The sequence below is a fragment of the Echiichthys vipera genome (genome assembly GCF_963691815.1).
Source record: "Echiichthys vipera genome assembly, chromosome: 6".
Lineage (NCBI taxonomy): Eukaryota > Metazoa > Chordata > Actinopteri > Perciformes > Trachinidae > Echiichthys > Echiichthys vipera.
The window spans coordinates 4,189,156-4,333,334 of record NC_139831.1 but is presented as its reverse complement, the minus strand read 5'-3'; the positions used below and the strand labels follow the sequence as shown (position 1 = coordinate 4,333,334).

General features: G+C 41.5%; 1 protein-coding gene across 1 annotated transcript; it reads right to left on the bottom strand.

The window, feature by feature from the left end:
- Positions 1-74,563: 74,563 nt before the first annotated feature.
- Positions 74,564-134,912, bottom strand: cplx1 (complexin 1). The gene is made up of 4 exons (XM_083915100.1): positions 134,780-134,912; positions 133,691-133,809; positions 84,926-85,101; positions 74,564-78,253 (listed from the first exon to the last, which is right to left on the bottom strand). The coding sequence occupies exons 2-4, from the start codon at positions 133,719-133,721 to the stop codon at positions 78,059-78,061; spliced, it is 402 nt and encodes a 133-aa protein (XP_083771226.1). The 5' UTR covers positions 133,722-133,809; positions 134,780-134,912; the 3' UTR covers positions 74,564-78,058.
- Positions 134,913-144,179: the final 9,267 nt, after the last annotated feature.

The following is a 144,179-nucleotide window of genomic DNA, read 5'->3' as shown; positions in this document are numbered from 1 at the left end:
GCTCGGATCTCAGTCAAACCTGTGCCAGGATGGCCGGATCAAAGGGAATATTTACAAGGCGCCTCTGTGTTGGTCTGGGCTTTGAAAAGAATCTTGCACATCTTGATTCAACAGTGAAGGAGCTGGAGGTTAACCTCCCACGGGTCAGTTAACATTCAAACTGGAAAAGCATGTGACGGAGCCGTTGATGTACAGTATGGAGCCTTGATCTTGCTGTTGTTTCATACTATGCTCTGGCATGGCTGATTAGCAGCTTGTGAATCGTCGCTTTGCATCGAGGCCCCTGGTGAGAGCCGACAGCAGTCAGTTTTTCACCCCCTCGCATTATAAATAGGTTATTGAGCTCCTTAGTGACGTTCCCTGATATATAGACCCATGTGGCTTTTCACAGGCAGTTGATATTAAGCATGTGAGTGTGTTTGTGAGGAGGAGCCACTCTGTAATTTTTCTAACCGCATACATGTGATGTATGTAGACATACATTGTTAAAGAGTTTCACTTATACATGGAAAGTCAGCAGTCTGTGGTACATGGGATGCATTATTATAGCTGTTTTAACAAAGGTTGAGTGTCTTGCTCATAGACAGGAGGAGCCAGTGATCAGACCGCTAGGCACTCTGATCAAGTCAAAGGTTAATCGACTTGACTACAATGCATACTAACTGCCAATCGAATCAATCACTCAGATTGAATTTTATTTGTCACACAGAATCATACAAGTTAAAAACCCAGTGAAATGCAATCCCATCAGTTCCTTCACCGTGCACATGATTCATTATGCAACAGAATGTGACAAACATATCTGCTCAAAAACAGAGTCACCCAGTTGGACCCGGTCTTGGCGAAAGGATCCCACAGCTCCCGACGTCCCACTGGAAACTGCCACGGGCCTGGGCACGGAGGCCGCATGTCACTGTCCAACTCCACTCTGGCATACAAGGATGTCCAGCAGATAAGATCCATCAATCACAGCCAGTGTTAAATTCCTCCACACTTGCATCGGTGCCCTCCTCTGATATAGGCACGGAGATGGACACAAGAGATGGTCTTGCTCGTCAATATGGTGAGGATTGTAGCCGGTGTTTATGGTTATGTTATGACCTCACCACGGCGTGACAGTCATTAGTTTGCAAGTCTTTGCCAGTCAAGTGACCGAGTACAAGTGACCACACCAACATGCCTAAATCTGTTCATGGACACTACAACTTTTCATTTCTTTCGCCTTTACTAAATTTCATTGTCTTTCACTTTCCTCACCCATATCTACCTGCTGGTCCGGGGTTTGAACTGGTGAACCTGACATCACAAGTGCCCTGCTCTTACCTCTCCTGCGATTAATTAATGCAAAGACTATTCAGATTATTCATTAGAGAAACATCTAGTTAAGGGATAATAAAGGGAATCATCAATGAAGTGATCATGGATGTGTCCACATTAACCTACTTGCTGTTTCACAGAAATACATCTTCCTTTGTGGCTCTCAGCCGCCTCACAGGGATGAAGCGACACCTTGGATATCACGATATAAACACGGAGGACATGAAAATATTCAGTGATTAGAATGTTCTGCGTTGAAATATTCAGGCTTAAATATGCAAAGATATGCATAGGCAGGATTCTCACCTACAGGTTGAGCGTTGAGCTCTGAGTAATCACTGGAACGGAGTCTAATCTTCCGACAAAAGAGAGAAATTCCCTTCTGACGGAGCGGCACGGCCATGTTTAATGCAGTAACAATGGTGTGGCTGTTAATGGAAGACATCTCCAGAGCCAAACTGGTAATCACAAACTCATGAAGAACACCATGTATATGCTTTTATTTGTTGTTGTTTTTCAATCATTTAAATGACCCACGAGAAGAAATGAAAACAATTACTACACAGTGGATTTAATTCAATGCATAAAGTGTAATATATGCAGAAAAATCTTTACTGCTGCTGGTTATAGCCCTGACTGATTAAAATTCAATCACATTGAATGATAAAATGTTTTTCATCCTCTCCATTTGTTATTACAAACACTGGGATATTTAAATCTTGCCCAGGAAATCTCCCCTGACACACAAGACATTACATTTCTACTCCGTCTACAACGAGTAGAAGAACTGTTTAATTTTTGCCTTCGACTCAATTTATTGCATCTGGCATAAATCAGTGTTTATTGCACTGGAACAACAGTTTTTCATTTATAGTGTGGCCAAAGTCAAATTTACGTGGAGTGTGACTCTCTCATTAGAACTCCCTTTGTCTTATTTGCATGCAGCTGTCTCAACCTTGCGTCGGATCTTCCGAAATGTAATTGTAATTGTAACTGTGTACAGGATTAAATGTCCTGGAAGATCTGCTGTATGTAGAAAAGGATGTTGTGAGCTCACACCTCCCAAATCCGCAGTCTGGTGAACGCATAAATGAACAACAAAAAGTAGTATAACACACACACACACACACACACACACACACACACACACACACACACACACACACACACACACACACACACACACACACACACACACACACACACACACACACAAACATACACCCACTACTAATCATTACTTGCCTTAAAGTTAAATTCCGGCTATTACAATTATTATCTGACACGGTGATATGGTGGTTAGCACTGTCACCACACAGGGAGAGGGTTCCTGGTTCGAATCCCGGCTGGGGCCCTTCTGTGTGGAGTTTGCATGTTCTCCCCGTGTCTGCGTGGGTTTTCTCCGGGTTCTCCGGTTTCCTCCCACAGTCCAAAGACGTGCAGGTGTTCGGTTCATTGATGACTCTAAATCACCCGTAGGTGTGAATGGTTGTCTGTCTCTGTTCCTCTCTATGTGTCCTGTGATAGACTGGCGTCCTGTCCAGGGTGTACCCCGCCTCACGCCCGATGTCAGCTGGAATCGGCTCCAGCCCCCCGCAACCCCGACAGGGACAAGCGGTTGAAGATGAATGAATGAATGAACTATTAACCAAGATTTCCCGGAAAGTCGCTAACAGCCGAATGTGGCTAACACTGATTAGCTCGGGGCAGCACGGTGAAGGCATTAAAACGTCTTTTTTAACCACTTATACTGCTCAAAATAACACCAAACCTCTGCAGTAGCATGAGAAGAGTCCCTAAATAGAAAACAAAGCGCCAATGGGCTCCTTCCTTTTGGAATGACTTTGGTAATCCACTTGAATGGACTTTACTACGAGAGAAGCTAGTACAGGGGCCAGTAGGTCAAAACACTCTTTTAATAAACTCCGGGTTATGTTGTTGGTGCTTCGTCCAACATATTGACCCAGAGAAACACATTTAATGTTTGAAACCTTGAATGACCTTGCTGAGAACATGAAAAGGTTTGAAAGGTCTCTTTAATGTACCATCTAAAGTAGTGATGTGACGTTTTGTGAATGAGATGGATCTTTTGAACAGTTCTTTGGTTTGAACAAAGGGAAGTGAGTCCTACTTTAGAGCTGTTCTTTGTATCATTGTGCCCAAATTTCACTGCCTGCCCTAGATCCACAGCGCTGGGTTCATGCTCGCTCGAGCACTTCACAATATTTCCGCCTCCTCCTCTGGCTGTGACAGAAGCAGCAGCAGCAGCAGCAGTGGGCTGCAGGACGCACAGACAGCTGTTACACTGAAAACACACCAAACATGCTTTTATTGACCCTTTTTTCCAACATGCATGACAGACAGAGATGCAAGCACAATGCCCGCTCGTCATGAGATCCAGCTCCCATCAAAGAGCTGTAATACCCATCACTAGTATAAAGAGGAGACTGAGGTGGGTGAACATTGACACTACCATCCTCACAATTCTATCGACAATAACTCTGTATCAGACTACCACAACCCTGTTGCACATTTGTGCCCGCTTAGGAAATCGCCTGGTAAATGACTGGATCAGAATGCTTGATCGGCATCATTCATTTGATATCCGATCCAGCTAATTAGTCAGTATCGGTGCCAATATGTGCATCTCTACTACTCTATAAGAGTTTATACTAAATATTCTTGTCAGTTCAATTTTTATTTATTTTTTCATGTTTGAATCAATTTAAACCTGTTGATCCCTGTGTTATCAAATCATTTTTCCACAGAGGAATATAATTTCAAAAGGCAGATGTCTTATTCGGGAATGGACTCATCACACCCCTCAGTGAATAATCTGTAATACGAGCCTCCCGGCACCATCAAGGACGTGCCTTCTGCAGTCTCTCAGACTTCAGACTGGGACTGCGGACAGCTATGCAGGCCGGGATAATGACTTTTGTGATATGAATAAATGACAGTGGGCTCTTTCTTCCCCCTAACCTCTGGAGAGTCCAGTCACAGATCTTGTCCTGAAGCACAGCCCAGGTTGTAATGAGTGCCGCCACTCACTGGTGACGATCATCCAGCTCCAGGGGAAGTGGCAGAGGAGGGAAAACATACAGGTTTGTGGCCCCTCCTGCCTTCCCTCATCCTTACTGATGACTAATTAGGCCCCACAGGTAAAGGAATTACCAGGTATCTTAGGGGGAGCAGGCAGTGGTGGGATATCCATCTAGCTATGTCTCCTTTTTGACCTTTACCAGTTGTTGTTTTTGAGTTACACACCATCTAGGCAGCTAATTTGTCGGTAAATGGGAGAGTCATGTATTTTTCACATGTGGCGTGCTTCCCTCTCATTATCGCTGCTCTTGCAAACCCTAATTAGCTTGCAGAAGGTCAGCTCACCTCTGTGGTGTGGAACAATGCAGGGATACACTTCATTGGCTCTGCTTTAACACACCCACACACACTCTTACATAAGCATTTATAAATATGTACATGCACACAGAGATACTCACACCTGCTGAATGACATCATATGCAAAACAAATAATCCTTACTGTGCTCTTAGGAGCTACGAAATGAGGAGAAATGCATGAAAATAGTATTCCTTGAAATAAAAATGTAAAATATCCAATATCACTGAAGCACTTTTGACCACAAAGAGACAAAAATGACTATAGGAATGCAAAACGACTACAAGAGATGCTGAATGAATAAAAATAGACACAAAACGATCATATAGAGGCAGAAAAGAAGAAAAGTCACGCAAAAGTATTAAATAGATGTAAAATGACCACAGGAAATGGTAACATAGAAATGTCAAATGTCTAACAATAGATGCAAAACCACCAAAAAAGATGCACAATGACTAAAAATAGATGAAAAACAATCACAAAGACATACACAACAACTAAAATGGACGTAAAATGACCACACAGAAGACCATTGTGTCTTGTTCCTATGTAGACAGAGTAAGGTGCCTCTTAAATGTGTGTGTCCAGGGTCTGTTCTGAACCTCTGAATCCGTCTCCATGATTCTCCCTCATCAGTTTTCCTAGCAACTCCATTTTTTCTGATCCACTACAGTGAGAAATATTTCGTTCGTATCATAAAAATGCTGCGACAAACCAGCTGGGCACAGAACCGCAGTGACCTTGGGGAAAAGCATTAATGCCAGACGAGAGCACCATCCCTGCCGCTGTCTTTCCCACAGGTTCATTCTTGTCGAAACCAAAAGTGGTTCACTCGAGTGGATAAGACACTTCCTCGTCTCCCTGGGCCTTCTTCACAACTGAGAACCTCTTAATTGCGGAAGGGTTTCTGCATTGCAGGGAGTTATTTTGGACAGGAATGAAACACTTTGGTTACATAGCCACTTCACCCAGTAACATCCTAATGATATTTGAATGAAGTTATAGGATAATGGGACAAAAAGAGTTTAAATGTCTGGTAGTTTTAATCAAAAGGTACAATTTCAGAGTGGTTTTCATTTATTCTCACAGGAGTTTAAACATCATGAAACACTATAGTTGCTATACTGCATGTCCTGGTCATATGGGACGGCTGTATTTATGGCAGTCGAACCAAAGAAGAGAGCACCAGAGTTCTTGTTAAACCTTTTTATTTCCCTTCTTCCCACTGACTAGCAGAAGGAAAGGCAAATTAAATCAAAGAGCTTATTCTCCTCTGCAGAGGGTTTGTAGAGACAAGAGATATATGTGGTTTCTTTTACTTTAATGAGTGATACTGTGAGCGCGGAGAGCAGGATGATGAATGGTGCTATACAAAGCACCACCTTATCATGTGCGTGGGTTTGTGGAGATAACATTATGTGTTTTTATGATTTTGGTCTGCATTGCTTTATGAGAAGGACAGAAATATATCATGTTAGTTGTAGAAATGAATGAAGGAAACGTCACCCAGAGAAACAGATTTACTTCTCTTTATCCTAAACAGGTAAATATGTAAATACACAACATACGGCATGTACATCATAGAAACTCATGATCACGTCACGTGTTAAACAAACGAGAAATAACTAGTATATAACTTAGTATATACTAATAATTTGCAATGGCAAATATGCTGTGAAAGAGAGATAATGCTGCTGAATTACATTTTATATCAACATAATTCACAAAAATGTTGGGTTTAGCCTGGGATCGTCCGCTCCCAGATTTCCAACTGACCAGATCCTGGCTGAGCCAATCACAAGCGTTGTCACATGGGGCGGGTTTGATAGGATGATTGACAACTGGCGGAGCCTTTGCTTTTTCTGCAAAATACATGATGATTTCATTTTTAGTTCGCCCACCATCCCAACAAAGATGGCTGCAGCTGATGTAGAACCTTCTGGTGATGAACTATTTTCCAGTTCTGATGGCAAAAACAACAGCACTCGTCCACAGAAACGTTGATGCTACACCACCACAGCTCATCTCTGCACACTGCAGTCGGTCAGTCGCCCAGTGCTGCGTCACATGCTTTGTTGTTCTGGTTGGGGGTAGGTCTGTCATGATTCCATCATGGCAGCCCTGCGTTTTCCGTGTGTGTGTTTTTGTGTCCCTGTCTGTATTATTCCTCATGAGTCTCTCCCCCTGTCTGTGCTGTGTGTACATATAGGTGTGGCTTCTTCTCCACAGGTGAAGCAGGTGAACTCACTCTACAAGTCTCCCATAAAGCCACTGGTTTCTCTCCTGCTCATTGCCAGATCGTTTCGTCAGTCAACGTGGTGGTTTTTGATCCTGGCTACTTTGAATTTTTGCCCTGTGCTCTGTTCTTAGCTTGTGAAGCTAATCTCCCTGTGTTTTTGCTACCTTGCTTCAGATTGCTGTGCTTTGCAGTGCATTCTTGAGCGTTGCCTCCTCCCTGCCTGCCTGTGGACCTGCCTACCTGCCTCCAGCTCCCCGGAGCTCTCTCACTGCATCGCCATTACCCTACAGTGGACCTCACATCACACCACCTGCATCCACCCACTCCTCGGTGACTTCACCTACCACATCAGGATCCTGGGACCTCGTACCACCCCTCCACCTTGCACCTATTCTTGCACCTTTTGGGCTGCAAGAAAAAAACAGTCTTAACATTAAAGACTGTTTGTTGCACTTTGAACCAGAGTCGAGTCGTGCATTTGGGTCCTGATCCAACACAAACCATAACAAGGTCCATCCAATCGTGTTCAGAGGTATTTCGGTTTGGAATCGAAGATGAACTGAGACTCACATTTGCGTCTGGCGATGTCAGGCTAGTGTTGTTAAATAATGGCAATATATTTGAGGTGTAGACAATAATTTACACAGTGCATTATTGTTTATATACTGTTTCATGACAGAAAGGATTATAGATTGGAAATTTCTTTCTGACCACAGCTAATCAAAATTTTCTTTGAATGTTTTATTTCCCCACGTCTTTGAATGAATTGTTTTCTGACATTACTTACAATAACAAAACATTTTTGCCGTGATGGCCTACATGTAGTTTCAGACAATCGCCTACTTGACTAAAAGTATACTATAGTAAGAGAATAAAGGCCTGGTAGTCAGGTGAATAGATAATACAGGGAATGAAATAATGACACCTCCACATTTTATTATGGAGCCTTTAGAGCTGCACTGAGACCAGCAGCAGCAGAACAGATTTACTGGGAAGCTTTCACATGTGAATATGTGGAGCTGAGTGTAAAATTAAACTATAATACAGGGAAATGATGAAAATAAATGTCACATAAACCTTAATAGGTACCGTGTATGAAACAAACAACGTATAGGAAACCCTGCTGCTTCAGTAAAGTGAGATCAGCATCTCAGAGTCAGCTTCCCACAAAGGAATCCTCAGGGAGTGAGTGAATTAATGGTGTTTTTCTAACATACTGCAGGGACTCGTGTGTGGTGCGTCGACTTCCTGGGCAATTATGACAAAACGTGATGTATTTCTCCCAACTTTAATAATATGTAAAGGACTGGTGTCACTGCATGTACTGAATATAATCCCTAAATCCTCTTAATGTTTTTCTCTCTGACAGGAAACATAACACGCAGGCCTATACTGGGAGAATTCCCCTGCAGAGAAAATCTCATATGAAGCAGTTAGGTACTGCTAGTGACTGTAAGACATAAAAAACATTTTCTATTGAGATGCAGGCTTGTTATACATTATCTAACGGGACCAGAACCTCATCTGTTATTCAGCCTGGATTTTGGCTTGGTTATTGAATATACCTGATCTAAAGAATCCCCCTTTGAATGAACCATGTTCAACAATAACTCTGATAACTTTAATGTTTTTTATGCTTTAGTGAATGTAGAGTAGAATGGCTTTGGGGACCTTTCCCTGAGGTTGATATTTGTGATTTTGAGCGAAATATCTCTTCGATCTGTTGAAGGTCTATTAACGAAACGTTGCCATTTCTTAAACTATAAGTAAGAGAGTGTGCGGGAAATTCAACTTTTTTGGGGGTGTGACATCTCAACAGTTATTGGATGGATTTCCATGAAATTAGTTAAGATATTCAGGTTCCCTGATAACTAAGGTGATCCTCTGACCTTCTGACGTAAAATGGGTAACTAAGGGCCCATCCACACAGAGGCGCGTAGTATCGTTTTTGCCGACCATCCACATGCAGCCGGTGTAATCGCAGCCTCAAAATGGTATCTTTTGAAACCGGGTCCAAGAGTGGGAAGATTTGAAAACGCCTCCCATGGCGTTGTCGTCTGGACGGCAAAGCCGCATACTTTGTTAAACGATGCCCTCATTGCCTCACCTCTGACATCTAACCCCGAAGCGTCACAAGACAACAACAGTGCTGCTGCATGGAGAGAGCAGTATGGAGAAGGGGCTCACAGCAGCACCCACTACTCGTTGAGGACACTAACTACACAGTGATTTGTGGTGAATCACTCTTTTGTGGTGTCCAAAACACCACACAAGTCTCCACTAACACCAGAAACATTTGACAGATTTCTCTATAGGGTGGATGAGATTTTGAAAGTCTCCAGTGTTGGTATTCTACACAGTGTCTCCCCGTCTCTTCTTCTCCGTTGCTGGTGTATTTCTGTGGCAGTTACAGCGCCACATCCAGGCCTAGCATGTGCACTACAACGTTATTAGTTGGTTTCACTGGTTTATTGTGGACGCAGATATTTCTCTTAGTACCTAAGTTTCAAGTAAATAAAAGGGCGAAAAGCAAGTATGTCAAATCATAAATATATACAAAGATGAGTAACAACAAACAAGAAGGTAATCTAAGATACTTCTCATCATCTTATGTTTGTATGATATCTTTGGTCTATGCACCAAAACTTCTGTTACATGACCGGTTAAGTTTATGCAGCACAAATGTGATGGTTAGGCCTCAAAATGACTTGGTAAGGGTTAGAAAAAAAGGTTGTGGTATGAGTTAGTACTTTCACGAACACAGGTCTCCAGCGTAAAAGTCCTGTGTTTGGTGACCCATCTACCACCACGTCCCCTGCTTTGAATACATGGAATAATTACAAAACAAATACATATACATACATCATTAGCGTGCATTACTACCTCATAATCATATGTACAGTACAAACAGGGAATGAGAAGCTTGAATGTTAATATGTAGCTGCATATGATGTGTGTGCAAATTGCAATGATAGCATGCCTGTAGATTAGTTTTACTCATGCTTCCACAGGTTTTTAGCACTTCAGTCTTATGATTCATATACTATACTTTTTTTTTTACCAACATTGTCACAAGCTGCCTTCGATTCAATATATATTGGCTTAACAAGACGGAAGAAATGCCAGAATGCTTAACAGCTCAGACTTCCACTTCCTTATCATAAGCTCCTCTGAAACTTGGTGTGAGAGAAGTTTTCATTTGTTTGTACTGTTTGGTTTTCAGAGACAGGACAAACTTTCCCACAGTTGCTGTTTGTTATGTGTGGGTATTTCATGCTGTACATCCTTTCTGATTGGTCCTGCAAAATTACAGACAGCGATTATTGCACCCTGGCAACCGATCTTTATACCAAGCTAGCAATTACGGCATAGCATGATGAAAAGCACAGAAGGTGGACAAAGTGAATGTGCAATTATGATTTTATGCAGCTTTGCACAACATGCACTGATCCGTCAGGTCACCGGGATCAGCAATCACACACGACACTGATTCTCACATTCATCGGCGCTGAAGCAGAACAACGCCGGTGTTATGTTGCCACGAGAAGCATCGAGATGATAATGTGACAAGAAAAATACAGGCTTCGAGAGTTTGTGTGAAGCAGCTGTGACCTTTAGCTCCATCATGTAATGCACCTGAAAGAGCCAAATCTGTAATTAACAAGTCGCCTGTTCAGATCTGAGCGTGCAGATTATAAACAACGAGAGACTCTGAAGAAGGCTTTTGTCCCAGCGGTTTCAGTGAGTTAACTTATCAGAACTCCATTTAAAACTTCCATCTTTGCAATCACACCAGCAAGAATAGGAAGAACAACTGATTTCCACTTTTGGATTGTCCAAAACTTTCAGTCGAAACACGGAAATCAATCTCTCTATTTGATGATGTTATCCCTTTCTGGCCCCTTTTTCTGTCAGCTTACATCGCAAATAGCAATCACAGATATCGTGTTTTCTTGGTTGCACAGCGTGAGATCAGAAAGGTAGGTGATGTTTGGGAAATGTGATTAAACATGTACAGATATGACATTGACAGCTTTTCACACGTTTGCAGTGATTTAGCCACAGCTCCTCTAAAAATAGCAAAACTCACAACAACAAAGAACGGCAGCAGCAGCAGCAGCAGCAGCGGCAGCAGCAGTGTCAAGAGAGATAACGGTGAGTTTGCATGTGCCACTTATAAAACGGTACCTATGCTGTGTGTCGATTGGTTAACATGTAAATATGTAAATATGCTGCTATGGGAGTCAAATCTGCAGATCCCTGCTGGAGTTTTGTGGCTGAAAAAGAAAAGTTCCCTTACTGAAAACATTAAATAAGCCATTCTTAGAGGAAAGAGAAGGTTGAGCATGCAATGATCCAAATCTGTCATAATTATTATTTCCACCTTCATTGTAGGATGATGTTTGTCAAAAATTACCCATATTAGATTCAATGATCTTTGGACATAATAAGGATGTGCAATTTAAACAATTATTTTTCTAAGATTTACATTTTTATGTTCACAAGTATGCAAGCATCATACTTTTTCTACATTTTGACAATCAATTACAGAAGCCTAAATATACACATTTAGAGTAATATTAATTGGATATTACAAACTGTCCTCCCTCAAAAATGATATATATACTACTTTACTAACTAGACCTATTTATGCATCTGTACAGGCTGTTCACGTTCACTGTTAGTACATATAACTAAGAAAAGTAATGCACAGCCATTAGAGTGTTTTTCGTGTATTTACTACTAGAGATTAATGCACTGTAATTTATGCATATTCCCCATATTTATTTCATGTGTATTCCAGATATTAAAAAGAGGTGTTGTAGTATAAAACACTGTTGATCTCCGGGTAGGGAGGCAGGCTGGGTGGGGGATGGGTCCAAAATACAGGACTTCCACCTGGGTGACCGGGTCAAACCACAACCTTTTCTTGAATCCTAACCAAGTCGTTTAAACATAAATTAAACTTAATCGTGAATATCCAATTCAGGTCGTTTCCTGCATTAAATAGAATGTCATATTTCGTAAGATGTCATATGAACCTGTTGCTTAAAAATGTTGATCTGGGTTAAATTTTTTTGTTCTTACTGTGTTTACTGTGTTTACTTTGCAGCTGGGCCACCTGCACTGAATGAAGAGTGATCTCTGGGAAGGGAAGAACATCCACAGTGGGACATGCAGCATCACTAAACATAAACTATTGTGCATCATGACCAATTACTATTAAACTCATCACCAGGCATGTGTAGAGAAACCTTTCTTTTGTTCAAACGGCAGCACGGCTCGATGACTGAGTCAGCAGCTTGTGTTTGTAAAACGTACACCCTGCAATAAAGGCTGAAATCAAGTTCAGAGTGACAGAGGATTTGGCAGGATGTCCTGACGCCAGGGAGGGAACAAGGGCGCCCGGTCTGATCCATCTGTCTCTGGACTGGGTCATCCAAAAAATCTGAGGGGAAGATGGTGGATGAGCTGACAGGAAAGAGGCATGGGGGCCTTTACTGGCTGCCAACTTGGCTAAACACAGCAGCACTGGAGTGAAACACATCTGTGTATCAATGTGGTCATTTTGACTGCTTTACTGATACGACAAGATGAGGATAATAAACAGTTTTTAGGGTTTCCTCCTCCAGTTGGATTCTGAGAGGTCGAAAACTGAGAGGTCGAAAAACTCAAAGTTGTTGCACTGCATCACAAATTAGCGAAACATTTTGAATATTAAATATAGATGAAATGATTAATGCATATGCTTGCTGTTTCTGAGCTGAGGCTCCGTTAATTAACCCCCCACCCCCGTTTGCAAGTTTATTGGCTGCTGGTGGGTGTTGAGCTGCAGATGGCAGGGAGGTTCGGGAATCTGACGCAAGCTATTTGGAGCTGCTGCGTCGGCGAGGTTACGCTTCCTCTGTGTTCCCAGGTCTTCATGAGAGCTGCAAGTTTTCACAGGAAACCAATAAATGGGTGTTAAATATAAAAGTTTCTATAGAAACTCGAAGCTTGGTGCTCGGTGAGGATTCATGTAGCTGTCGTCGAGGACCTTTTCTTTCTCTAATGAAGCCGAGACTGTCCACAGGTCCAGATGGCTTTGAACCACAGGGTTCTCTGGGGAATCTATCTGTTGAACAGAGACACTAATGTGATATTTTGAGGGGCCACTTTTGGAGTCTGTGTAAATGTTCACAATGATGAGAAACACTTGAAAAGATGCAACTATCAAAATGAAGCAATTTGATACAAACTCAATGTAGAAACTAAAAATACAGTAATTATTAAATGTTGTATAGAGCTATTGTCAAATGTACTTTTCCAAGGGTTGTTTCAAATGAACTTTCTTTAAACTCTTATTCCCAGGCTCTGTTTTAGCCTTTGCAGTGGATCTGAGTTGGGATTCATCCTCTGGGGATCATGAATGTCTGTACAAAATATGGCAATGCATCCAATAGTTGTGTGTGGTGGATTAAAAGACCAACATCGCCCTCCTTAAACTCTCACAAAATGTTTCTCACAAAATGCCTTTGCTATTACAAATGATTACATTATATTAAAGATCACAGGATTGCAGTAAAATGCATTCTCATCAACTGCTTAGTATAATATCTTACTTATGTCTTACAAGATATGATGTTCTACCTAATGCTTTGAAATGGCGACCGGTGCTTTGCTCCGTACTTACAATATTGAAAAGGGAGATTACATTTGAATTTCAGTGCACTCATTTCCGTAGCTTTATGTACAAACAGAGAATGAGGACTGTGAGCCTGTGATACGTCAAACATGCTGCAGAGTTTAGTGTTGAAGATGTTGCAGCAACTGCACCAACACACACTGATCTCACACTGCTGCTAAACTGCACAGTGCGTATTGTTGTATATTGTATAAACCTACGCTTAACCACAATGTCTGTTGCACTCTGTCACGCTTAGTTACTGTTTGATTTATTTTATGTTAGCTTTATTTGATTTGATTATGTTACCTTATTGTCAATCTGACCCTTTCCCATCTTTGTATTGAAACTGTTGCACAATCATTTCCCTCGGGATGAATCAAGCTTCTTGAATCTTGAATCTTGAATTGAGCACAGCATTTGTCCAGCAAAATCTTTTAGTGACCTACACATCAAGCATCTGTTGTTCTGTTCCTATAATCTGAAGTCAGAAGACAAATCTTGAGCCCAACTGTACAAAACAACAGTGATTCGCAAGCTGGGTGGTCTGAATAAATGAAGGGAAACATCTCCCAGCACTATGTTGCCGGGCAGAATGCAATTAGAGACAAGGATGCTGAACATAATTGGGTGTGACACATGTTAATAGCCTTTCATTTAGACAAATTTAGATCCACAGTCTGAAGCTGGATTAGAGGGTAGAAATCGGAGTGGATGCTCTTGGAAAACAACAATTCATTATGTTGCAGCTCGGGCGCCGGCTGCCAAACGTGCGCGAGGTCTTTGCCAAAGGAATGCGCGGCCTAATTGCACCTTCACAAAAATAGGCACCAGACTTTTATCAGTGCACAAATCTGTCAGGGCTGGAAAATTGCATTTGTTTAAAAATTTGAAGGGAGCTCTCATTGTGAATTACTGCTATTCTTTGTCGCAATAAAAGCAGCAGAGGTTGTGATGAATCAGGCATGGCTTTTATGGGATAAACTGCAGAGGCATGTAGAGAGTCAACCCTATCAGTAAATTATCTCGGTTCAGAAAAAAAAGCTTTTCAATTGAGCTGAACAGGAAGGGAGTACGGATCGTTTCACAGGGCAGGTGAGCTTTCACCCAGGAACTGAAGGACCTGTAAGCCAAACAATGAACACATCTGCAGTGTATTAAAGAGAAAAAATATATTTCATTATAATTCCTACACCACATTCATCATTTTAAGGGAAGAAAAAAACACTGACACCATAAAAACATAGAGAATTTACAGATGAAAGAGTGCAACCTGCTTTATAGGCATACTTTGGCTTTAGTGTGGTTGTATGAGATTCTTATTCATAGTCATTGTGTTACCGACAGTAGATGATGATTATGAATGATGATGATGATGAAGCAGACAGGACAAGCGACACCAGAGCCATTGACCAGATCTCGTGGATGTGGGCAGCAGCTGCAGCAAAATGTACTTTGGTTACCTTTAAAAGAAGGCGCCTTACCTTGTGCCCTTTCCTTTGAAACTACGTCAATTTTCTCATTATAATCCTGCGCATAGGTTCAACTGTATAACAGCGCATATCAGCCTTTTGGGTCAAAGTTTCTGCAGTATATGTAATAAACAGATACAAAAAAAACAACAAAAATAAAAACCGAGAGGGACGACAAAATTCGATTCACTGAGACGGGGATCCCTTTATGAGCCGGAGTAACTTCTACAGAGAGGGACTGAGAGAGCTGTCTGACAGCTATAGGCAACGTGGTAAAGTATTTTAAATATATCACACATTTAAACCGGAATACATTTTTTTAAGTGTGTTGTTTTATAGGTGGCTAAAATACGTTAAGCAGCTGCCCCCATCGGGAGTGTATACCTATGTTGCCTCGGTACCCTTAAGGGTCCGATGTTCCCTGCTCTTTACAGAAAGGGTACTTTTCCGAGCTTTGTATGTGACTGGGGAACATCGGACCCTCTTTTAAGAAAAGGGTCCGATGTTTCCCGGTCTTTACAGAAAGGGTCCGATGTTCCCTGCTCTTTACAGAAAAGGTCCTATTTTCCGAGCTTTGCTGGGGAACATCGGACGCTCTTTACAGTAAGGGTCCTATGTTCCCCGGTCTGTTATTTTGTCAACAACCAGTGTCGAATTCCCCGGCCAATAGGCTAATGTAGACCCTAACACTACCCCCTAACCCTAACCCCTAACCCTAACAAAATGCTAAATTAAATCAGCGAAGGCAGAGGTTTATGCCAACAGGGAACATAGGACCCTTTGGGGAAAAAGGGTCCCTGCTCGGGGAACATAGGACCCGGGGAACAAAGGGAACCCCCACCCCATCCGCAGCAGTAGCCTACATTGCTTTTTGTTTGTGAATGCTTGCTCTCCAAACTGGCTGCTAAGTACTTCATACAACCCCACTTCAAAACAGCCGAACTACCCCTTTCAGTTTCATGCTGTAGCACTGATTCATCTCCATTCACGCTGTGCTGGAAAATTATGTGTCTGACCCAGTGGAGCTCCCTGCACGGGAAGCAACACAAAAGGCAAGTCGGCTGTCTCCGCTGACTTTGTCCAGGCAGGGAGCATTGATCTTTATATAGACAGTTCCCCATGCTCTTACCCTCCTGGATTTCATAGATATTACGCTTGTTGCTCCAACTGAGAAAATGTCATTGAAGCACCGCTTGTGGTTGTGATTCCACAGGACTAAAGCAGATATGATGAAATAAAGTAGGACTTCAATTCATCCCCAAAGTCTTAGTGGATATAAAGCAAGAAGATGAATGTGTCTTTTAATTAAAAAAACATGATACACATGCTGGGACAGTTTCATGGTATTTGGTGTTCGCCCTTTAGATTAATATTTAATTTATCCTGTTCACACATATTTAAATTGTCCAGGATAAACCCTCATTTAGAAATTCAATGTTTTTTATGCCAATATTTTTTTTTTCTAAGGGGCGGCAGTAGCTCAGTCGCTGGTTCAAGTCCCTGTGTGGACCATGTGGCTGGAGAGGTGCCAGTTCATCTCCTGGGCACTGCCGAGGTGATGTTGAGCAAGGCACCGAACCTCCAACTGCTCGGGGCGCCGGTCACTGGCAGCCCCCTCGCTCTAACATCTCTCCTCAATTGCATGTATATAGGTCCTGTCTGTGCATGTGTGTGTATTTCGGGCCTGTGTTTGTAACATGATTAATAATAAGAGTGAAAAAATTAAATTTCCCCGTTGTGGGATAAATGAAGTAATTCTTCTTCTTCTTCTTAAACAAAAATCTAAAAATAAGATAAACACATATATACAAGATACATATAAGCATAGGCTTTCAGCTCAAGTAAGACAGCAATACAGTAATAACAACAAAACAAAAAAATGAATAAAGCATTTTTGCCCGTGTAGCCATTGAATGTAAAATTGAATAAAACATCACTTGTTGTGCAACTATGTCGATCTTTGCATTCTTTGACGAGACCAAGATGTTTGGATAACTGCATTATTTATGTCTTATTTAGTGAGTCGTGACCAATTATGTCTGTTTACTTTCATATAAAGGTTTTGGGGTATTTTTGGACGATAATTAGCAAAGCATATTATAATATGGCCAGACCAATATACATGCAATCTATGACAAATAGCTGTGTCTCCACAGCTTCAACACGTTCACACACATTAATTTCTTAATCACTTCTAAGACACATCACTAATTGAGTATTACGGGTTCTGGGCATTACCCCTATATTGCTAATGTGTTATCACAATCAACGTCTCACCACTAGTCCCCTGTTTAGGATTCAGGGATGGACGCCAAGTTTTTTCTCTGCTCATGAAAAACGGAGCCAAACTTATATTACCACGTATCACATTGTATTTAGTATAACAGCTGCAGTTTGGTGCCACAGATTCAAAACCTGAGCTCTGTGACGTAAAGGCACAAATTATTCACACAAGCCTGAGATTCAGGTTACTTTAAAGACTCTTTTTGCTCTAGTTTTGAACTAGACTGTCCCAGCCACCTGCATTTTATAAACTTTAGTAATATTTATTTATACAATACCATTCAACCTAGAGTTGCAAATCACTTTAAGAAGCCAATCAAACAAATTATACAAAAGACTAATGAATTAAAAAAGTGGTTACAGAGCAGGAAAAGGATAAAAAAAAGATGAATATTATTATTAAATTCTTTGGACAACTTGAAAAATACATGCACCTGAGGACACTAACATATAACGCAACAGACCATCCACACCCCAAATTTTTCATCCGTGCAAGCACCTTATTACGACCCGTATTTACATTTGTGGTTAGGCAGCGACCTCTAGTGGCCGCAGTTATTATGGTGGAAGGAATGAAGTCCGTGCTAAAGTCTGCGTGGAGAGGACATCGGGTGGACTGAGTTTTCCCATTGTCATCTGCCGGCGATTTGAATTCTCACAGCACCTGGGTCTGGAAAAGAGCATGTCTATTATTCTCGTTTCCTATCCCGTTTTTTTTTGGGATCAAATCACCAAGCTGGCTTTTGTCACCTGGTGCGCTATCGGCTGGTTAAACATGATGACGACAGAGAAGCATTGCAAGCAGCTTTGGGTTTACAGTTTACATTCAACATGGCTGCAACCGGAGCGCAGCAACCGCTACCCTGTCGCTGCAGTTTTAAATGATTTCAGTTTCAAGTTTACTTTGAAAACTGAGCAGAATTTGCTCTGGAGCAATTCAACCAAAGAAAGGATGCGTTTGCTTTGCTGCCAACTGGTTTTAGTAAAAGTTGAATCCAGTTAGCCCTGCTGGTGGCCAAAAGAACATCATCCGGATCGTTGGTCTGATTGGTCGAAGGACTGTCCAATTGCATTTAACCATTTGAACTACACCTGCCTCTTGTGCTGAAGAAAATAACAGCAGCCTTCCCAGACCAACATGCAATCTATGATTAAACTTGGTCTGGCAATAGCCAGGCATTGGTATGAGAACATATAACACATGATGTTAAATCACAAATCAAGTTCTTATAAAAGAACAGTTTGTTAATAGTGGAGTCCTTCTGGAGCAAAACGCTTGCTTCAGTGCCACACATAATCATACTATGCTAACAAACACCATAACTCAAACGACCATTCAAGACAGATGTGCGTCCTCCACAGAGCTGGGTCTGTCCGACGTTCCTGCCTGTTATAGGGAAGGTTTTTGTTGCTACTCTACGGGGGAATTGTTGGGTCTATGCCTTGAATCAAATTGAAACAATGTTACTGCATTTGAAGGCCTGGGTCTCTCCAACAGTGGCGTCAACTACTCAGCAGTAAACCTACGGCACAGCCAAAGCATGAAGTGCTTTTGAAATCTGCTAAACAACAAAAGGACAAAGGCAACGGTACAATTCAGGCAAAGAAGCCTTGTTCCTTTGTCCAAAAAACAATAACTATACCAGTGTTTAACAGAGAAATGTTTCTGTTGCAGCTCTGCTCCAATTAGCCGTCTCACTTGTGTAGGAGATATTCTGTTGCTCTAATGATGCTGTGGTAACTCCTGCTGGTCAAACAGAGGTCTCCGATTGCTTTAAGTATTGTATTTACAGCAGCGGCGGCAGCAACCCGGGGAGAACGATGCAAACACACACTCAACACTCTCACTTTTGCCACTTATTCCCCGAACCCTCGGGGGATAAACGTATGACACACACATTAAAACCCATTTGTTTCTGTCATGCTGGTTGCTTTGCATTAAAAAAAATATATTACAAACTGTGATTATGTTTTTCAAGCCTTTATTCAAAGGTGAGGTTTGCTGAGCAGGCACTGTGCTCTGCTGCATGCACATACATTCAATTCTTTCACAGGGAGCCGCCCAGTGCACCTGTGCTGATTTAGAGTCAGTGGTAACATCTTATCTGAAAACATGTAGCCTGAAGTAATAATTGGAAAGGGATACCGAATTGTTCAGCTATGCTTCTTACACATCCTGATTGAAAACAAATATCTATACTTCATCACTTTAACACAAATCTGTACCCTCTATTGAACATTTCTAATTAACAGCTCTCTCTGTTTCAGGTCGGATTTTAAAGCACCAATAATCGATGTTTTTTAAAGATCAAATGCCACTCACAGTCAGGGCCTAAGTTGTAAATCGCTCCTCATCACTTATTTAGTTTGTACTTATTTTATTTCATCTGCTGCTAAACTGCACGCTGCGTATTGTTGTTTATTGTATAAACCTACGTTTAACCACAATGTCTGTTGCCCTCCGTCCCATTATTGTTTGATTTATTTGATGTTAGCTTTATTTTGATTTTATTTATGTTTTTATGCTTATTGTTACTCTGACCCTTTCCTATCTTTGTATTGAAACTGTTGCACAATAATTTCCCTCGGGATAAATAAAGCTTCTTGAATCTTGAATCTTGAATCTTGAGAAGAAGTTAAAACGTTGTTTAACTTGGTCAAAGAACACAGCAGAGGTCAGTAACCTGCAGTTTGCCAGTGAGGGCAAATAAAACCAAACAGTGAACAGGAAATAAAGGGGAACAAGAGTCTTGTTCTCTTACCAGACGTGTAACTACAGCAAAGTGCTGGAACACTACAGATCACAACAGTCAGTCTGGTAAAAGACCAGGGGGGGAGGGGGATGGCAGCTGCACAGTGGAGATAATAAAACAACCTTATTTATAGCACCTTTAAAAACCAAAGTTACAAAGAACTTTGCAATAAAGGCGTGGTACAAGTAATTAAGATCAGAAACTCAAGATATGAACAAGATAAAATCATTTTAATAGTTACAATAAGATGAAAGTGAGTCTTAAGAAGATTTTTAAAAGGTGCCCAGACTGCTGGAGAAGTAGGAACTGCCAGAGGACCTCAAGCAGGCTCATGGGGATTAGCAAAGCACAGATACAGGCAAGAGCCATTCAAGGTTTTCAAAACAAGCAGTCAAATCTTCAAATCAGTTCTGTTCAGGTCAATGCACAGCAGCCAAACTCACAGGTAACCAATGAAGGGCAGCAAGGATCAACATAATGCGGTCGCATCTCTTAGTCCACCTTAATAGCTTTTGTACGGACTGCAGTCTTTGGATGCGTCACCTGCAGATACTAGAATAAAGTGCGTCGCAATTAATCGCGTCTGGAAGAGATAAATGCACGGATGACCTTTTCTATCTGCAGAGGATCTCGGTTAGCAGTCGCAGTTGGGCACTTTAGTGAGCATCGAAGGACTGTTAAGGAACAAATGAGAGATGAGGGGAGCACACTGAGTGGAGCTACAGGATAGATGAAGCACAGGCTCTGCAATGACGAGAGAGGTTAGAGAAAGACTTCAGAAATTAACGCAACTACAAGATACGTTCATCTGAAGCAGCCGAGCGTTTACCTCTGTCCCCCTCTTTGTTTTCTCTTCCATCCTCTCTTACGGGATTAACTTATCGTCTTTGTTGAAGTGTGCAACTCCAATCAAGCATTCGCAGGCTGTCTTGTACTGTAATTAAAAATATTAAAATTCTGTTGTGCCTTTTCTTTTTGTGCTTTTATGCCACTTAATCAGTTCTGCTTTCACTTCAGAGACCTGGGTGGTTAAGTGCATTAAGTATGCAGCTCTGAAACTGTATTGCCAGGCTGTTTGGCTGACTCTTTAGTGCAAAAACACCACAGAAAGAACCAGAACAATGCAGAGAAGTAAACTCTACCTCATATCACAGCATCAAAGCCAATGGACACTGTACGATTAGATGATTGTCTGAAGGATGAAGCCAAGCGCAAAGTGAAAAACAACTTTCTTTCCCCGGCCCAATCTTTTTGATTCTAGAGAGCTAGCTTTATGTGAAAATGTTTCTCTAATTATCAGTGGACTCAGTGGGAAGGCTTTCTTCATGCTGGTTGACATTTTGAGTTGAGGGGAATAATGAAAGCAATCAGAAGCTCACGCCGGCTCCCCCACTGGGCACACTTGCTCATTTGTGACATGTTTACCCTCGGCTTTGAAGACCTCCTCGTTTTGGTTTGGGTCTTTGTGCGCTTTCTGGATCTGTCACCACCATTATGATACAAAAGCCTGTAAACTGCACATGAAAGGTCACATAAACCGTAACTCAGCTCGTGTCTGTTGTTGGTGTTGTTAAACGTCACAACCTGCCTTGGTAACCTTCAGCCAGTACATTAGTTGTTGCTTTACTATTAATATACAAACTGTGAATCATTCCATTAATAGCAGACTTTTCTCTTTATGGTTCCTTCCTTTGGTTTTCTTTGGATTGAAAATTGGACAAAACTTCAGAGTCCTCAAGTTAGTCAGAAGTATCATGGACGTGTCAGTGAGGGTTTTTAAACAGAGAGGCTAACATGATCTGTGATTCATTTGTTCTTTGTTTGCTTTGCAACAGATACATAAACCACAAGAGAAAACATTTCTCTATGAACAATCCTTTTCATATGTACAGTGTTGCACCAGTGGCCTTTTGATTGCATGTTTGTTTGAACTGGACAATGGACAAATGCCATGGTAGCGCTCCAATATATTTATATATTTACTTTGTTACACCCTTCAACTGTTAAGACCTTATACTCATGTGCATGAACCCTGTACGTGAATGGTCAGGTGATATGTGTTTTCAGGCGTGTTAATATGGACAGAGATTATTTCTGATACATTGTCAAAACACTTATAACTGTGATGATAATTCGAAACTAATTCCCACTTCTTTTTGGGCATATATTAGTTTATTTGTTGTGTATTTATGTTTACGAGAGATCACTATATTTGGTTGGGAACCGAGAGGTCGTAGGAAAAGTTCTGCACAAAAATTGGTATAACAACAAAACGGCGATTGGAAGTCAACAGCAATGGACTGGAATTGGACCACAATGGTTCCAATTTTGTCCGTTAGGTTAGGCATCAAAACTACCATAACATGACCGGCTACGAAAGGTGAAGGGTAGGGTTGTGGTTTGGTTTAGTAAGTCCGGGACATGAACAGCAATGGGAAACGAACCCTGCTCACACGAGAGTTTTGGGATCATTCCACCACCCCAACACGCCTCCTTAAGGTGAGACTCACCATCTTATACCCTACTTTTAACACGTGGTATACACACAAAGCACTGATTTCTTCAGTTACAAAAATGTGAAAAACACACTTAGTAGATACGTGGAAAATGCACAAATTACTGTACTTTTCATTGTTATACGAACAAAAAGTGCACAAGAACACCCTGCCCAACACCAAGGTGATGCCTGTGTCAATGATAAACAACTTAAACCATTACCTCACATTCATCCCACCAGCCCTTCCTCATCACTATACCTCTCACATCACAAGGACGTAGCCTGACCGAGCTGCTTTAGAAACGAAAGGTCAAAAGTGTTCCTATTACTAATTCCAGATTCTCGATAACCCTGCAGAATGCTGAACCCACAGCCGCCCTTGCAGCTGGTAGTAGACTGCTAATGATATGTTTGCTTCAATAGCAGCACAGAGGCCGATCAATCACATGTACACGCAGCTGAAAGTAGTCGTGTAGTCGTGTACGTGCCAATGCAGCATTCACTGCATTGGCACGTACACAAAGGATGAAAAAACACTAATGGGAATTTCCACGTGTGTTCAAAGTGATGCAGAGATAACTGCTGGGCTGTCCAGATGAAAAAGAAACCAATCAGTCAGCCAGATGACATGTCAGATAGGACAGTCGTGGCCATGATTATTTTCACTGGAGAGGCTGCTGCTCAGCTCGGTGCGGAGGGATGCACCAGCTGATGAGAAATATTGCTTGAGAGAAGCTGGATGTTGTTGACGGAAGGTTCCTCATCATCAATGTGAATATATGAAATATGGAGAGTCCAGGTCTTTCTCATACGCGTTATAATGCATTTCCAAGATCATGTATTTTCTGGAAAGGTAGAATAATGGATCCTGATTGGTTCGGCAGTCTTCACCCCTGTTTAAAAGCGTACTTGCGGCAGAACGGTCTCATCACTAACACTCAATGAAATGTAATCCTCATCACATAGAGAATAATTTGCAGTTCCTCTGATGATATCACCAATAGCTACAGGATTAAATGTTCAAATTAAGGCGTGCTGGGTTAGTCACTGCCCTAATTACACTATCTTTTTGTGTGTGTGTGTTCAGGCGCAGGAAGACTTGGAGGGCGGCCTACACATCCGACAATGTGGTTCCTCACCGAATCCGTGATTCCAAACAGGGCCAGCAGGGAAGACTTGGAAGGGCTCTCCAGAGCTGGATGAGGGGGAAACTAGTGAGAAATGAACCCGTCGAGTGGAACTAAGCCCCCAAAACATGATACATTACCACGTCAGGAATTTTGTGAATTCCAGCCAATTCAATTATGATTAAGAAGCCAACGTCATTAGTTTACATCAGAGTGGGAGCAGATGATTAATGTGCAGCCATGTTTGGGTTTGCTTTTGTTTATCCTGGGTCGCACATTAACTGGGAGAGCCTACAATCGCGTTATTGGCATAATCGACTTAAAGCCTAATTTCATAATACAGTCTTATTCATTTAAGGTGATTTCTAGTGCTTTCAAGTGTGGCAAATGTCCAGCAACAGTGAAATAACAGACAGCCTCCAATGTTATCTATCCAACATAAGGTGTATGGTTCACTGATTAGTTTACTTTTCTTTTGTTCGTTTAATTTGTTTGCTTGGTCATTTTAGCTGTTGCTACGCAGCACAAGGTGGATTTTGGTGCTTTTGGATGGAGGCTAACCTCCTGTTTCCAGTCAGCAACTTGAGTTGTACTGCTTGTATGTTACTTACCTAATAATGGATGTATTGTCCTGCACCAAACTGCAATGCATCGTGGGTGATATCCACCTCTGGGTTGACCATGGTTGTTGCTCTTGCTCCCTCAGCCCTCCGAGGGTCGATCTCACCAAGTTCATTCCAGACACCGCAACTTCAGCTTACTGAGAAATAAAAATAGCTTTCCCTGGTGGTGATAGTCTGAATCAGCATTGTGTAAACTTGGTTGGAATTTAATGTAATTTAATTTCTATGTAAAAGTTCTGCAGTCTAGCTTTAAGTAAGGACACACCTGGGACCACTGGTATATACATATTGCAACATGTGCTATTGAATAAGCCTGTAGGTCTGAGAGAACCGACGTAAAAACAGCTACTCCACAGGACATAGGAAGAAATATCATACTAAATTAATTGAACAACTTGGGTTTTGTTGCAGCTGCACAGTGGCCAACAGCAGGAGATTGGTGTTGTGCACTTGGCAGCTCCCTGTGAACGAGTTTAATTATACCTATGTACAGCAATGCTATAAAAGAGCCGTAAAGAGCACGCTCAGCAAACCTTCCTTTGTAAACAATAATGGCTCGAAAAAGAACGATGGTTTGTAATAATGTTTAATGCAGAGCAGCCAACAAATGTGTTTAAATGAGCTTCTTCTATTTATTCACCATCAGTGCAAAAGTGCTGTAAATGAGAGCTCTGTCGGACCAGGATCTGTGGGTTTAATCAGACCAGCAGGAAACACAACAGCACCAGCGAATAGCCTCTCTACTTGTATTGGCTGTTCTTCTTGATTTTGTGTTTTAATGTGGAAAAATTACATTCATGAAGTTTACATACAGCGGCATTGCAAAGGCTACGTTCACACTGTAGTTACGATTCACCTGAATCCGATTTCTTCACTCATATGTGACCCATATGTGATTTGCTTTGTACAGTGTGAACAGTGCAAGTCACATTGAATCTGACATTTTAGAATCAGAATTAGGCCACTTTCGAATGTGGTACTGAATCGGATACGTGTAACACTTATGAGGGATTTCACAATACTAGGCAAGGCAAGGCAAGGCAGGGCAACTCAATGTGCTTTAAATGATCAAAAGGTGCAGCAGAACATTAAAAAACATTAAAATTCAGGAATAAAAACATTCAAATTATTCAGAAATAAAAACATTCAAATTCATCCATAGAAACATTTGAAATAAACTTCATCAACATGACCAAAAGTCAACCTGTCAGAACATTAAAAAACATTAAAATTCAGGAATAAAAACATTCAAATTCAAAAATACTAGGACTTGTGGATTTGTGTATCACAGTGATTTTCAACCAGTGTGCCGTGAGAGATCATCAGGTGTGCCGTGGGAAATTATCAATGAATGGTCTATTTTCAAACTTCATTCATATATAAACTATAAGGCGCATCTGTCCCTTTAAGAAATGGAACCGATCGCGATTGACGAAACACCCTTATGTTCAAAACAAGCCAACGGACTATTTTGTACGCTTACGTACAAACAATGAGAAACAGGCAAATTTTTTGAGAAAAACCACAAAGGTAAACGAGAGAGCCCTCAAAGCTAGCTACCTTGTGTCTTTTTACGTCATTTTGGTCGGTGGTGTGCCCCAGGATTTTGTAGATAAAAAGTTGAAAATCACTATCAGATAGGTTCGACCACTGGAGCATCGTAGATTGTGAGAATGAGACTCAGGAGGCAAAGGTTTAAATGTAAAAGTAATGACGGATTTAGTGAGAACAAATAAATAAATGAATGGAATAGAATAAACAGATACACAGATAATAGATGGATAAATAAACAAGGTAAAACAAGACAAATTATCTGACAAACAAAACAGTTAAATAGATATTACATACATACAGTAATATTCCATGTGTATCTAATTTAGCTAGATTTTCTAATTTGGGTGCTCCCTATCCTGAATATTATGTTTTATTAATTATTAATTTTAGTTTCTCTGGTCCAATGTATCAGTTTTCAATAAACCAAAGGAAAATCACAAACACCATGACTTGAGGAGGATTATCCTACACAACAGCAATGCGTATCCAATTCCAGAGGAAGTCCAAGGTCCAAGGAAAAGAAAAAACAGTGAGTGTAGGTCCAGTTTTCCAGGGATGGAGAACATGTAAGTCTGGGGAATCGTGTGACAGGGCTGAGTGTGAGGGTGTTTAGATGCGGGGCCTACCACACCAGAGAGTGTACAGGTAGCAGGACCTGCCCAGTGACCACAAGATATCTGGGGTTCACTTCACTCTAGATCAAGTGGGTGGCTCGCCATCGCTTCACTTCACGTCACCGGAAGATCCCAGTGAACAAACAAAACCCAAAAGGCCAAAGAAAAACAAACAAACAAAAAAACCCTGACCTATCAACAGACAGGGTCATAGAAACATCATCAGTTATTAATACAGTTCCTCACTTTACAATATGCAATACTGCACATATTGGTTCTTGTAAATAACCCTTTTTAGGAGCCATATTCAGTATAATATAATCATGAACTAATTAAAGTGTAAAATAAAACAAAATAATTCATGAAAGGCAATAATCATGCACACAGAGTTGTGTTTGGCGGGGTACAGGCACAAAACAGCTCTGGTACCCAGCATAGCCACAGGGTTTCTAAACAAAAAGTAAACTAATAAAACAAATGTACTTTGAACATGTGCTAAGATATCACAAAGAAGTAGATTCATTTATTCTCATTTCTCAGCACTCTCATACATTGAAACAAAAAGCATCCTCTGCGTTTCACCCGTCCAGTACACAAGGATCAGCACCAGGAGACCAGCTTCAGTTGTTTTACCAGTGTCTATCAACACAGACACACATGGTATACATGCTGAAGTGTCCTTGAGCAAGACACTGGACCCCTGCTCCTTGCATGATTGTCTGCCACCAGTGTGTGTGTGTGTGTGTGTGTGCGTGTGTGTATGTTTGTGTGTGTGCGTGTGTGTATATGTGTGTGTGTGTGCGAATGGGTGAAGGTTGACATGTGTTGTAAGGCGCCTTGAGTGGTAGACTAGGAAAGCGCCATATAAACGCTTCATTAACCCTATCACCATTGTGTATAGTCTCTACCCAGGAGCTTGAGTAAATTGAGGCCATTTGTTAGCATTCCCATCACGCGCAGGGGCTGGATAATTAGCGGCAATAATTCAGAAGCAACGACCTGGACCCAAGCTGCCCGTGTCGTCCTCCAGGCACCGGGCAGGATGAGATGAACGGGCCCTGCTCGCTGGCTCCATATAGTCAACAGCACCCATGGGTAAAGTCCAAAACCCCCTCGTGACAGATTGCGTTTGTTATAAACTGGTATCGAGTTACAGGCTCCAGGTCCCATGAAAAGATTCATGGCACGTCGTTACTCATCAGGTATGGGGTGGTAACCAATTAATATGCTGGAACATTAATCATTGTTTAACGAAGTGCAGTTTCTGTGTTAAGCGAATGGAACAAGCACACGTATGTTGCTGTACGGTACAACAGAACACACAGGACTTCTCTACTCTACTTTTCCATTTTGTGATTCCTTTTGCAACTACTTGCTTACATTGAAAGGGTTTTGTGACAGATCACATGTCCAGAAGTGTGTGGACACCAAAACATTACACCGATACGTGATTAGTAAACAAAATACACTGAATCATAGCCGTTCGTCTCCTGCTTTTTCTATGTGTGTGGAGTTTCATCAGGCACGCCGATAACATAACACAACAGACAGCCCAGTCAATGGTGTCACACTATTCCACTGATCTGCAGGTGGTGATAACACGCCAGGATATACAATGCGGCAACAAAGACAGCAAAGAAGAAGACGACTGTGAACTAATCCGGATTTATACAATACTGACAGAAGGGCAGGACTCAGAGAAAAAGTCGCAATTACAAAGCTGTCTGCTACTTCAGCACCACGGACAGCGACATGGATTTGTCACACAGTTACTGATATTTCAGAGCCACGGCCAGGGCCAGACATTTGAACCGTCACAAACCTCAGTCTGGTAAAGATCACTGATTCTGATGGATGAGGTTAACATCAGCTGGACAAAACCCTCTGCCCTGCACAATGTCTGCTACTTCTGGATGGAGAGGGGGCATGTTGGGTGACGTGTTAAAAAGGGGCATGCATTTTGGTTATTTTTCTAACAAGTGAGGTCTAACAGGATTTTGGGTGATGGTCAGACTCAAGATACTGGTCAGGGCTCTGTGCGAGCCAGCCAAGTTCCTTCCACAGCAAACTCAGAAACCATTACATTCATAAACATAAACACATATGAACACATGCTATGATATCACAAAGAAGAAGATTCATTTAATCTCATTTCTCAGCACTCTCATACATTGAAACAAAAAGCACCCTCTGCGTTTAACCCGTCCTGTACACAAGGATCAGCACCAGGAGACCAGCTTCAGTTATTTTACCCGTGTCTATCAACCCACATACACATGGTATACATGCTGCAGTGTCCTTGAGCAAGACACTGGACCCCTGCTCCTTAGAGCCAGCCAAGTTCCTTCCACAGCAAACTCAGAAACCATTACTTCTTGATTGAAATCCATATACGTATTGAAACAGGGCCTTCACCAAACTGCTGTCACACAGTTAGAAGAACACTAATAAATGAATGTAAAGTCTAAAATATCAGTATCTTAATACAAGAATTAGGAAGAGAAAGAAAGCCACATCATTTTAAGCATAAAGATATGCATGTCTGAGATTTCTGACTCAGTTCGGATATGTACCTAGTCCTAACACATATCTGTAATTTCAGACGCAATGTGGAAATGTGTTTTGCTTTAAATTCAAAAGAAAGAAAGACGAGTAGGTTCTTAAGCTGGTGAATAAAACCTTAAATTAGCATAAATCATAAGAAACGCTGATAGACAGTGCCAGGCATGAATACAGATTTAGAAAATAGAATAAAATACCTGAATAACACTCTCCCACAAGGTTGTCACGTCTCCTAGCAACAGTAGTTTGGATAAAACTCTATAGCATAATGCACAACATTACCCCCTCATCTCAGTTATGTTCTGAAGTTGAATGAAGCATTGTCACATTGTCACATGTCGGTACTTCCTCTGTGAAACATAAATAATAAAAACACTGCAGTATTTTCCTACTCCAGATAAACCAAAAAGACTTGTGGGACTGCCTGCGTGGTTACCGGCACCTGTGAGTGGACAAAGACACAGATCACTGCAATCTGCCTCAGCTTAGAATAAAGGTTACATCATTGCTTTTGTAAAGCCCTCCATCCCTTGCAACCAGCTCCAGTACCAGTCGTGAATTGAATACACAAACAGATAAATAATAAATGACAGCAGCCCACAGTTTCCTATTTCATATGTTGTTCTTTTTAAGTCTTTCGGAGAATGGAGGATGTTTGGCCGTCAGCACTAACAGTTTTTAGGCGTGTCTTCTGTTGTGCTCTTGTACAATACAGTTTGCATTTTTTTTATTTAAACCAACCTACGCTATAGACCTGCTGTGAGCCTCACTGCTCACAGGACAGACGGGAAATGAGGGAGAGACAGCGCTGTCGGCGGTTAACCGTTTATTCCAGGCTCCCCCCAAACGTGACTCAACGTAAAACAAAACTACACGAACGAGCAGCCGTCCCTCTGACGGCTGTGGTCAGGCGTCTGCTGCCTCTCTCTGGGTCGTCGCCGCTCTGCTCCTCTCACAGGACCCAGCCTACTGCAAGAGACCAGAACCAGGTTACAACCATGCTTATATAGCTGACTGATTACCTGATTCTGTCCAGCTGTCTGATCACCGGCTGAGCCACTCCTCCCTCTCCTCCAGCAGTCGACATCTTAACCACACCCCACTGCCACACCGGCATTTTCAAATGTTACCAATTGTAAAAAGGAAACAAAAAGGTCCGATATAGATTGAAATAATCAATTTATAAAACCATCATCATGTTCTCCAAAGGTCACTGCAGGAAGCTGGCCACTGTCAGCAGAGCACAGACCTAAAGGTTAGATCACACCAGCATTTAAAGTTGTTCTCCGTAAGATTTCCATTTATTTAAGTGCTTTTTAAGTTAATATCTGTTAAAGAGTGAGTTAAAACAATGGTGATTGATAAAATGACCCATTAATAAAAGCTCTTCTGAATGCCTTTTTGCCGAGTATTACAATATCAGTCTGTGGAGACATTCATGGCTAGGTGTACATTCACCGCCATGCTAGTGATGCTGCTGACAATGGTTGGTCTGTTGGCCCAGATCGCCAAGTCAGTCTTGTAGCAAGGATAGAGGTGTAATAGGAACAGGTGTGTGTATGGATTTAAGAGGGGAACATAAAGCGGACGGACTGGAAGAAGAGAGATGAATGTGTTTCAATAAAGTTTACAAAAGAGTCAAAGAAAATACAATTTTCAACACACATAGTGACTGTGAACGTGACAAGATGGAGGCTTTCAAAGAACGGACTCACCTGCAGTTACATCTTTCTGCCACAGAGGCCGCTAGAAACAACATATCTCAAATCTTATGGAGTACAACTTGAAACATGAATATGGCCTCGAGTCTACGGGATGTTACATCAAACTTATCCAGAAGTCAAAGATCTTTTACAACTTTTAAGAAAGGATGTTCTGTCTGTAGGTGAGACTGACAGATTCTGACAGAATAAGGAAGATGCTGTGTGATTTGGAGTGGGAAAGTAGGTCACATTGTTTCTATAGGCCTTTTGTACACACTGTGCTAAGGGGTGTGTAACTAATGTGAGGCAGAGGCAACCACAATTTGTGTGATTGTTTAATTTTGAATTCAAGGTTTTATTTTTTTTACTTTGTCTCAAACTTGAGGAAATATACCGAGGTAAAGCATTTGATCTTTTGATTTCCCATTTAGATTACACTTACATATGCATTATGAGTAATGTATGGTCTTAAAATCTGGTTATGTTTACTGTGTGTATATGTATTACAAAGTCATAGGAACTAGTATCTTACCTGTCTGGCTTTTAGGAGTATTTGAAAATGTATGTGCTGCTTTGTGGTGTGGACTATATAACTGACACTGACATAAAGCCCAATCATCATCATCATTACCATCATCATGCAATAGATTATTTTCTGACAGTGACTTATTTGAGAACACAAAGTTGATACATATTTGATATTAACTTAATTCATCTTGTTGACTGCAGATGAGGTGTCTGAACACCGACGTCAGTGTTGTGCTGCCGGATTCAATTAAGATGTTATCACTTATTCATAGTCAATTAAACCGACACAGAGCTGTCACCAGGCAGCGGGTGCTGCTACACTGGCTGCCTGCCAGCTAACCCTTAAAGCAACCTTTACTGGAAAACAACCAGCATGGGACAATGTTCAGTGTAACACAACAGCAGAGGGTGGAGGTGGAGGTGGAGGTGACAGAGACTGACCTGTGCAGAAGGGTTGAGTCTGGGTCACACCACATGAGTTTAGAACAAATTCTAATCCTGGCTCTTGTTTTATTAATCAAGGATCACAACAAACCAAAGCAAAAGCTAAAGGGTATTACATTTTTTGCATATTTAGGCTACCATTAGTTTTACATCACACGGCTGATATCGGGCTTAGCATCGTCCAAGATAATTGTAATTAGTTTAAAGAAATACAAACAAGCCAGAGCGTGGCAGATCCTTCTACACTTACTATAGATGGCACTGTAGTTGCATTGAGCTGCATCTTACAGTTTAGAGCAGGCATCTCCAATCCTGCTCCTGGTTGGCCTCCATGATCTAAATCAGGTGTCTTAAACTAATCCAGTAACGGGCCGCTGTGGCTGCAGATTTTCATTCCAACCAAGCAAGAAAACACCTGATCCAACAAATCCAACTGTGTGAAGGCGACTCAGTTGGTTGAATAAGTCTAGTCACGTGTGTTCTTGCTTGGTTGGAATGAAAACCTGCAGCCACAGCGGCCCTTTCCCTGGCCTAAATGAAAAACACAAATACTCAGAAAGTGACGATTTTAAAGGAAAAGGGTAAAAAATATACCCCAACAGGCCATTTTTTCACCTTGCGGAGGAGCAGGCGAGGTGAGTAAAACGATTTAAAGGATATGTTCACCAATTTGTTGTCTTAAAACAAGTCAGCTGCAGATATGACGCCTGAAACAGCTTTTCATGCTGCAACAGTTCTTCTTCAGTTTGTCTTTGCGGTGACGCACAGTTGCCGTATGTGACGATATAAAGGGCTTTCTTAAGTGCAATGTCTTTGACAGGCTTGGCAATAAAAAACACTTATCTTTGCTGATCTTATACATACTAGAGGGGAGGAAAACATGAGCAGAGTGACTGTGGGTTTGGTTTCATTTTTTCCCCTGTCACACAGTTGCTCCTTCGTTAAGTTGCTGCATAGCCGTCAAGTGACCTGATTCTCCCAAATATTTGCACTTCATTCGTCCAGAAGGGTCTCAGTATTTGAGCGGGCCTTCCCAGTGCCAAAGGTTTCGATAGCAAGTCCGCCTCTGTAAGTTTTCCTCCCAAGTTAACTTACTCCATGCCGAAAATTTGAGCATCTGTTTTCTTATATTTCTTCTGCACAGAAAAAAAGTTCACATCAGAACAAAAGAGGACTACTCAGACGGACTGAAGTTGTGCGTGGCAGAGCCGTGGAGATATAAGCGCTTGGTTTTAACGCGGCTGCTTTGAAATGACACACGGCCTCGTTGTGCACAGAATTCATAAAGCAGAGGCTTTTCCTCGGCTCGCAGAATGAGCTCATTGGCACTCTACTTTATTTAGAAACAAACACAGACATCTGCCCTCCTGGAGGCCTCAGTTTCCCACCGAAATCCCAGATGTAATTTATGCTAATGTGATCATGCACTTCTTCTGACTCTCCAAAAGAAGTGGTGCACCCTGAAGACTTTTCAGAACTATTTAAACTTCTCATTTGGATAAATTCCCCCCAAAACACTTTCATAACTCCAAACAATACTCTCTTATTACTGAATCTCTTGAATTTTAAGCAGTTATGAATGTACTGATTGCATGCAAATTTTGTCCACTTAAACACGTAGTCAAATGTTACAAAGCTGTTTGTCATCAGCAGACAGTTTGCTGGTGCAGCATCCAATACAACTATAAATAATTAATAGGGAGACTTCTCTTTGATGTTCCTCTGCGACCTTCTCCACAGGGAGGGAAAACCCTTTCCTCGTCCAGATGTGGCAGTTACCTGGTATGACCCACCGCTTTCATCTGCTTGTAGCTCACACATGTGGACACGTCACAGCATCCGTGTCTGGCCGGTCCGGAGAGGATGCAAGTAAGAGCATACAGTGAATTGTGCAAAAATGTTTAATTTTATTGTACTATAAACTGTAATGTATAAATTATTTATGAATCAATCAATTATCTTTATGACAACAGATCATTTTAATGAAAGAAAGACTATTTTGTTTAACATTAATTAACTTTTAAGAAAAACAGATTCATTTACTTATCCGACATTCAAGACAGACTTATCCCTACGACCACAGCACAGTAGGAATAATTTGGTTTTAGGCAATTTTATTTCATATTTTGCTTTATAACAATGATTTTTAAACGTAAAGACCTAGCAAATATTTCTTAACCTGACTCGTCTTGGAAACAGTCTGAAAAAGGGCTGACACTCAAACTCTCACTTCTGATGTAACTAATGCTAATGCAGAATCTACAGTACGCTAACCTCTGTACGAGCCGCCATTTAAGCAATATCACACAAGAGGGAGTGATATTGTACTGAATATCATCAGGGCTGTGAGGCCCCAGGCATGAGGCCCCAGGCATGAGGCTGATTGACAGACTGATTGTGGATAGCTTATATATTGGAGACATAACCATGTCCGTTGCTCCATTCTTACAGTGTTAGCCTTAGCTTCATTTTCAGTTGGTCTAGGTCGGCTGACGTTGGCTGATGCAGTACACCTGGAGGTTTGCACTGAAGTATCAGGCTTCTTTTCTTCCCTTCGTCCTCTTCTGAAGACCATTCATAATTCAACTCAAATCTTATTTGTGGAAATACCGACCCTTAGAACACTTGTAAGGCGGAGTGATTCATATAGTTTAAAGTCCCAGTGATGTTATACTGGGACCCATGCTTCTTGTCCAATCAAATTACTTAGCCGGAGATAACTGTTGTGTAATGTTGTTGTGAACAATCGTTCCCGTCCTCCTTTCCAGTTCTGATCAAACTGATGCCATCCAGCATCTGAGCTAACCTCTTCAGGAGCCGCCAATGTTGTTTTGAACGGACGGTCACCTCCTGTCACCCCCCAAACTGCAAGTAGGTCCTCACAGGACGCTGATTGGCTGCCTCATTTTCGATCTGAACACAAATGCATTATTTGGAGCCTGACAAAATGGATTTGTGTGTGACGTGAACCCACAATTGTGTGATTTTGTGTTATTGCGGGAATTCAGGTGGCGTGCAAGGTAGCTGTCTTGTCTGTCCCCACTGGAAGTGACTGTCAAATAAAAAATTGGCCATTTTGAAAGACTACTCATTTCAATGCCACTAAGTGGAGGTAAGCCTGCAATCAACCACACACACGCACGCACGCGCACACGCACACGCACACACACACACTATATGCTGATTTAATGTCAAATATGATGTAGTTTCAAGTGGAAATGATCTGCTAAAACTGAGGCATTGACCTTGCCTCATATTTTTCCATTCCTTCCTTCAGTATCGACGCACAGAACGACCTGTCAGCCAGGGCTAAACTCAGGGAAACCTCAGTGGTGGACGTTCCCTGAATATGGACTTGTGATTGAAATCAACGGTATTGACCCAGAGAAGAAAATCAATATTCACAAGGGTACTTATAACAGCATATAAAAAGCCTCACAGCAAAACCCATAGTTCCTGTTTATTGTTTCCTTCCCATTCTCCAAATAAGCACATAGCTTTGCAGAGCCTCAAGCATCTAGCATTTACAGATACTCTGCTGCTTTAATGCACCTAATTATTTGTAGTTATTTCTTTATTTTTGCTGTGTTTTGAAAAAGGCATTTTTATTTTTTTTTTACCGACATTTTTTCTCTTCATCTCCCTGGTTCTCAACACAATTACTGCAGTAATGGATACAGGTCAGAGATTAGTTAATGCGACTTTAAAGCTTCAATAATTCCACACAACACTATGCAAATGTAATCATGGCGCATGCATGACTCTGTAAGACTACACTGTGTTGCAGCAACCACAGTTGTTCTAATGGAGGATGAAAGTATGATGGGAGCTATAACACAGTGGTCGCTCACACAGGTCTAAAGATTTGAATGTACTTTGTTGTTTCATTAAAACAGTGATACAGATATTTGCTGTATGCTTGTCTGCTGTGACAACTAGAGGCAATGAACTTTAAAAAAACCTGCTGTACATGAATTGGCGTGTGTGGAGGAAGTTGACACACACACGATGAGGATGTTCACTGTCGGGGGTTTATTTCAGAAAGTTTAGCTTCATCGCTTAAATATTTTTTAAATGTTCTGGAAGTCAGAGAGTCTATGTGCTCTAATTTCATGCCAGCAGCAATTTGTTATCTCTTTTACAATAGGGGTGTCCCCGACTAAAAATGTCATAGTCGAATCTGATTTGTCACGTCTTGCCTAGAGTTGACTAATCGTCGAGTCAGTTTTTTTTTTTTTGCTCATGAAAAACCCTCTGATCTGGTGGCGAGCCATGGACATGAAGCAGACAGCGGCATGTGCACCTGAGTCCAGTGCTGCGCAGTCACGCTTGTCAGGCAGAGGGTTACTGAGAGATGTGATTTCTGATTTGTGATAGGAGCATCTTATTAAAAGTATTTGTTGTTAGAGCGTAAATGTGTTTTGTTTGTATCTTTCTTTGACAATAGGTGACGGTATATTCAGAACTGTAGTTTCACTTTCACGGCGCTGTGTCAGACTGTGTCGGGTTGAATGTCTAGAATGAAAAACAACAAATGGGCAAATATTCAAAGTAAATGATGCTGATGATTCAACAGTAGCAGACTGTTGTATTTCTGGCGCCCAGATAGATTTAAAGCCCAGCCAAGATGCACTCTGACGGTGCCGGACCCTGGATAGAACAACTTAGTCTAAGAGGGTGAGGGGGTTATTCCTGCACACTAAGGAGAAAGATTAAAAGAACATGAGTTATTTTCACATTTTTAGCACCAGTATTTATTAATAGGCTTATATTTATACCCAAATAGGCTATTTATCATGGTTTATTGGGAGAAACCAAGCATCTATATGTACAATCAGACATTCAGCACCCCCAGAGTTCAGAATGGATTAATCCATTGTTTCATAACCATATTTTGCGACGATTTGACTATGACATTGGCGGTCGAATCAGGCTCTTAGGAAGTAAAAAGTCGACTATTCCTGGTTACCCCTACTTTACAATGAGTGATTCATTTAAGCTGATGACACCTCTGGGTCTTGATCCTGAATTCATCCAGTAATGAGAGACACAGGTGCATCATGCCCCCCCCCCCCTCCACCTCCCGTGCCCGTCCACGAGCTGGCCGCCAGAAACCAGCAGAGCGAGACGGCAGAAATTAAACAGGAAAAATAAAATGTGGATTTAACGTGGCACCGTGCCCTGCCGTGACAGTTCAATCGGAAAGCATTTTTGGAGCCTTTGATGGGGTCACACAGCCTCTGTGTTTATTCTTCTCTTTGTAAATGTCATAGACAAAAACAGAAATGCCAGGCTTTTGTGTTTTCCCGGATGTCTCATATGCTGCAGCAGAACAAAAGGCGTTATTTCCATAAACATGGTGCTGATGTCCGTCATGCATGTGACTTGGCAGCATGGAGCCTCATGCAGGAAGGACCGCATCTGTCACATTAGGCATTTGTCATGGTTTAAAGGCAGATCTGTGCCACTTAACAAACAGGGGAAATCTCTCTGTCACATGTTACTCAATGTGGCGCTGCATATACTCATAGGTATACACACTGTTTCTCTTCAGGTTTTGATGTGTAAACAACAAGCTGTGTGGAGCTTTTTGTTTGTTTGTTGTTGTGTTGCCTGGTGCTAAATCTAATTCTTACTTTTGACCTACATGCTCCTGGCCACGTAGCATACCTCTTGGCTAATTCTGGCATTTTCATACACCTCAAATAAACTGAAACCCAACGTATTGCATTGTTGCTGGAGACTTGAAGACTTGAAGATTCAAAAACAGTTGGGTGTGAAAAGTATATATGCTACCCCCTATTACCTCAATCCTCATGCCCTGTTCCTTTCATATCACAATAACTGTAGCTGTTTCTAACCTGTAAATACTGTTCACTTCAATCACCAAGTAATAGTTATGTTTGAGAAAAAGTATTTAATGTATTTTTCTTTGCTTGCCCTCTCCATGAAAGACAAGCAAGAGCATTTGACCAAGGTTGTGTTGTCAGCCGCCGAGGCAAACTAGATCTTTGAAGAAAGTAGTCTTGGCTCTCACTATAGTGTGGAAAGGATGACACGCTTTCAGTGATCTTGAATGGAAGCTGACATCTAAAAATGGGTAGATAAGAAGAAGAATAATCACCCAAATTAACTAAAGTTTATCTGAAACCTACTTAAAACAATCTGTCAGAATCAAGCACTGTATGGGAGGTGGCAAAAAGGGTCCATAGCAAGATAAAAGTTATTGAAACCTTAGAAATCTTGCTGATTTGGAAGGTACATCAAGGAGGATGGGAAAGATAAGGATAATAGTTGCTTTAAAAAAAGCTGTCACAACTACATCAGTAGCCTCACCAAGAAGAAGAGGATGTAATCGGATACTGAATGGGAAAATAGGATTTCAGCAGCAGGACCACTGTATCACTTTCTGCATTTTTCCATAGATACTTGCTTCACACACTTCGCCCATTCAGCTCTTGTATTCTGCATGCCACCCGTTCTTCTCTTCCTCTCCTCTACCTAGGATCCTGTGGGGTTTCGTCGTGCCTGGCTGCTACGGCGGATTCCCTGGGGAAGCTTCCCCTCAACACATTCTGCAAAGCGGATGAGCTCCAAGAAGTTCCAGCATTGCACATAAATTATTTTCTTTAAATAAATGATTAAAATACATCTTCATGATGGTGTGGTCCTTGCTAGTGAAATTAGTATTGTTCGGTAATCGACCCTCACCGACCTTCCCGGGGCCAGACCTAGTAGAAGTGTTCTTTCCCAGTACACCACTGTGCATCTAGATTCTGAATTCAAGGAAAGCAATGGAGGTCACTTATTCATGGCTGTATGAGGTACTCTAGTGCAGCTGAGGAGATGGTAGATTTGTCGAGGTATTAAATAGTTTGATTAAGAACTAGTAGAAACATCAGATTTGAGCTGCTTTGAGGGTGAAACAAAGCCCAAGGCCCGTGGTGTACAGATAGGCAGCCTGAGACTTATTTTATGAATCACTTCACTTCTTTTATGAATTCCTTTTATGAGGTAAAGTGAATTAAAATCTAAAGGCTACTCATCCTCCATTGGTTGATGAAAGCATGGACAAGTTTATGTTTCAAGGAGACCACTTGTAGAGCTTGTTATGCTTTGGGCAGCAGGGGGTGGATTAGTATTTTGCAATTCTGAAAGAATGGATTATCTACTGCAAATTTGTTGTAAACTGCACTTCTTTATGTGATACAATGTTCGAACAGGAAATAAATGAGTCCCTCAGATGGAGGAACCTTGCAAAGTTTAAAATTCCAGTTATCTTACTATTTCTCTAATATTGAGCAGTCTTTGTTTGCTTTTGATTCTATGCTTTCTTGCTTCTATGCTTTTTTTTTCACATTTGTGGATTTCATGACTTTTGTAATTTTTCATTCATCTTTAACCGCTTGTCCCTGTCGGGGATGCGGGGGCGCGGGGGGGGGGGGGGGGGGTGTGTGTGTGCTGGAGCCGATCCCAGCTGACATCGGGCGTGAGGCGGGGTACACCCTGGTCAGGACACCAGTCTATCACAGGGCACATAGAGACGAACAGAGACAGACAACCATTCACACCTACGGGTGATTTAGAGTCATCAATTAAACTAACACCTGCATGTTTTTGGACTGTGGGAGGAAACCGGAGAACCCGGAGAAAACCCACGCAGATGTTGAGTTGAGATTTTTTCCACCTGGACTCGTTATTCAATCTTACCTGCAAAACTCATGTTTTGTGTTTTAGCTGCTTTGTTGAATTTTGCATATACAGAAAATCAAATAAAGAAATGAAATGTTTCTGAGATCCTGAAACAGTTTGGTAAGAGCTCTGAAATGAATTTGTCAGACAACAGTTGTCTACACGCTATGTAAATTATTTTGTTCTGCAAAGTTTTCAGTTTAAATCTTTAAATCTAGAAATGAATGACGAATGCTTTCTCCGTTCTTTTTCTACACTGATCATGCGAGCCACTACTGAATCATGGTTAAACAGCAGATGTACACTCGGTGCTAAGATTTGCATGTTGATTTGAACCGAACACTTTGAAGCACGCCGCTGGTTCAAAAACCTTGAAAAGCAATTTATTCTAAAACTGTATTGATCTCGAAAAAAAAAAAACCCTGAATAACATTTCTTGTTTTAAAAGGCACTTTTTAATGACTACCACCATGAGAGGAGATGAATTACAACGATGGGGTTTCAAATAACGGTTGATCTCTTTCGGTGGAACACTCAGAGGAAGTTAAATGCTAAATGCACAGCTGTGAAACAATCTGTATTCAAGTGTGAATCATTTTATTGGCCTTTTGAATAACAAAGGGACAGTTCATTTGTTCTTTTTCCTGCTGTGTAATGGATGTGCACTCTTGTGCAACAACACGTGTTAAACCTTATCGCAGGTTTGCCCTCGTGGGCCCTCAGTGGGTGAATACAACAAATAATAGGTATTGGCTATCATATCGCACCATAAAGCCACTCACACAGAAATAAATGTACGGTACTTGGGAGGACTCACATTGCTATAATGCATTCCCTTGCCCCTAAATGTCTCAGTATGTTTCAGACTAAGTGCTTGTTGGATAGTCTAACAGCATCTGAAAGGTTGCTTGTGCAGCATTATGCCCATTTCTATGATTCGTTGTCTTTCACCGGTCCTTATGACGACAGGCTTTCTGCTCGCATCGTATTAACACATAATACAACAAAGTGTCCAGTTGGAGAAGCCATCTGTACATCATGGATAGAAAACCCCTGGAAATGTTTCAACTTTTAGAGACTAATATGATAAAGGCCGGCTAGCTGGGCAGCAGATCTTAAACACATGAAACAAGGCAGGTTTGAGTCAAAGAAAATGCAGGGAAGAAGCAGGCATGAATGGCTGGGGGGCTTCAGCGACAAAAAACATCAACGGGAAAATGGGAGCAGTGGATGGTATATATATATAGACTGGGGCGAAGCGAGGGAATGAGGCACAGTTGTGCAGGAAGGAGGAGGGCCAGGCTGAAGACAAAGGAGGGAAACTCTCTGGTGGACAGGTGAGGAATGACAGGGTCAGGAAAGTTCCACAAGGAATACAGGGTTATTTTTCATGTAGTGAAAAGCATTGAAATTATACAGTGTGATGATACAGACTTGATCCTCCTTTCTTTGTCAGTGTATGTACATTTGTGTGAATGCAGCTGCACAGACAAGAACAGTGATTTACAATGATAGTGTACACTGGTACCACTCAACTACGTGCAGCTCCAGTAGAGCCTGAGGGGTAAACATGTAAGATGAGCACATTGGCGCGGATTCCACACACTGATTCATTTAATTTAGGGTATAGGTTTGGTGTACTGACAGGGAATTGATTGCCGGTGTGTGATAGTAAAGAGAAGGAGAAACTTCCAGCTACATGAGAAACGAGCATGTACGCAAAGACTGCCAAAGGGTTTTGCACGTTACCACATTTGCTTTATTTAGACTCAATATCTACATACACTACTAACATTTTTTAATTTGCAGGGTGTGATCATGTAAGCTGCTTTTTTTTACACTACAGCTTCAGGAGATTTTGGTGTTTAAAAGAAAATCCATACAAATGTTTAATTTAATTTGTGTGGGTCACATTCATATTCTAATGATGTTTTGATTTCAGTGAATGTTTAATAGTTGATCCTCGATGGCCTTTTTCCTTTTGTGGCCTTTTTCAATTGACATGCGTATATGAATATTTGTAAGGGTTACATTGGAAGGAACTAAGACACTTTTGTTATTTTAACATGACAACTTGTTGGATGATTCAAATCATCAGGTTTTATGGCACAGCTGAATTAACTATAACTATAATACTTACTAAAATGTATGTGAATAATTACAGGTATCATTCAAGGTTTTGCAAGTTTTCCCATCACAACATGAAGTCTCACTTGACCTGGATATTTCATAATCAGCTTATTTGCTTCCTGCTGCTTAACTGCACCTTTCACACCAGTCTCTGTTTCAATATTGACTTTCGCTGTTCTCCAAAAGTGGGCAGAGAGCAATCATACACTTTCACATAGACGCTTGATAGCTGATGATGCTTTACAAAGGTTAATCAAACTTTATATTGAATTACAGTGCATTGCAATTCACTACTTCTTACAGCTGAGCTTTGTATTTAAACTGTTGAAAAAACATCCAGTAAGTGGGATATTCCCTGGTACCTTGTTTTACCTGTACAGATGTATGCCCTTTGAACGAAACCAAAAACCTTAATATGACAGCACGTTCTCTCTTCAGCCAATATCCTGCATGGCTAGAAAGTCAAAAGTTCAAATGCATGGGTAAAACCCAGCGTCTCTTTCATCTCCCTCTTCTTGCTTGGTCCTTGAAGTGAAGATGGTGGGCTTTTTCTTTTGGAAAGCCCAGAAGGCAGCCAAGCTTGTGTCTTTGATGTTATTCTGCCTGTGTCACATCTGAGAGACCTCAAGCCCAGAGAGAATGGCTGGAGAGTTGACAGATGTGATACATGAAAAGACAAGTCAAGAGTCCTGACTATAGGATAAGACAGCATTGAAGCAATTTCAAACGAGTACGCCTCAAGTAGATGATGCAATTGGAGAATTGGTGTAATCCAGACGTAATCAAGAAGGAAAATACAATGATAATTTTTTATAAATCATAACTTCAACCCAGGCATGGTGTGGTTAGCACTGTCGCCTCACAGCGACAGGGTTGCTGGTTCGAATCCCGGCTGGGGCCCTTCTGTGTGGAGTTTGCATGTTCTCCCCGTGTCTGCGTTGGTTTTCTCCGGGTTCTCCGGTTTCCTCCCACGGTCCAAAGACATGCACGTGTTAGGTTCATTGATGACTCTAAATTGCCCTACCTCAAATAGCCATAACCCTATTAATTTCAAAATAAATTGTTAAACTTGAGGAAACATTTTACAATGGGACATCAAGCTTGAAATATCAACTCATCAGTGGTTTAAATAAAATCACCATCTTAACCCTCTGTTGTAGGTGAGTCCCCACAAAGCTAGGTAAGACACTGTGGTCCCCACAATGAATAAATATCACACACACACACACACACACACACACACACACACACACACACACACACACACACACACACACACACACACTTCCTATTCATCACTATTGTGAATGCATAACTAAATACGTCATGTCTTCCATTCAGCTAGTCTCCTGAGACACCTGCAGCCTTCATCACAAATCTTAGAACTGACTTCTCCCCTAAGTGTGTACTTAGTGTATGTGTGTGTGTGTGTGTGTGTGTGTGTGTGTGTGTGTGTGTGGTAATGCAAAATGAATGTGTTCCTACGCTCTATGAATATGTTTTCATTTAAGCACTGTGTGAGTGTTTGTGTGTAAAGTCTCATTTTCCGCAGCCTTTTGTTTGTGATAATGAGCCGTTTTGTTCTCAGTGTGTTTTTGTCATCGCTCATCCATCAGCCGTGTCTCCGTTCATCTCCCAGCAATTCATCATTATGAAGAAATCTTACCTAATAATTCATATTTGGTGTCGTTTCCATCAAAACAACCCCAGACAGCTATGTGCATTGGTTTAACGGGGTTTACACTTACACTCTTCGAGATAGTTTCCTTTGACTCAATCCCAAAATCTCTTTTACAGCTGCATTAACAAATGTGTTTTTTAGTTTGTTAGGGAGAGCCTTGTTGTATATTTACTACTAGATTAGTGGCAGTGACTCATTTCTAATGTCATTCAGGTTTGTAATTAAAAGCAAATACACAGCAACAGATCCAGACTTGTACTATAACGTGTTAATGTCAAACCTTTTTTAACATTGTTATCCACACACTTTCCCCTTACATGATTGATTGATTGATTGATTGGTTGATATTCGTCTTGATTCTTTTTCTGTGTATATTCTGTGGAAAGAAAAGTTTTTTCATTCTGTAAAGCCACATTTTTGTCCTGCTTTTAAACCACACCAGTGCACCTGATTGAATTCAAAAGCACCACCCCAAATATATTCAATTCAATTAAATTCAATTCAATTCAATTCAATTCAATTCAATTCAATTCAATTCAATTCAATTCAAAAGAATTCAGAAAAATCATGCGTATCTACATGTTCGGGGCAAAAGCAAGAAGCACTCTGGTGGAGAACGCTCTCAGCATGGAGGTGGCAGAAAGGCAGGGCACTATTTGGCAAGGACAAAATGTCTCTGGGAACCCTTTATGTTCCTCTGCTACCACTGGAGCAGCTTTTGGTTGTGTTGAGCATGTTAAGCACACATTAGAAGAGGCAACTGTTTTTATGGCATCTTTAAATAACAAGGCCATTGAAAGTGCTTACTGAATAATACATAAGAAAACGCATTAAAGCATAAACGACAAGATATGAAAGAAACGTATATAAACAATATAACACATATACATATATTCCTGAAAACTTTATGATCATATTTCGAGAATTTAATAGTGTTAACTTTTCAGGCTCCTAAAATGGTTTTAATGTCACTAATGCTAATAAGTCATAAACACAACAGCTTTGATTCACCGGTAGTTGTAAATGGTTGGATTTCATTCCTCATTGCTGTATTAAAAATTGATTATTTCCCATATTTCTTTTAAAACAGGCTTTAAACAATTCAAATTCTACTCTCCAAGCAAACTGAGTAATATATTGGACACTGGATGACATTAAAAATTTTGACTAGGCTATGTATGGTAGCTATAAATTCTACTATGAAGGGATTGAAGGAACCCATTTTGTCTAAAATGCCTTTATCGAGTTCATGTAATTAGTCTTGCAAATTAAAAGTGGCTGAGGATAAAATACTATATCAGTGCTGTGACATCTACAAATAGATGTCAGATGTTGCAACCCAAATTCCATTCAGAAACATCAGACCTTAAGGTATGTTTGAAGTTAATCTATGACATAATTGTCGATGAAAGTGGCTCCATGTGTAAATGCGTAGCACCACTCCGTCTGCTCCTCTGAAGCTCCCTCTCTGCACTGTTATCTCTTCGTGGAGGGAGACTGTTTAATTCAGGGTTTCTTCAATGTATAATGAATGTATTTCCCTCGCACAGTCCCTTTTATCTGTATACACACGATCAGCACAGACAGAATACCCCGCTCAGTGTTCCTCTGCTGCTTTTTGTTGCTCCTACTCTCTCTCCTTCCTTCTCTGCAGAGGGAAAACTAAACGCAGCTGTGGCTTCAAACACCACATTGAGTCTGTGGTAAAAAGAGCAGACTGGTTTAAGGAAGAAAGAAAAAGAACAGTGATTTTTGGTCGGGGAAATAAATTGAGAATATACATGACTATGTATCCACGTTCGAATGAGCCGCTCTGAAAATGTTTTCACCACCTGTGACTGTTATCACAGTTCAATAGGCTTCAAACAGAGTGTCTTAAAAGCAAAACCTTGTTTCAAAAAACTACGTCACAAAATAAAACAGAAAAGAATCTTTGGAATAATGTTTTTTTTCATCAGTTGTGCGCTTTGATCTCTATACAATGGGTCAAATACTGTCAGACCTTTGCGGCCCAAAAACTGGAACATAGGATAAAATGGTAAAAAATAGAGACGCATTGAAATACTGTCCAGGTTTGGCACGACACAACAAACATGGACGACTGCTGAAACACCAAACAGGGCACGGCAAGTCTTGCTAAATGGCTAGAGCTTTGTGCAATAACAGCATTTGACATGCGGCAGGTCTCGGGAGCACAGCCCAGGGTAATGGCTTTGTACAGAATGTGGAGGTGCCGTTGCTGGTAATCCCGTCGGGAATTGGAGCCATTATGTAGTCAGCAGCGCCCTTGCCCAGCTCTGCAATGTGGCGAGTGACCTCTAAGCACAGGCAAGGCAATTAAAAGCAAATGAAATCCATGGAAGAGACCTGACTGGATTATTTTGGTCATCTCTACAGTTTTTTTTAGCAGGATGAAATGAGGAGGGAGATATATGCCACATAATGGGAAACCTAATTTTTGCCTCAATTACTGCCACATTTCCTGCCTATGTCTTTCACTACACAGACAGGAGGGAGTGCACCATGATGTAGCTCTCAAGGTGAACACTGGACTACTGCTACATCAAACCATCATCAGACTTCAAAGCTCTGTGTCGTCATCAAAGAGAGTTCCCTACTACTGCATGCTCCATTATGTCCTCTCCACCTTCAACACAAATTTTTCCTCAGCTGTGGCATAAAAAATGAAGGCTTAAATGGATTCACTGTTTGGGCAGACACAGAAGGCATTGCTGCATGCAAACACAACCCTATACTAGCAGCTTCTTTGACATTGGCAGGACATTCGCTGTCAACACACACAGCCTCCCTCCTGCTCTCCATCTGTAGCCTTTGGCACGCAATTTTCCCTTACTTAGTTTCAAGAGTTCAACTACTGAATATGTATGGTGTCTTTAGTTAAAGGTATGTCTTCAGGGCATTTATTCAAACCCCCACTGTACTTCAAAAACATGTATATATAGGGTGTTCTTACTTGGGCAAACCTAATTGCAAGGATTTGTATGTAATTATCAAGCACTGGATTCCCATATATCAGAATCAGAATCATAATTCTCTTTATTGTCATTATACTTAGTACAATGACATTTTGTATAGCTTCTCCCATACACATATCAAAGCAATTAATAAAATCCAAATAGTAACAGAAACACAAAGACAATACAATGGCATGTGTTGCATTTCATTGGATTGGTTATAGTTTTCAATAAGTAGGACAGTTGGGTCTGCAGGCAGTAAATCATTTATCAATTGAATGCTGATGAAAATGGGTGTTTGTCTTTTTTACTATGAAATTATGCACAGGTTCACTCCCACACCCATCTGTCCAGAACCATTGAGCCAGAGTGCTGTGCAGATCTTAATGCAGTCAATGCTGTGTGCCTCAGATGTCACAAGAGATATATTCTGGACGATGACCACAATATTTGACCTGAGCACTGACATCTCTATTGGTCTGTCACATGCATAATGCATGTTTAGAATGTAATTTCTGCTGAAGGACAATGAGATCCTTACGTGGTGAAGACGCAGGATGCCACACTTGCAAGTCTAAAAGAAAGTCATGCATTAGAAATTCTCTCAACCCCCGACATGACACAAAAGGATTGGTTGGTGCATCTGAATAGTTCTCACCAACCGGTCCCGAGGTTCAAACTGGTGTCATTCCAGTAACACATCTTTTTCTGTTACCATCAGGCTGCAGCTGACCTTTCAGTCAGTCAGTCAGGAGCTGAGTGACTCTTCCTGTAGAGATCCCTAAAGAGCTTGCCTAAGAGACAGTAGCCATCAAGACTGGAGAAAATAGAGTTAGATATGCTATTAAGCCAGCAGAAGAAAAGCATTTGAAGTAAAAAAAGGAAAAAATCCATGAGGTGTGCGGTGTTAAAAATAAATCCCAGATAACCGCAGCATCCCCGTTCATCCTCCTTTCTCTTGCTGCATGTCCTGTCTGCATCTTTACTGTATAAATATTGTATATTATTTGAAAGATACTCTATATACATTATGCCCCCAAAGCAATTTCGGTCAAAAGCAACTGGACTTTTTTTGTTGTTGTTTTTTGACTGAAATTGCTTTGGGGATAACGATGACCTGGCCAAATGAGAACATTCACAGGCCTATATACAGTGTGTATCTGTATAGATACTTCCCCAGTAGGCAACCAGAAGGGAATTTTATTTATTTTGCACCTTTCACAGATACCAATCACAAGGTACTTCACAATCAAGATAATATAATCAAGTGAAATCAAATGCAGTTAAATAAATAAAACAAAGATAAAACACTGATGCAGTTAGAACAAATGTTGGCACATGTTACCTACATGCATGTCTGAACTGGGCAAACCTCACTTTGCCAGATGGATTGATTCGCATTATTCGTATTTGCTCTGCATATCCATCTGGGACCTCTCCGTTGGAGATCTTTAGGAAAGAGGCAGAAATAATGGTTGCTGCTTGGATAAAGATTCTGTCTGTCACCACCTATATAGGTGATGGACAGACCAAATCAACCAATCAGATCAACAAAGCGTATGAAGTACTAACAGAGAATCGAGGCAAAGTAAACAACATGTCATATTTGTGTAACGTTAAATTATGGATGAAAGGCACAATTTCAGATGTCCGGTCCATATTCCAACAGAAGAATCAAAGAGAAAAAAGTGTTAGCAAGCGGCTTGCTCGATAGCTGTGTTCATCTCATCCACGGAAGCCGCCATGTTGTTTAAGCTGAACAGTCGCTTCTCGTTGTGCCACACTTCAAAACCAACACTGATTGGCTTGGTGGCTTGGGCAACCTTCTCTTAATTGTCTCTGCTGCGGGTTACCAGACTGATCTGAGAGTTAAATACAATGTAGCTTGTGAGATCAGGGTGGTGTTGTGAGGCTAGCTTTGGGCTGCTGTCCATTCTAAGGACCTTAAGTTTATTGGGAGACTATTCCAAAGCTTTGGGGCTATAGACTAGAAGGCACAATCTCTCCAAGTCCTAGAACCTCGCTGAGGTACAATTAGAAAGCTCTGGGTAGAGGACATACGATCTTGACTTGTAGTGTATACAGAAAATGTATTAAGGCAGCTAAAAAGAGAATTACAATAATCCAAACATGATAAGATAAAAGCATAGCATCTCCATATCCTTTCTTGATACAACAGTCCAAAGATTGGCAATGTTTCTATGTGAAAGAATCAATTGTGAATCAGTGTCCTTATGAGACAACATACATTTCACAGACTGGACTGAGAAGATGAGGATAACTAAAGCATTTAGGGCCCCCTCCATGTTGCTTTTGCAGGGCAGCTAAAGGGAGAGAAAAACTGAGCAAAATCATGCAAGGGTTAAATCCTTGGAAGCATTGCCTCAGGATTGCCAAAGAACAGACTGGGACTGGTTGTAGGTGGGAAGCCAGTGAGGGATCATATCGAGCCACCTGCCACAAGGGGATTTCACCTGAGGGGGGATAACATAAATCTCTGCGCCCTCCCAGTGAACCTTCTTGCTGGCTATCTACATCCCCAGACCATGTGCTGTGAGTTGGCAGTGACAATCATCAACTGTATAAGATAATTTTGCATGTCTGTTCAGGTTAACAAAGAAAAAGATTGTAAGAACAAAATGTCAAGTGGTAGGAGAGTAAAAGCTCAGGTCAAATATTCCCAACACAGAAAAACATTTTTGAATCTGCACAAAAAAGTCGCAGTATGTCTTGAAAGACTGAACTTGTTAAGTCGAAGGAGGAGAGAATAAGTGTGTGCATCAGAACTGTAATTATGTTTCTATAACCCATCAGTGCTCGGTATATTGCCCTGGGAAGTAGATGTTAGAAACTGATGAAGTTGGTCCCTCCCCAGTCACTCGTTTGCTGCACACATTTGAATATGGACCCTCTCTTACTCATTGTGACACACAAATGTTAAGCCTCAGAATCTGTTTTCATCTTTAATTTCATCTTGAAAAAGAACATGAACCAATCTTCAGTGTAGAAAAAGGTAAAATAACACTTTATGGGTCACATGGGGATTGAATTTCAAATGAAAAGCACTGGAAAGAGGTTATGTGATAGAAACGAAATGTAAACAGCATGTGGGCTTTGTTTTGGTGTGAATTCATCAGTTTGGTGGGAAGTGAGTTTGGTGTTATTCTAAGAGGACACTTATTTCTGTCTCACTGTAAATGTTTGATTTGGACTGGTTGGATGTTAAATACAAAGCTCAAATAAAAACAAAATAAATACAATACTCTAAACAATGTTTGGCGGAAATTCATGGAGGATCAACCCTTACTATTTAAATATCACCTTCTGGAAACACAACCATATTCATTTGTGACTGTTTAATGCATTTAAAAGGGGAAAAGATGGGGTTAGATGGCTAAACAAACAATTGATCCATAAAAGAGACATTGAAACTGAAAGAGGAAGTGTTTGAGGGCAACAGTAGCTCAGTCCATAGGTGACTTGGACTTGGGAACCGCAGGTCCGCCAGTTCAAGTCCCTGTGTGGACCATGAATGGAATGTGGACTGGTGGCTGGAGAGGTCTGATGTGCTGTTGAGCAAGGCACCGAACTCCCAACTGCTCGGGGCGCCTATCAACTGGCAGCTCCCTCGCTCTGACATCTCTCCATTAATTGCATGTATTTAGGTCTTGTTTGTATTTCGGGCCTGTGTGTGTGTACCATGTATAATAACAGAGTGAAAAAATAGAAATGAATAAAGTAATTCTTCTTCTTCTTCCTTATTGGCAACCCCTACTTCATTAAATAGGTAAATGATTTGATTGCCATTCTATTGGTTGTCTTCAAATAAATATAATTTTTTCAGTCATATGATACGGGATAATCACATGTTGTAAAATGTTTATATATATATATACATATATATATATATATATATATGAAGTAATTACGCAACCCAGAAAGTCTCACCCATCAAAGTAAAACAGATACAAAAGCTTTCATTTGGATATATAGCAGTATTCTGTTAGGATTCATCTTCTCCTAGGAAGATTGTAGTAATACTGTGTTAAATTGTTGGGCTACACACTTTGGGTATACACATAACACATTTTATTTTGGGCCTAATCAGTAGGAGTCCTATTAAGACACGCTTGCAATATTGGTGGCAATCAAATATAAAATGAAGGTTTCAAATGAAGCAATTGCTGTAGTAAATTAGAATTTTCATTACACCACTGAATTAATTGAATTTTGATTATGAACATATTACACGACATTGCAATACAATGAACAACCTGTGAAGTTTGATAGAGAGAGAAAGGGCTAGAGAGATGGAGATGAAAACAGAAATAAACATTCAATCACTCCATTTCAGTAATCCAGTTGAGTTTATTGGTAGATATTTATGATGCAAAATTAAGCCTTGTGCTTACGCTGTTTGCGCTCCATCATAATAATTGATTGAAGTTTTACTTGCCAAGTATAATTCTGTTTTATGGATGCCATTATGTCATTGAGTCTTCAGAACAATGCAAATAAGTCATCAGGAAGATTTCAGGAGTTTAAACTCTAGTCCATCATGCAGGTGGTGCATAGTGTAGTTGTTTAACCTCTTTGGCTTTTTCTATAAAGTATACCATCATAGAGATATACCGTATGATGGTCATTTTGTGCCATGGGATGAAAAAAATGATACGTATGGACCCTTAACCTTCTTCCTGACTACAACTTGTAAGATATTTCCTGTCATTTACATTGCCGACTGACTGTGACTCAGAGATATTGTGGTGTCTGTTGAATGTGCATTGAGTGGTTAGAAGACTATTAAAGTCATTTACCATTCCCTGTGTTATGAATCTGACTCTCAAACTGGCCTACTTGAGCCCTTCAGGGTGAAAATAACTATTTGAAGATACTGAGTGAGATACAGAAAATTTGATTTCCAACACTGACTGTGATTTCACTCCTTTTGACAGCTGGACGAAAATTCAGAGGCAGAGACCCATAAATCAATTCATCTGGGAGTGTGCCTCAAGACAATACTTTCATGGCACACTGCAGTCACAATGCTAAATTGGCTGAATGAGGACAAAGGCTCAAGGAAGATTCAATACTTTTCATGTAGCCTGGAGTGGAGAACAATGCCAATGACACAAGCTTGTGTGGAGTGAAATCCCTCAGAGCGAGTGTAAGTCAATATCCAAGACCTTCACTCTTAAGTCACACAGGGGGCAAGAGAATAGGTTCACCTTCAGAGGGAGCCATTTCAGAACAACAAGTCCTGGAAAAAAATGGGGGAAACAGTTCTAATTTATCAGCCATCAGAGATAATACTGGTCTAAAGTGAGTACTGAAGTGTAATTTGACACGTTTCTTATAATTAGAAGTATATCTGTGGATTGTAAAAATGTATTTTATTACACTGTCCACTACGTCCATGTTTTTCAGGCCAACTGAGAAATAACTTTGGTATAAATAGAGAACAGATTCAGCACACAAAAGTAATACACTAATAAAATGTGCTTTCGACCAAAAATGTTATTTCTAGTTAAGAAAAAGTAATACCTTTTTGCTCTTTGTATGGAGCCCTCGGGCAAAAGACTATAGTTCCCATTTGAGTCCCAAGCTTGAAAGGTTAAAGAGCCCTTGCCTCAGGTGCCAAGCCAGCAGGGTGATGGCGGCCCGAAAGTCAGAGTAGCTGCTGTTCAAAGGTGTTGGGAACATGGGTAAAAATCTAGCTGGTGGACTGTGAAGTCTTAGATGCTGCAATGCAGCTTTTCAGCAGAGAGGCTTACACACCAAACACCCCAAAATAATTAGTGAACAGAATTGATTTATTTTCTTCATGTGAGTATACGCCATGTTTGGCACAGCAGTGATTGTAGAGTGACGTTAATATCTGCCTAATAAATGAACAGCCAGAGCCAGGACACCACCCACAACCATAGCAACCAAGGCCAGATATGACAGAAGCAGTGACTAAACAGCCAAAACATCAACACACTATATTCCGGTCACAGACCAGAAGGGCCAGTATCCCATGTTTGGAGAAAATGCTTATTCCTGCCTATACTATGTTCTTGCAATAGAGGAAGCTGCAGTTTAAGGACCAACCTTTCTACAGCCTAATTTCTACGACCCTACTTACCAAACAAAACAGGCATACTGCTTGCGTCAACACTTAAGTTAGCAGATAGATATAAAGTGTTACGGTAAGGGTTGGGTTAGTCTGGCTCACTGGATTTACAGTGCTGGGATGACATCTGACACATGGCTCATAACCACTATCTGTTTTGCAAAGGCACTGTTGCTTCCACGGCTTAGCACCGCCTAAGACAATTGTGATTGGTATAAAGAAATGGAAACAACCAAGAGTGTTTTTTCCCCCCCTATCCCAGAATGATTAGTTGGTGTAGCCAGACCACATACGCGCACTGACACAGGGCTGTGGAGATGGGTCTAGTTATGCGAGACTAGGCTAAGGTTAAAAGACAAGTTAGCAGCTACCTAGCTAGCTATGAAGGGTAAGGGATCTAATAATTACATTCCAGCAGCTACCCGAAAAACTCGGGTCCTGAAACTGCAGCTTCCTCTATTGCAGGAATATACTACTCATTCCTTCACAAGCTGAAGGGAAATAATCAGAGCGTTGGCTACGGCAGCACAGCTGAACACATGGGTGGCCTGGCACCTTCAATAGACTGCCTTTTGCAATGGTTGTGCTGATATATGATGAGTATTTTTTTTTTCATTTGCAAGTTTAGCAGTGCCTGGAAAATAACATGTTGAACCTGCACAACAATATCACATATATAAGCTGTATCTGTTTTCTAATGCAGATATAATAGAGAATATATTGAATCTTTACTTTACTTTTGTATTGAGTGAAGTATTAAAACACACGATGGCATTATTTTATGGCAGTGCTGTCATATGGACATATTATATCTCTCTTTCAAATCTTTTACCCACAAATTGAGCATGATATATTTAGTATCTGTCAAAACGCTGGCAAATTGCCAAATAGATCTATGCTGGTTTTGCCAAGTCTTGGCTTCAAATTATGAGATTGTAAGTAAGGTGTCTGGACCTACAGGTGTATCTGGCAGGGCTGAAAAGCTTAAAATACATGGGGTGCTGTCTAATGCAGCCAAGTGATTGAAGCTAATAAGCCTGCCAGTGTACTTCTGCATATAAAACATATATACATTGGGGTTAAAAATAAGTAAAAACTTCAAAATTGAAGCCTCTGGTTCCGTTCCCTCTCCCACCCTGCAGTTCTTCTCATTCTTGTTACTCTTCAGCTCTTGCCCTCACCAGGCTTTTCTCACTTTAAACCTTGTGATGGCAGTCGACAGGCACCGTGACCACTGATGTGGTGTAGCTGGCTGCCTCACTCATTGTGGAGGAGAGTGGGGTTTGACTAGCCTTCCAGAACCACTTAGATATTTTCGTTGCCCTCTGAAAGCCCATGAGTCCATGCAGTACTTTGTGAAAGTTTGTGAAAGGCTGCTCAACCAGATCCTATCTTTCTTAGCTGGAACCCACGAGAGCTAATTCTGATTTATCTGATTTCACACCTCATTACTTTTTTATATCTTTATGCTCTGAGGGAGAAACATTCCCTCTCTTTTGTATTTTGATGTAAAGATAAAGAAAAGTAAAAGTAAAACCAATCTTATCCTGGAGGCTATGCCCATTCGGAATTCATGAAACTATGGAGGCAAAGGGAAGAGTTAAATGGACTATCTGTCTGTTTAACTCTGTCTCAGCATTTTCCTGAACCATGTTTCCTGAAGACTTGATCTCGTATTACCCATCAAACTTGGAGTTCAAGTTAACATCGACACCCTGTCAGACACAGGTGTTAGTGGATTTTAGATTGAACATAAGATACCTATATGTATACCAAAAAAACAAACAACAATGATAGTCTGATCAGCCTTTAATTCAAATAAATATCTTTCAAAGTCCATGAGACAATTTAAAACATAAAGTAAGGGATACTTGTGTCAGTGTGGTCCTTAATAGAGAGTAATAGAGACTAAAGACTTAATAGAGATTCCGGATATTAAGCTAAACTCCTTATGTCATAATCTTGCATGGTATGAAAACTTCAGGAGCATTACATTGAGACCGGGATGAACCACTACATGGTCCACATAAATCAATGCTTCCTGCAAATCCTTTGCCATTAAAAGTGTGATGAGCGATGGAGAGAATTTAAATGTACAACATTTAATTTTCTGTGGTGGACTGCAGCTTAATTTTAAAGATTTAGAAGCGGTTATTAGCGCTAAAATGGTTTGTGAAATACTCTTAGACCAAAAATTCAAAAGGATTCCTAAAATTTTGACTAACAGGGCCCAGTTTAAGGAAAAAAAAATGACTCAGCAAGTTAGGAGCTACTGTACTTTTAGCTTCAAGATGTTAAGCAAATATGAATTACTGATCTTAGCTGGACACACACATCGAGAACTACAACATCAACACCCTTACTACATAAAGGTTAAATACCCCTACATAAAGGTCACACTCTGTCAAATTCTGAATCAGCATCCAATGTTAACACTGGACATAAACCATGTCCTGCAGAATCATCAAACATGGACACAATTCCTATGCAGACTGGACCATGGATCAGATGTAGTTGACTAGATTTAACTTAATAACTTTAAGTACATATAATGGAAGTTGTTTCTCCGGTGCCATGGCTAATTTCAAATGAGAGTTAATGATGGTCCGGCAATGCAAAACCTACAAAGTGTCAAATCATCTTTTTATTTTATGTTTTTTGTGAAGGAGAACACTTAATATTACTTGCTTTTTGATCCAGATCAACTTACTGGAGTTACCGTTATAATCACCTTTGACCTTCCTGTGTCTAGAGCCCCTTTCACACATGCACTGCAAACCTGATATTATCTAGACATTAAAAGGCAGGGCTTTATGTGTGAATGTAAATACCAATACAGTTATACCGGACATCAAATGGGGTCTCTTGATGACGTTTATATCATACATCAGCCAATAGCCGAGCAAAACAAACCACCGATGGTGAAGAAGGGTGATTTACACAGAAACAGCTTCAGTTGATTCTTTTGTTGACTGCTCCATTAGAGCTCAAAGACTTGATATCCACAGGGAGAACAACAACAAAAAGTAGCCAAAAAAATAACAATAGCTAAGAGGGAAAAGTCACCAAGGTCCAGAATTCAGGGACCTCATTGTGTCCAAGATCCTCTTCTGGAAATACAATGTCTCCTCTTTCAGATCACCCTCTTCTCTGATTACCTCATCCAAATATGCAATTAACTGGGGTCGTCATCCATGGCCAGTGGTGTCAGTCAACAGTGCAGGTCTGCCGCAAATAAATTAGTCCTCGAAGTACCTCCGTGCTCCACACAACTAATTGGGCACTTGAAAGGCAATGAAAAGACAATGCAAGTTGAATGCTGTCTCTCAGAAAGTGAAAGAGCATAATTGGAATGCAAAACAGAAGCCTCAGAGGAGCCATCTCCACCTGAGTGTCTTCCTGGTATATTTATTAACCTTTATCACACAAACAGATGATGAACATGAACTTCTCGGATGACCTTTCGGTGTTATCTGTAAAGTATGCAGGAGGAAGTCGGGGGCAATAGAGTTCAGCAACAGCTTTGAGAACGGCAGTGAGAAGGTCACAAGTTGACTGTCAGAAAGTCTAAAAGTTTTCATCCACCTGGGTGTCAGGTGTGGATAATGGCACGTCGGATATCCTTCCACACATCGTCCAATCTTTTTGTTTCCCAGCCCAATTTAATGAGCCTGTGTGGATAAAAGGCGAGAAAGTCTGAGGCACCACTGTCCTTCATGTATCACTGCCTCCCATGCCTCAATGATAATCCTACCCATCAGACGCTGAGCTGGACAATAGAGGAGCTTCACGTGTTTTTTAAAATGAATGCTCCCTTGTTGATTCTTTGATGCCTAAACTACTTCCCAGTCAGTCTGTTGAAACAAGTCAAGACGTACTTCACTGAATTGAGGTTCTGCTGTTGCACTAATAACTGGTGATAACATGACTGATTTTAGGTCAGACACATGATTTTTCAAATTGTGTTGAGTTTGATGTGTTACATGTTCAAAATACCTCTGCAATACTAAGACTAGAGTCCCTAGTAGAGGAGCATAGTAACAGAGAGGCTTGAATGAAAGCCATGACATTACAGAAACATTCTTATGTCTGAATCCCACTGATATTTTGGTAAATGATCATTTCTGTATTATCAGGGCAGGCTGCAAAAATATAAGTTTTTCACATTCAGGGAAAATGAACTGTTTCCAAAAGCAATTTTTCAAGCCTTGTGTACACTTATTTTTATGTGTGCACAAATTCTCTTTATAAAAAAACACTGGATGTATATTGTTCAGTCAGTAAGAGCCCAGAACTAAAGATTGTAGATGATGCACTGCAACTCTGAACCTTTCTAGACAAACCGGAGGAGCTGTAGGTAGGAACACAAATGTCTGAATCAGTTGGACCGGACAGTAAATGGACTTTAACCTGCAAGCTCCCAAGTACAATGTCCGATTGGTCCCATGTTTGAATAGAGCTGCTCATTGTTCGGAGAATTAACGGCGAATGAGTGGATGTTTTGATGACTATTCTATCATACGGACTACGCATAACCATAGGTCTAATTGAACAATGATGAAAGGCTGGAACGTCTGTTGGTAAGGGTTGATGATACGGAAATCATCAGACAAATTCAAGGAAGGGCAGGAAGGAAGAGACTCTGTGGTTTTTGTCTAAATGACGAACTGGCTAGGTGACCCTGGTAGAGTCTTTGTCAGATGTGTTCTCTACATCTGACAAAGACTCCTATTGAATGCTTCAGTGTACAGTAAAAGGGCAACTCCGGAAAACGGCTGACAAATCAGGTACAGACAGTTCATCTGAGAAAATGATATAAAACTATTTAGAAATAGAGCAAGACAATGGTTAATAGAAACTAAGCTTTGCATCCATCTTGACTTACAATCCATAATGATCCCTGATTTTTGCATTTGGGACCTGCCTGTCTTGACTTAAAGACTTGATTTATGTCTTCAATTTTGTGATATAAAGTGATGGCTTCCTCCCATCTCTGACATTTAGTTGGCAGTGAGTCACTTTTCCTGAAAGAAGTGGAACACAAAATAATATACAGCCGCCTGAGGAACCTTTCCAAAATGAGACAACATATATTTTAAGAGCCTTTGGTACATTAATTTCCCATTTTCCTCTCAATCATATCTCCCCTGCTTGTGTTTGGAGTGAGCATGCTCCATAGGGAATCGATTCAATTATGCATGGGGACAAATTGATACTCTGAGCTAAAGGTGGTCCATTAATTTTCCTCCTCTTCATTATCCTGTTATGATTCAAATGAATAATTGAAAATTCAATATCGTCACTGTCCCAAAATGTCTCTGAGCGCCTTTCTTTTTTAGGCACCATCGGATGTGTCATGGGTGAAGCAGGCTGGAAAGAATAAGGGTGTAGAGGATGGATCCACAATTCCGCTTTCATCGATCTCATTACTAATTCTTTCAAATCTTATTTTTTAATTGCCACTGCTATCGCCAGTGTAGTGGGGATGCTGATCAAATGATAGACTCTTGATTAAAAGATTTCATGCTGATGTCTGAAGACTTTTTCTTTGCATGTTTGCCTTGGGAGGGGTTAATCCAGCCTCATAAAAAAGTGCATTCATGTGATGTACTTTGATAATCTGTTATTCCATGTCACTGCTCATTCACTTGTTGGGAATACACTTTGAAAACAATATGGGAATGTATTCAGTCAGTAAATGGATGTGTTGTTTACTTCTGCATACAGTGTTCGTCCAGCCTTGCCCGATTGATTGGGATATAAGGAAATAAGTGATTCCTCTTAAAGGCTCCTACACATGCCATGACGACTGACACATGAATAGAGTGGCAGCGCCCATGGTCCCGGCACGCACCGCTCAGATTTGACTCTCTGCCGCTGCGCTCAAAGTTCAAATCAGTTGAACTTTGACCTTGTTGCCGCCGACCTTTCAAAACCGTAACCAATGAGACAGAAGCTTTGAGTGTGACGTTTACATTTCCTTGTTTCCTAGTTTCCTATGTTTAGGTCATATCGCTATGATAACACTGAGGGGGTGAATTTTTTTGTACCAGGCTAGTTTTTTTCTCTTGAGTGACGCTGGCCACTTCTCCTCGGAGGTATATGTCAGTTGGACGTATCTCCCTCCCCCCAACGTCCCATCACTGCCCTTTTTTGGTAAGAGGAAATGAGGTGGAGTCAAAGTCTGACAAGATGGCGACTCGCGTAGGCGAGGACGATTGTATCAAGTTCTGAGAACCGACCCTGACGGGTATGCCACATCCATTTTTTATAGTCTCTGTTTCTGCCACGATTTCAGAATTTATAACATAGTGACCTCCGTGGTTGTCACCAGATGTTCTCTACAGTCATTATATTGTGAATATAGCTCTCAAATGTATATTGTAGTCCTTTTGGTGTACCTCTGTCTGATATATATCACAATTATTACTACAGATAGTTGCTGTTATATTTACTTTGGAATATCTCTCACTAATATACAGTTATTAAAACGTTAAGCTAGCCAGGCCAAACAGCAGTAACAAAGGTAGGCCGGACTAAGCAAAGGGCTAATTCCATTCACACCGTAGCTGTGAATGGTGTATGCAAACGCATGCTCAAAACGCATGTATGTCTCCTGCTTTAGGCTGTGAGATAATTTAACTATTCAGCTCTATCTTGGGACACCATCACATTCCCAACTCCATATTACCTCTTTATTTGCGTGATGTATGAATGGAATTTTAATGAATTTGATTCATTTAAGTGAGGAAACTCTCCTACAGTTTTCTTCTCACTTTAACGCAAAAGTATTGTCATCACACTTACGCTGATCAAACCCCACATGTGACAACAGTTTTGCAAAGCAGAGTCTGTGATAGTAAAAGGTATCGCAGGATCCACAAAGGCTGCTGAAGGGGAGGGATGTCAGAGATGAAGTGGGCATTGGTCAGCCAGGGTGTCAAGAACTACACTGCAGCCATCCATCATTTTGGGTTTCAAAATCTTTCCCACACCCACTGCATATTGACATTCTGGGTGATACATGGCCACAGGGTACCCAGGATGTTTGATTTCAGAGCAAAGCGTATGGATTTTTTTCTTCAGAGACAGCAGCACGCATGCCCTTTCAACCACTCCAGTGGTCTGGTAAATAATTTATTTACATCTTTCCTGCGGGACCTCGAGTATAAGTAGGCCAACATGTCTGACAGTGTTGGGAAAGACCTCCTTCTGCCTGCCCGTGGTAATTCTGTGCATAAAGACTTTATAGCATTAGATATTAACTAGCTCTCTTACGGCTTTACTGTCGTGTCTTTGATGCCAGGTCTACTCAGTGTTTTGATCTCAGAACAGAGACTGCAAAAAAAAGCAGTCAGATGGTTTGGCAGTTTTTCAGTTCAGATGGTGGATCAGGGGAAAAAATATTCCCAATGTGAAGACCTAGAAAAAATACAACACTGATCATTAGCTGGAACAAACTGGAAGTCGGGGAAACTCCCCTCAGTCTGTCTCCTTCTTATTGCAGCTGATATAAGTATAATTTTCTTCAACTGACTTCCTCAACTGTTAGTATTTCAGATCTTCCAAAGACACAAACACGAACAGACGATACTGTAGAAGTAGGATACATTTGTTAATTTTGTCTTTTCATGCTGTTGATAATGCTAAAAAGATAGTACATACCTTAGCTTTTCCCTTTTCATATGTGGGTTTCATTCAATGAGAGCACTATGGGGATTATCCCTAATGGTATTAAAATTGATCAACACCCACTAATGCCATTATGGATGCTATACACTTGCACACTTTACATTCAACTAATGAATATAATGATTTTTCAAATGTGGCTTTCATAATGTATAAGCTTTATCTCCTGAACTATCAGTAGTGTGCCGTGTATTTTACACCTGGGCCTTCAGCACTTTCCTGCCGCAATTAGACCACCTTCAAATAACCTCACCATGACACGAGGGCTTTATCGAGTGGAATGAAATGATTTAACACGAGGCTCAACACCTAGAGAGTTACAATACACTATTGCAAAGAGATGAATACACAGTGACTGAAACCATCACTATTACGCCGTATGACAGGACGCTCCATCACAAATAGGGGTTTTCAAATATGTGCTGAAATAGCTCCTTTAGGGTGAGTCAGCTCAAAGACTGCTCACCGATCTACAACTATATTGCCACCTTACATGCGGAGATCGATATTGTCAAGCAACAGTGTGCGCTGCACAAACATCTCTAAACTTTGATGCCCCTTAACACATAAAATAAAATTGATGTGCATAGAATCTTTAAATAAGGCCATAGAAGCCCTCTCCTTACTGCAACTTTAGCCTGCAACCCATTTAGTTCAGATGCCATGACGGCATCGCCTTAAAAGCACCGTGCCACAACTTTATCCAAACAGTCGTGTTCCTCCAGGAATCTGATAACGACAGCCGCAATGTCATCAGCCTGATTGCCACTAGCACTTATCAAACGTCAAATCTAACAAACCTCTCCTTGAAACAAGTGTCTGTCAAATAACAGAGCCTCGGTGCCAGTTGGGATGAAGTATTCACGTCTGTAATTTAGTCCACCATAACTGCAACAAAAGGTGCTTTATTAATCTCCCTTTTTATCTCCTCTCCCATCACTTCAGCTATGCCACTTATCAGGTCGTTTTGTGTTTTTCCTGAAGTTCTAATAAACACTTTGCCCGTGGAAAGGTGGTAATGTAATTCTTTGTCGTGCTCAGTCTAAAAGGAAAGAAGCTTGACATAGTTGTCCATATTGATGGGCTCTTATAAGAGCTCTTCTTTACCCAGACGGATGACACAATCGATCAATCTTTTCAGTCTTTCCCTATTTTTCTCTGTGTCCCTGTGCATTTGTTGCCGTAAATTCACTTTTCAGTAGCACTGCCGTTTGCCAGCGACCTGCCATGCTTTTTGTATCTCTTTGCTGTCTTGGTTATGCAATTCAGGCATATGCACCCCAGCATGGCTCCAAACACCATATTGGTTGGTTTCTAAATAACAGGTATGAAAGCCAGGTGTACCTTTCATAAGTACTCAATTGTTGCTTTCCCTGACAGGGCCGCTAAAGGCAGGGTTGGTCGACCTTCTCTCACAATTTCCATCTTTTTTTAAAAAGCCCTACTCGCAAAAATTGTTTGCCAGTAAACCTGCCACCAGATCAGTTGCTAATCCTCCTTCAGCTGCTGTGCATTAAAAAACAAAAGAGCTAAGTGAAAATCTACACAAAACATAAGCATTAGCACATTTAAACGTCTAAATGAGCAAATGCTACCTTATGTGCTAACTAGTTTTACTTCAGTTAGCTGTCAAATAATACATACATGACCCAGCGTGTCAAACTCAAAACAGTATTAGGATTTATGGTTCCACGGAGGTTTCACAGTATTTGGGTGATCCACCAAACTTAAAACTGTCAACTGAAGAAGAAGAAGAAGAATTCCTTTATTCATCCCCGGATAGGGAAATTCAATTTTCACTCTATTTTTTTTTCATGTTACACACACAGGCCCGAAATACACACACATGCACAGACAGGACCTATATACATGCAATTAATGGAGAGATGTTAGAGCGAGGGGGCTGCCAGTGACCGGCGCCTTGGGCAGTTGGGGGTTTGGTGCTTGCTCAAGAGCACCTCGGCAGTGCCCAGGAGATGAACTGGCACCTCTCCAGCCACCAGTCCACGCTCCATTCATGGTCCACACAGGGACTCTAACCAGCGACCCTCCGGTTCCCAGCCAAGTCACCTATGGACTGAGCTACTGCCTCCCGAAGCGACCTCTTTATGACCTGCGCAATCTGAGAAATGTATCAATTAACTTCTGTCAAATCAAGACACAATTGAAACGTCACAATTAAAACTTGATATAATTCAAAATACTTGGAAACATTATTTGCATTGGAAACAGGTTTTTCGATCTTCCCACTGCACAGATTTTCTTTGTTTTAGGAAAATATGATTTTAAGGACAAAAATGATCTGAATAATATGAAAGTGTATTGAGTTTGAGAAAGGAGACATTTATCTAATGATGGGACATTTAAACATTGAAATGAAATCCACTTACACTCACTCATGTAAACCGACTTTAGTCAAAGCAAGAATTTCTAAAACTGAAAATAAAGAAAAATAAATGTAATTTCTCCCTTTTTGGACTTTTTTGGAAGTTAAAGGAGGTGTTTAATAAAGACCAACAACAAAACAAAATCATCAGTTCATATTTTGCATTTGTAGTTGTATAAAATATCAGCACTAAAGCAGGTCGAGTCAAAATGATGCCAAACCAAGTTTCCTCCTTGGACAAACAGTGCTGTGACTTTCCCACTTGGATCAATGTGTCAGTTTCCTCCTTCCCTTCCACAGTGATAATTCTTCAATCAGTGTGTGACAAGATGAAAAAAAAAATACTTGGCAGCTGTCACACATCATCAGGGAGGGGGAACCCGACACGATAAGGGTCCATGATGGGAAATTAATGAGATCTTCCCTGAACGCCGTCACAGTTTTGTCACAGCTGGACTCTGAGTGGTTCGGTGCCCTCGCCGGGGATCTTTCACTATAAATCCTGTTATTGTTCATTTATGAATAACTACGGTTGGCTGAAGGGAATCCGAGCAAAATCACAGTGAAACCGTGTTCTGCTAGAAGAGCTGCTACTCTGGTTTTACTCCAGAACAGCCACCAACCCTTCTTTTTATAACAGGATAAACGGTAAATACAGAGCTATGCCTTATTCAGCGTGACTGTGTCTCACTCTGGCAGATTCTACTCTGCAACTATTTGCTTGAGGTGACTGAGAAACCATGCAGCACCGGGGGGCACATGTACATGTGTGCCTTCCACATCAATATTTCAGGATCTGTTCACTCCACTGGTCCCCACAGATGCTAGGGCACTGCAAGCCGCTGCCTCTTTGCTTCAGGCCACCAGCAGACTCTGTACTGTTTATAGATCCAGAACTGGTGTGAAGCAGAGACCACGTTTTCATCTTTCATCAAAATGAAAAAAATAAAATGCAAATAGTGACTTTGTCAATGAAATCAAGAATGATTTAACAAGTACTGTGAACATTTATTCGCTGTATTTGTATTAATTTATGTTTTTATTTGAGCCTTGTCAGCGTCTCCTCAGTTTTTTTTTAATTCATGCAAATGAGATTAACATCCTCCCATTTAGTTGAACTATAAACTAACTATAAACTAGGCTTCTACCATTGCATCAATCTGTTACTTAAGTGAATATTTCATATTTCATCTTAACCATTCCACATACAGCGGATGAAGAACGTGTGATATGTGTGAAACTCGATAACAGCACTTAAATGAAGGGATTGTATCGTGAAGTATGAACTTAAATCTCAACTTTTAAGCCGATGTCGACAAGAAATAATGAAAAGGCTTAGAAAAATATAAATATGAAGGGGGGGCTGGAGCCGATTCCAGCTGATATCGGGCGTGAGGCAGGCTCCCCCCTGGACAGGACGACAGTCTATCGCAGGGCACAAAGAGACGAACAGAGACAGACAACCATTCACACTCACACTCACACCTACGGGCAATTTAGAGTCATCAATTAGTTGGACTGTGGGAGGAAGCCGCAGACATGGGGAGAACATGCAAACTCCACACCGGGTTTCGAACCAGGAACCCTCTTGCTGTGTGGTGACAGTTCTCCCACAAGATCATGTGATGCATTAAAAGCTCTAAAACTCCTAAACTCTAAAGCTCCTAAATAACCTTCGTGGGTTGGGTTGTTTAGCCAAATATTAAAAATTAGCTTCACATTAATCATATTCATACATTTATCATTTAACTTCTGTGAAGTCTGATAGGATATAGTAAGGATGGGTTTTCATGACCCCCGCAGCATTTAATTACACATAATTAAACACTTGATTATAATCAAGATAATTATGGAGGAGCTGAATATTTATAAGGCCTAAGAATAGGCCACCACAGGAAGATATTGGTGTTTAGCACGTACCAAATGAGATTTAAATGAGAAGAGTCATTTAATATCTAAGAAGTACGTCTTCGTGCAGGACACAAAGTGCTGCAAACTGCCACAGTGTCTTGTTTTATTCTTAAATTAAAGTGTATGTGCTTTTGTGCAGAATTGGTGAATGCTGCCTGTTACTACTGCAGCCTTTGAGTTTGCGTTTTTTAAACTTTTAAACAATTTTCCCTTGGGATTATTAAAGTTTTTCTGATTCGGATTTTACTGTATGGTCTACTACAATGATAATAAAAACAAAAAGAAGAATACTGACCAAGAAATACAGTTTCAGGACCAAATAAAAGTCCACGGTGGAGAGAAAATAGACAAAAACGTCTGTTCAGAACATAAATGTGCATGTATGTATTCGTTCAGATGGATCCCCTATATGCAACACTCTGTTTGCTAAACAATAATCAATCAAAAGTAAGTCTAGACACGATAAATAGCAGCCCCAAGAAAGAGCAGTAGTGATTTAATCAGCCTCACAGAGAGGCAGATTGAACTGGGTGTCAGGCCACAGCCAGAGACCGAGGCCCCCTCGAGGTTAATCTGAACTTTCAAATAAATCCAATTAAAATGGCAGCACTAAAGAGACAAACACTTGCAGGGCATCCTTTGTGTAGTACGTTTTCTTTACAAGAAAAAAAATAGGTATTTCCTCTCCGTGACGCCTGGGGAGATAGGGCCCTGTTGCAGCGGCTGCTATAACAGTCGGCGTTTCCTTTTGTGCAGTGGAAACGGGAAGCCTGCACTCACACAAAGACTCTTTGTTTATCTGCAGTTTGTTTCTTTGGGGGTCACATTGCCGTCTTTCTCTTGTGGTGACAGAAAAGATAAGCCCATAGTAGTAACCACAATTGAACTATAACACAATAGTAACTGGGTTGGTACTAATTATATATTGTTGCTGCCTCCCATTCTGAAAAGAGGAAACTGTAAACCTTCAGAATGTTATTCTTCTTATTGATTAGTGAACAGTATGTGCGAGGACCTTTGTTCAAAATGACGCATCTGTGTTTTGACCACATAGCACACGCGCTGTTGAAATGTGCTCATACGGTAAATGCTAGTTTTACCACCTCTGCTGTCTTTCAGATAGATTGTTAAAAAATGAAATCAATCAATCACTTGTCAACGGCCTACTCCTCAAACCGTGCGTTTCCATTAGGGTCAAATGTGGCTGCTCGGGAAGTTTCAGGGCACGCCCTCTGAATGGAGTTTGATTTAAGGAGGCACCTATGATTCACAACGTCAACTTATGTACACGTAACATGAAAGAAAACACTCCACCTTAAAAATTTGAGGCGCTGTAAAAGTATATTGACAGACAGGCTGTCACCTCGCTGCAGTGCAGTGTGTGTGTATGAGTTTGTGTGTAAGAGAGAAAGAGGGAGCAAGGTCAGAACCCAACCTGGCTGCAAGCCCATGCAAAGATGTACGTGCACAGATCATTCTCTGTGCTGCGTTCTACTACACCACTGGATAAAGGTGCCTACTCTACTTCGCTGTGCTTTGTGGCGTCTGTACTACCATACGTCACATCGCCCTGTTTTTTTGGACCTGCTCTCCCACAGGGCCAACAAACGGCCGCTCAAACAGCCGCTCAAACGGCCGCTCAAGCGACTGACATGCAAATTAGGGGCGTTTCGGCGAGATAGACCCGCTTCATTCAAGGTATTCGACCATCGTAGAAAAGCACCTTATTGTTGCTGTTTTAAGGGGTAAGCGTTAGGAAATAATGTGGCTGGGGTTAAAATAAGTATGTAACTACAGTGACACACAGGACACTAATGGTCTCCTGGGGGAAAGCTCTGTGTTTATGTGACCCATCTACCAACCTTACCTCCTCCCTACACGGACTTTGTTTCTTTTAAGCCATGTCCTGACCACGGACATCACATTAGCTTCACACCTGCGGGCCGACAGTGCATATCCGACACTGAAGCGTGTGTCTACCGGTTTCCGACCGGTCTGGTAATTTTAAAGCAGCAGGGAAGACAATGAGTGACAGTGAAATGTCAGTAAATGTACAGTCTAGGTTACAGTTTGCCCATGAAGAAACGCTGTAGCTCATCAGTGTCCCTGTGTCTTGCCTCCCAGATGCTGGGCAAAAGTGAAGGGAGAGTCTGTGGGATATAACCGGAACAGTTTGCTGCTCTCTGGCTCTCAGCACGCTCTGCAGGCTGTTCTCATGCATTTTAAGTACCAACGAAACACAACCAACACCAAACACAACCGTCACGGCCGACTTCTGGTCAATCGCCGTCTCACGGTCGACTTCCACATTCACAAAAGGTATCTTACGACTTTTTTTACAGAACTTTTCCTACGAACATGTGGTCATGAGAAAACTTTGGGCTCTGCTCCTCCCAGGTTGCAAAATGTAAATAAATATAATTATACAGCCTTTTAATTAGGCATCTACCTTGGGGTTTACAAACATATTACCCCCCAAAAATGCCTTGCAGCATTAATAAAAGCTTTAAAGCAGCTGCGTAGATTTTGTTGAACTATTACAGGGATTTGGTTAAATTTTGATTGAATTGGTGTTATCTCATTTCTCGAATCTGTCCAACACAGGTCATGACTTGATGCACTGAACACTGAACTCAAAATTGGTCCCAGGTGCTGCGCATGTGTGCGTGAATGTGGTTTGAATGATTAGATTAGATAAGATGATGGGCTTGTAGCATCTGCCATTAGAATGAATGTCTGTGTGAATGTGTGAATGTGACAAGTATTGTAAAAAGCTCCTTGTGAAGTAAGAAGACTAGACTAGACTAGTACTTACTACATAAGTACAAGCCAGTGATACTCCCTGTAGTTTTATGGGAACTGTAAGTGTTAAAGTGCCATATTTTCCCCTTTCCATATCCCAATTATAACCCCTCAGCGTTCCTTTCCGCCACTTTGTGGACAGTTGAGCAAGTGAACCATAGCTTTTCTTACCTCCCCCTACCCCAGACACGCTGAGCTTGCATGTTGCACGGCAGTTCAGTGCTCACCCAGTCTACATCAAACTCCGTTTCTATTTTTAGGTCCAATTTGAACTGTGAGAATTTCCATTGATGCACTTGATCTGCTGAGAAAATTGCATCTGTTTCAGGTGCAGGAACCATAATTTATTGCATTTGAGCAATCTCTTGCAGCTTCTGACTCACTGGCTTAATGAGCAGTCTTATCTGCACCTCGTAATAATACTTGCATGTTTGAATGTGTTTAATGAAAGGGCATGTTGGCAATATGCCACCGCTTTAAGTTTGTTTTTAATTAAAGAGAAGCTTTCCTAATAAGGCACAAACCTAAGGGGTGATGTAGGGTCCACTGGTACTACTTGCTAGCATGTTGTAACTCTCTGAAAAGTGACTGTTAAGACTTAACACCCATGTTATCTCCATTTCATCTTTTCCATCATTCCTCGTTTGGGAAATCCACTCCAATCCCCAGAAAAGCCTCCTGAATATCGGCAAAGCCATTTTCCCACCTTTGTCAGTTGAGTCTTACAGAGCTAAACATCCATATGGTGTCACAGATAAGGAGTATGCCAGAAAAAATTAAAAGTCCTGCCGTCCCGTTTTTTTAATCTCCAAATGGAAAAGTGTTCACTAATTGTAAGCGGACTGTCCCAGGTTACAATGAGATATCTGTCTTTTCAGACATCAAAAGTAGCACATTATGAAAATCAGGTTACTTTAGATTTAGGTTATGACAAAACTTCTGTGTTTTTAATGATTGAGGCAATGCCTTCAGTGGATGTAGAGCTTTTGGGGATGTGTTGTGTGACTGAGGAGACTGAACTTGAAAATGTACATTACTATTGAGATGCCCTGCAGCCTACAAATGAAATACTGAAAGACTGAAGGTCAGTATTGTTAACCATTTAAGGCAGAAAGATGGCACATTATGTATAAAGTAATGAGGAACCTGAATTGTAAGCACGTAAATCTCTTACAACACCATGCATTGACAATGATCTCAAATGAAATGACCTTCTCTTTTAGCCACAGACTGATAAGTTGCCTGATGCGTCTTGCACAAAAGCCAGCATTTCAATTTCAAAGCTGCCCATTTGCTTGAAGCAGCACAGGGTCCCTCTGCATAAATCCTGGCCCATCTCTTGACTGTGGAACAAATGAGAGTCTTAAATTAAATTTGAGACAATTAGGCTGCCTGCTATATGTAATTGGTTTTCTTGATGGATCAAACAGTCACAACTCAGGCCTGGATGAGAGGCGATGTGGGCGGATTACGAGATGCAACAAGGGGACTTGGGCTGAGGAGTCCCAGATGTTTCATCAAACAGTTTGGTAATAAGATATCACAGTGTGTCCATTGGGAACCAGTAGCCCACAGTTTATATCTCACACTTGCATTGCCTCCATTTCTCTTTTCCTCTGTGCACTACATGGCCTGATAGCCATAGAGAGCATGATTTACTTTACACAACTCTGTGCCACAGCTGCTCGAGAGTCAAAATTCAGATGTCAGGCTCAGAGCATTACCCTCCGTTATCAAATTTCCATAGTCGACTGGCAGTTCAATTTTGCAGCTCAGCAGAGCTTAATCCAAAGGAGCACTTTCTTGGAAGTAAGGCTGCAGATTTAGCCCAGCGAAATGTGCTGTAATGTTCAGTGCGTTGTTGGGAAGTAATGACACCGTGCTGAGGAAAGGTACAAATAAAGCCTGAGATGTTACGTTACAAATAGGCCTGTTTATGAACATATCGTGTAAAGTATAGTCTAAGGAGGGGCAGTAACCATGGGACGAGAGAGATGAATAGTAAACAAGCTAGGAAAATGTAGGAGGGGAACATTTCGTGTTCCCTGTGGAGGTCTGCATCTCGGGCCGTTTTTGCTTACAAACTGCAGGGTTTTAGTCAGGCCTTAAATATTTCTACTAAACATTGAAGGGACTATCTTAAAAAGTCTGACAGTGGAAGGCCGCTAATGATGCTTACAGTGAACATATATATAATATATACTGTTCATTTTGTCTTCTTCTTTAAAGCAGCTTAGTTTTGTAGTGATTTTGGCAGTGCATAGTATTTCCAGGAGCACCACCACCTTGTTTCATAAGGATCTTGATCTGGTTAGCTTGTGTATTTGTTTTGGACGCGAGTGAAACGCTGGACGCGATAGCGATGAGGAGATGTATCTGATGTAAACGTAATGTCATGTGTGTTAAACCACGTCTCACAATGTATTTCATAAATAAATAAACACGACATACCTGTTAAGGAGGGAGAGTTCAATTCAGGATTGGTTTTGAAATTTGTTGTCTGAGCTCCTCACTTCAATTTTTATCCGGTCTATTATTTTCTTTCTGCTGATGCTGCCCCAGTATCGGCCATTACCATAATATATAACTAGTCTATGATATTACTGTGCCTTGGAAAATGTAAACATAGGTTCTTTTGGTCTGCATGCTGTAAATCATTTCATCTGGTTTTGCAGACTGTCAGACCCAGGGAAAGGCATTAAGAATAGCTATATAGAAAAATAGCCAATCTTCTCACTCATGGTCTCATTTGCTTATATAGGTCATCTAGAGGAATCTGTATTGAACTGAGACTGTTTCATAACCAGTTAAAAACTCCATGTATGTGGGAAACTTCAATCACACACTCTTTCCTAAAGGTAAATCCACTCTCACGTTTCACTTCAACCAAACAGATTTTGAACAGAATTGAATGTCTTATCAGTCACTTCGCAAGGAAATGAAAATACCACTCAACAATTGGATCTGGATAAATTAAAACATTAACCACCAACAAAGCAATGCAGCAAATGAAACTCCAACAATATTGCATTTAATGGTTGGTGCTTAGAATTGGATCACCACAAAAAGTGCTATTCTGAGCCACATTCGTTATATGTGCACCGCACCTGGTGGGATGAAGTGTTAGATGATTTCTTTTGTTGCAGACAGACAGCGCATCAGTAACAGTTTGGAAGTGACAGCTTCCCTGGAGGAAAAGTTATTGAAGCGTGGCGGTATTTAAAGAAAGAGCCACACATCCTGTTTACTCTGTTCAGATCCTTGATGAGGAACATGCAATATTCATACTACCAGTCTACGTCTTCTGTTTGTGGAGGAAATTGTATGTATTATGCAGGCATCTACATGAGATTATAAGGTTTAGAGGTTGTCTAAGAGTTAACATTATCATATGCCAGCTAGCACTTCACGCTCAAAGGAGAAACTCTCCCTAATTGAGGTCAGGAGTGCTCTTTAACCGAACATTTTTTAATCCTTTTCAACCCATTTGTCCGCTCCTTTTAACACCGTGAAATGGAGAGTGTCCCCCCGGAGTCCTGTGCTGAAATTAAATGCCCTATAATACGTCAGACCTCTTGTCACTGAGGGGGATGGAAAAGCAACTCCCACGTCTGTCGCTGATACGGGTGGGGAAGGTCTCTGGGCTACTTTATTCATTAAACGGACCCATTATAGCTTCATCTGAGCTGCTGCAGCCGCTGCGATCTCAAGTCGATGGACATGTCAATCAGAGTCTCCTCAGGATGCTGTGATACTTATCCAAGTCCCCCGACTTAAAGCTGAAAGATGGAGGAAGAGAGTCAGCTTCACATAGCAGTCTGATGAATTTGAAATTCATCACGTTTGTTCATTTGTATAAAATTGAAATATAGAAAACAGAAGAGAGAGTGTCTATGCATATCTGTGTCTCCATTGCAAATAGTTTGATGAAAAAATAAACAAAGCTCTTTCTTGGTGGTTGCCTGTCTGTGAGTATTAGTCTTGCAATATGGAAATTCAGCCCTGCTGGTCATGCACCGTTGGTTGCAATGTACATTGCCATCTACATCTGAGACCCCGTTGTGGCTCACACCGCTCTCACATTCACAAAGCAATGTCATGTGTAAACATGCTGTATGTGGGGTGCTGATTTTGTTGTCTTTATGTGCCATCTGTTGTCCGGAGAGTCAGAGGTGTAGATGGAGCTGGCCACCAAGAAGATTTATTTTTTCTGGTTTGTCTGGCAGCAGGATCACAGCTCAACACAACTATTGGCCCCATTTTCATCAAACTTAGGGGAAGCGAGCATGGACCAAGAAAGAAGCCATTCAATTTGGGAATGGGTCTGACCGCTCGGGTGGATGGAGCAATTATTGTTTCACTTTGGTGACTGCGAGGTAGGGCAGCATGGCCTTGGCAGAGGTCTGCGTTCTCTGAGTGCTCTTCTAGTTATACGTTTTTCTCAGGGTTCAGGCTAATGTAACTTATGTTAAAGGCTTACTTCAGACAAGCTGGGTGTTTTTCTTTTTCCTCCAATTTTGTAGCTTTGTACTGGAATTTAGTGCAGTGCCTGATCAATGATTGGTGCATTCAGAAATGCAATATGACGTTTTATAGTAGAATTACACATTTAGCTCTTTCAGACTCTTAGTTCAACAAATGGGATTATTTCTTTCTCCAGAGCAGTTCTGAAAAAATATTTTAACCAGACGTCAGATCTGCACTGCAGTCAATATCCTTTTCTGTGCCACTGTGTCTGTAAGTCTGACACAGTAGTCCTTTAGAAAATGACCATATAGTTTATCAGCAGTCAACACAGCCAGGTGGTCACTGATCACATTTTTTAATTCTCCATGTTTTCTCATGAAGAAAAATACCTCTATTCAAGACTCCGGTTCCAACTGACTAGTTAATGGCTCTGCTGCCCAGTTAATTGTCATTGACTGTTACATGCCTACACGACACCAATTGAGCCAAGGCTCCCCTGCAGCCTGAATGCTGCTTAGAGAGCACTAGCTCAATCTGAAAAGGCTACCTCAGAGAATAAATACTAGACCCTTGTGTGTGCTCAACAGTGTGGAAGTGGAAAAGCATCTACACACAGGCTCTGCAGTTCTGTCACACACCGAACAACAAGGTTTGGTGCCGTTATGGAGCTCCAGAAATGGCAAGAAGACTGGAAGAAGAGGAACCAATGGAAGAGGATGTTGATGTGGGTAAATGTCAAGTGCCTCTCCAACAAATGTTGGCGAATGGTCGGTTAAGGTAGATCTGTATGCAAATGTAGTTTTCTATGGCAAGGAAAACTGTCTTGTCTGTTGTTTTAGTTCTGTTCCATAGTATGTAACTAAATGCTGTAGCTTGATAACAGCTAAACTATTACTTATTAAAACTGCTCAGTAGCTGGCTAATTATGAACCATTTAACCATTAATGAGGCTAGTATTCACTACATATATGAGCTTGTGTGCATATTAAATTGACATAAAGACAGAGGTGGTTATCCAAGAAAGTTAAAACCAAGCCCCCACCACAGCAACTTCCTGGTTGATCCACAAAGGAAGTGTCCACTAGGGCAGTTTTCACAATATAGCAGTTTCTCATTGACTCCCATGTTAAACAGGCCTGGTACAAAAACATTCTAGTCTGTATGTTTAGGTCATATCTCCATGACAATACTGAGGGGGTGATTTTTTTTTGTGTACCAGGCTAGTTTTTATTTTATTGGAGGTTAAAGTTTATGGATAATTAGGGGCGTGGCCTCTTGAGGGACAGCTCTCACTTCTCCTCGGGGGTAAACGTCAGCCAGATGGACGTATGTCCCTCCCCCCAACGTCACATACATGCCCTTTTTTGGTAAGACGAAATGAGGCGGAGTCAAAGTCTGACAAGATGGCCACTCCCGTAGGCGAGTGCAATTGGGTCAAGTTGAGAAAATAGATCTCGACGGGTATGCTACGTCCATTTTTTATACAGTCTAAGGTTAAAATGCTGATATTACATAAATCCAGTTTGTCTTTTGCTGAAACTTTGGACAATATTCATTGCATTTAGAAGATGCTGCATGATTTGAAATTGAACAATATTATATGAAGTGCAGCATCCAGGTTTTCTTACAAGTTGGACCTTTAATTACTAGACATAAGAGATCAAGATACCCTTAAATTTTTCGTTGACTAAGCCAGGTTGGTTTTTCATTCAGGGGAAGCGAGTAGATTGTAGTCAAACTTAATTCTCATGCCATTGCCTCTACTGGTATCATGCTAATAATAACAACAACCTGTCTATGGGATGGGAGTATCTCTGTTGAGTAACTGGCAGACCATATATCACTCAACATCTGTTGCAACAGACAGTGATAGAGATTTTGTTTCCCCCTGCTCTGCAAACCACATGTGCTTACTGAAGCACGACAGCAAACCACCGAGTTGTCTGATGTATCAGGCAAATGAAATTACTTATTTATGTACCGACTGAGCCATTAAATAATGACTGTTTGTCTCTAACAAGTTGTGCCTTTTTGTAAAAACACAGCCATATTGCTACTAAAGATTGACAGGCAGCTAACCTTTAAAAAAGGAAATTTACTGATGTATGATGAGTAAAAAAGTAAATAAATGACAAGCGTTGCACTGTGCATGCTGAAAGGTGAAGCCAGCAACCTTTTGAGAGAACCTCATTTAAATTGCAAACCAAAACTCTGATAAGTAATAAACCTGAAAATGTCAAAGCCTTATAATCAACTGATTTTGTTTTAATGTCAGCCTCCTTTTTTTTTGTGCTGGAATCAAACCCAACTCTGAAGTCATTGCCATCCCTAAATCCTTACTTGGCGTTCCTCCATTATCTTTTCAGTGGGTTTGTTTGATTTAAAATGTTTGCCTGTACCCATATCACAGACCCACTTATGACAAACAAACTGCTGTGAGAGAGATTATATTTGCATCTCTTTGATGTCCCTGTGGTGTGACACGATCACAAGTTTCCGGTTTTGAAAAACCCTCCAATCACGATTTGAACGACACAGTGCATTCGGTTTACAGCCCTTTTCGCTTTTATTGAATAGATGTTGAAATTCCTTCTTGGGGGAAAATAAATGTAAAAAAAAAAGAAATGCACAACAGCCAAGGTTGAGATGAAAAACATGATTGACTGACAGAAACAGTAACACGTGATATACATTGAAGGTCTTTGCACATATACTTCCTTAACGGTTGCCATGCAATGGGATATAATCCATGACTCACGTCTCGGTCTCACAAGTCAGGGATGATGTTTCCTCCTGAACCAGAAATACACTGTATGTCACTACCATGGCCTCCATATATGTATATATATAAAGTTTTTGATTTTATCTTACACAGAAGGAGCAGCAGCCAAAGGCCTGTTGCAGTACTGTTTATGCAGAAACACAAGACGATGAAAAATTATATGAAATCACTTTATTCTCAGAGTGTGCGGTGATTCCATTTTTGCAAGAAAGTTACAGACTGAAATATCTGTCTAAAAGGGCATGCAGTGAGGCTAACAGGTGGAGCTTTGAAACACAGAGAAGACACAAAACGATTATCAACAACCTTGCCTACATCGCACACCATAAGCATGCATACATTTTGTCAGCAAATAGGGAGAGAGAGAGAGAGAGAGAGGAAGGAGAAGGGTGAGAAGATTTCGCAGTACAAAAGAACGCCATTTTTTAAAAATTCAAAATACCAACCACCAGAGGACAGAAACAGGACCGGCTACAGACGAGAAAGGATAAATACTGCACAAGAGTAAGCATCTTCTCAACGAGTACAGAACAGAGAAAGACAGATGCAAGGAGAGAAACATCAGACAGTTACATTCAAGTCACATCAAAGGAGTATTTTTTTTTTACGTGTTATATTTTTCAGGCAGTGTTTTAATCCTATGAATGGCTGTATGAGCGGCACAAATGGGCGAGTTAAAAGTCAAGTGGATTTCTGACACTACTGGACGACGACATATTGATTACGCATGACTTGGGCAGTTGGTTTTGGGCAGTGGTTCATAAGCCATTTAGAGCGCAATCAATGGGGATTCACGAGATGATGATAAATGGGTTCTTGATGGCGTTGGCGGATGAGATGCGAAGGGTTATCTGATTTTAGAGCACGCCAGTTTGAAAAAGACTCACTGGAAGCCTGAAGGACTGCACATGCTCGTGATGTCTGCTAAGGTTTTGTCGCTGGGGAAGTCCTCTACTTGGGTTGGTTGGGCAGTAATCGTAGCTTTCTGGAATTTTCTCGGGCCAAACAAGAGATAGAATTGAAAGTTGAACGTAGGCTTGTTAGGCCCCTGGCAATGATTCAATTTGAGTTCAAGGCTAATTATGTTAAGAGAAGGCTAGTTATGGTTCTATTGAAACTTAAAGCTAAAATACCTGAGAAGTTCAGAATAAATCAATAAGATATGCAGTGAAATAAATGAAATGAAACCTCTTCACTAAATCTACTACTACCAGCACTGTTCTTTGGTTTGATTGGATAACTGCGCTGATGATGGATGTGAGTGTTGTCGATGCTTTGTTCCATAACTGCAAACAACTATCAGTCGCCAACTCTCTGCTAGCATACTGAATGAAGGCTGGTAAAGGCAGTTTACAATGTACAATAAAAGCACAAGAAGTTCTATAAATGTGACCTTTCTGTGCCCTTGGATGTTTTTTTTCTCTGGTAATCTATTCAACATGATTACGGAGCGTTCCCCTCGTCTACGTGACAGGAATGCACAAGTTCGGTATTAATGTTATGTTGTCATGTTCAGCTAGCTTAATAAAAACAGTGGCAAAAAAGCTGGTTTAGAAAACCTTAATCACGCCTACAGCTACTGTGCTCGTGTGAATCACAAAAACATCTTCTAATAAAACTGTATCACGAGATCGAACTGATCTCCGCTAAAAGCACATTTAGGCTTTACCCTTAAACGTCACGTGGGATTTTTTTTTTCTGTACATGGCAGCTTTAAATAACTCCGCATTTACTCGGTCAAGTCATGAACCTTTATATGTACGTTTGACCCATTCTAGCGTGTATTCTCAGGTTATAACAACATCAAAGTTTCATCATGATATACTTGTAGGCTAACAAAGGCATTGACTGCGGCCTACTGTAAATATCCACGGTTATGTGTTACCAGCACGAGTCTGGTGGAATGTCTGAAATATCTGGAATGTTTTAACAAGACACAGCGGAATAATGGAGGAATAATAATAATAATATTTAAAAAAACAAGGCATATGGAGACATTTTTTTGAAATCTTCACCCTCATATGACCCCCTTTTAGGTTGTGCCATTACATTTACCAGCAGGACCGACCGGCCCTACTGAGCAGGTGAACATTTTCTGTCGTACAGCCGTTGAGCTTTCATTATTTAATCCAATTTCTTTGCATGTGTAGTTAATGTCTGCCTTTGTAAACGGTTTGACTTGCCTTTTGGTTTTTGTGATTTCAAACATCAGCTTGTGCTCATCGTTCTGTGACACAAGACTGAACATTTTTTACGACACAAAACAAATCCCCCCCCCCTCCTTTTTTTAATAATCAATATGTCGGACCTTAACTATGCGGACACATCCGTGCCTTTAATGCCGACGAACACATTAAGGAGTAAGTTTAAACACGCAACATGAAGATTGTCTGTTATTGCTGATTTGGGTTCAACCAACGGACACAGGACAACTTCATTTCGAACAATATATTGCACTATTGTCACTGTCTGTTCACATATTGTGTGGTCACAACATAGTTGTGTTTGTGAAGTTTCTTTTTTTTTTCTACAAAATAATTGGTTGGAAATGTTTACAAAATGAAATGAACTAGCTTGGTCTAAGATTTACACGTGCTACTGCAGAAGCAGAGCGAGCGACGCCTGCCGCAGGACATAATAAACTGAATATTCAAACCACAAACGTGTACGGCGAGTGAATTTATCGTAGGTTTTTAATCTAACCGCTTTGAGACAAACGTCATGTACGGAGAACATGTATAGTTTTCCCCATGGAAGAACATTTCAGACATAAAGTCAATTATCGTGTGATTTAAATGGCGAACGAGATGCCAATTAAATAAAAATGGAAAAACCAGTTATTGCCTCAAATATCAATGTATTTCACGTCATCATAACAAATGAAATGGCATCTATACGTGTACTTCACTTCACAGAACCGCATGCTTTAAAAGAAGTTAAAAAAGCAAAAGAAAAGTCTAATTTTCCAATGAATTCCTTCACTTTCTGGCGTTACAGTCGGTGTGTTTTGACTGTAGCGTATTGCACATTCACAACAAACCGATGGGAACATGAGGGACAGTTAATGGGGTGGATCCTCACAACGGAGAACTAATAAAAATGCAAGTATTTATATACACTGTATGTATCAAATATTAGCAAGAACAGAACAGGAACGTTCAATCAAATTTTGATATGATTTGGATAATTTCCTAAAAGTTAAAAATATGGCTTATACTCTTAGTCATCATGTTATATGTCATAATTCCCTATATTTTTCATTATACTTTTTATAACCCGAGCCTATTTACAAATAAAACGGGTGGACGATGGGTGATGTCTGATCATATTCTACGTGCCTGACATTTTGAGAACGTGCCATAACGTTTGCCTTGCACTAAAGATCTGTGCAGGTGTTACATACTTTTAAATGGGGTTATCAAGAAAGATGCTCTGCATGAGAGATTGAAAAGTACATATCACCGACAGAGATTAGCCAAATTAAAGGCAAAAGTCACGCCACGTTGCTCCATTGCAGGACACTTAGAAGCTGGGTTGAAGGGGTGGGAGGGTGGAGAAAAGTGTGACTGCAGGTTTGGGCGGGGCAGGGTGATACGGCAGTAGTCTTGGTTAGATGAGCGCTGTAAGAATCATATTTCACCCCAAACAACGTTACTTTTTATTGAACATATCCATGAGCGGGGTCGGGATGAATTTCATGACCGTATCCACGATGCTCTCCTCTTCCTCCTCGTCGCCGCAGCCGGTGGGGACCGCCTTCTTCGGACGGGTGAGGCTGCCCTCGGAGGCCTGCTCCATCGCAGCCGCTGCCTCAGCTTCTTTCTCCTCCTTCTTCTTGATGCCATACTGCGCAGAGAAGACAAAAAACAAAAACAGGCAACGATGTTAAGCCCCTTCGAGGTGGGAATTGTTTCTCCAGGGGTGATTTAAAGTTAAACCGCTAGTTTTTGACATTCTTTAAACAATCAGTTTCTGAGGGTTAACGTTTTAAACGAACCCTTACAGCAACAGTTTGAATGGAAAGATGAGAAGATTGAGACTGCTCTTGTTTCTGTCCACTACAGATGTTAAACTAGAACCAGGAGGTAATTAGTTACCATATCGCCTGGATGCAGGGGGTAAGCTATCGGACGTCCCTGTGCCTGGATAGAAATAATTATAGCAGAGAACGTCCCCTTAAACGACAATCTTTTAGAGAGAGAGAGCCAGGCTAGCTTTCTCCCTTTCCCCTTTTAGCCTTTAAGCCAATAGGCTAATTGCCACATGGCCCCACACACACACACACACACACACACACACACACACACACACACACACACACACACACACACACACACACACACACACACACACACACACACACACACACACACACACACACACACACACACACACACACACACACACACACAGTGTCAATCTTCTCATCTAACTCTCAGCAAAAAAGGGAAGAAAGTACTGTATTTAAATGATAAACCAAACATTTTTGTACAGTCCCTTCTTAGAGTACATTGTGTCCACTACAGGGTTGTGTCCCTTTTATTCTTGCTGAAGCCATACACTTTCGTGCTTCATTATTTCCCTGAAGCCAAATTCTAATGCTTCACAAGGCGTGTTTCCACCAACCCTACAAAGTGTCCGTTCAGAGAGTTTCAGGGCACTCCCTCTCAAATGGCCGCGCACTCGCCGTGTTTCCATTACAAGAAAAGAGGGAGACGTATCACTCTTGGGTATGGGTTTAGAACGTTTTGATCGCGGTGTTCAGCTGATCAGTGATACAGCAGCGCACCACTCTTAAGTGAGAAATACAAAATAGTTGTAGTTTGGCCCCCATGATTCACAACGTCAACTTATGTAGAAGAAACATGAAAGAAAACACTCCACCTTAAATATCCGAGGTGCTGTATGAGTGTGTGGACAGACAGGCTGTCACCCCACTGCAGTACAGTGTGTGTTTGTATGTGTGTGTGTGTGTGCGCATTTGTGTGTAAATGGGAGAGAGAGAAAGGGAGCATGCAGCAAAGGACCATGGGTCAGGAATTCAATCCAGAATCGGTACACAGATCATTTTCTGTACTGCGTTCTACTACACCACTGGATAAAAGTGCCTACTCTACTTTGCTGTGTTGTTGTGGCGTCTGTACTACCACACGTCACATTCTGCTGAGAGCTACACCCAATCAGCAATCAGGCTTTTCTCAGGGTTTGGGCGGCCGTTTGACAAACATCCTCCTGAGTGACCCACATGCAAATTAGAGGCGTTTTGGAGAGATAGACCCGCCTCATTTTTGGTAGTCGACAATAGTGGAAACGCACCTTTACATGTTCCTCTGGCCGGACACCTTAACCTAACCTTAACCCTGCAAACTGTAGAAAAGCCCCCATTTTAAATTACTTCTACCACAAGACACTGTGTACGTTAGTGTTCCCAATTCAATAAGAAACTTTATAAACTGCAAAATGTAGGTACCTTGACAAAAATGATATTTTCCTCATACCTCCAACTCTATATTCTATGTTTAGAATAAGGGTTGGAACAACTTCTCCCCTCACGTCAGAAGTGAGCACGAAGCCGAGTGCTCACTTGCTGCCGTGGAAACTGTGACTGACAACAAAATGGGGCAATTTTTAAAAATAGTGATTTGTGAGGCGTGACGTGATTACTTCGTGCATTTGGGGTAAATTGGTTGAAAATGATTGGGACTCTGGGAAAGTAATTCCCATTTCTTCATTTGCATGATTTCGCTCCAGGCTGCTTCCTCATTAAGTTAAAACACAGCACTGTAGCTTTTCGGGTTCTGTGTGAAAAACAGGAACAACTGACTTCTGCTATTAGACTCCGAGTTGGAGCTGATGATACATTTGGGATTCGTGCGTGTGCTTCTGTGTGTGGGAGTGTTAACTGCTCTAATTTCACCTTCCTGGATACTTTGTGTACCAATTACAGGCAGAGGCACACAGTCTGTGTAATGGACAATACTAACGATTAGCGCACAAAACCTTGAACCCCAACAGACAATTAAATCAGGAGTGTGTTTAGAAGAGAAAGAGAAAATTGCAATTTACAACAACGAACGAAACTGTTCAGACGAAAGCTTTGGAAAAAGCTGGTGAGTAGACCCTGCATTTAGGCCCTAATTACACGACAATGCTTAAAACAACAAAATATTTCATCAGGTGTGCTTTTCGTTTAGACGGCGACGGCGTTTTGGGGGGTTAAACAATGCACAAAAGAGAAACCAACCTCCAGAGTGGAAATCTTAATAATGCTCCGCCGTTGTTTTTCCGTGTAAAGGGGTAAAAGTGTGCTCTGATCTGCTCATGTTGCCCCAGCCGCATACGTGTTTACGCAACAGCCATGTGCAGAGAATAAACATGTCGGACTGTTTCCATCAGTGGGACATTCAAGTGTCCTCGGTGGGAGACGAGACGATGGGAGGCTGCAGACCGTGCTGCAGATCCCTGTCACACTGTACGGCGTCCTGCTTCTCCGCTGTTGGGGAGAGAAGTAAGAAGGAAGTTTCTACGCATGCACTAGCTCCGGGTGCTGTTGTGTGGCAGTGCTTCACAGCGTCTTCTAGTCACCTGGCGTGTATACTACAACAAGTTCACACAATTTTGCGTCACTGTATATCTCACGCGGAATAAAGGCGAAATAAAAAGTGAGAACGCAACGCCACACTTGCGTTTACTTTCTAGATCGTCTCCGTCTAAACAGGGCCTTAGACTTTCACTGTATTCTCATCAGTGGGTCTGTGTATCTAACAAACAGTTACACACAACAATTTGTATGACATCCTATTTAACACCATGAAACGGCAACCAGTAGGTGACTCCCGGTGAAAGTCCTTTGTTTCCGTAGATTTGGGTGACAAAAGAGGTCTGGTTTCCATTTGTAGCCTTGCTGCCAATCATGTTTCAGCATGCTTTGATTGCACGCAGGTAAACAGTCTGTGTGGAGAGCACGTCGGCATTGCCTGGTGATGATTTAGCTTATAATTAGATTTTTGTTTTTATTTATCTGCATTCATGTGCAGATGCCTGGTTACAGAGACGCCATCTCAAAACTGAAACGCCATTCTCGCTTCACAAATTAATAATGGGAATGTAAAAAATGACCACTGCTCGGAAGAGGAACTCTTGGCCCAGATATCCGATGACTGTACTGGGAAGCCTGATATCTAAATCGTCATCAGACAGACAACCGATGGGTTCTGAGATTGGCCTCTATATGTCAGCTCTGTGATGAACTAGCGACCTGTCCGTCTCTGAATAGGTTAAGCAGTTACAGGTGACGGATGGATGATTGCTTCTGGAATCTTTCCATCTCAACTACTGTATCCAAGGTCAAGAGTACACCTACATACTTTATCACTTTCCTTATTGTCCTTATTTGAACACATGTTTTATGAACCTAAACAGATGGGGAGTGGATGCTAATGGTTCTACCTTCAAGAACATTTGAAACAAGCATCATGTTAGCTTTTGTTTTAATGAAAGTGTTTTGGATCTGTGTTCACTGTTACAGGAAGTATAATTTATGTCTGTTTGGTCCTAGTTTGAGTACAATCAATACAGTAGCACTGCGAAGAAAAGGGTTGAAGAGCAACAGGCTGAGTGATGGTTGATGTTGAGGCAGAGATGTGGAAAATGAGTTGCACTCCTCTCTGACCTCTTTGCTGCTCTCCCAGGTGCACGCTAATGTGATTCTGGAGCAATAAATATCTTAAAGGAAGGCTACTGGTGTCCATTTCCGCTGTGAAGATGTCCACAGGGGCAGCATGAGCATCTCTGTGTGTATTTTTAGACAGGAGAGCCTCAGGGTTGTTAAGGGAACAATGGAACAAAACACGGGTATGCAAATACTGTGACTTTTCAACCGTTGGTATGTCATTATTCAAATTTGTTTGCCATTCATTAAAGTCTGCATTCAGCTCAATAATATCTTCTGTCGTGAAGTTATTTCTAAGAAATGCCTCCAAGGGAAATAGGAGACATATTAAATGTGTGAGTGATGGGCTAAAGACTTTAAAATCATTTGTAAGATAATACACTGTAAAAAGATGTTTGTAATAGAAGACTTCCAAAGCCGAAGCACACAGAAGAATAATATAGTTGTCCTCTAAGTTCTTTATCTTCTGTCAGCTAACAGGACTCTGCTTTGTGATCCTTGGTCTTATTGTGCAAATATTTTTCCTCAGCAATAAATGCCAAACCATGTCGGGCTATAGCACTTAAGTCAGTGTGGGGACAACATTCAATCAGCACTTAAAAGCATCAGTAAAAGACAGAGCAGAGAAAATCTCAGACAAAGACACAGATCTTAAAATCTTTTCCGGCCACAACTCGGTGGGGTCTAAGCATCATGGCATCTATAGACCGTTCCACTTACACGCCTACAGTCAAAATGTTTGTTCAGATAGTTGGATAAATCTTTCTTGTGGAAAAGTAATAAACACGATGACATGAAATTCTGAAATGATACATTTGTCTTCCATTTTCTTCCAATGATATAATGTAATGTCAGTAAACTACTTAAGATTTCCTGGTATTTTATGAAATGATTGTATATGTCTGTGGATCGATTGCATGCTCTCCCTGTGTCTGCGTGGGTTTTCTCCTGGTTCTCCGGTTTCCTCCCACAGTCCAAAGACGTGCACATGTTCGGTTAATTGATGACTCTAAATCACCCGTAGGTGTGAATGGTTGTCTGTCTCTGTTTGTCTCTATGTGCCCTGTGATAGACTGGCGTCCTGTCCAGGGTGGACCCCGCCTCACGCCCGATGTCAGCTGGGATCGGCTCCAGCCCCCCTGCGACCCTGACAGGGACAAGCGGTTGAAGATGAATGAATGAATGAATGAATCAGTGGATCGAATCAAGCCAAATTGTTTTATGTTGAAATGTATTGTTCCTTGAATCGTATCACAGCTCTTACGTATCGGATCATCTTTTAAAGGGAGAGATGCACTATCCTAACAACTATACATACTTCACAGGCCTGCCAATGTTCTAGTTAAATATGTGCAGATCCTGTCTGTAAATGATTGAATTCCTTATTTGAAAGTGAGAAGTCATTTGAAACTAGACATTTTTGTACAAGGTTTGAGGTGTGGAAGGATTCGTGTTGGTTCAACACCTGAAAAATGTTTCTTTCTGACTCTAAGGTTGACGGATATCTCCTCAGTATCTCCTTCTGCTCCCTTGTTTTGTCTCTGCTTTTTCGCTTTTATACCGCTTTGTTTTGTTCTCTCCCTCAATCTGTCTGACTCCGTCTCTCCCTTACTCTGAAAGTTGTTCAGCGGTAACAAGGCCCGCGCCAGTTGAAGGGAAGACAGTCACGCTTAGTCAGCCCCTCTCCACTCGCTATAATCAAACAGTTTCCAGAGATCTGCTGTCATGTCGCCCCGTTTCCCTCCTCTGTGCTTCCCAAAACTAAAGAATCACTGGGCATCAGCTCTGCATTCCAACGCTACGCTTGGGAAGCTTTTAAACTCGGCTTGAAAATCCTCAAAGAGTGTTCAAGTCAAATATTCAATGACTTATTAGCAGTGTCAAGAGAATGGCATCAAGCTGTAGACACTTTGATACCATCAATTAGCATTTCATTACGGATGAATTAAATAGTACGCATGAATTTATCAGAAACAAGACAGACTTGACGAGACAAAAGAAAAAAGAGTTGACTCAGTTAACTGAACTGCACACAGCACTCAACTTGCTGTTGAGCAAGGCACCGAAACCCCAACTGCTCGGGGCGCCAGTCACTGGCAGCCCCCTCGCTCTAACATCTCTCCATTAATTGCATGTATGTAGGTCCTGTCCGTGCATGTGTGTGTATTTCGGGCCTGTGTGTGTGTAGATAAATAATAGAGTGAAAAATAGAATTTCCCCATTGTGGGACAAATAAAGGAATTCTTCTTCTTCTTCTTCTTCAAAGTCTCCTCAACGAAGTAATCTAGGGTTGTCCATCTTTCTCTAAACAAAGCATACAGCTTGTCTCCTACCCGCTGAGTTAGTACTTTACGTTGGTTTATTCGTTTTTACTACAACCCCTCAGGTGCTCCTCCACAAAACAGTGGGATCCTTTAGATTATCCAGAAAGACACATCGCTGATGAGATTTTAAAATGAAACCAAAACTGTAGTGAAAAATGTACAAAATAGTGTTTAATATAAACATAGGGTCATTAGGTCGACAACATAATTAAATCAAGGCTACATTTGCAATATGATGAAAGATTATTATGGACTTTTTTGCTCAACATTGCCAAAAAACAAACTGCCCACCCCAGCTTGAATATAGCAGTAAACAAGTATTTGCTATGTAAACACATAGTGGTGTAATTGCGTCCAGAGCAGAGAATGACGTCCCACCAATACATGTCTGACCAGTGACTTCTGGGAATTCGTGTCAGACTTTAGAAAGGTTTCAGATTCACTCCAATGATTCAACAAGCGAACATGGGTGTTACCTTTGTTGACTTGTAATCTATGTTAGCTGTATCGAAGTCTTTTTACCTTATCTCTGATGCCCTGTCTGAGGTTTTCTCTCTCCGCCTCCATTTTTGCATATTTGGCCTTCCTCTCCTCCTCCTGTTGCCTCAGCGCCTCTTGCCTTTCTTCCTCTTTTTTGGCAGCATCGGGATCCTTCTCCTCTTCTCCGCCAAGCATCTTCCCCATGTCTTTGGTGGCCCCTGTTGTTGGTGGCGACAGAGAGAGAGAGAGAAAAATTAAAGTGAGAAATTACACAAATGTCAAGTAGAAACGAGTAACACCGGCAATTCACAGTAATTGCACATAATAGATCTCGGCTATTGGCTGAGCATCCAGTGTGCACAGTGGCACATCAAAGATTTGGATAATTCAATAGACATCGACTTAGCATTTCAATCTTCCTTTGGGCCGGTGAAAGAGCGGCCCTTGACTGAAGACAAAAGTGTCTTTGTGTCAAGTGTGACAATAGATGGGACAAGATTTGAGCGCCAGGAACAAGAGCCTGAGATAAAAGACACTGCAATAAATTATTAGCAATTCTCTTGATTGCCTTTGTGCCGCTCACTTGGGTCTTTGCTTCCTCTGACATCCTCATGCAAAGCATCCACTCGGACTATAGGTCAAGACCTGAGAACAAAAGGCTTTGAGTGCTGTTGAAAGGGCCATAATTAACAGACACTGGGGCTCAATCTGGTCCTGATCCATCCCCTGCCTGTACTTGTTAGATATGTTAAACAGGAGATCAAAGAAAAATATTTTTTTATTAATTCTTATGTTTATTACAGCTTTGGTCTGGTGTTGTAACTTTGACTTGTGTGCTCCTTATTTAATTGCTTCTACAGGTCAATGATATGGGTATTTCCTTTTTTCGGCAGTAGCTCAGTCCTTAGGTGACTTGGCTGGGAACCGTAGGGTTGCTGATTCGAGTCCCTGTGTGGACCATGAATGGAGTGTGGACTGGTGGCTGGAGAGGTGCCAGTTCATCTCCTGGGAACTGCCGAGGTGCTGTTGAGCAGGGCACAGAACCCCCAACTGCTCGGGGCGCCGATCCATTGGCAGCCCCCTCGCTCTGACATATCTTCATTAATTAGGTCCTGTTTGGGCATGCGTGTGTATTTCGGGCCTGTGTGTGTGTAACATGAATAATAACAGAGTGAAAAAATTGAATTTCCCCATGTGGGATTAATAAAGTAATTCTTCTTCTTCATTCTTCAATGAAATGTATATGTTTTTGTATTCTTCTTGATGACTGAAGACTGGTTGAGCAAAGCTGTCTTGTATCTTGAATTCTTTTGTCTGTATGGAGCATCTGGTAAGTGCTATGGGCATCAAATGACATGCTTCATTGTCACCACATGGCCGGTGTGTTTTGCCCTCGGCTGGTATCCTTCAGTGTTTGTCCAGTGCCAATCCAGAAACAAGTATGTACTTTATGTAGCGATGTGTAAAGTATAAGCAGTGATAAAAGCGGTGTAAGCTGTGTTAACCAACCTTAACCATACAGTACACATAATGTGCCACAATTACAATCACTGCCTAACATCAGCCATGAATCATGCACATATGTTGCTGGTGTCTGCACAGTGTCAGCACTATCGGAGCTGTCAGATGAAGCCATTTTGGTGCCATTTACTCTTATACAACATGAAAACAGCAATACTTGGTCATTCACAGTCAAAGTTTTGTCAATTACTGTCTCCCCAGGAAGCCGACGTTCGAAACAGAGACTCTCTTACTACTTTTACTGTGACTTTGATGCTTTATTTTCACTGGTGAAAAATGTAAAAGTCGTGTTTTTGGTAAAAGGTAATGAAATGTAGACAAACATAAACACCTATGTATAATTATAATGTATAATCTCCAATGCTTGCGTTACAATAGACCTTAACTGCCTTGCTTCATTTAGCTCCAGTTGTTACATGGCAGTACCTTTAACAGAACAGATTCTCATTAAACTCTGAGCAGCAAGAACGGTGTCGGTTAAACTGCTTAAGTAAAACCCTTAAATAACAAATGCTGGTATCCTTTAAACTATAACCACTTCAAAGGCCATAGTTCATATCAGGAAGTTGCACGGACTAATCTTGAGTGTCGTCCTGTGTGTTGAGCTGCTTTTGAACATTACCTTTACACAGTACTCCGGCTATGTGCTCTCACCCCAGAGGCATTCGCTCTTCTTTCCAGCTCAGTGACTGGAAACAAGCCAGTGCTCTAACAGTGGCCCGACAAACCCTGAACCCACGACTCTCTGCTCACTTCCGACTCGCAGCAAAGAAATTGATTTTAATGAGAACTGGACCTCCAGGAGCACAAATGGGCAAGTTTGAAATACGCCTGGCGCTCTCTCTGCTTCCGAGTTCAGCACACTCCCTCTTACCATTAGCGCCTCTCTCTGCTATACTGAGCCTCGCAGGCTCCCTGGAGGAGCAACTCAAAGACACAGCCATCTGCTGCAGGCGTGAAATTGATGAGACTGCGGTGACCTTGAGGTTCTTGGCTGCAGTCCGAACTTGCCATGTTGACCGACCAGGACAAGCCCCGGTCCTTAGTCATACGGAGCAGGGTGACGGCTAATTAATAAACAGACACGATGATGTTTTCTCATTAAGTCCTCAGTGTGCAGAAGAGCTGACGTAAGATATACAGTAACATGATGCACATAAAGGGGCTGAAACCATCTCTATTTGTTTCCTAAACGTAACGAAATATAACCGTCGTGAGACCCTGCCGATCGCTGTTTCCTGCATTAAATAGAACGTCATATTTCGTAAAATATCATACACATTTTTGTGCATTACTTTACATATGATGTCCTACGACCCTGTTGATGAGAATACGTTGAACTTAGTGAATTAAGGGTTAATCTTTAAAGCATATATGCCTGTACAAATATATCAGCAATCCCTGGTTGTTGAGCTGACAACCCCAACCCCTAACCTGGTTGGAAAAATGTTAAATATTGCCCAAAATTCATTAAGCAGAACCTTAGAGTTACTTTTTTGCACTAACAGTCATAAGAATACAATTAAATAACCTTTCTGTCTCTCAGTGCTTTGCCCCCAGGCCAAACCAGACTGCTGAATGTGCCAGTAAACTTTCTCCCTGACTTGTTGCTAGTAGCTTGAGGCGATTTACCAAATCTTGTATGCAAAGCAATCTTAACAAGCCGAGATGGCTCTGGTGGAGAATATCTCTCATCACTTCAGGGATAATAATAATTCTTCTTTGGCCAAGATGAGCAGAGAAACTTTTAAAAATAAAACGCTTTCATACATTTATGTATAAAAGTCTGCAGATTAAATTTTAAGAAGCAAAGAGTGGGAAGAAATATCTAATCATAAAGTCCAAGCTCAAACAAAATGTGACGCTTGATCAGTATTCACATTGTCATTAGAACTGCCACAGATAGCGAGTAATGTTAATTTGTGCAAGCAAAGTCTATAAAATTAGGTTAAAATATAGATATAATGTAGCGTTTCTAACAGAGTAACTCGATCAGTATAATTGTGTTTTGTTACAATTATACTTTTGTTAAAACAAAGTATTTTCAGTATAAATCAGCTCTAATATACAAAAAGATAAACTTCTTGTCTCTACCTCTTTGCAACCGAAGCCACTTTATCTCTTGTGTTTCACATGACTAATCTCGAAGCTCAGGGCTAATTAGCTCGTCTGATTGTGACAAAGTTGCTGTGTAGGAGCGTAAGACAGTTGTCGTTCCCAAAAGCCTGTGTGTCATCATGCGCTGCCAGCTGTGGAGTCTGGGTACAGTCAGCAAAGCGAGAAAGCTCCAGAGGAAGAGCTGAGAGCCTCGGATACAGTTAGAAACACACAGAAACATGGTCTAAAGTACTTAATTAGAAGCACAATGACTAACGTATTCCTCGGCACAATGAGAGCATAACATAACATGCTGGTTGATTATTCGAAATGGTTGTAAAAGTCAACTGCGTTTCAACTGGAGTTGTCAAATTCTTGCTATGAGACAGACATTAATCTGAACGGAAACTGTAAACCAAAGTCATCATGATGATACATTTTATTTACAGTATATTACACTTTTTAAACACTAATTGATTGGAAGTATTGGAAGAATTCAACATTAAGCCCGATGATTTGACCTGAAATCGGAGCAACGAAAGTTCAGGAAGATCATGTCTGCATCAAATCACGTGCTAATCCATCCGACAACTATCGAAATATCTCACTATACAAATGTCAAAATAGCCGGTAACACTGGATGAGTCATGAGGATTCATCCTCCAGGCACCATGAAGTCCACGGTGTTTCAGTCAAAAACGAAAACTCAGTAGGCGCAGCAGTCTTCTTCCTCATGAATGTCGGTTTATTTCATGGCGATCCATCCATTAATATCCCCAGAAGCCCGCCGTTTATTCCATTACTTCAACCGTACAAATTTAGTAACATCACTGCCACAAGTGTGGAGAGCAAGTTAACCGTGCTAAATCATTACAGCTCTAAAGGGACTTTCAAGGTCAGCTGAGGCCCATGGGCTAATTCTAAAAAATAGGAGAAGGCTTTCTCTGCTTAGTAGGAAGAAGAAACTGAAAAGGGATCAGGGAGAAGTTTGAAAGTTATGGATTGTCGGGTCATGCTGTGGACTAGACAGGGCAGAGTTACATAAAGGCTGGCTTTAGATTGGGAGAGCGTGTGAAATCATGAGGAGAGAGTGTCTGGAAAAGTCTGTGGAGCTCCGTGTGTGTTTGTGGATGACACTCTGCTGGGTGTTTAAGAATTAGAACAAAATGTACAGCTCCTAATTCCCACTATGCATCTGTGCAAGTGTGATGTGTGTGTCACAGTAAGTGTGCGCTGTCAGAGCTGAGCGTGTGATCGAGTGTGTGTCCTCCAGGTGCTTTTGAGCTGTGAGAGCATTTCCACTTGTGTGTATGTGTGTGAGTACTTCATGCTGATGGACGGGTGACACCGCATGAGAAGAGTCCCCTGTGGAGCCCAAAGGCACACGGAGAAGGACAGAGAAAGAGAAAGAGAGATGACTGAAATTGAAGACAGAAAACACAAGGAAAGAGGAATAAGGTTAACTAGAATGAGAGCGAGTGAGATTATTTCCACTACAAGACAGCACGTCAGAGCAATTGATACAGCAAATGAATGTGCATGAATTAGAAAAGGGAGTGACAGACTAAAAGTACAAAATCTGTAACAAGGACGGTTGAAGGAGAACAGCATGTACAATAGAGTCATTTAGCAAAAGAGAAGAACAAAGAAACAGGGTGTATTTAACAAAAAGAAAGAGGAATAATGTGCAGAAAGAAAGCGCCGTGAAGGGGAACAAAGCCAAGAGAGAATGGTGATTGATTGATAATTATGAAATCCATATCGGGGAAAGATAAGAGGAAGAGAGAGAAGACGAGGGCATTCACAGATAAAGAAAGATGAGAACAGAGGGCGAGAAATAGAGAAAGCGATTTAGAGAAAGAGAGAGGAAGAGAGATGAAATAGCCAGGGTGCTGTGAGAACCAGATGGAAAACAAGAGATACTGCAGGAAAAAAAAAGTGATAAAGCATGAGGGATGGAAACCGCGGGACCAGTTCAAGAACTCGGTGTTCTTGCTCTCCCATCTGTCACCGGTCCTCAGCAGTCCCACAGCTGCTGACTGGTGGGTCCCCGCAGCCCACACCAACCGCCCAGACCATTATAATCAGCCTCCTGCCCCGAGCTGGGAAGAAGGTGGTCCCAAAACCCAGTGGGAAGACTACCAAGGGAGCCTTACTGTATGGTGTGCAGTAAACAATATGACTGTGAATAGAAATAGCAGACTGTGTTTGTTGTGTGAGTTGCATCTCAAATCTTTTAGTGGGGTTAGAAGACTGCAGTGTTGCCAAAAAAAGCTCTACAGAGCTCAGCCGCTTTTAGCACAAGATTCATTGTCACCATTCTCAACCCTGGTTCTAGCAACAGCAGCTGTTTTCAGCAAACAAGCTCTGATAAACCCACTAAATACTAGGGTTCCTTACAAAATCGGACCTTAACATAATATTCAAACCAAGTATGATGTAAAATCATGATTACGTATTACGTTCAAAACAAGCAGCAACCTCCAGGGCTTGAAAATGAAGCCAATGTGGAAGTGTCAGAAACTGCAGTTCCTTGAATGGCCACTTGAGGCTGGATCCAAAAGCGAGTCAATCCCCATAAACCCCCACGTTAAAATGTCCAACTTCACAGCAGAAAGGTTTTCAGCCTGGTACAATAAAACGTTTTGGTCTTTATAGGTAATTTCCCCAATCACGACAACTGTACAGCAGTACATATTTATATAACCCACCCATTTAAATTATATTTAGGTTTAAAGTTATGCATAATTGAGACACACAGCACTTTGAGTGAAAGGTGGGTGCCAGGACAAGTAGTTATCATAGACTGTCGGCCTCAATATGGCCCAAGTCCTTCCATCCACGGTGAAGTCTGGCGATGGCGAGAGCCACTTGAAGCCACTGTGATCTCCATTTTGGCTCTTCACAAACCTGTGTGTGATGTTACAGAGACTTTTGTTCCAGCTGCATAGTATGTGGATTTTGTGAATGTTAGAAATGCTCAGAGGCTTTATTTATAAAGCTTGCTGCACACAAAAACCTTGCATTGACAGGCAGAAATGTGCGGTAAAATGTGTGGTGGCAAACATGGTTATATATAGAAAAATTCTGTATGGAGAAGCGTGCGTATTCCTACGCTGACTATCACCTGTGAGTAGAGCCACACACAGTTTTTCCGACTCGGGAATCAGTGATATATTTATTTGAAATGCCTCCACTGAGACTTCCAAACAACACATTTTTGCAGCGCTCATCCTCCATTTCCTTCTCGGAGAACCTTGCCTTTTCCGCGCTTCTTCAATGTAACATCCTCATTTAGATATTCATGAGCTAGTTAGCATATGCCATTTATGGTAGATTGTGGGAGGAAAAGTGGGATGACACTGGGTGGAGATCATCCCAATTCACTGCAGGTGGGAATATATCTGTATTTATAAAGGAAAGATTGCGTGCAAGTGTGCGCCGCACAGTTTTATATATCTAAAAAATTTTTGCCGCAGCACATTCATGGTTTTGTGCGAACACAATGTTTTGAGAAGGATTCTACGCACAGCTTTATAAACGAGGCCCCAGATGTATGAGAATTTCAACAACTTGAGTCATTTGTGGTGTTTTTGATGCTCATCCTTTTATATTCCTCTTCTCTGTAATTATTGTTTATAATAAAAGTATTTTAGTACCAAAGTGCCTCTGTGGCCACATATCACAAAGGAAAGTAATGGTTTTATAAAGATGCCTGCAATTTACTCGCCAAATGAGGATCATTAATGATTGACGACTAGGAAACTATTACACCCACTGTCATGATAGTTTGTCTTTCTGACTAATCTGGATCGTCACACACGATCAAGCTTAATAATCACCTCTTGGGCAGTTCATGACTTATGAAAAGACAATGTCGCTGCAGAAAAAAGAAGCAATTAAGTGCAAGTGTGGGTGTTTATAAAGTGGCAAAGACATCTCACCAACGTGTTGAAGGTCACATAGATGTCATGGTTGCGTTTTTCAACTACTGGATTAAGTTTAATTTATGTCAGGCCTTGGAAAAAATATCAAAACAAATGTTTTGTTAGAGCAGCACTGAGTCACTTTTCACACTGAGCTGTCTGAGTCGGTCCTTGACAACTATTGACTCAATCAGGAAGGCTGGTTTGGTTTTTGGGACACAGTTTTCCTTTCAGAGCTCTAATAACACTTTGGCAAAGATGAAAGCCCTGCGTGGTACAGATAAGTGCCTCCATATTGGCAAGAGTGACACGCTAACCAGGGAAAGATTATTTTATAGCTGAATGATGCCAAGTTCAATCCACTCCCAAGTTTCCTTGAGCAAGACACAGATGCGTCTTTGTTTGTTCATAGTGTTACTTAACTTGTCAGGCATCATTGGAAAATGATTGAGAAAGGACAGATGCTTTCAAAAAACATACCTGGCAGGTGATTGGATGAACCATCCGTCTATCAAAGTCTTGCCAAAGTCAATCATGGGAATGGAGATTTGATGAATGGAGAGCTCAATGGGCAGATGTAGTTTTTTTTAATTTAGGCTAAAACTAACGAGGCTAGAGGGATAAATCAGCCACCGTTATCTGAATGAACTACATTGGATTAAAGGAGTCCAAGTCCAGTGAACATGCACGTGCAAAACTGAGTGAGGAGCTCAGCAGCAGAGCGAGTGGAAATACTGGAAACATGTCAGTAGTTGAAGTATCTGGCAAAGCGGACAGAAATGCAGAAGGATTTTTCATGTGCTGAAAGCAAAATGAAAAGAGGACACTAAGGAAATGCTGTAAATCTCTGGGGCACACGGAAAATGGAGGCTTGAGCGCCATCACTCCTGTGCTTTATCATCACCCGTCTGCAACCATTATCACTGGAAGACAGCCGCACAGGGTCTGGCCTCGGTGATGAGCGAGCGGGGACAGGACACATTTGTCACCTCTGAGGTTGGCACCAAGGACAGAGCAAACCATCCATCCATCCATCCATGCACACGCACGCACACGCACACACACATGCACACACACACACACAAAATGCAGGTCACAACAACACACTGTTATTTGTGTATTTCTTAGTTTTCCTTAGTAATATGTGCGGACCAAGGACATTCGGCTTGATAAATGACACTATCAATCATGAAAATGTTATTTTCAGAGCAGTCACATGACCAATGTATCCTTGGTCAGAAATAACACCCATCAAAAAACTACATCACATCAAGCCAAAAATGCATACAATTCCTCTGTGGAAGATTTTCAGGATAACATCACTTTAGCAGTCACTTAATCGTGACATTGATTTCATCATCATTGGCTCATTATATGTATACGGTATATGATAATTGGCTTTGAATGAAATGTGGGTCTGATAGGTTCTCGTGGCTCTCCAGATGAACCTTACTGTATCTGTGTTGGAGCGTGCTCTAACAACCCAAGACAGCTCGGGGTGGCGTGTTTGGTCGCGTGCCAGAGATCGTGGAGAGCAATGGCAGAACTTCATAAGCAATTACTCTGAAATCACACAGTAGTGAGTCATGGAGGAGACACCGTGGCCATAATACTACTACTTTCAGAAACGCAGGAAACCAAGAGGGAGCTTCACCATGTATAATATGCTGGTTACAGTTCACTTTTAAGGCAAAAGTGACCACCTGTAATTGAGATTTTTCTACTTTGTATCCATGTTATTGATCAGTGCTGGAAAAGAAACACTGTGCATGTTAATCACAGTTTCTTTGGCATTAGGTATTGCTGTTTGTAGGAATAATTGTACATAAAGTAATCTCATATTTTCTCCAGTTGCCTTTACATTTAACCTAACCTTACTTGGTGTATGTGAACAGCTAATTCGTGTAGAGTTGTGTTGCAGGTAGAAGAAATCAGATAAGCATGACTGCTGATGAGTCACCAAAGAGGTACCTGTGCGAAAACAGAAACTGCTCATCTGTTTAAAGACAGAACATGTTTTAAGGACGAGCAACATGTGCCCCCTCTCCCTTACAGCTTTAACTCATGAAGATAATGAATTGTTTAAATGTGACGAGTTGCACTTGTGTGCCCCCTCACCTTTAGAGCAATAACTCATATTGTAACTAGGAACTAAAGGAAATAAAAGGAAAGGGCTCGGCAGAGTGTTCTTCAGAGCGGTAGGAGATTGTAACTGAACGCATCTCTGTCCGTTCTCCTTGCAAGTAAAACATATAACTCTTGTCTTTCTCTCTTTTGTTATGTTTTGGATGTGTTAGGTTGCTTGAACCTGACACTCTTCCATTTTCACCATTCAGTTACTGATCTAAAATAATGGTTGCAACACTTTTGGACTCTTTCACCAAAATGTTGCCCTAATAGGTAAGTTTGGATGATAGGAAAGTTAAAACTATCACAAATTAGAACTTTTTTTTTGATGATGTTGGGTCTCCTACTTGTATCAATATATTATGGTTTGAGGAAGTAATGAAACAATAACAAAGTCAAAATATATTTCTTGTGTATCTGTGCAGCATAGAAGGGCTAAATGCACAAACTGCCACATGGGTGTAAAACCTGTGGGTGACTTTGGCAGAACATACATTTTAATATAACGATTTTGTCTTTATGCATGGGTACATTGCACTATTAGCTCCAAACACTCCCCAAGAACTCTATGGCTATGCTGGGGTTACATTATCGATTGAAGGGTTGGTCATTGCCCTGCTGAAGTGTCGTTGAGCAGATTACTAAACATCTGCTGTGCTCTTTAAAACACAGAACTGCTATGGCTGACCCTGGCCACCGGGTCGACAGTCGGGGATGGGAGATTGTTTTTGCCTCTACAGACAATCAATAAGGTATCAGACGGTACTTTGAAGTTATAATCTTACACCCTTTTTTCCCTTTTTCGTTTACAGCTGTCTCTGGTTTTCTGATCCTTGTGTGTGCTTACTGTCACACATTAAGGAAGTATTTCTAGATAGCTCATTAAATGCATCTCTGAGAAGAGGTATTAATGCAGACTTCCTTAACATAATGAAGAGCTCTTCACACTCACACATTCAAGTGAAAGCATTTGGGTTTAATACGTACTAATGAAAGATATTTTTTTGTTTAAATGGTTATTATTAAAGTGGAAAACTCAACCATCCATTTTGATGGAAGAGTTGTTCTCCTGGTCAGAATTTAAATACATTTTAGTTTTAAAAAAGTGGATAAAATACTTCTCAGATGACGGGAACTACTTCCTGTCTCCTGTCATTTCCCCCAGAGTTTAAATCATGTGTATCTGTCCTGACAGCTCAGTGAGCTGCATCAGATTACTGATCCCTGATTGTGTATGACCTTGGAAATAGCTCCCATGATATCAGTATAAAAAACGCCCGAAGAAACAGAGTATAAATGATGCTTACCAGGTGCCCATTCATGGTATTTCCCAACCTTCTCAGCTTGTGTTTAATCCATTTTATTCTAATTTCCGTGTGATAATGTGTTTGTTCACATCCTGTTTCTTGTTCTTGATGTCACTTCATGCTTGAATGCGTACATTTTTATAAATGGGTATCTATCACAGCATTTTCTATCATGTAGCCATTTGCAGGGTGGGGTGTGTGTGTGTGTGTGTGTGTATATTCTGTGTAGAGATATGAGTACGCTGCTGCTCTTGCTACATTCAATTAAATGAAACAGAAAGCTATTCATTGACTTAACATCAACATGTTGCATTTCTCTTGTCGTCTAAATAAAGTTTCCAGAAAATGAGTGAAGGATCGAACCGTGAGTCTGTTTCAATGCAGCGCCATTCAACAGATCTCTCAAAAAATATTCTAAAAAGGACTTCTTTGTTATCCACCCAATTTATTTTGGCTTTCAAATTCATCCCAGCCTTACCTGAAAATCATCACTCCCATTTTCACTTGTCCTATTTATACGCTTCGTACATACCTGAGATGTGACTTCTAACACCTTTCTAACACACCAGAGCCAATTAACAGTTTAAATAATTAACAGATCCCTCCATCTCCCCCGTTACATGAGAATGAGCAGCAAACATGTCTGAACTGAACTCTTCTTGTGGAGCAAAAGCAGCCATGAATATTAATTGTGTTTATGGTAATCAATTCAGCTGGGATATTAGGACTGTACTGTATGTGAGGAAGGGAAAATAGATCTGGGCCCGTATTCCTGAAGAGAAGAGAGCTCCTAACTTAACCTAAAAATTCCCAGCAAGGAGTCGTAGCTTAGGAGTGAATCCAGAACATTCTCTGAACTCTGAGCAAGGAATGGACAGAAACTCCTCTCTTAGTGAGGACGTGTGGTTGACCCCGTTGCTGGGTATGAGTCATCATTTCAAAAGCTGTGATTGGTTGATCCTAAAAGCTTGATAGAAAATATACTATGGGCAAAGGATGGACCCTCAAATCGATCATCTTAATTATAGAATCTAATCTTATGAAGACTGTGTGATTGGGTTGGAGAAGTAAGTGCATCTCTAATGAGATCAACCACAAACGTGATTCCTGCACAATCCAATCTGTAGCGTTTCATTTATTCAGTGTCATCCAGTGTTTGGAGAATATCTCTCCTGCCTACTCCGTCCGCCATTTTGTCCTCTGCTTAGGGAACTCCTAAGCTGCTAAAAAGGCCTCTTCCCTGCTCTTAACAGATCTCACCTTAAGAGCTCAGATTCTTTTGGAATAGCTTTTATTTTTACTGGGATCTACTCTTCACTTTTAGGGGAAATTCTAAGAAAACACCACGATTCGATACAAGAATTTTCTTTGAATTTGCCTACTAGGAGCAACTCTTTGCACTAAGGATCTTTAGGAATACAGCCCCTGGTCGTTACAATTCCTCAGATAAGAGACCTAAAGTTAAAACTGAACCTGAGCTTGAATAGAAAAGGGGATTTGCTTTCGCTGTTAGACAAGAGCTATGTTTAGGAGAATCCATCCATCCTAGATTTGCATTTTCAGTGGTGGTATTTCCCACATGACTACAGACGCTAATGCCGCTCCCTCTTCAGCTACGCAACAAAACTCCCCATCATCCACGCAGCTAAAAGACTCTTTCACATTAATACAATAGCAGCTTCTGACATGGCTCTTGTTTTACACAATTTGCAGATCTCATCTAAAAATGAGATCCGATCATTGCCGTGATAAAGACTAAAACAGAGACAAACAGATGCCTTGAAGATCATTTAAAATACAGTATATAAAACACTGCTGGAAGTCATCAACCAAGCAGGGAGGGTTAAGGATCTAAGTTTCCTGCATGCCCATCTCTTTCTAAAAGAGAAAAGAAAAACATAAGCAACAGAGCTTCACAGGATAAAGTATTTCAGTGTTGCGTACTCGGAGTTCTTGAAGTGGGTTAAAAACTTTTCCATGAGGGACACCACAAAAAAGCTAATTTGGTTGCATGGATTTAAGAAAATACATTGAACTTATTTGAGCTTATTTACAGAAGAACCTGCCAAGGTAAAGAGTAGGTCTAAATTAAACCCCAAATTGCAGTACAACCTTTGAGGAAAGCCATCTTTTCAAAGCCTGGAGCTCCTTTGAGAGCACTGTGATGCTGCTGTCACCTTCCAAAAGAGGCATTACCATGAAATTCCCCATGGAGCTAAGCTGGCCGAGAGCCTCTTCTGGTATATATTCTCAGCATTATGCATGCACATTGATCCTCAAGACCCGAGGCTCTGCACCCCCCCCCCCCATCCCCCCTCCAAAGTTGTGCTTTTAGCTCCAATTTCGCCTCCTGCCTCTACACTAATATCAGGAACTACGATTCAATCCTCTGTCCCTCCTGATGGCTTTGGAAAGTCTCTGAATTATCTCAACGGATCTATGGCTTCCCGCTAAGCATAATCAGCATGGCCTCATCCTTCCCTGCCACTCTGAGTATGCCCATCGATCACGTGAGAGGGGAATCTGATTTCAATGATAACCAAAGCCATTATTCAAACATGAGATCGCGACGACCTCCACGCATTCACCCATGGCTCGGATTTGTTTGGCTGTGGAGCGTGTGAAATATGAAAATGCTATTCATATGAATCCCTCTCGCAGCATGGGTGGTCATGCAGGTGGAACGACAGCGCGCACACACAGAGCAGGGCTGTGGAGCTCTGCGTTGCTCAGATTACTTTGCTTTCTGAATGTGCATATACAAGAGTGAAAGCGTTTTTGTTTTGTAGACTGATACATGTAGTTAGTTAGGAACTAACTTAACAAGCACAAACTTTTTTTTCTGCACATGCTTCAGAATGACATACCCAGATTAAAATGGTTATTACTTAAACCTTTTTCATTACAGCATTATCCTGGTCACTCTTGGGAGGTATCTCTTTGCAGTTTACTATGAAAAAGTCATGATTAGTCCAAGTGATGTTTAACAAAATTTGTAGAGACCCCTCATCTTTTTTTAATTTTTTATTTATCTACAGTTGTACTTCGTATGCACTCCTTTTACAAAGCAGGTGATACAGAAATATGTTGAGATCACACATCTCATCTAGAACACATTAACACAGGATTATGAGGCGTTGTGCTCATAACAGGTTACTGTCTTGTGTCAACCAAATGCAATCTGTAACTGCTTGTTATTCTGTACTGTAGGATTAAAACTATAAATGCAGATCCCAACACTTCCTCCAGCACCGCATAAAATAGAAATACTGAAATACAAGTACCATCAAATATTGTTAAGATTATGATAATCACGTGGACACTAGTGTCAAAATCCTGAGTCATCTTTGTTACCACCCTCTGTTTCAAGGCTCCGAGTCCTCCTGTGGATCTTAAATTTGAAATCAAAGTGGGATCATATCTTTCCCTTGAATTCACTTGTTATATTTCCTGTATTTTACAAAGAGACCAGGTGTTCCTCATATTTTATGCATTCAACGAGACCTGATAACCACAAAAAAAAGTTAAAAACGCTCCACTTCAAAGCCAAGCCGGCCCTAAAACACAACTCTGACTTGCAGAGGAGATGAATATAGATGCACTGACTGAGTGTGTGTGAGCATGAAAACAATTTTCTTGTCCAGGAGCCAGCACCACATTCAAATTCAGATTGGAAGTTCCACTTTTGACTTATTCGCCGCCGTCCCATCTGGAAGCAAAATGACAGCTGGTGACTAGAAAAGTGCACGCAGCAGAGTGCAGATACAGGTCATGATAGGACGCCGTCAGACGGTGTGTGTCAAAACAGCCACCCCTATTGTAGGATAGGCATGCGCTCAGGGACTTGGCGCTCCGAGACACTACACGTCTCATTTCCAGCCTTACCCCTAACTTCCACTTTCCACTTGCTTGTACATCCCTGCTCCCATAGCAGCTCTACAGGCGAGATGACAGCGCAGGCAAAGATAACAAAAACAGGGATTTATTGATCATGTATTGTGCCTAACTTTAGTGGATTATAACATATCAGATGTGGAACTAATCTGCAGATGCTCTGGTTCAAAATGAATCCAAACTTTTCTATGGATGTCAGTGTTTGAGCCACGACAAAGGCCAAGATGTGGCCTGCAACAGACGATAAAATGCCAGTTTTTAGCTGCGATGATTTTCAGAATCAGGCCTTTTGCTACTGAATCAGCTGTTGATCAGCTGTGGCCCCTGAAAGGAGTGAGTCACTGACAGTAGAAAACAGAGCAGTCAATACAATAGCTTTTCTAAAACTGTGAATCATACACAACTATGAGAGGAGCATACAGGGCATACATTAGCGCGTGCACACACACACACACACACACACACACACACGTCTCGCAGAGATAATCATTATAATTATAATAATAAAATACAGCTGAATTGATTCAAACTGTGATGAGAGCCTGATGAACAATTGCAGCCTTTCTCTTTCTTTCTTCAGCTCTATAAAACCCTCCAATGAAATGATGTGATAGAATATAATGAAACATTTCCTATTCTTTCATAAAGGGTGTCCACATTCATACATTCATTCTCAGGCTGATGCATTTGTGTTTGAGGCTTTCTCATGGATGTATTATTAGAAATGGATACGCCGTTGCCGCTTGGCTTTTGCAGCCAGTTTCTTCTTGTGGCTTGCGGTACCAGGCCGCTCAGGTGTCACGCATTGAGCATCACAGTCACTCTTTTTTTCAGACTTAGCCCATGAAGACCTGCTACACATTGTATTCCTGTGCGTAAAACCATTTATAGTATGCCGCAGCGCCCAAATTTTCTCTGGCTCTCACTATAGAACCGGCGGGAATCAAACGCGTCGCCCCTGGAGATCTCAGACTAGCCTGCCACTTACAGTTGCAGCCAATCAAAAAAAAGAGGGGCAACAGAATAGCCAATCAGAAAATAGCACTATTGTATCTGGGTAAGATTAAACGCAACAACCAATGAAAAAAAAGCATAGTTATCCTGGAATTATTCACGTGATTCTGCTACAACAGTTTTGGAGCTCCGAGCATCACTTTGAGCATAGAGTTAGTCATTTCCTGTTTTTAGGTTACATTATAACAAATCATGACAACTTGACTGCTGTTAGAGAATGTTGCCCATATATTAGCATTGTTTTTTTAATGCTGAGTGAAACACCCCCAGTCTTGCGATCCATACCCCCCAAACTGACCCATATGATTTTCGCTTCTTTAAAAAGAGAGATTGGTTTCGAGTAACAAAAAAAAGTTCTCAACGTAATCCCGCTGTTCTAGTTCTAGTTCTAGTTCTAGTTCTAGGTACTAGTTCGCTGTGGTGAAGCGGCAGTCACGTGATCGTGCTGGATCAATACAGTGGCTGCTTTCTGTAAACAGAATCCAACATGGCTGCCTGAAGATTATGGAAATCCTCCAAAAACTCCCTTAAAAGTGAACAGAGAGGATTTCAAACAATGTTGTATGTATGTCACGCCCATAAAGAGCGAAGAGGCAAATAGAAAAGGTGAACAAAGACAAAAGAGGGAATTTAGCATTTTGAATTTAACACCAATATAATTGCTCGACCTCTCTGGTTGAGACTTTTCTGGAGAAACAAAAGAGGCACAACTCCTTCTAGTCTTGGCAGGTAGGCGTAGTGAAGAATCCAACCGCAAACAAACAGCAAGGTGAATTTCCAACAGTTTTTGATTACACTTTTTTCCAGGCGGTGCTGAATGACTAACCTTTGAAGGCTGGATGGCTGCATTTAATGTTTGTTTGTATTTAATGTCCTGTTTTGCCATGAAACCCGTCCTGACCTTCATTTTTTTTCCACCATACCTATGGCACGTGCAGCCAGTGAGGTGTTAAAAGTGTGACTGACTGCAGCAGAAATATGCCATCATGCCTTTCCCTTGACTGATTTTCAGTTATACCGCACACTCTTGCACACTTTCATGCTGGGGAGATGTTGGGAGTATTTCTAGATGTCCTCTGATGTTCACCAGGCGACCTGCCTCTCCCACAGCTCTTTGAAGTTCTTCTCGGGCAAAAAGAGCGAAATAGAGTGTAAGAAGTGAGCTGAGAATTGAGGTCAGTGTTGGCTTCCCCGCACGTTTTCTGTAGCGGTGAGCCACATCGCCCCCTTTTCAAGAAATATGATCCCCATGTGATGGAAGAGAGAGTGAGACACGATTGAGAGAGTGAAGGATGGTGAGAATAAGACACTAGGAGAGACTGAAGGGGGGGAAATAAAAGAAAGAGAGGGGGAAATAAATTGGAAAATAGAGAGGGGAAAGGAAAATGGAAAATAGAGAGCGATTGAGGCTGAGAGTTCATTGTCACCGAGGAGAAAAAGGAAGCAGAGTGTGACAGAGGGGTTTGTGATGCTGACTCATCCATGCCAGTGACCTTGGCTGCAGCAAGGGGAGCCGTACAGAATATCAATGTTTTCCCCTCTACAGTGGAGATGACAGAGATGGGCAACACTTTACATGTGCTTAACCATGTCTGATAATATCTGGTGAGAATAAAGTCTGGCTCCAATAAGTTTTATAAAGAATATTGCAGGGAAAATAACATTGTGGTTACACATCCACATTACGGAGGTCTATTGGTGAATTAGCAGAATGATTGTGCGATGAGAACTCTATGGTAAATGTCTGAAAAAGATACAGTAAGTGTTTCTTGGCAACATGGCTCTACACTCCAAAACAAAGTTGCATTTTAAATAGCATTGGTTAACCTATAAGAAAACTATTAGCTAGCTAAATGACCAACAAGCTAATGGCAGCAAAATTGTAAGGTTAAGAAACACACAATCTCAGATCTAATCGGCTATTGATCTGACGACGACGACGCTTGTGTCCGGGCCAGGAATTCCTCTTTTGTGTACCAGTTCTGAATAGGGACCTGAGACAAGAGAATGGAGGTGACAGACGTCTCTATAGTCAGATATCTTCATATAAATAAAAAATCATCATCAGACGATTAGCCGATGAGTTCCAAGATTGCTCTGCAAGTATCCTCCTCATTTGCTCTCCACACAGACTGTTTGAGCGTGATTGGTCAAATCTACTAAGACAATAAAAGGAGACTAGGATGCTACCGGGACCAAACATATAGTTCTTGTTCCTACAAATATGCACAGAAGAAGTCAATGAAAAAGAAACTGTAAACGTGAGCTCAATGAATCTGCTTCATCAATGTAGGGACAAGGAAACACACACACACGCACACGCACACACGTACACACACACACACACACACACACACACACACACACACACACACACACACACACAAACACACACACACAAACACACACACACACACACACACAAACACGCACAGCAGTCAAATCCATGCAATCGATGCACGGTGAAAAACATGTTGCATCCCTTCATTACTAATGTGGACTCTTTATTGACTTAATCTACATTCTCCAATTTAAAAACGCACAGATATTAACTGAGTTTATTCCATAAATAAACATATTGAAGACAGCAAAGCCACAAAGTGGGTCTGCTCAGTACCTCCAATATGGCTTCTATTTGGGGAGGGCCATTGCGTAAATCCTGTTTGATGGAAAACAGGAAGATGGGGCTTATGTTCATGGTTACCCAGCTTGAATTTGGCCTCACAAATATATTTGGTACAGCTGTTTGGACTGTGGACGGATGAAGCTTTTAAAGAGACTAACACTTCAGGTACATTATATGTGTGAAAGCAGTTGTTTTGTTGTGCGTCCGTCCTGCTAAAAGCATCCTTCAGAGAGACACTGAAGCAGCTGTTTTTCTGATGTGTTACCCCAGAATGGAGGAAAGGAAGAAAAACTAAATTCAGGAAGAATATTTCTAAGAAGTTTTTTAAATATCAGGCAATTCAATATCATTTCTATTGTCTTGGTTTCATTATGCCAAACAAATTAAATACAATTGGGTAAAGTCCGTGAGTATACTTCCAGTGCTCTGATCTCTGAAAGAAACTGTATAAAAACACATTTCAAAGCTCCTTGACTATAAATGGATTGTTGATGTATCGTGGGAGGCTGTCAAGGTAAGGTCGGTGAGGACGCTCTGAGGTATTATTAGATGGATAAGAAAAGATAGATGTTGGAAATCTATCCCTCATAGGGAGTATCTTTAATGCAGTTTATTAGGTCTTCATTATGACCCTTGAGTGAATTAGCGCCTTAAAAGGGGAGATTTTCTACATAAGTCTGTAGATTAGATGTTGGTATAGTTCAGTAAATCAGCCCAGTGGGAGAGTGCATATAGAGGCTTTCTCTGCTGATGTACAACTTCTCACATATGCCCCCTTTTCTACTGCAGCGAACCAGGCAAACCATAAAAACATATACAGAAGAAGAAGAAGAAGAAGAAGAAGAAGAAGAAGAAGAAGAAGAAGAAGAAGAATTACTTTATTTATCCCACAACAGGGAAATTTAATTTTTTCACTCTTATTATTAATCATGTTACAAACACACAGGCCCGAAATACACATATGCACAGACAGGACCTGTATACATGCAGCTCAGGAGAGATGTTAGAGCGAGGGGGCTGCCAGTGACCGGCGCCCCGAGCAGTTGGGGGTTCGGTGCCTTGCTCAACAGCACCTCGACAGTGCCCAGGAGATGAACTGGCACCTCTCCAGCCACCAGTCCACGCTCCATACATGGTCCACACCGGGACTTCAACCAGCGACCCTATGGTTCCCAGCCAAGTCACCTATGGACTGAGCTTCTGCCGCCAGAAGTGACAAACTAAGGGGGCTTTATTTTGAAATGAAGACAGAGGTGAAAACTAGTGGAAGTACAAAGACTGAACAGAGAATTTACTGTGAAAGTGTTTTCATTTGTGCTACCGGTTGATCCTTTAACTAGCACAGAGGATTATCGCTCGCAGAATGATGTTCAAGGATTTGTTTGTTTACCGAGGAACAATGGAAAAAGCCTGTTCTGAAACAGTAACTTTTATATCTTTGTCTGCTATCCATTTAATCCGCTAAGTGCTCAGGATGTGAAAGACACGTCCCACTAGATTCTCTTTGCAATTATAAAATATTTGGGGGAAAGAGCAAACAGGAAGAGGAAATTCATACACCATGCAGTCTGTCTGGATGGCCCTGTTAGCATTGGTTGCACCTTCATTTACTGAACACATGTCCCAATGTTTCCCAATAGCCTAACTTGCGCAAGAGTGGTTCTGTGTAAAACTTGGGTGTTTGGTGGCCAACTTCTGCGTTCTTTATAATGTGCAAGATGTGAGGTCCCAGTTGGACTTTTTCAGCATTTGCTGTCTGAGGTTGTCAAAGGGTTTGATTTCAACTCCTTAATGTTGCACTTTCAGCCAACTCTGCACTTCCCCTGCGGAGCTTTTGAGCCTCTTTCAGCTGATTATTCAGATTTTATGAGAATGTAGACCTACGTGAAACCTGTTCGCCTCAGCAAAGTTATCCAGCTAACTTGGAAAACCTACTTTGTAAGTCTTGCCAGAAACCACACACACATGCTGTCACATAGGACCACTTGCTGCTGCCTGGTTAGGGGCGGTCGATTTCTCTTTGCTCCCTCGGTCCGAGCCAACAGCACCAGTGAAGCCGGCGCTTGCTCAGACTCCCTGACAGGCTCGATGCCTGAGAGCCAGAGGCTGCGTATGACTCACAGTCAGCAAGATGCATTCACCCCCGAGCACTGAGCACATACCAACACACACAGTCAACTACACTGCGTATGAATCAGTATGTTGATGCATGTGACAGGAGCAGCTCACTTGGAAAATTAACCTTTATTCCTCGAGGTTGAACGGGGAATGCTGGTCGGTGGCAGACTATGTTAAAGCTTGTGTGCGCCAGGTTTGAGGAGGCTAACTGGACCTGGAGGGTGTCACATGGGGAGTGAACTGATGTCAGAGTTGCTCAGATCATTTAGCTGGATGATGATAAAAGCCTGGCGAGGAAGTCTGGCTTGGACACCCGACTGTTTATAGAGTACAGTCAAGAGGCTGGGAAGTCACCATGTATATGCAGTATAGTTCCTGTACTTTGGCAGATATTCATAGCAGTACTTTTTAGCATAGTCTTCTGGAGTATTAAACACCTTTATATAAATAGTAAATGTTTCACTTGGTGCTCTATGTAATACTCTCTCTGCAGCACAATGGATCTTACAAACAACACCAACTTTGAATAAGGGCCAACTTTCAGCCTGCCTTTGAGGATGTTTAACATCCACATCAGATGAACATCTAAGAATTTAAGCCCAGTCTCTTGTTGCATTGTTCATAAATTGGGGCAGCCTGTACAAAAGTGCTTACAGCCCTATTGTTCGTATAATAAGGTCATTGTTTCATTTCAAATCCAATATGCTGGAGAACGGAGCCAGACGAGCCAAAAGAGCCAAGAGAAAATGTGTCACTGTCCAATTTCTAACATAATGCACAGTAACACATTCATGTTTCAGCCTGTTAATGGAAAAGATAAGGCTGCTCTCACCCATGAAAAACACAATGCACTGTCATTCATATGATATGTAATCATTACACTACAAAACATTTCATTAAGCTGACACTTTTATCCAAAGCGACTTGCATTCACATCAATTTGGGGGTTCAGTGTTTTGCCCAAGGACATTTCGACATGTGGACCAAAGGGGCCGGAGGAGCAGGGGATCGAACAGATGGTCTTTGGTATGGGAAACACCCACTCTACCCCCTGAGCAGGAGACCGCTGCTCAGGTTCCGTGTGAAAACTAAAGTCAACATTGACTTATGCTTAAAAAAGGTTCTGCACTGCAGGGGCTTATGCAGGTGCACCACTATCTCATGTTGCTGGACATAGGAGATGACAATAAAAAGATGTTGAATAGATACAGTTTTAGGGCTAACTAATCGTCATTTTCATTATTGTCTAAGGTGTCTTTTATCAATTGTTTGGTGTTGAATGTCAGAAGAAGGTAAAAACAAACACCCAGCATGCTCTCTCAGAGATGGTTCATCTGAAACTCAAAGCAGCAAATCCTCACAACTGAAAGGCTGAAATTAGTGAATATTGGCTGTTGATTAACTTTCTGTTGTTGATTAGATTAATCAAATAATTTACTTTGGTGGATCCTAATAAATCAGACTTAACATTTCCTATTCATTGTTTACAGTATAAATATGGTGACTGCCACCATAACGGATCCGACTAAGGCAGGGGTCCGGCCCTAGAATCCAGTGTGTAAGAGCAGGGAGGAACCTGAAACATGCAGGACAGAGGCCCCCTAAGACTGGAATTGGGCACCCCTGGATTAAGACAATGCAATTATCTAGAAAACCTCAAATATCAGAAAATCAGAAGGAAAAACAAAGAATCCAACACAAGTTTTGAGACTTTTCCGAGGCTAAGTTGTATTTGCCTCGAAGTGAAAGAATCCATCAGATCGGTGAGAATATCTTTATTCTATTCTGCATCTAAATCAGACGATCTTCTATCAAGTATTTTCCTAAATTCAAGTTTGCTTTGACTTCTTCTTACGCAGCATCGGTTTGCGATATTCTTCCATCTTTCAACAAACTGAGAAAATCCCTGGGAAAAGGTTGGTTTTGGGAACGGTTTGGGATATTCTCACTGCAACGACAGATTTACAGTTTTAAGATTGAACCTTTATTGAGCTGAAACCAAAATCCAAGTGTTAAACAGACACTGCTGTGAAAGCAAAGCATTCGTGACAGGCATGGAGCTCTCACTGTTTGCCTCTTGAGAGTGCACCGCAGCTTTACACTGAGTTGTTCTGAACAAAGCAGAGAAGCTCTGAACCTGTTGACTCAAAGTTTAGTGTCCTTGATGTGACGCCTCACTGCATCTGCTGCTGCTCGACAGCCTCCCCCCGAGGGGCGGCAAAAGAGGAGAAACTAATTAATCAACTCTCTTCATGTCACATGACTCAATATCTTTTTTTATCACCCCGGCTCGAATCATCAGTAATTAGCGGCTTTACTTTTAGCATACCATCACTGCTGCATTGTAAATGATCCTCTTACTCATTTGCAATCTCCTCATCACGTCTTCTTACCCTCATTAGGATTTTTCAGCTAACCGTCAGATCCGGGCCGGCGTCGACAGGCACAAGAAACGAGGGAAACCAATCTCCTCCTTGAAAAATTGGACCATTTTAAGTGAAATTTGGTTGAAAAATAATCCTATGCCGATATTTCCAGTGTTTTTACAAATGGTTGTTAGCCGGCACTCTCTGATGTGCTCCATATACTGTAGGCTTTGGTTCGCTGTGAATAAAAGAGACCCTTTGTGCTCAAATGTTCATTGTTGAGGGTGTATAATGTTATTTTTCCCCCCCTAAATTTCTTGGAGCATACAAGTACTTTCTCTTGTGTGAGGCTGGAGCTTTTTTGCGAACACTACTGGCCGCATCTCCATCAATAGTTTACAATCTGCTCAGTCAACTGTGGCTTTTGTTCTGCTCTTTAGGCCTGTGGGACATGTTTCTTTGTAGCACTGTAGATATGGATTAAGAAGATATCTCCTCCCTATTGTCTTGGAGGACAAAAACTGGCACATGTGTCTGAACTGTGCACCGCCCTGATAACAAAGCTGCCAATTCACTCTCATAATCACTCTGGCGACAGAAAGAGCAATTCTCCTCTTCAGCATGACCCGCAGGCTGCTATTGATTCTATCATTTCAACCTCACGGGAGTCAGCGAAGTGACAAGACATCAGCGATGTCACACAAACTGTACGTGTGATTGTATGTGAGGTGTAAGCACTAAGTCAGTGATAGTCTGAACATCTATGGAGGAACTGACCTTTACGGCAAAGGGTTGTCTACACTTCTCTTTTACAATCATATGAAATCTATTTTTTTGTGGTCTGTGGCAGCTTGGGAAAAAAATTCAGGACACGGAGGTTGTATTAAACGTCTGACAGGAGGTCAGCTTCCTCGCCATCGATCCTGACCCCCTCGCCCCGATCGAATAAATGACCAAGCTGCTCCCTTGAATCTGTTAAATGCAGCCCTATCCTGCACCATCTGCATTAAGAACCGTACAACGTTCAAGGATTGATATGTTGCACAGATAACATGCAATCACTTATTATACTGTGGAACAACAGTGTTCATCAATAGAAAACGCAAATCAAGTGGTTTTAAGTATGCATCCTGACTTCTTTGAAACCTATTCCTTAACCATGTTGTAGAGTTGACATTGGGCTGCGTCAACAAGTAATAGTCACTTGACGGGTGACTACAGATTTTGTGATGGGACTTTTTCTGAGTAGTTACCTTTTTACATGGTAAAGCTCTCTGTGGTGTTGAGTCCAAAATGATTTCCTATATTACTCTCAGTTAACTGGGCCCCTTGATAATGGACCAGGATGATATTGTACAAAGGCCGTCCTCTGGAGTACAAGACGTGGTCTGTATTAGTTTGAATTCAACATAAAAGTCCTGGTACTTCCTAGAAATGCTGAATACAATTCTGAGCCTGAGATGTACTCCAATACAAAATCCATTCAACCTCTTGTTCTTCCCTTTAAGTTATCACAACGTATTTTGTTCTAACAGCTCCTTGTGTCTCAGGAACCAGTGCTCCACTGTAATGCTTAAGTCTGTTTGATGTAGTGTTTGATTTTCTAGTCTTGTTGACTTGTTTGGACTTGTTTGGTTAAATTAGCACCTTAATGTTATTTGGAAGGGTCGTCAGCAATTCATTAAACTATGTGAGCACACTAATTTCATGCCTCTCTCCATTGCTGCCAGTGACATTTAACCGTCCCCAAAACTGAGGTAGTTGCCATCCAATTCACATCTGCAAACTAATTAGAGCTCCATTGTGTAAAGCTGGCTTCTTTTCCACGTCTGTTTTATGTCCAAAGTTTCTCTATTTACAGTGGCTTGGTGTCTTATAGAGGAGACATTTTCTCAGTTTCCCCTTTTGTGTATAGTTGTTCACACAACATGCATGTACTGTTTAACTGAGAAAACTCTATTAGCAAAAACCTAATTCCTCAGACTGTGGAAGCACATATAAAAAACTACATATATAAAGCTTCTATTTGCATCCTCATGAGAATAGTCACTTCGACAGCGACTCAGCTATTGGCATCCACCCCCTCACCTCCCGCCTAGTGGTATAAATAGTGACATCCCAGCAGAAGGTTACAATGGATGAGTGGGTTAAACACTGGACTTTACCCAGGAGACCTGGGTTTAAACCTTGTGGGAAGCTGATGTTAAAAGTCAACTTTTTTTTCGCAGTTAGGTTAGATTTACGCAACAAAACTATCTGGTTTAGCTAATCAAACTACTTGATTAGGATAAGGATAATCCCTAGAAACAGATTCCGTAGGCAACGGGACAAGATTTGGGTAGCGGAAGCTGTCTGGTTTCCGTTTTTTACTCCGAGTAGTACGGACCAATCACGTTTGAGCAGGCTTTGCTTGATTGCAGATACAGTCCGCGAGCAAACTAGGCAGAATGCATTTACCTTCATGCAATCACAGAACCCATCGGCTATTGTCTGACGACAAGTTAGCATTTCATTAGCATTTTGTTATGCTATCTATCTGCATTCATGTGCTGATATCTGTTTGCAGAGACGCTGTTTTTCAAGTCCAACACCATGTTCACGTCTCACCGTGAATAATGACCGCAGCTTGGAAGAGAAATCTTGGCCTGGATATCCACTGGCTAAACTGGAAAGCCTGAAATACAAGCCATTTCCCCCAAAGGATCGATTGTCGTCAGACATATAGTCCACTGGTTCAGAGACTGGGATTAAGTAAAAAAACTACTTGGTTAGGATTAGGCAACAAAACTGGGTGCAAAATTTGGTTTCTGACATCTGGGTACAAACAGCATCTGCCAAAATATAAGCAGAGCCCCTTTCCTCTTCAATACATTGGTGAATTATTAATAATGACAAAAAAATAGCATAAGAAAGAGCCCCATGAAGCACAGGAAAAATATATGGACTCAGTAAAGAGTATGTAATCTGTGACCCCTGTGCCAGTAACAATGGTTTGACTTCTTTTTTCAGAAGCCTGCTGTGGCTCCTTAGGTGAAACGCTCCAGGAGCTTCGTAAAGCTTTTTAGCATTCAGCAGAAGTTCACACTTCCACCCACGACAGCCTTTTCTCAACACCCACATCTCCTGAGCGTGTGTACCTTCACAGAGATGCACGGAGCAGAGTAACCGGTGCAGCTTGGAGACCCCAGCTTTAGCACAGAGCTCCTCTTTTCATGTTTAGAAATAAAAGGTCTGCATTTCAAAGACCTACAGATAAAGGGCAAATAATCAAATACAAAGTTCCTTTCCAAACTGCTGTCACACTATTCAGCCTTAGGGTATTGATCTGCTGCACCTCAGCGCTAATTTCAAATGCTCTCACAGTACAAAGAGTCTTTACCTGTCGAAAATAATAAGTATAATATAGGTGCAGCAAAAGTGAGGGGGTTTGTGGCGCTTAAACAAGACTGAAACAACGAACAGGTATTTGTACTTTCAGTTTCTTATTGCAAATCTCACTTTCTCCAAACAAATAATTTCACAAAGGTAAATGCTGCAGGCAAACGTTGTGTGGGTGTCCACAAAATGCATGTGTGCTTTCGCCACACACAAGGGATGTCTAAAAGCCCAGACTGGAGCCCGCTGTGGCCAGCATATTCAGCCTTTGAAAGCTTAGAATCAGGATTGATGAGTTGCCAGAGTCATCACCTTAGCTCGGGGGTTTGCCGGGAGACAGATGAATCGTGCCCTGAGTCAGTGCCGAAGGGATCTGCCCGAAAGGCTCCAGCTACAGTAATCTCCACACAACAACAAAAAATGTCCTATCGGGGACTCACCCTATACTGCACTTCTACTGAAAACATCCAAATTTTAATAAGAAAAAAGAGGGTGAAGAACGGTGACGTAGCCTGGTGTCAGGATTAAGTTGAGGAGTGCATACACATGTAGAAAATCTGCATGATTTAGCACTACAGTGACCTCAACCAATGATGCGATTCCATTTATATAATGGTAATATGATTCCAGGTGAACAGCTTAACCACTGTGCTAAATAAATACACAGGGTATATTAATAAATTGAACAGTGCGTAGCCATAGCAACTGTAATTCTCCCTCGTGCTACATTACCAGTTAACTCTCAATGGTTAAGACATGGACCTAAACATGGGCTCAAATGACAACAAACAACTAATAATGACGCTCCCTGGTTGCTCCTCTTGAGGCTTCCTCCATTTTCTTTCTTGTTAGGGGAGTGAGCGGTAGTTTTCTACTTTCTTTGGCATTAATCTAATTCTCCTACATACCTGTGTGTCAGCCAGGTGTGCATTTAGTTACTGCAAGTGGCTTGCAGCTCAGACAAAACGCAACTATTTGAGTTTGGTGTTATTGACTTCCATAACTTCCATGTCAGTCAGATCAGAATCTGCTCGTACTGGGAACTCTTTGACAGGAGCCCGATCTCATGGCTCCAATCCTTTCTGAGAGCTGTTCAAAAGAGCGTCTCATTGTTCTTTTTTAAATACTTTTTGAGGGGCAGGGCTTACCTTTCGATCAAACATTGGTCACGTTTGCCAGCTTGTCACACACGTTGGATAAAACTGTCGATAAAAGCATGTTTTGGGTGTAACAGCTGTCTTTGCATCCTGTAGCCCGGTGCTGCTGCTGCTGCTCTTGACTCTGTCACTATCACAGGAGGAGGCAGAAGTGCCGCAAAGTGCTAGATCGAACATGAACACAGCATTGCAGATATAGAGCAGGCACTAAAATTTAGGCACAATGTTACAGAGAATGGCTCTCAAGTATGACTCGGTTCTCTTTGCTTATACGTTTCATTCGGGCGTGCACCTAACGAACACAGGTATTTTTGAAACCAAACTTCTTTGGCCCTCAGTTAAAAAAAAATTCTGTCCACACCACCAGTGTGATGAAAAAATATCTCCGTCCACATGAAACCACAAAAAAAAAAGTTGTCCACAAGTCACCACGGATACAACTTATTGTTGTTTACAGTGTGACGTCAAGAAATTGCGTTTTCCTCGGTTTTCCTGTCCACGCATGACTGTTGAAACCGGACTTTTCGAAAGAACTTCACCCTGGACTCCAGTAACTGTTTCAGGAACCCACAACTGCGGTTACGTGTGGATGAAAGGCCAAACCGTGCAAAACAACACACAGTTTCAAAAATACCCATGTTCGTATGGACAGCCCCTCAGGCACGGTTTAAATGCGGACTCCTCTGTACGTGTTCACCTGCCTTCACCTTGCAGCCATCATTTCTCCTCTTGCTCTGTGCTCCTGTTGCTTTGTCCAGAGTAGTGAAGGAGGAATTTCCCTGAGACAGATGGTGGATGACGTAGCCCTATCTTATCAGCAGAGTCAGGGCAGTTCTGTGTGCCCTCTACCCCCCACCTCAGCCACCATACCTCCGTCCACATGTCCCTCTCCCCTGGCAGCTCACCGCTATCAGGCCACACATTTATTAATCCACAGAACCATACAATATCATGAAAGCATACATTTTTCAGCATGGCTTGGCCCAGTAAGAATCTAACCCCAGAAACCTTGGCAGTGTTTGGGGACACTCGGCATATGACAGCCAGCGGGACATGGAGGTTGGTCTGTACGAACTGCAAAAAGGGAATGCTGAGTGAACCATCTGGCTGAATTTATAGAAACTAAATGTCTATAATAAAGGATTATGAATTGGAAGACCAACAAATGCCTGACTACAGCGGTGATTTAGTATATAAATGAATGCACAAATGATTTTTTTTCACCATTTGTGCATTCTGTGAGATCATTGCTCTCATATAGACCGAAGAGAACTATGGCAGAAGTCATCAGTGCAGTCTTTCCTGCTGGCTTTTGTTCTTGCCAACTAATCAGGGAGTGATTTGCACCTGGGAGGCCAGGTGACTGCGGTTAACACCAATTAACTGGTAAGATGGGAACCCAGCAGTGGTCTTATCTGTAGAATATAGAGGGGGAGATTTGTCTTTAAAGGCCAGTGTTGGGCAGGATTAGTTATCCCAACAAAGTAACTGAACTAGTTTACTAAGTTACAGATTATAAAAGTAACTACTTACTTTGGAAATTAACTATTGTGTTACTTTCAAGTCCATTTTTAAATGCTCAAATGTCAAATCAAAGAATTTGGACCCCATCTCCACCCTTCTTTAACGGAACTTAAAATACATGTGCATGTTGAATTATTCATGATTAATCTGAATATTATAGTGAAATGGACACTTAATGCAATAAATTAACAGAAACTGTGTACACAAATCCAAACTATTTAAATGTTGCTGTGGGACAAAGTGAGACTAGCCTTCACAGGTATACATTCGTTCCTTTAAAGTCATGTGAGGAAAAGTAATGGCTATACTTCCACTTCAGGAAGGCTACTTTGGAATTACCTGGGCTCACTTTTCCTGTCGTGGCTCGTTGACTCAGACCTCGTCCCCACAAAAACAGATGTTCTTACAAAATGTTTCATCCATGCGGCCTCTGCTCACACCATTGAAACCAACCCAAAATGCTGTAGTACGCATGCCACCCACCCAACTCTACCTCAGATTGACTTACCATGAAATTTAACTCTACCTCAGCCACTCATCTTCATTTATGCGGTTGTCTCGCCCCCCTCACCAAGAAGAACAGTCTTTGCCGCTCGGCTTAATGATCTAGTTCAGGGATGTCCAATCCCGGTCCTGTAGAGCCACTGTCCTGCATGTTTTAGGTTTCTCCCTGCTCTAACACACCTGATTATAATGATGTGCTTGTTATCAAGCAGCTGAAGCTTGTCACAGGTTAAAAAATGGTTAGACTCAGATGTGTTAGAGCAGGGAGAAACCAAAAACATGGAATTGGGCATCCCTGATCTAGTTGGTCTCATGAAAACAGCTTCAATGAGCTAATAATTATAGTGACGCGCCACATTTTTTTGCGGCAGTAACAGTAACGGCATTATAACGATGGGATGCCCTTATTTCTTAACGGCGTTCTTCCAATCACTGTTAAAGGCAGACGGGAATGTTATGTGTTAGTCTCAAGCCGGCCGTAAACAAGTTTTTGAAGGAGAGATTGAAGGATTTTGTTTCATCATGTCTAAGAAAAGCCTCAAAACTCTAAAGGTGTGGCCATATGAGCAGCCATGTCTGCAAACATTCACTTGGTTGCTTATTCCCTTACGACTGATTACTATCTTTAAAGGATGCATTTTCTTTAGTGCAGCAGCAAAGGCTTGTTTGACTTAACACTGATGTGACCTCACCTCATGAAACTTTTCCCAAACTCTCTTTTAGTATGTAAAGATAAAAATAATTTCTAATCTTGTGTCCCTGTGTTACTTACAGGTAGCACATGCGGGAGGATTTTGGATGGAGCAAAGAGTGGATTATTTCCCGCGTATATGAAGGTGAGGTCCAATTAATTCATTCCTCTCTTATCTTTCAGTCTTTGCTGAATATTGCCCACATTTCAGTTATCCAATCAAATATGTCCGTACATGACAGCTCTGGTTTAAATGAGGATAAAATCACCAGCCTTGGTCTCGGTGGGCGTTGCTGCTGCTGCTGCTGCTGCTGCTGCTGCTGCTGCTGCTGCTGCTGCTGCTGCTGCTGCTGCTGCTGCTGCTGCTGCTGCTGCACATCTTTGATCCAGGAGGCTTTCAGCTTGACCTTGTGCCATATGTTTCATACAAAGTCACTGCTCTGATGCCTCCAGACCCTCCCCATCCTTTTATCTCCCAGCAGCACCACAAAGTCGTCTGGATGGATACAGGGCACAGGGTGAAGTTACACACACCTGCCGAGGCAGTTTGCAGCAGACAGTAGAAGTCTTCTGATTAATGATCCGGCAAAACAAATAGAGCCACACAATTTAATGGACCTACAGCAGCGCAGCCTGCAGTAGACATAATTGATGAGTCTTTTTGTTTGTTTTTCAGAGAGAAGGTGGGTCTCTGTATGTGTGTGTGTGTGTGGGTGTACTGTGCAAACGAAAGGGACTCGCTCTTAATCATCCATGTTGATGACGGTGAAACTCCAGACGAGGAGTGGACCCTCATTTTATGCCAAGGTGACATATTGAGGAAGGCGGCTATTTTGGATGGCGGTCAAGAAGGTGCAGCGAAGGTCAGCTGTTGCTTTTTTACCCTCGCCAGAAAATAATGTATTGCTCTCACTGGGCAGAGAAGCCCAGCGTGTTGCATCAGAGAGCCAAGTGGAAAATTAATGGTTATCTAAGAAGGGAAGACGTCACAGAGGTTATTTAAGGCAACAGAGGTTTCTTTATATATTCAGCTACAACGGCAGAGTTTGAATTATTGTTGTTATAATATAATATATATAATATAACTTTTGTATGCTTTAAACATACCTTTTTCCTCTATATAAACAGGCTGACGTCTCAAGTTCATTCAATTCAGTTCATTTTTAGCAAAACTAGGCTTTTGCCACGTGATCCTAAATGAAAATCTGTACTTTTTAAATACATTTTCTAGTTATTTAGACTCGTGTTTTGTTTTATTTCAGGCATCTATGGTGTCGAAAGTAAAAGTCCAGTCCATTCCCTGCTTAGATAGTAGAAGTTGGAGCACTTTAAAGGCTTATTTGGGGGCAAACTCCCCTGGTTTAATCATCAATACAAAAGATGAACAACTGTGTTGTTATCTAAAAAAAAGGGAAGCGCTTGTGTGTAGAAGCTTAAAGAAACATCCAAGTTATGGTTCGTGCACTGCTCACAGGAAGCTAAAGCGAATCATTTATATGATATATTGCCGTATATATATATATATATATATATACATATGATTTCTACAATTTCTGGCTCAGTCAGTTTTAGATGAAATGAAAATGAAGACATTTTGTTCAAAATTGAAACAACAAAGCATTTTGAATTTATTCCCCTGGTTCGCTCTTCTGACTACTTTCTTCTCCATAGCTATAATGTATATAGCTCTTTGGTGTTGCTGTGTTTAAAGCCATTTGACATATAGCCCATTGCATAAGAGGCTCTGGTGTTTCCATGTTGAGGAACTTTGAGCTTTGCCTTTAAAAAAAACATTTGGTAGCAAAAAAAAAAAACTTTGCAACTTTCTAATTCCCTGTAGCTCGATGAGAAGAACCCTGGTGAGGAGCCTCTTAGTAACTTTCACACTTCAGTGGCTGAGCTGATTAACTATGTTGTGTGTCAATCATTCATTCACTCATCTACAACCACTTGTCCCTGTCTGGGTCGCATGGGGCTGGAGCCGATCCCAGCTGACACTGGGCGTGAGGCAGGGTACACCCTGGACAGGACGCCAGTCTATTGCAGGGCACACAGAGACAAACGGAGACAGACAACCATTCACACCTACGGGTGATTTTAGAGTCATCAATGAACTGAACACCTGCACGTCTTTGGACTGTGGGAGGAAACCGGAGAACCCGGAGAAAACCCACGCAGACACGGGGAGAACATGCAAACTCCACACAGAAGGGCCCCAGCCGGGATTCGAACCAGGAACCTTCTCGCTATGAGGCAACAGTGCTTACCACCACAACTAAACAGCTGTTGTTAAAGACGAACAGTGATGTCGCATCATGCAGGTGCAAATATTCAGGCCAAACAGATGACTCATTTCCTTAGAGCCTCGCTGCAGAGGTAGAGATGGAGCCCATCTGTGGTGGTGCTGCTCCGCGTGTGCCGCAACACAGTTGTGTACCTGAATGAGTGTGGTTATGTATGTTAAAGTGTACATTATAGATTTTGTACTTTTAATTGCAGTTGTCAGCAAGTGTTTGTGTGCATTGCCATATCTGCCTGTCATATGTGTGTGTGTTTGCATGTTGGGGTTATGCCTCAGAGTCTTGTTTATGAGTGTGCTTGCATAAACACATCTTTATCTATGTTTAGACGTCTTTTTCGGTGGATAGGCATATGTTTTATAGTGTATGTTTCACCACCATGAACAGAGTGATGAGTTGACTTTTGCAGCCTGACTGCACAGACTGCCCCACTGCATCTGTAGGGGTTACTAAGGTTGTTGAGCAACGACAGTGACTCTGTGATGTGCTTTAAAACTTCTCACCCCCCAACTTTTGTAGCAAACAAACTCTGCAGTTTCTACCAGTCCTGCTGCGGTCATTGATAACTTCATACCCCTTTGTGTGTGTGTGTGTGTGTGTGTGTGTGTGTGTGTGTGTGTGTGTGTGTGTGTGTGTGTGTGTGTGTCACAGCAGCAGGCGGTGTCTCTTTGCATCAGAATCCTCCAGGCGGCTCAGCAGGCCACAACACATCACTGATTCCTTCTGCCCTTAGCTCAGACAGCCCTGCCACTGCCAATATGTGCGTGTATGCGCGTCAAGAGTACAACCGCTGACCCCTGCGGAAAGTTCTGGATGGCTGCTGGCTTGACATGCTGTCTTGGCCAGTTCTTCTTTCATCTGCCCTCCATCTGTGTACCTTGGTCTATAGTGAAAACTACATGCTAATTCAAAATAAACTGCCCCCCAAACAGGATCCCATAGATTGATTTTACAAGTAAATGATTATGACCCATATTCACATTTATTGTGGCGGCCGATGACACGAGCAAAGGGGGAAGTCAGGCGACGTAGTATAAAGAGCAATGACGTCTGTGTAGGGTGGAGGTGGGGGTGAAGCATGGGTCAAACAAACACAGAACTTTCCCCCTGCAGACCACTGTTCGTGTCCCATGTGAAAGCCAAAGTCAACGTTGACTTACTTAAGTTAACTTATAAGTTAAATTACGAAACAAACATACTTATTTTTAACCACACAATGACTTTTAACTTAACCTAACCAATATTTTTGTGGCCTAAATCTAACAAAACCATTTCAAAACGTTAACCACTTGTTTAAACAACCATTGTGTTTAGGTTTGAGGATGTGTTGACCTGCTGCCACAGGTCGGGACGGTGATTTAGTAATCTGGCAGTGTATCTGATAACGCACACAGGCTACATGTCCGTAAAACAAGTTATCTGCACTCGCACTGATGCACTGATCTACTGTACAGCAGAAGGAGCTGACGTTGGTGTGCTAAGTGCCGGTGATCTGGAGGATTTGTCTGAGACAGTGACTCATATCATACCCACATGAAACACTGGAAGCACTTCACTTAGCTTCTCATGTACATTAGCTGCTATATTACAGCGCAATGGTCGACCATTCACACTGTTTTATTTCTTCTCCTGGATATCAAAAAGTTTTTGGTGAAACTTTGCAGATTGATGCACAAATATATAGGGATTACGGATCGTCTGAGTTACTTTGACATTACTTTGGGGCGACAGTGGCTCAGTCCGTAGGTGACTAGGCTGGTGGCTGGAGAGGTGCCAGTTCATCTACAGGGCACTGCAAGGTGCTGTTGAGCAAGGCACCGAACCCCCAACTGCTCGGGGCGCCGGTCACTGGTAGCCCCCTCGCTCTCACATCTCTCCATTAATTGCATGTATATAGGTCCTGTCTGTGCATGTGTGTGTATTTTGGGCATGTGTGTGTGTAACATGAATAATAATAATAATAGAGAAATCTAAAAATCTAATTTCCCGTTGCGGGATTAATAGAGTAATTCTTCTTCTTCTTCTTCTTCTTCTTCTTCTTCATTCATTAAGAAGCAATAAAGGTATGATGTTAAATATGAAACTGGGATTATAATTGATGATATTAAATCGAATATGTTCCTTGTCCTGTCCTGACTCAGTTATTACCAGAGCGCAGTAATGAACTTGGTAGATAGAAATTTCTCGCCTTAGAATAACCCCGATGAACCGTACTTGTCAAGAACATTGCTATTTCCTCACTTAATCCCACCCACCCAGCTGGATGGATGTGGCTGGAAGGATGCCAGCTGGGGTTGTTATAGATTCTTGGCATTGATCTAACAAATGTATGCGCTGTCAGTGTTCTGCCAACACACCGATGTGATACAACACCATTTACTGTCCAAGATATTTCAGTTTCAAAAGATTCATAAAAAAAAACAAAAAACAGCAAAATGATCGTATACACAGCTGAGAGCAGTGTTCAAGGTCACAGGTCCACTATACTTTCAGATTCATGGGTGACAAAAAACAAAACTATTTGTATTTATAGCTGTAACATTTTACATTACAGTTGAAAATGGTTCGTTTAGAGCCACAAGAACTTGTATCATAGAATAATAACACCAGGGAGAGTCAACTGCAATTTTCAATTAAAAAGACAAATGAGGGCAGAGACATTCCTGCCGAATAATGATGATACACTGAACACTGTATGCATGTACACACACACACACACACACACACACACACACACACTGAACCAAGAGGGTGCTCCATAACGCTAATGTGCCACCCAGTCGTCCCTCTCACCGTAGCGTAGTTAAGTATCATGCAACTGCTTTCTAGGTCAGAGCGTGAATCAGTAAGCATCAGCGGCTCTCACGCAGCACAGCGTCTCTCAGCTCCACAGCCATGCAGGTAAAATGTTTTGATTCCCTGAACTCCCCTCCAAGATCAGAAAAAAAAAGAGACGTCATTACCATGAAGAGCATGTGCTGTGTGCTCAGGTTCAGAAAGGCTCATTTGTCTGCACAGATGAATGAGCAGGATGTGGTTTTAGTGTCTGTGCATGTGTGCATTCATGTTTTTAATGCTGATGGCAGTTTAGTACTGACATGACATCAAGCCAGTGACGTGAAATCACTTACGAGTTCACACAAGGGGAAGGTAGCCTACAAACAAGGTATCAGCCAAAAAAAATACTGAAAAACTACTATGTATGGCACAATATTAAGCCTTTTGCATCCTGCAGAATGTGAAGGTGCTCAAAATACTGTTCACCTGCACACGCTGCCATGAAACAGAGCTGGATTTAAATCAGCAAAGTATCCCTTTAAATATACCTAATGAACAAACATCATCAGTTGTTACTTTGGCTTTTCATGTGGCAAATACAGATGTTCATTGAGCTATTTAAGGTGTCTATACTTCTAATTCCCTCCCCTGTTCTTGTAACAGTTTTCACAAAGAGGATACTTCATGTCGGAAACAAAGAGATTTGATTGACAGCTGCGTCAGCCGCATGGGGATTCCCGCTGCAGTTGTTGGACTGCCCAACCACGGCAGGATGCTGCAGGGATGAATACCCCCACAGATTGGAGAATGTCAATCAAATTCTATTATTATTATTATAAAAGATAGAAATATAGAATGTCTGCAGCTAACAAAGTTAAGACATTTGGGCCACATGTGGATCCATTCATTCATTCATTCATCTTCAACCGCTTGTCCCTGTCGGGGTCGCGGGGGGGCTAAAGCCGATCTGGACAGGACGCCAGTCTATTACAGGGCACATAGAGACGAACAGAGACAGACAACCATTCACACCTACGGGTGATTTAGAGTCATCAATGAACCGAACACCTGCACGTCTTTGGACTGTGGGAGGAAACCGGAGAACCCGGAGAAAACCCACGCAGACACAGGGAGAACATGCAAACTCCTCACAGAAGATGTGTGCAAAACTGGAACCTTCTCGCTGTGAGGCAACAGTGCTAACCACTACACCATCTTGTTTTGTGCTGTAAATGCATATGTGGCACCCCTGAGAGGGAATGGCCACATTAATATTATTTTGTATAACATGTCATGAGCACTTTCATTAATATATGTATTTATTTTCATTGATGTTATTTAAATATCGAGAACCATATGAAAGGGGTCATTTTATTTTGAATAGAAGTGGGGCAGAACATTTGCGGTTGCTCCAGGTGTTTGGGGGGTACGGTAAGGGAGCCCCACCTTCCGCTGCTACCTCAGACACGTTCTGGAGGAAAACGGAGACGCATGGTGTCCTTATTACTCCGCTCTTCAAAAAAGAGAAGAGCGGAGCTCTTCACCTGCTTCTACAGGTCGGTAAACGGTGTGAAAACCGGACAATGTTGTTTGTGTTGTCGCCTTTTATCTATGCTAATGTTAACAAGAGAGTTTAAGACGGTTTACTTAAGTTATTTACAGGTAAAATGCACTAGAAACGGGAGAAAGTTCCCGAGCGCCCGCCAGTACGGGGCGAGTTCATTCAGGTCAAATGCTCATTAATGAGAGTCTGTGCCTATTGTACACTCTAAAAAAACCAAAGGGTTATATTTTCTATCTTTTTTATTGAAATATATTTTGTTAATGTAAATGTTTACAGTTATGCTTAAAAGTGACTGAGTTTATTAGCTAGTGTAGCACAAGCACTATGAGCACTTTTGTGTAGCTAACATGCAATTAAAGGGGTATTCCAACATGCTTGATTTTCATGATACACTGTGGATAGTTATTTCTACCAGTAAATATACTGAATTGGACAAACATGTGATGAATTTACTGATACTGTTTATTGAACATAACTGTGTAGGAGAAGAAATGTGATAAATATGATGATTAGAGAAACTGAAATAGCTAAAGAGAACATATTTCACTGAGATTGTGGAATCGTGTGTAAATGACTAAGAACTAAGAACCAGCTGAATTGCGTAGTGAAAACTTGTGTAATGTTTATATGGCTAATATTTTGTGTAAAATTAAATAAGACACGTTCTGGAGGAAAACGGAGACGCATGGTGTCCTTATTACTCCGCTCTTCACCTGCTTCTACAGGTAACATATTTGTCACCACGGTCCTCATCCTTGGGACCCGTAACACATATTTATAATTAAGTTGACTTTTCTATTCTAGTCTATTTCTATTTTAACATTGTTACAAATAGATTTTCTCAGTCTTGGTCACCATCTTATTTTATCCTCTGTGCAATATAAACACCTGAACTGTATAAAGTGTTTGCATACTGTTCACAGGTTAGTCCAATTTTCCCCTCACCAGTTAAGTAGACGTTAAAGCCTGTGTAGAGGTACAGAACAGTCATTTAAAAAAAATAAATATGTAGCATTATTCTTTACATTTCGGCCCAAATCTACATTTTTTCCACCTACATTTCCAGGAGAGGCCTGGAAGCAAGATGAAGCTGCCAACAGAATAATCTGATCGTACAATATAATTCATCTCTCAGAGGAATCTTATTGAAATACAGTTATTTGGTCTACATTGGTAACAACAAGCACATGCTAACTCAAATTTCTCAGGAAATATGGTGTGAAATATTTATCTATATATGAAGAGCTCTTTATATATATATATATATATATATATATATATATATATATATATATATATATTAATATATATATTTATATCAATTGAAGATTGCAGATTTGTTTTTTAACATCACACCATCTGTGTATGCATATAAACATTCCCCCTATAGTTCCAGAAAGTGTTATGTTCATTTTGCACTAAAGTGCTTAATACAATGAAAAAACACTCAGTACTTGTTACTTATTGAATTACCAGAAAATACGCTATATTCTGATGTATAGTATATCTTTATTGGGATATGAAATGCACTTTATCCAGACATAAGAAAGCAGCCATAACGCCCAGCCCTAATTGTTCTGTTAAGATCGTTTTGATTTATTTAAACATGGATCTCACGGCCGCTGAAAAAGAGCATGTGTGCCCCAAACAGTCCCAGGACCAACCCGGGTTAAAAGAAAACACTTTCCCCTTTTAATTCATGGCAATAGTCCTGACTGTCCGAGCCTCAGGGTGCTTCATAAGTTACCAAAGTAGATATTCTGTACACGGCTGCTTCTAAAGACGGCGGTCTAACTTCAGTTTCAGAAAATCCCTGCAGGTCAGTCGCTGTCACTTCCCCATGTTTATGACTCAAACAACGCACACAGTGTGACATGAAGACCTTCTGGCTGCTGGACTGTGATGACAAATAAAATACAGATACATCAATCATCACACTGACACTTCTTATACATTGGCTCCTTCAGTAGAACCAGGCGGCGGACTCATTTTTCTTTTTATTATAGTGCTTTTGACAGCTCAGAGGTGTTATCCCTTTCCTTGTTAGATTATATTGAGCGTGGTCTCCTTCCAATAGATTTCTACCTAACCATATTACCATAGTGTGAACTTTATATCCACGTTTCAATTGACTGGCCTTTTCTAAAATGAGATATGCGATCTTTTACATATTTAGCTGACGGCTGTTGGCTGATTGACTGTGTAAAAATACCCCTGAACCTTGAAAGTCTGAGGTTGTCTCGGGAATTTAAGATATTTTTGTTAATGTATTAGTAATATAAGGATCCAGCAAGTCCTCTAACTCAGTTTTGAAAGTCTCTGAAAAGGTCCCAGTTTGGTTGGGTTTAGAGAACCAAAGTACTGGGTTAGGTTAAGGAAAATGTTTTGGTTTGGGTTAAAATAAGTGCTTGTTAAGATACTCCAGATACGTTTGCAGGTATGTGATTTAAATATGTAGCTCAGTATGTAACGTCACCATGACCTATGGCAGGGGTTTCAAACTGATCCAGTAAAGGGCCGTGTGGCTGCAGGTTTTCATTCCAACCAAGCAAGAACACACCTGACTCGACTCACTCAGTCACCTGAACTGTCTTCACACAGTTGATTTGTTGGACCAGGTGTGTTTTTGATTGGTTGGAATGAAAACCTGCAGCTACACGGCCCTTTACTGGATCAGTCTGACACCCCTGACCTATGGGGTGATTTTCGGGACGGACAGTCTGGAAAATTCATACAAAAGTTAACATTAAATGCATTTATTTTTTGTCATCCACCCCCCAAAAAACGGCTCCGCACCATGAACGATAAAACCCGCTGTGCTGTGCAGCGGCGGTGTTTAAAGAGGCCAGATATCATTACTGCACATCAATTTATCAGGATTACATTGCCGCCCTTCTTCGCTCATTTCTCTGAATTGGGTTCAAATAGGCTGATATCCGCCATAAAACATTATTCTTACACGCCAAGTCAACTGAGAGCCATTTAAGTGTGAAGGAACTCATTGGAATTGCTCACTGAGACTGCCCACCCATGCGCAAAGCTTTTATATGATATCCAGCAGGAAGCGTATGCCGCATAGAGATTACATGTCATGTTATAGGTGTGGTACGTGCACTGGTGGTCTGATTGAAATGTATAGTGCACACAGCAGCATTTGCAAGATATCTGAAACACAAAGGACTCTGTTCTACAGGGCTGAAGGGTATGAATAACATGGATTATCACTGCTGCACTGATGAGAACTGCCATAAATATCCCATTTCTTTATTAATAATATTATTATTTTTTGTTAAAAATCAAAGCCTACAACGTTCTAGCGACTGTACAAAGACTGTGCATGAATCTGCTCCACAGCAGGAGGACAGAGGCCGTGCTTCTAGCTCTTAAAATCCACAGTCCATACCAGCCTCATTAGCAGAGAGTGGACAGAGCAAAGGGGGTAGAGGCAGGGAGGGGAGGAAAAATGGAGAGGATGAGAAGGGAAAGAGATAAGGATGAGCAAAGAGGGAGGACAGGCAGGAGAGGGCATGTTAAAGCCACTCATTTACAGATGTAGGTTTGTTTAAGTACATCCTTTGAGAAAGGCAATGTACATGCACATCAGCATTATGTGAATTATGTGAAAACAAAAAAGGAATCCATACATGATGTACATAAAAACTACAAATGGGTCGATGAGTCTTTGAACACGTAAACAAATAACAGCCTATACCCACAGGTATATCCTGTGAGGTCACATAGGAGTTAAAATTCTCCATATAGCCGTATATCCTCAAGGGTTCTCCAGCTAATCCTAATTAATCCTTCAGGATAATTATGTTTTATCTCCAGTGTGACCACACAACCAGAGCACAGGGAATTGCCTCATACGGTATTTTCACAGTTACACGATCAATATTAGGCAGTACACCCACATTATTTTAGCATATGGCACTGCTGTGCTGTATGTGTGTACATAAATTATGTTTATTGCTCCGGTAATATTACCCTAAATCCAGATGTGTCTGCTCTCCATTATGGAAACCCATTCAAAAGAGCAGCTGCGGCCTCGAAGTAAGAGAAACGGCTTGTAACTGATAGTCCTCGCTTCAGTTCTGTGACCTTCATCGGCACAGTCCAGGTGCCCTTGAGCAACACACTCAACCTCCATCCAGTGAAGCTGCTCAGTGCCATTGAAAGAGGCATCTGTGCTCAAACCTGGGCTGAATAAATAAAGGTTAAAACCTCTTGTCCTTGTCGGACGGACTAACTGTGTTCACCTCTGCAGCAATTTTGCTCAAAATATGTACATAGGCAGCAATACTTACTATTATTATTATTATTATTATTACTATATTTAAAATAATATATGATCAACCAATTCTTTCATTCTTTCAAAAGATTCTTGAACGCATAGTTTTTAGTACCAAAATAAAACTGCTTCCACACTGTTTGCACAAAAACTGTGGAAAGCAGCAGCGTGACTTTTTTAAAATCCCTGACTCGTGTGTGTGTGTGTATCCACCTGCTTTGGACGTTATCACTCCATTAAATGGTTGTTATCAGTTGACATCAGCCTGTAAACGGCCCCGTTAGGACCCCTTGGTGAAACCTTTTATTGGTCAGGGAAACGTGTTGCGAATTCAAACAAAGCAGTCGTGACTTGCTTAGGTTGCAACACTAACTACATGGTTAGGGTTAGGAAAAGATAGTGGTTTGGGTTAAAACACTACAGCATGTATTGTAAGATAGTGAATTTAAAACATCACCATTTCACATGGGGCGCAAACTCAGGTCTCCTGTGTTACAGTCCTGTGTGTGTTTGACTGGACCACCACCCAAACCTTCCTCCTTATGAGGACATTTTGGTCTTTTACTACATCATCATACAGCGGCAGGGTTAAACTGCTTTGAGCGACGCTGTCGGGTGATACATCTTACCATTATAATAAATGATAACGGCCAACTAAGGCAACTAGGAAGTATAGTAGGGCCGTGCCCACTGATATATGGTAGTGATGAGCAACTGATAACGCCCATTCAATGTGTGTATGTATCCTGCTCTATTTGTCTGCAGGGCATACACTGTTATTATCCAGTGTTTCTTCTGTTGACTCACAGAAGTTTGTCTTCTTAGAGATTGTGTGTGTGTGTGTGTGTGTGTGCGTGTGTATGCACGTGCGATTGCTTGGCTTTGTCAGTATGTCAGAGGGGTTCAATTGGATGTTTATATCCTGGTGCTGTGTGTCAGCGTTCACAGTGTTGGTGTGTTGCTCTCCAATTTTGTGTTTTTCTATGTGTTTGTGTCAGCATCATGTCTGGCTTCGTCTTATTTGAGCATGCACACGCACACGCACACACACACACACACACACACACACACACACACACACACACACACACACACACACACACACACACACACACACACACACACACACACACACACACCTAAATGCCAGCTAAATCAAGGTCCTCCCAAGGTGCTCTATTGTCAGACACTTTGCTTCTCTCTCCTTCTCTCTCTCTCTCTCTCTCTCTCTCTCTCTCTCTCTCTCTCACACACACACACTCACACTCACACTCACACACACACACACACACACACACACACACACAATGTAACACTGAACCCCATAGACACACACAGTTTCCCCTGATTGAGGTTTCCTTGCCTCGCCCTTTTGATTTACTGTAATCGGGGAACTGTCGAGAGAGTGGTGGAGTAAAAGCATGGAGGGTTAAGGAGCTGCTCAGGGTGGGAGGGGAGTGATTAGGAGGTGGCATACGAAGAAGGTTAAAATGAGGAGGTAGGGGTGTTAGATGGATAAAGGGTTGAGAATAAAATGATGATTGAAGGAATAATAGAAGTAAGGGAGGAAAGAGGAGAAACAGAGAAACTGAGAGGCAGAGGCAAAAACATCTCCCATTAAACGAGATTACAGCTTCTCCCGTGCCCAGAGTGCAGCGCGACTTTACAACCTCTGGCGTCAACCGCTGATGATATAACACCCAGTTTTAAAGATCAATTTGTCACTTTTCATCTCCTCCTACACCTCGTTCTCCTCCTCCTCCTCTCCTGCCGGGGCTGAGAACAGAGATGCCAGAGGAGGTGGAAGAAGAAGGAGGAGGAGGAGGAGGAGGAGGAGGACGAGGGGGGAGCTGGAGTTGCAGCCTCAGCGATAGAAAGAGGTGAGAAGGCTGACTACTATTTACAAGCATTTTTGATGATGTCACCTGCAATAAATCCCCCCCCTCTCCTCCGGCACGGTTTCCTGTTCTTGCAATAAGATTCCTACACACACTGACAAGCAAACACATTGCTCCAACTGCCCAGCAGACTGAATCAATTCCTCATTCGTCCTTACTTTGCTCCCTACATATCACTGATAAGCCCGGGTCAGCAGTTCAGGGACTCCAGCAGTGGTTCTATTGGGTTTAATTTCATTCACTACACATTAAAGAACCAGACAGGTGTTTGTGCATGCTTCAAACCTTTATCTGCATTATATTACTATACTATACTATATTTTACATTCGTGCAGACCATTTTACTTGTCATAGATGTAGAGTTATTCGCCCATTGTCACTTTGATTCTGACTGATCCGACCTCAGCTCAGGGTTAAGTTGGGTATAACTGTGCTGGCAATTAAGTGAAATTCCTATACCAAAACATACATGTAGGGGTGTACCAGGGGCTTTGAGGTGTTTACTGAAGTGGATTAGTATGCCAGTAGATTTGCTGTATGTTTTTTGGTTGTCTGTCTGTCTGTCTGTCCATCTGGCCAATTCTTGTGAATATGATATCTCAGCAACCCCTGGAGGGAATATCTTGTCCACATGGACTCAAGGGTGAACAGTATGGATCTTGGAGGTCAGTGGTCAACTTAACTGTGAAATCTTAATGTTTCTGTCCATTATTCAATGTCATAACTCAAGAACAGAAGAGGGGACAATTGGTTGGATAGCGAATTGTTGACACTAAACCTGAAACTTCGCTGACTGTATAGTTTTTCTGTGCTGCCAAGTTCAAGATGTGTGTGAAGCCTCCATGTTCCAGCCCCCGAAAAACATTCATACTCGTCATCAAGTATCAAGTGTTGAGCTGCGCCGTAGACAATGTACTAGAAATATGTTATAGATTACACTGAGTATATGAGTAAAGTTTCTGTTTCAGAACTGAGGATACAATAGAATAAAGCTCATTTAGGTATACAAATCAAATAAATCCAACATTCTGTGGGTCTACCAAGTCCGTCTCCCATTAATTGTCTATGGAACATAAATATTGGAGTCCTTAATTTAGGAGTTGTTCTTCTTTAATCAAATGAATAGAAACCAACAGCTGCATTGAAGGTAAGAGTCTTAGATTGACCTGCTCAATCTTGAACGAAAGGGTATATAATATCCGGTTCACACCAAAAAGTGGTGCACCAAATAGGTGTTCCAAGAAGCTTGGTGACTGAGTCGCAACTTGTAGGGCTTGTTGGTGAACTACCTTGGTAAGATTACTGCGGACATGTCAGCCAGACAGTTGCATGCTAACACTAGTTAGCACTGCTAGTTTTGGATGTACTTAGACCTTGCAAGGAAACTGTTAACGTGGTATATAAAATGTAATATAATATTTAAATACACTGATTTTGCTGAATATTTTAATTTTTTTATTTCACCACACAGGTTGTTCTCATTCATTGTTCACACATTTAAGTAGGAAAAGTAATGCACCTACATTTGTTTGTAATCCACATGTAGAAATAACGATTGGAGCATAAAAGGAAATAGAGGTAAAGGAAAGGGAATGTATAACAGGAGTGCTAGGGATGAGGGTTGGGGTGATGGATGGGTCCCAAAACACAAAGCTTTCCCCCAGGGGACCGATGTCTTTGAACCACAATTACTAAGCCAAACAATCTTGTTTTAACCTTAACCAAGTAGTTTTGGCGCCTAAACTAAACCATCACAGCCACCTACTCGCAGCTGTTTAATGGCGTTGAATGGAACTTCATATTTTGTATGATATCATACAAATTGTTGTACATAACTTTTCATGACATATCATATGAGATGTGTTGCACCACACCCATGATCGCGGGTGTGTGTGGTCACATGAAGTGGGATTTACTTGCGACCATACTCGCACTGCATGGAAAAAGCCAACCTAAAACATATACGTAGTAACTAGCCTGCATCACAGGAAATACATTTGCCTGCAGTTACACTTAAATCCATGAGGTTAGTGGTGTACCAGCTGAAACAAGCAGGTTTTTTCTTATATCTCAATGTAGACTTTCAACACTCTCCTCAGATAAGCCATTCATCTTCTGGGGGTCCTTGACGTGAAAAACTTTGGGACATTCTGATTCGTGACTTGCATTTCAAAGGCTGAAAGGGTCGAGGATTACAGAGAGGGGTCTTTCATGGTACCACGCACGATGACCTCACTCTGCACTGTATAAAACAGACAAACCACGGCCTAGATGGGAGCAGATGGAGTGTTAGTTTCTCCTCAGAGCACACACACACACACACACACACACACACACACACACACACAGAAAGGGAGAGAGAGAGAGAGAGTGAGATAATAGCCCACAGCTAATCCACTGAAAACTCATTACTCCTTAAGAAGAAAACAAAAAAAATATTGCTCCCCAAGACGTGAAAGAAATACTCGGCTTAAGGTGAAGGCCTCGGCACAAACTGCCTGGTTTTCCTCATGTGTGAAATTTCTTTTATGCACAGTTCAGCGGATTTGACTCGTCTTTATTGACGAGGAGCTTTTGTACGAGCCTGGTGGTGGGAACCTGCACTAACATAACCCCCCCCCCACCACCACCACCACCAGTGAACCACACACAAACACACACAAGCACACACACACACACACACACACACACACACACGCACACGCACACGCACACGCACACACACGCACACGCACACGCACACACACACACACACAGCTACTGTACTTGACACAGACAAACAGAAAACAGACCAGCTGCCAACATATCAGTGTGTTTGCAGGTCTTTCACTAAGAAGCATGACATTTTTTTAAATTCAGGCTTTATCATTTTATACTTTTGGATGTATTCTTTCCACCATTTCTGGTTACTACTGGTTTCAATTCATTTCTGTATTATATACAAATCTATATGCAGGTTCTTTGTTGTGTAACCCCTCACACATTTCTAATGCTGTCATGCAAAGTATAAATGTTTTGAGTAAATTGGATAAGATATGCAAAACCACTGTTGTGGGCCTTTAAAGGATAATTTGGGGTACACAGAATTGACATTACTTCCCTTTTAAAGCATATTCAACTGTATGTTTTTATAACTATACTACAAACAATTCCTGCCTTTATTATTGTGTAAGATTTATTTGATCATAAAGCCCACACTGGACAAACTGAAGAGGAGCAATCAGCCTGTGAAAATGTAAACATCGGAGAAAAAGGAAGTAGGCAGCACACTGTTGTGGCTGACAACATCACACAGTCAGCTTCATCCATAAATCTTACCGTATTATAGATTTACAAGTAAGTACACAGCAGAAGTCCTGCAGTAAACAACTCTAAGGAGAAGGGGAGTGTCTGTGTCAGAGCGTAAATGAATGAGAAATGAGGTGAGTTTGTGTCTACGTTTGACACCAATGAAACCACGAAAGCTAGATCTCTAACATCTTTACCTGCTGCACTGTAGAGATAACTGCGACACCACCTCAGATCCACCATCACAATGACTGCATGAACATGCAACATTAACCCGTGTAATGGAGAGCAGGCAGTCAAGCAGGGTGTGTGTGTGTGTGTGTGTGTGTGTGTGTGTGTGTGTGTGTGTGTGTCTGAATAAAATCTGATGGACGACTCCACAGCGCCCTAAAAGGGAAGCCAAACATCCGGATTGTCCCCTAGTGTCTGGCTGCAGTGTAGGTCATAAGTCCCGCCCCCTTCATGTTAGCGGATAGGACATTGACCAAACTAAAAAAGCAAATGTCAAATCATTTTTTTCCCAAAGATGGTTTCTGTTATTTTAGGCAGTTTTATCACAGTGAAATGTCTGTTTTGATTTTGATTTGATGCCATAAAAACGGGGTGAATTGTTATGCTGTCGATTGGACGGGACTTTAAAGACGGGGCTCCACGGCTCGCTGACTACTGCGCACAAAAAAAGATGGTGGAGGCACGACCTGCCCTGCTTTTTCTCTGATTGGCTCGTACTTGTTGCCTTCGTTGGTTGGAATGGTTCGGTTTGGGTAGGGTAAGACAATCACAGACAGAGGAGGGAGGATCATGCCTTCGCCATCCTCAGAAAGAAAACATGGCACATGCTCTGGCTCCAAAATTACAACATGGTGGCACTCGTATTCAGGATATTTGGCTTCACGTTTGTTCAGTGGAAGACCCATATTTATGTTAATGTTAGGCAGTGAACTCTAATGGTCATTGTTATTGTGACAGGAGCAAAGGAGGAAGTGAGGTGACTTAGTATAAAGAGCAAATAAGGGACTTTAAAAGGGACAGCTACAGTGTTCCAGACATATTCCAACGGGTTTCCATAGTTGTGGGTAAAGCAAACCAGTCATTCTCCTGTAGGCAGTTCAACCTTAAGAACCTGTTTGAATGTTATTTGAACTACTCTGACGTTAGTTAATTTGTAAGTCATGTTATGCACATTACATAGTTCCGTAAGGTTCAATGTCACATACGTAACTACATCATTTACTTACGTATGTACGTTAAGTAACATAACTAACACACTTATCTTAACTTATCCCCAAAAATGATATTTTCCTAAACCTAACCAAGTGGTTTTGTAGCTTAAACCTAACCGAATTACGACCTTTCACAACGTTAACCACAAGTTTACATTTATGTATGAGGACATGCTAAACTTCTGCTAACGCTCCAGTGGGTCTTATAAGAGGGTAAGAACAAACAACCTATGTGTTCGTATGGGTTGAAGGACTTGTTGTTTTGGACTGTTAAACTCTTAATAAATATTAATACTGGAGGATGTTTCTTTTTCTTGACTTAAATTTCAATTTCTTTCATTGTGAATATGTATCCCTATGGTGAACACTTTAGATATGAAATGAAGTTTTCAGGGGCTTTACGTATTTAGTGCTTTGTTTTAAAGGCCCCCTACGGACAAATTACCCGTCAGCATCTCTGCTGCGTGAAGAGCACAGAGGTCCTTCCACCTTCCACTGGACCATCTGCATATTCATACATAACAACAAGTAAATATTCCTTCAAAAGTCATTACTCCGTTATGATAATCTCACGTCTGGGGGGAGTCGTTGCAGCACAAGCAATTAGAGAATCTTTCACATGCCTGCATGCTGGAATGAAATTACAGAAGATTAGATTCTGCTTTGATTATCTTTCCCCTCCTTCAGGTGGGAAATGTGTACTCAGCATGTTGAGATAAGAGTCACTGCGGCGTCCAGTCAAGGCGCGTCACCACATGGCAAAGACCTGTTTTAACACTTGGTAAGCAGGTTGCACTCACTGGAACATGGAATGCCCCTTTGGCCACAGCAGTTCAGCCTGCGTTACAAATCATCAGCCTGTTACAGTAAGCTGTACTCAGTGTGCCCCAGGGGCCAACTGCGCCATGTGTGCAGCAAGTCGGCAGCAGATGTGGAGGAAACACACATACAGGGAAGGGAGACCAAAGAAATAAATGAAACATCAACTGACTTCCTGCACTGCAGCAGTCTCAGACCGAAGACAATAACGATGCGTGAATGTGTGCATCAAGACGCGAAATTGGGAAAGCAGTGAATATCAATATCAAATGGGTCGGACAGAAAAACTTCTGTGATGATGGAGGGAAATAAAAGCTCCAGGAAACACCATTGCACCCCCGCACATATATACATTCAGTAAAAAAAATCATTCATTCACAGAAAAAGGGTTGATCTTACCTCCCAACGCTTGTTTCATAACGAAATTCATGATGATGGCTTTTAATTCCCTGCCTTCCTTGTCCGAGCGATGTCACATTCAACAGTGGCGGAAAAGTAGAAGTCCTTTGTTGCCAGATCTGGAAAAGGAGGAGGCAAATTCACTGTTTTAAACACTTTCTTTCAATCTAAAATGTGAGAATAAGACAGCAGAAGCACTGAGCAATGCAACATGTAGTATACAGAAGGACTGATCATGATTTTGAATTCCATTAAAGTAGGATACGAAGGTCCCTATAAACTCACTTTACTCTACTACAGACACTCTCCCATTACATATTGAAAGAATACTGCACACAAATGACTATAAGCTTCATTGACAGCTTGCACATGAGCCAAGCAGTCACGTCTAGGCTTATAGAATCTGTATTTGCAGTTTCTTCAATGCGCCAACTGAAGGACGCCAAGGTCAATGGTTCAAACACGACCTGAACACAATGGAAGAAACAGAAAAACACCTCAAATCGAGAGACCGAATCAGCAGCTATGGCTCATCATTTCCTCCCGAATGTGGCGCTTTTTGCAAAGAACCCCGAACAGCTGAGTGTCCAGTGGCGGGCTCTGACGGGAGTGTGTCACGACGATCACTAATAACCTCTCCGTGGCCGAGCTCTGCCCGCAGCCAAGCGAGTTTTGGGAAAGTGCACGGTGCAAGTCCTCGGCTCGGCAGGACAGTCTGCTGCCATGCATGTGGACGCCGGACTAAACCGCCGCTGTGTCTTTTTTCCGGATCATGTGGTAAAACTTTCCCCCTTCCATTGGAGGGACACACATCCATCCCACTCCGGCATCGAACAGGCGGCTCGTTCAGTGCGTTAATTAAGCGGCAGACGCGGACTGACGCGCGCATGTTCACGGCTAACATATGCGGCGTACGTGCGGTAAATATGCTCATCATCCGCCGCGTCTGCGTGCAAAGAGACGGTGGAAACGCGGGAGTAGACGTGCACTTCCTTGTTCGCTCGGAGCCCGGTTTCAGCACCACCGCGAGTGGATAGCTCCCCGAGCCGTTACATTGCATTGGAGCGGGCGCATGAAACATCGATTTACCTCCGTCCGGCGAGCGGCTGAAATCCTCCTCACACACTCACGCACCAAACGGGGGGGATCAGAGAGCCGAGCTTCAGGTGCAGCACCCTCCGGAGCGAAGTTATCCTGCAACGGCAGCGCGGGCTAATCTAAGTGCTCGTCCCTCGCATCTCCGGCTCCCGGGGCTGTGAAAAAAAGGACGTCCTTGGTGCCTCCTCCTGCCTGCCGCTTCGTCTTCCTGCACACACACACACACATACACACTAACACTCACACACTATCACTCACTTACACACGCGTAGAGAGAAAGAGGAGGAGTAGAGGGGGCGGCGGTGGTGGTGGTGGTGGTGGTTTGCGGAGGGTGAAGCAGCTGACGTTCACACCGTGATGGGAAAGAGCGACTGAATCACACGGAGGGATGGAGAGAGAAAGGTCCCACTAACGTCCTCCCGACCGACAGGGAGAGATCAATTATACAGACTTGACGCTGCTCCGTCCTACAGACCCCCCCCCCCCCCCCCACACACACACACACACACACACACACACACTAACACACACACAAACACACACTGTCTTGTGTAATGTGACACATATTCGGGGTGTATCTCAGACATTCAATGCGAAAAATTGTTCCTTTAGGGTTCCTGCTAGAGATGCACCATCCAGTTTTTTGCGATCCAATCCGATACCGAACCCAGGGCTGAGCATTTCTGCCGATACTGATCCGATCCTACTGTTGAATGAATGAACTTCATCCCTATACCTGTGAGTGAAGGCATCAGGCTTGACATAAAAATTTTGGCCTTGTTAAAGAAAGGTAACAAATAAACACAGATATTAATGTACTTAATATTATTTATTAACAAATAACAAAGTGTACGTTAGCAGTAAAAATAAATAAATAGTGCACAACAAACGTGAACAAACAAATGTGATATAAAGCCTTTACCATGTTAAAAACATAGAACTGAAGTGACTAGACCGCTGTAACTGTATTTCTGTGTATGCAATTAATAAAAAAGATTGAATTAGTCAATATCAGAGCCGATATCCGGTCCGGGTATCGGATCAGGGCATCTCTAGTTCCTTCCATGCTACTATTGGGTATTCCAGTGTTCACTCTTCCCTGAACCATATTCGTCTTTATTAGATTTGACTTGAATTTTGTGATTGTGTTGTGGACATAGAGATATCATTGGCGTGCACAGACTGTGTAAGGGACAGGGGTAAAATGGAAAAGAGGCACCTCCTCCTGATGCTACCCTGGATGTGAGCCCTAAAAAAAAAATCACATTCCCATACAAAATAATCGCAATCCTCAATTCAGCTTCAGGAGGGACATATTTTTTCTCGGATTAGGATTACGTCTTACTTTAACTTTACAAAACTGTACAATACATACCACAGTTGAGAAACTGTCAAGCCGGGTATCACACCTGACTCTGGGCCAGTAAGGGTCCCCAGATTCTCTTGAATCTGTTCTGTTCATTGGGTTTATGCAGCCGCAGTCTTTCCATTTGAATAAGCGATAACGTCTTGCTGAGCCAGTGAGCGACAAGTTAAGAGAATAAGTTTCTCGGCCACCACCACGGCGACCTGTTTGTCATGAAGAAGGTCGGAAGTCTCAGCCGAGCATCCCAGGATGGCCAGGTCGTGGATAGGCTGAGTGGCTCTGGAGTAGGCTTTTGACAACTGTTCAATTATAGCTGACCCAAAAGTGTGCAACTTGGGACAGAACCAGAAAAGGTGCGCTAGTGACCCCTCGGCAATATGACACTTATCACATACAGGGGACACCGATGAGAAAATAGGATTTAGCTTTGTTATGGAGTAATGCAATCTGTGCAGCACCTTGTACTGAATTAACCTTTAACGTGAGTTAATAGAACGGCAATGGACCTGAGACAGTGCGGGGGTTCAGGGTGGATGCATGGGTCAAACAAACACAGGACTTCAACCCAGGAGACCGCTGTTCAAGTCCCGTTTGAAACTAAAGTGAACAGTGACTTGTTTACATAATGTACTTACAATAACCTATGTAACATACTTAACCTACGTACACAACAAACAAGCACAAGGCTACACCTGAAGTTAGGGGGCAGGGGGGAAGGGCCCCAGATTAGCTCCTGAAATGGGCCCCTAGATATTTAAGGCCACCTCTGCTCACTTTCATTTGGATTCATAGTGGGATGTATTCAGCTACTGCATCACTGCAACAGGGAAGAACAAGTAAAGGGGACACAGTTCGAGTTTTCCGATGTACCTAATTACAATCTTCTTTTGAAACGGTTTATTAACATACCTTGTCTGAGAAACTGATTGATGTTGGAGAAGCTTTGGAGTTTGAAAGATGTGGGCATTTACGCGACAGGGCAAGCCTAAGTTGCATTATCGGATATATAGGTTTTCCTTTTTTCATGGAGCTTGACCAATATTACAAGCTGAAAATCCAGATATCTCCACCTCAGTTGCATCCATTTTGACTATTCTTACAATGTGAGGAAGGGTGAATGCATCAGAGGATGGATGCGTCTGTGATTTAAGGATTAAAGTGAAGTAAAACACTCGACTGGAACTGTATTTTCTTAGACAGGGGCCACCCCCACCATTATTTCCTGTCACTGTTCAGATGTACTAAGAAATTAAGCCATGGAAGCCCGAAAAAAGGACCTTTAAAAAACAGCCATCCTTCGACAGCCTGATGATGGTTAAAAATCTCTGTTTAAGGAGAACACATGGACCATCCCCAGTGTTATTACTCCGTCTGAACAGATTAGCCAAGTACATTTGGGTTGTTGCATTTATAGTAACTCTGAACAAGTAACCTTCATTCACTGTGCAAGCATGTCACAGCTTGATAGGGAAATAATGGGCCTTGACTGACTCGTAGAAAATTCTATGAATGCAGTATGAATGCCTGAATCACTGAAAGCACCAAGGGCACACGCATGTTTTCTTTTTCCTCCTACCTAAGTCAATTTCAAATGCAATACTGAACCAATACTGAAATGTCAAATGTCTTCCTTCACTCTTAAATTCAGCTCCAGATGTCAGAGCTTGCAGATACAGAGTCATGTGTATTATATACTTTACCACTGTAAGTGAAATTCCGTCGTAAAATCATCCTAGGGGCTTTTTCAGCAAACACACTCATCAAATAAGCTAATTTTTATTTTCTATTAATGGAAAAATCCGGGACAGTCACTAACAGCTGAACGTGGCTAGCACTGATTAGCTCTGTGCAGCACGGTGAAGGCATTCAAACGTCTTTTTTAACCACTAATACTTCTGAAAATAACAGCAAACCTCTGCAGCAGCATGAGAAGAGTCCCTACACATAAAACAAAGCACCAATTGGCTCCTTCTTTTGGGATTGACTTTGGTAATTCACCTGAATGGACTTTACTATGAGAGGAGCTGGTACAGGGGCCAGTAGGTAAGTCTTTAAAACACTCTTTTAATAAACTCCGGGTTCACTAACTACGTTGTTGGTGCTTCTGTTAATGTGTAGGGACTCTGATCATGCTGCTGCAGAGGTTTGGTGTTATTTTGAGCCGTATTAGTGGTTAAATAAGCTGTTTAAATGCCTTCACCACATGTTACATTACATTAATTACTATTAGCGACTGTTAGCACCTCTCCGTGGTTTCTCCGTTAATAGTTGTTGCACTAAAAAAATTGGCTTATTTGATGAGTGTATTTGCCAAAAAAGACCCTGGGATGATTTTACGCCAGAATTTCACTTTAAGTTAAATCACATATTTTTTGTGTATGCTGCATTGCAACAAATGGAAAACAGGTCATCTTGTACATGGAAAGGGGTATAGGCATAACGGATAGTGTTGCTCTACCCAATGAGCTTGAACCCAGTCGTCAGACAATAAAATATTGAGCTGGTTTCAGTCCATAATGCCACTTAGGCCCTTTCTGTTTCCAGTTCATATACATATTCCTCTGGATCTTACTTGCAGGGAGGTTTAACCTGTTAGTGGGATCTGTTCAGTGACACCAAACATAACACAGTATTCAACTTTATCCTGATAAATGATGTATTCTGCAAATTTATGCAAAGCTGTGACACTGAAAGTCCCATCCTGCACCCTTTGAGCTGTATCTCATTTAGCATCCCATTCAGCATTCACTGATGTCCTTTGGTTTGCATGATTTGTATGTAACATCGTGCCAATTTGAGGCGCTTCAGTGTTCAGCTGTATAACAGGGACTTGACATGCTTCCTGGAATTAGGCTGCATGCAGAGAATTTTAATCCCCGCTCTCATTTGATCATTTCATTTGAGGAATATCAGTAAAAAGAAAGGTTGAACAGCGTGCCAAACTCAGGTAATTAGGCTTTCTCAATTTTCCTACCAAGGTATTTTCCCCCAAATACTGTGGCTCAAACAAAGATAAAGTTAAGTCAATCCTAACATGTATTTGCTCGGTTTAACATGTGCAACTGCACATACATGAAGTACAAGTTTTTCAGCTAACTCGTGTTCACAGAAATCCCTGCCAGTATAAAACGATGTGAGAGAAGCAAAGGGTATTACCTGCATGGAGCCATTGTGTACCAGGCTTTTCAGTTTAAAGCAGCATAGCAAGATTTTATAGGAAATTCACCCATGTCATTCTTATAAAAGGGCAGGACTGCAGCAGAAGAGGGGTGGGGTAGGTGAATGCTGGCATGTGGTGTGGATTCATTCATATATACCGTATTTTTCGGATTGTGTGGCTCCGGAGTAAAAGTCTCACCAGCCGAAAATGCGAAATGAAGAAGGGAAAAAACAAATATAAGTCGCACTAGAGAATAAGTCGCATTTTTTGGGGAAATTTATTTGATAAAATCCAACACCAAGAAACGACATTTCATCTTGAAAGGCAATTTAAAATAAAACTAGAACAGAGAACAACAGGCTGAATAAGCGTACGTTATATGACGCATGAACAACGAGCTGAGAACGTGCCTGGTGTGTTAACGTAACATGTTACGGTAAGAGTCATTCACAGAACTATAACATATAGAACCGGCTCTACGTTTACCAAACACTCTGTCACTAATCACACAGAACTATAACATATAGAACATGCTCTACGTTTACCAAACACTCTGTCACTAATCACACAGAACTATAACATATAGAACATGCTCTACGTTTACCAAACACTCTGTCACTCCTAATCACTACATCCACTGAACTCTTCTTCCTCGGTGTCACTTCTGAACAACTCCGCCAACTCAACGGTACGGAAGTAGCAGCTAGCATCTTTTTATTCACAATGCACTTCTGCCATGACCCGCCCCCTCCGAATTTTGATTGGTTGATGTGTGTGTGTGTGACGATTGCTGATATACACCTAGTCTCTTACGTGACTGACATAAATAATAGCCTGGCCTATTATTTGATATTTTACGGTAATGTGTTAATAATTTCACACATAAGTCGCTCCAGAGTATAAATCGCACCCCCGGCCAAACTATGAAAAAAACTGCGACTTATAATCCGAAAAATACGGTATATATATATATATATATATACTGTTGGAAATTGTTGCACAAGCAGTCATAAATGTATCTAAATCACTTCAAAGGTGGTGAACTGAAACTATAAAATGTCCAAATATTGCCCCAGAAAAGAGTTACATTCACCATCTTTTCCTTCGGCCTTCCCGTCCCTTTAGTTCTTTTCCACATAAAGCATCAAAGACTAGCCGGGCAGATTAGCGCGGGCACATTGTGCAAGTCTTGCTGATGTCACCTTACAGGTTTTTATGGAAGTCCTTACATTTCAAAGTGACCTCTCCTTTTCATTGTTGCACAAACTGCTGATTGCAGAGAATGCAAGCACAGCGTCGACTCTTGTCTTCCTTATCTCTGGTCGCTCTTGATAAAATTGCAGTTTACTTTAAATGCAATTAAAGACATGTAAATTAAAGTTTCAGGGAAAAAAAGCACAGGTACAATAAATGGACCTTGTGATAAAGAGTCTTTGTCAGACAGACAGTGTAAAAATCTTCATATATAGCCATAAAAATTCTTATTGAAATACAGTGCTCAGAAATATATGCATGATTCGGTGGGTGCTCTCCATTCATCTTATTAGTTTCCCCTGTCAAACTACAGTTCTGCTGTTGCTACTTGTTGGCCCCCAGGGTGACCACTAGCCAAGGAAGAGGTCATTTGCATCCAGCCTGCATGTGTCCCCCCCCCCCCATCAGCCTCTGAGATGACTATTGAGCGGGCGCTGAGATCAATAGTAACTCGCATTAAGTGATTTTTTAAAAGCATTGAAGTATTGTTGATTGGACTCGGTTTTATTTGCATTATGTCTTCTGATCAATCTTATTGATCAGATGCAGTGCTGAAAATATGCATGGGACGTGTGACAGTGCAGGCTGAACTCACTGGTGTCGGAAGTGACCCTTAAAGTCAACGTTTTGAATCAAATGATAGTGGCATGGATTTTTCTCTGCTGTGAAAATTCATGATTGGGATGGACTGGTTGATCAAATATTCAGGAAGACATTTTGAAATGTGTATTTCCTGGATGAAACAAATTAAAATGAAAAAATGCCAGGAAGACTATGAGACAAGACGAAGCACGCCCCTTTCTAAAGACACCGATCAGGTCATAATGTCGTAATGACATAATGACAATGACATAACCTGATGTAATATCCCTGGGAACTTAGTCCGTTAAAAGCAGCATCAAATAGAAAGAAAGCGCACAAACCGTCATCCACTCCCCTCTCTCTCTCTCACACATACTCCCCTGACACCTTGTTAATTTAACTCGGCAACACTGCTATCTCTCTCTCTCTCTCTCTCTCTCTCTCTCTCTCTCTCTCTCTCTCCCTCTCTCTCTCTCTCTCTCTCTCTCTCTCTCTCTCTCTCTCTCTCTCTCTCTCTCTCTCTCTCTCTCTCTCTCTCTCTCTCTCTCTCTCTCTCTCTCTCTCTACTTTAGACACACACACACACACACACACACACACACACATGCACACACACATGCACACACACATGCACACACACACGGTAGTTGGTGGTATGTCTTTGGTTATCAGTGCAGGAGGAACAGTAATGCCTGCACTGACTCACTGACATCAGAGGATCCCCACTGACCTGCCCAAGCTGATCTGTGCGTTTAAGCAGCGAGGTGGCCTGTAAGTCAGCACGGGAAGCCTGCAAGATGCCATTGACGTATTGCATCTTTTCCCCTGTGGTTGCTGATCTGTGCTCAACCCTTTGATTTCCCCAGTGGATAATATGGATGGATAACCTTGTGGGGACCAAATGTTAATCCCCAGATAGGTGCTGAGTCTTCATAATGTGACTGTGGGAACGGGTTTTGTCCCCGCAGTATTCGTATGTAAACTACACATAAACAGTGCTCGGAAGATGGAAAACCAAGAGAAAAAATGTCAATTACACAGAGCTGCAAGTTACAGAATCTGCTGTTAAGCTATTGAGTTCAATAGTCAAATAAGAATCTGAAGAAAAAACATCATCAAACTCATTGCTCTGTCCGTTTATTTGGTGTTGTGAGTAGACTTGGAGGAATTAGAGCTTTATTAACATGCTTTCACAGAGACTGAGCTTCCATTATCAAATGTCTTACCCTGAAGTGCTGCCTTGGAGATAGGGAAGGTTTTTTCCATAATAAAACCAAATAGTTGTTAGTACTGGGCCATCGTAGGCCACCCAAAGGTCTCATTGAGACATCCCAGTTATCAGAAAACAATCCATTGTGAAGTGGTACCTCCAATTTAGCAGAATCAAAGGCCTCTCTCAGCTCTTTTATTTATTGTGGCGGATGAAGTACGAAGCCTGGAAGATCAAAACAGAAATGTAGTCCCGAATTATTGTGTGTGGTCGTGGCTTTGTTGTTGAATCACAGATGTCCAGGTAGCCATGTGGGAATATAACCCACAGAGCGAGGATGGATTTAAAGGTCCTGTACTTGATATTCAGCACATGAATATAGAAGCAAAAAAATAAATTTTTTTCTATGTAAAAACTTAGCAGAATAGCTTAGCCCCTTCCTTCATGTTCATGTCTCTCCTACCAGCATAATCTCATCAACAGTTTTGTAGGTTCGTGTAACCAAATATGAAGGTAACAGGTTCGTGTGATGTCTTACCGAATATGACATTCTATTTAACGCCATGAAACAGCGACCAGAAGTGGGCCACGACAGTGAAGTTCAGGCAATGAACGGTGACGGTTAAGATTAGGAATCAAAACCACTTGGTTAAACTTAAAAGTTTGTTATTTTGCTTAATACTTCAGTGTCATGAACACCGGTTCCCTGTGTGAAAGTCCATCTCGGCTGGGCTACCGTGGGAGATAGGTGCTCATAAGGAGGTTATCCACTGATAACGCCGGCGTCCTGATCGGGGCGGTTAACGTTACTGCTGAGGAGCACAGCTCTCCCGTGGAATCCAGGTTGCCCCAGTGAGTGTAAGTAGGCAACCATGGAGCTAACTAATGCTGTCCATTTCCTCCACCCTCCCTCTTTCTATGATTCGCTGAGTGGCGGTCACCATAATAAGGTTGATTTTATAGCCTAATCTCACTTAAGTTTTATATTACGATGAATTATATGCATGTGGCCTTAGTTCCAGTAATGAATATCTGTATCCATCATTCTGGCATAGTTCCACATCTGGTTGGAGTAGCTAATTTAGGAGCCCAAGGAAAGCGATACCTGAAATAGTAATGGGAGCCCCGTGGAATGTGGTGATTGCCATTATGTCTCAGCCAGCTCAATGTCTCTTTGTCAAATCGGAGGCGAGAGACGTGTGCAGCCATTCCTGGCCAAGACCCCTGAATGTCAATCAAACTCCTGTGGAGGAAATCACAGCCCACACTGAGATGGAGGCGGTGGGGGAACAGATGCCTGAAAACATCCACTTTATTATTGTTGCTCTTAGGGTATTATCAGCTTTGTTGAATTCACAGTAATCCGTAGTTAGTTTCTGGTTAACCTCTCTGGAGAGCAGCGTAACCTTTTGGTGGCAGGAGTCAATAGGTCGATCTCAGTGACTCAAGTAATTGGGATCAGAGTTGGAGCCGACTCTAGAAACGTATCAGCCGTACTTCATCACTTCTTAAGTCTGACAGCTCAGTGGAGCCAAAGGGAGAGCTACAGAAACAGACACAAATGTGCTCACAGCTCCTTTGCAGCGAGTCGGTACATGCCCATTCATTTCGACAGGATCTGATGATTTGTCCACTGCAGGGTTATTTTGAGCATGGTTATGGCAGTGGGGATGAACCTACATCTGGAGGTCTCTCACCATATTTAATATCTGACCCTAAGGTATGACTCTCTTACTTACTTCCAGAATCATAATTCTGCAAAAAGCATCAGGCAGTATTGCTTTTTAGCAATGTGTTGTACAGAACAGCCATCTAATTA

Coding starts and splice junctions, on each gene's coding strand:
- cplx1 (XM_083915100.1), bottom strand. CDS start 133,721: ATGAATTTCGTTATGAAACAAGCGTTGGGAG. Junction 85,102..133,690: donor TATGAAACAAGCGTTGGGAG/GTAAGATCAACC, acceptor CACCAACAACAG/GGGCCACCAAAGACATGGGG. Junction 78,254..84,925: donor GACAGGGCATCAGAGATAAG/GTAAAAAGACTT, acceptor TTCTCTGCGCAG/TATGGCATCAAGAAGAAGGA.